Source organism: Felis catus, chromosome A3 (assembly GCF_018350175.1).
Source record: "Felis catus isolate Fca126 chromosome A3, F.catus_Fca126_mat1.0, whole genome shotgun sequence".
NCBI classification, from domain to species: domain Eukaryota; kingdom Metazoa; phylum Chordata; class Mammalia; order Carnivora; family Felidae; genus Felis; species Felis catus.
In genome coordinates, this window is record NC_058370.1 from 57,478,903 (window position 1) to 57,623,081 (window position 144,179).

The 144,179-nt window shown below is 41.8% G+C and overlaps 1 protein-coding gene and 1 non-coding gene across 2 annotated transcripts; one reads left to right on the forward strand and one right to left on the reverse strand.

Moving 5' to 3' along the window:
* Nucleotides 1–601: 601 nt before the first annotated feature.
* Nucleotides 602–101,243, reverse strand: SLC9A2 (solute carrier family 9 member A2). The gene is made up of 12 exons (XM_011281070.4): nt 100,738–101,243; nt 60,739–61,202; nt 53,245–53,495; nt 33,396–33,613; nt 32,794–32,996; nt 22,239–22,328; nt 21,605–21,675; nt 14,974–15,135; nt 7,366–7,462; nt 5,144–5,275; nt 3,529–3,619; nt 602–2,206 (listed from the first exon to the last, which is right to left on the reverse strand). Exons 1-12 carry the CDS (start codon nt 101,033–101,035, stop codon nt 1,836–1,838), a joined length of 2,448 nt encoding a protein of 815 aa, XP_011279372.3. The 5' UTR covers nt 101,036–101,243; the 3' UTR covers nt 602–1,835.
* A 22,196-nt stretch (nt 101,244–123,439) lies between these two features.
* On the forward strand, nt 123,440–123,545 carry LOC111559935. Its single transcript, XR_002741401.2, has one exon. It is a non-coding gene; the product is annotated as a U6 spliceosomal RNA (small nuclear RNA).
* Nucleotides 123,546–144,179: the final 20,634 nt, after the last annotated feature.

Here is a 144,179-nt window from a genome sequence, read left to right on the forward strand (position 1 = left end):
TCCTATAGTAAAATTCTAAAAGTCAGTTTTAATTTCTTTTCTGCAGATGAAATATATGTATTTTTATATAAATATTTTTGCTTAAAATTAAGATATTTGGCACAGAGTCCTCAGCCTACAGTTTCCAAATTGTGGCTGTGCCACTTTCCACTGGCCAACGTGGAAGAGGTTGGGAAGGAAATGGTGCTCTTGATGAACTTGTACCTCGTGTCCTTATCTCTCCCTCCGCCTCACGCCCAGCAATCTAGCAGTATTCCAAGACTGTAGAACACTCGAGAAAGGGTGGAAGATTCATTTCTCCATGTCGATGGGGAGGAAGGAAGGGGGTAGGAGAAGTGTTGTTGAGGATTTCTGAGTACTGAGTCTTCGTTTAATTTATTCATGTTTTTCCACCAACAATACCGTGGTCCCTTGTGTCCTCTGCTGCATTTCCAATGTGCACCCAGGGGACAAAATGTGTGGCCGGGTTTGTATCTAAACCCAGACATTTAGAGTCTTGTTCTAGTCAAGTTTTAAAAAGGAGTTTTTCAGGAAAGAAAAAAAAACAAAAAAACCAAAAAAACCAAGACGGCAATAAAATCTACAGTTTAAGAGACAGAAATTCAAATATTAATCTTTAATGATTATATTCCACTTCTTGTCTTTCTGCTGTACTTTTAAAAAGTACTCAGATGAGGAGAATCCATTTTTATACGAAGAATTTGAGTCACTACTTTATTGAGGGGCCAGAGGTAACAGATTACACACTAGTGCAAAAAAAAACCAAAAAAACAAAAAAACAAAAAAAAAAACTACATTCTCCAAAGTGCTTCCCGAATAAATTTCAAGACCTGAATTCTCACCAATTTGCTAAATATTGGAATACTGTTTGAATAAACTGCTTGGAGGCTCAAAGTTCTAGAACATTCTACAGAAAATTCTGAAGCAGGTAGTCCTAGAGGGGCATGAAAGGGAATCTCCTGTATCCTCTTCCCAGTATTGCACAATATAAAACCTGCCCACAAGGTGTAAGCAGGTGCTGCTTTATCTCCCCCACATTCAACATGAGGCCTGCACGCTGGAACTTCATCAAAAGCTGCCACCAAGTCTGTCAGACGTCACGTCACCCACACAGCCTGTCTGCGCCAAACACAAATGAGAGATGGAACCTATGTCACCCCCAAACATACAGAATGAGGAACACAGTAAGTCCTGCTGACTCATTGTTTCACGGGAATCCGCGCTCTGGGAGCCAGGCCACCTCATCTGCCTAGATGTTCTGGTTGTCTCCCTGGTCTGAGTTCATGGAGCATGGTCTGCTCCATGCTGTGCTCTTCCTGTACCAACTGGTCATCAGCTCAGGATGGCAAAACACCTTGACTCTGAACAAATTGCCCACCATCCTCCGGGCGCCGCCTTTTACAACCCAGGAAGATGTTGAGTATGTTTAGCGCCCTTCATTTAAAAACTGATTACAGATATACATATGTTTTCATAAATAAAACTTGAGGCATACATATATATATTAAAATTTTCACCAACAAGGGTGTGTTAAAAATTTCAAGTTCTGTCATTCAAGTTCAATAAAGGCACACTTTTTTTTTTCCTTTAGGCTTGCAAGGAATACAACTGCTAGCAAGAAGTCATAAAAGGCATTTTATGGGACTTTCTTCTTTGATTTTCCTCTTCTTGGGATGAGCGTTCATCCTGTAAGTCAATGGCATGACTCTGCTACCCAAAGAAGTATTGAGATGCATAGAGGGCATTAAATGGATTCCACTTCTGTGTCATGTTTCAGAGTGACAACCCCCCGCTGTGCTGGGCCAGTCACTCCAGGTCTGCTTTGGCCATTTCCATCAAGGCTTCTCACTTCCAAATCGGGCTTTCCGGCTGCCGGGTTCCGATGCCCTCCGGACCAGCCTGGGTGGTGGCTTGGGGCAGACGCCTCCGGTCACACTGTCTTCCCGCACTGAGCCAAACTGGCCTTTGGAGAGAAGGGGCTGCCGTAGCATGCCTGGGGTCTGGGTGCCCCCCTCTTTGCTGGGGGGTGCTGGGGGGTTACAAGGCTGGCCCTGTCCGGAATCGACGTCTACCTCGTTCTTCCATTCCATTTTATAGGGCTGTGGGGCTTTCTTTGAGAACTGTTCTGGCAAGAAGCCCCTTGCTCGGGGCTGCAAATTGAGGACGGTAGTCCCAACATCTGTGTCCGAGTCACTGCTATTGCCACCTACCACAGAGCAAAAGAAGGACAACATGGGCAAGCATTTCAGAGGGAAGGAATTTTAAGTGACTCAGCAATGCAACAGTGGGTCCAGCATTTGCGGTGCCCTCAGGCACCTCAGGCACGGTTTGGGCAGGGGAGGTCCGAGGGCTCGCTACCTCTAGCCCACAGACCTGGGCATGATACATAACCTCTGTGGGCGTTAACGTTGACTGTCCACACTAACGCCGAAGAGCTTACTGTGCGCCAGGCAACTGTCCTAAGCACTTGGAAATGCATTAACCCATTTAATCCTCACAAGCGCCCATTCGGCAGGTGAAGTAACCGAGCTTCAAGAGATATTATTAATCAGTGCATGTGGGTGTCACAGTGCGACTATCTGGCAACAGCAGCTGTGTTCCCACCTGCCCCATCAGAACGATCCCAGAAAGGCTCAGCTATGTGTCTGGCACACAGAAAGCAGATTGGCAATTGGCTGCTATTAGGAAAATTCTTGTCTTGATCTGGAATCTCAGAGACAGCCTTCTTTATCTCCTGTGCAGTTTCATAAAAGGGCCGAAACACCCATGTGCCGTTTACAAACAGTGGGAAGACACATGATCAGAATGAGCTGGTGTCAAAATTCAGGTCCTAGAGAACTGTGGGTAGAAGAGCTGACGGGGAGCTCGCCCAGGAGCTGAGATTCTTGGGGCCCTAAGACCCGGTCTTAGTGGACGTGGCCCACTGCTCTACATATTCAGTGCTGCCTGGCCTCCCTTCTCAGGTCTCATCTCACTGATCATCACCACCAGCCAGCATTAGAATTTCCTCTTCTTGGTTAATTAAGTAAATAAGCAAAAATAAAGGGCGTGGTAGGGTTATATCCCACATTCTAATAACATGGTATCTTAACATATTTCTTCTGGGGTTCACAGAAAATGGCTGGGAGTCCACCCAAAGATTATCATTAAATAAAGAGATATTAGACTCGTGATTACAGGCAGAAGTAAAATTTATGGTTGACCTTATGAAAATATATGCAGGTTGTAAAAATTTAAACACTCCTTCGCACATTCACAACTCTCTATTTACCTGTTCACTACCACAGGTGGCAATAGTGGCTCGTGCTGTATCAAATGGAATCATTATGGAAAATCATTGGCTAAATTATTTATAACGTACACAGAACTCCATCCAAAAAGCTTACAATGCTAATAATAAGTCACCATATTATTATTTGAGGTTTGCAAACCATTAAACAGATTGTCCTTAATGAAGAAGAAGAATGGGAAATTTTCTCTATTTTGCGAACATTAGTAACATGACTCTGCTCCAACTGAGTTCATTACCTGTGTTAGAAATATTCTTTTTCTTTTGTAGCTTTTCTGGAAGCTTTGTATTTTTTGGTAAGGATAAATATCGAGAGGCTGAAGTGGACGCCTGTGAGAAACACAGAAAATGTTTAGATTACGCAGATGTCATTTATTGTATATTAGAAGTTTAAATTCTTAGGGCAAACCCTGGTGTTAAAAATTAAAATTGTACTTTTCTACTCCAAAATTACTTGTGAGGGGCTGGGGGCATAGGGAAGAAAGCTCCCAGCAATAATTATTTTACTTAAAATAACCAAATCTCTTCTAAAATGTAATAGAAATCAGTATTAAGGAAAATGAAAATAAAACAGGACCATTAACAATAAGATGTGCAAACTACTGAGTCTTTTTAAAGAAAAGCTAAGGAAACACCTATGTATAAGAATATACAAAAGATATGTAGAAACAAGGCACCTGGGTGGCCCAGTCAGTTAAGTGTCTGACTCCTGATTTCAGCTCAGGTCATGATCCCAGGGTTGTGGGACCCAGCCCTGTGTCAGGCTCCACGCTGGGAGCCTGCTTGGGATTCTCTCATTCATATTCATTCTCTCTCTCTCTCTCTCTCTCTCTCTCTCTCTCTCTCTCTCTCACCCCCCTTCCCCGCTTGCACTTTCTCACTCTCAAATAAATAAACTTTAAAAATATGTAGAACCTATATGTATGGGAAGAAAATATATGAAAAATGTAGCTTACTTGAGTTTTAATTACTTTAGTAAGTCTTGAAAATGATAGAACAAAAAGTTATTAGTATAGCTAATTTGCTGACAATTCAAATGCCACAATCCTACTTTCCTTAACTTTTCATCGATGCTGCCACATTTTACACATTAAAAAAAGATAATTATCTTGTTCACACATTACCATTTTGGTCTCTGATGACCCAATACAGAATATTATTAAAAAATGAAATGCAATCCTAAAATTAATGCAACCTTGTGAGTCAGAGTGATAAGATACAACGTCTGCTACGTTAAATCAATCAATCATAATGTCATTTAAAAATGGCTTTCCTTATCTATTGACAATGCCCTCCACCAAGGGCAAAGGTGAACACTCACGTCCCCCCAGCGGCTGTGACCTTGCAGTTCCAGCACGTGCCACTTGCCCATCTTTGGGCTGCAACCTCTCCCTGGAGATATCAGGACTTTCCAAACGAAGCTTGGTCCAGCCATGCTGTTTAAATCTGCAACTTAACTGACCCTTTCTGTGCTCCCAATCTCCTTCCTCAGCATTGTTTTTTTGTTTTTTGTTTTTTTGTTTTTTTCCCCATAGCACTCACTGCCCTCTAACATAACAGATAATTTATTCCATTGCTGGCTGCCTTCTCCTCACTAGAATAGGAATTCTACAAGCGAAGGTATCTTGCTTGGTCAGTTTCGTTCACCAACATATTCCAAGTGCCTAGAACAGTGACTGGAACATAATAGGTGTTCCAGAAATATCTAGAAAGACTTTACCATCAACTCCATCTCAGAATTCCTATGACTCAACCCTCAGCAGCCATTCTGTCAGTAGACCCTCCAGACTGGCGGCTGGCTCTGCTCTCGGAAGCTTCCCTCCTCCCAGACAAATGGTAAAAAACGCCAGTTACCCTGTGCTCCTGGTTCAAGCTGCTGTCTTTCCGGATGCTTTCTCGCAAACTATGCCTTCGTCGGATCAGAATTTCCTTGGCTTGTCGCTCACTTGTGTCAGCCGTCAGATTGTGTCTGTTGTAGGACAAAGTCTGAAATGAAAAAAGAGACATTTTACAAACAACAAACAAACAAAGCCTGATTGCTGCCCCAGAAATTCCAAAACTTTGCTGTGTTTCTTTGGCTTTGCACCTCAGCGAGGCACTTAACTAATGTGCAGAGCAGAAAAATAGATGAATAAAAAGCATAAAAGTTGTTAACACTCATAAAAAAGTTAACATTCGTTCAAATTTTGAAAGCACTTGTTTTCTAATAAAAGTGTGTGAATAAAATATCTTTCATTCAAAAGCGTGATCTTCATAAATCAGAAAAATGATGGAACTCATCAAATGCCTCTGTCTACCTTGAAGTGCTTTATATGTTTTTAGCCCTCATTAGTAGCTGGGGAAAATGATACAATTCATCTTAATAAATTCTCTATTGAACAGGAATTACTGGTATGAAAACAAACCACTTTGAGCCACTTGGTGGTGCCGTGTCCTTGTGATTAAACTTAAGAACACTTTTACAACTGGGTGGTCAAACTGAAAAGGCTGGGGGCTATCACCGGCAATTACCATGTGCCAGTATTTGAAGCAGTAAAATTTCTAAACCAGGGCTGGACATGGCACACATTGTTAGTTTTCTAAGTTTCCTAAAATAAACTGTAATTAGCGAGGGAGTTCATTTTCTGGCGTCTTAATATATTCTTCTTGGGAATATCCCTGTGTCCCGAACTATTAAATATTAAATCTTGAAGAAATATGCAAAACTGATAGAGAACAAGGCTCAAGTCCTGCCTTCAGAAAATTACTGGCTGGCTGGACATCAAAGGCTAACAAAGTAATACAAAATTGTGAAATTAAGTGCTAAAACTATGTGGTACGTTATCAGCTCCTAGTGCTACCCCACTTGAAGACAGGGCTGGGAATAATACGGAGGCTGTTGAGGAATCCTTAAACATCGGAGGATGTGGATCTGCTGGCAGGAACCAGTGGGACGTTCCAAGTGGAGACAGAGAAGAGAGGAACAGAGTCCAAGGAAGGAAGACAGAACCTGGGGGCTTGGGGAGGGCAAGGAGGTGTAAGGTCAGACACTGTAGAACCTGGAATTAGAGATCCCAAATTCTGAGAGAATAGTTTAGCCTGTAAGCCACAGCTGTGGTTTTGTTTCAATTCTAACAGGAGAACGCTGCTTAAAAGGTGCTTTAGGGGAAAAGGAGGAGCCATAGTAATGCAGGATGGAATGGGGACTGCTTTGGGGAAGACCAGCTGAAAAAGTGCAGAAATGACCCCAACATGGGTGAGGAAGGCTCCTGACAAGCGATGTGATCTGTGTGCCACCTCGCCTCACTGTACCTTAATTTATTCATCTACAGAATGGAAACAACAGTCACCCCACTTGGAGAAATGAGTTAATATCTGCCGAAATGGGGCACGGCAAATTGTATGCACTCTCGAAATGTTAGCTATATTATTAGCCAACTGTTAGAATGAGGTGTTAACAATGGGACAGCTGTGAAAGAAGTGACTCGGGAGATACATTAAAGGAAGAAACTATAGCACTTTATGAATAACAAGGAAGATTAAACGAATTTGGATAAGTTTTCTTAAAGCTGTAAGTTTTCTACAAGCTATAAAGCTATTTCACCAAAAAAATTAATGCCTGGGTGGCCCAGTCGGTTAAGCGTCTGACTCTTGATTTGGGTTCAAGTCATGATCTCATGGTTGTGAGATCAAGCCCTGTGTCAAGTTCCGTGCTGAGTGTGGAGCCTGCTTAAGATTCTCTCTTCTTCTCCCTCTGCCCCTTCCCCACATGCGCTGTCAATCTCTCTCTTAAAAAAAAAAAAATCAGAAGAGAGCCATCAATTTCTTTTTTTCACAATTAGTTAAAACATATTCTTTTATCTCCAAGTCCAGAGTAACAGAACTCCCAGGGGACTCCAAGATTTTTCCACTGGTGTCTGGGAAGGAATGGCACCCTAACAAGATAGGACCCAGAGAAGAGAAGTTGTCTGGTGTGGGACTCGCAAAAGACTGGCATAATCGTAGGGCAATATCCGCTACAACTGGGTAGCGTGAAATCAGAAGGCATATTCTCAGCCAAAGGCAAGGAAATGCTTGGCTAAATAAATTATTCTCACTCGCTGTCGGATTTGATAGAGATTTCTGGATAATATTTCTCGGATTTCATCCATTTCACCAGGTGTGAGCTTCCTTATTTTCTCTTCACGACAATCACTGTGAAAGTTTAGAAGAAGAATATATTTTACTATTGGACAAATGTTGGAATCATCAATTTTTTTTGAGATAGAATATCATCTAAGTAGAATCTTAGCTTAAAGAATAACGCTTAGGGATTATTCAGTATTTTAAGATAACTCAAAATTCTAAAACTGTTCAGCATCAAAATTATTCAAAACAAGTTGAATCATGCACAAGTTTTCACAGTCTGTTCATGCAATTATTTTTTTCCATACAATTATTATTTTAAGGAAGAAAAACTATAGTAGCTTATAATGGTCTCACTTTAGTATTTCTAATACTCCATAAATAAGGTAATACATGATTGAGTTTTTTCCAACAGAAACTTAATTAGCTACATTTTACTATTAAGGCTTAGTCCTTTAAACACATCATAATAAATATTTGCAAAGACGCCACTTATAATATGGATGCATATACAGTCAGTCATAATTATTCAAGGATTTCATATTTGTAAAGTAACCTACTTGCTAAAATTTACTTGTAAACACAGTATCAGTACTCCTGGCACTTTTTCACAGACATGTGCAAAGTGGGGGGAAAATATGAGTGCCCCAACACACAGGTTCCTGGATAAGGCTGAACATGGCAACACTGTGCCTTCTTGATTCAGGTCTTGTACTGTAAACAAATGTCCTTTTTGTGGTCTATTTAATGACACATTTTTCACATTTTTGTGCTTTCTTTTGGTGACTTCACTGTTTAAAATGGCCCCCAAGCATGGATCTGAAGTGCTGTCCAATTTTCCTAAACAAAAGAAAGCTGTGATGTGCCTTCTAGAGAAAAGTCATATTCGGTAAGCTTTGTTCAGGCATGAGTACAATGCTGCTGGCCGTGAGAGGAATGTTAATGAAATAGTAATATATATGAAATAAGGCGTCTTTAAATAGAAACGTACATAAAACGAGGTTATATATCATCAGTTGATGAAAATGTTATGACCAGAAGCTCACCAGAACCTAAGCCCGTATTTCCCCTAGGAGCAACTGTTCAGTATGGGCAAATCAGCGCTTAGGGCAATTTTACAAGACATGACTACTGCCAACAATGAGAACCAACTGTATTTACACAGTTTTATTCTACTGCCTTCAAAAAGACTTTGAGAGGGTCTACAAAAATATACAGTAAAATAAAATACATAGCTAAGAAGATAAATTAAGAGAATAAAGCTGAGAAAGTTAATATACATAAATCCAGGTCTTATAGAAGATGGGCTAAGGACACACCAATTGAAGGCATAGTTCCTTTATTTTTTTTTTTTTAATGCAAACTTGCTGTTACTGAAAATCAGCCATAATATTAATTACCTATGCCCATTGGTACTGGAGAAAAGCAAAGGAACAGATACAGAGATTTAAGGCTTCAGCAGGACAGACTTCTCTAGATATAAATGATTCAATTTTGCCTCAACTTCAATTGTTCTTGAGTTTTTAAGAAGCATCTTCTTAGACTAAAGCATTGTTGTTTAGACAGCTGTCCAGGTATCTAATCAGGAGTTTGATCAGCAAAGTTAATTCACAGGACTTGAGAAGGACAAATATAGTCAAGAGGTAACAATCTTTTGGGTGTCTGATTTTCTTGTACAATGTTCCCACCAAGTTTTATCCAACATATGTTTGTATAACTCTAGTGGTAAGTGCCCAACTACCTCCCTTGTTTATACCCAAAGTGTATCTACTGGAATGTAATATGAAAACAAAAAGTACAGGAATCTTACATGCACAGCTCAATGAACTACCATAAAGCAAGTGTACTTGCACAACTGCTACTCAAGTCAAAAAACAGAACGTGACCTAGAACCCCAGAAACCACTTCATATTACATGCCCCCAACAATCACTACTTCCTTCCCTCTTTGACAAAAACAACCACAATCCTAACTTTGGAATTCACAGAATACTTTTGCCTGAATTTGAACTCTATATAAATGGAGTCTTTTAAATACAATAGGTAGTTTTTTATTTTTATTTTTTTATTTTATTTATTTTTTATAATAGGTAGTCTTTTAAATTTAGCCTCTTTTGCTTAGCGTTATGTGTTGGAGATTCAACTGTGTTATTGCATGTAGCTATTGTTGGTTCATTTTATTCATTGTGCAATATCCCATTACATGAACATATCACAATCTACCCATTTTACTATTGATGGGTATTTGGCTTATTTCCAACTTTTGGATATGACAAACAATGCTTCTATGAAAATGGGTCTATTCCAAACTCTTACTTTGTTCCGCTGGTCTGTTTGTTCTTTTATCCTTACCCAGGAATCACATTGTCTCAATCATAGGAGTTTTACAGTTTTGCTACCTGATAGTATAAATCCTCCAAATTTGTTCTTTCATGTTAAAGACAATTTTGTCTTGGTTAATTTGGGCCCTTTATGTTTCCACAGAAATGTTAGGACCAGACTGTCTAATTACACACTGGAATTTTGAATGAAATTGCTTTGAGTCCACAGATCAATTTGAGAAGAGCTGATAGTCTTATAATATTGAGTCTTTCTTTTTACTAATATAGTCTTTATCTGGTTTGGACTTTCTGCAGAGAGGTCTCACACATATTCTCTAAATTTCATTTTGATGTTTGACATTGACGTATATGAATGTTTCATGATACCATTCTAAATTAAGCCTTTTTTAAAGTGTCATCTTCTATTTGTTGATACTTATAAAGCCACCACTGATTTTTTTTTTTTACCATGTATTAAGAAACCTAGATAAATTACCTTATTATGTCTAATTACTTTTCTGTAGGTTCTTTTGGATTTCCTCTGAAAACAATCCAGCTGTTTGGGAATAGTAACAGTTGTATTTCTTTTCCTATCCTTAACTTTTAAATTTTTTCTTACCTACCATTGGTACAATATTCATAGAAATAGTAATAATAGGCATCCTTGTTCTTGATCTCAGGATAAATCTTTCAACATTTCAACATTAAAAATCGTATTTGCCATAGATTTTTCATGAACAAACTTTATCAGCTTGAGAAAGGATTTCTTCTATTGTTAGTCTACTTAGATATTTAAAAAAAATAAAGGATATTGAATTTCATCATATAATTTCTGGGCCTCTATTACAGATAGATAATAACCCTTGATTTTTCTCCTTTATTCAGTAAAAGTGGTAAATAATGGATTGATTTTGACTCTTAAATCATACTTACATTCCTAGAATAAACCAAAATTATTGTGATGTGTATCTTTTTTATAGATCTCTGGATTTGGTTTGCCAATATTATGTTTAGAATTTTTACAGGTTTATTATAATTTTCCTTTCTGATAAGTGTCTTTGTCAGGTTTAGTATCAAAATTATGCTAGTCCCATATGGCAATTTGGGAAGCTTTCCATTTTTCCTTACTTACTGAAGAAGTCTGTGGAAGATTGGTTTTATTTTCTCCTTAAATATTTTGTAGAATTACAAATAAAGCCAAATGGTCTTGGGGTTTACTTTGTAGAAACAATTTCAAGTACAGATTTATTTCCTTAGTATCTATGGTACTATTCAAATTCTCTGTTCTTTTATGGGTTTAATTTGTCATTCCTTTTTTCTAATTTCCTAGTATGATTTATTGATTTTCAGCCTAACTTTGTTGTGTTTTTTTTTTTTTTTGCCTATTAACTGTATTTCTAACATTTTCATTAAAGGTTAAAAAATTTTTCCTCTAAAAATGCTTTATACAAGTTTTCATACATCCTGTTTTTCAAAGTATTTTCTGATTTATAGCATAATTTCTTACTAGATCCAATTTTTATTTAACTTCTAACTACAGGGATATTCTACTTTTTATGCTGTTTTATATTTTATTTTGGTTCTGATTCCGCCTGATAAGGGAACATACCCTATATGAAACTTTTTAAGACTTGATTATTTATTATGTTATTGAAATCTTCTATATCCCTGTTGAAAGTCTGTCTGCTTATTCTATCATTTCCTAGAAGAGCAATACAGTTATCCACTATGATTATGAATTTGTGTATTTCTACTTGTGGTTCTGTTATGCAGAATGTAATGTTTACATTTTATGGTAATAATATAATTATACAAACTTTCTTTTGTTTAGGTGCTTTAACAAGATACCTTTTTATCAACCTTTCACTTGCAATCGGTCTGTACTTTTAGCTAGAAGTGCTATCTCTTATAAGCAACACTTAGTGAGTTGTATATTTTTATCCATTTTGATCATCCATCCTTTCAAATGGAATGTTTGTATTTAATGTAATTACCTTTGGGTTCAAGACTATCATCTTAGTATTCGCATTCTATTTGTTCTACCTCGTCTATAGTTGTTTTTTCTACTTTGCTGCCTTTTTAAATTTTATTTTATTTTGCTCTTTTCTGTAGTTAGGTTGGCTTTTATGTTCTTTTACTGGTTTTTTTTTTTTTTTTTTTTTTTTTAGTGGTCACCTGGGATTACAACATTAATCACTGGCTTATTAAAATCCAAAATAATTTTTACTATTTTCTGGACAACACAAGGTTATCAAAACACAACACCATTTACCTCCCTCCCAATTTATAAACTGTATTTGTTGTTCATTTTAATTCTGCTTACATTCAAAACCACACAGACATTATTACTTTATGCAACTGATATTCATTTAGCTATTACAAGTACTCATTTCCATTGTTTTAATTCCTTCCTTAATCTCCAACCCTTCTCTCTATGGAGACTCTTACCCTTCTGTCTTACCCTTCTGAATTTTTTTTTCTTCTGCCTGAAATTTTTTATCATTCAATTTAGTATGATGATTTTTAATTGTCTGAAAATGTTTTCATTCTCCTTTTTGTGAAGAATATTTTAGCAGGATATGGAACTCTATAGATTATCAGTTGCTTGCTTTCAGAATTTTGTTGAAAAATCAGTTGTCAGCATTTCTTTTTTACTTGAAGAAAACAGGTCTCTTTTTCCCGCTGATCATATTTAAAATTCTCTCTGTGTCTTTCACTTTTAGCAGTTTTGTTAGCATGTACCTGCATTTGGTATTTTTCTTATCTAATCTGCTTGGGGTTTGTCTTTTATCTCTCTGGGAAATGCTCAGTAATTAACTGTTAAAATACTATTCCTACTAATTTCTCTCTCATTTTCTCCTGGAACTTTCACATAATCCCATATATTTCTTACTTTATTTTCAACATTTCCCATGCTCCCCTCCCACCCCCGCCCCACCGCACCAGCTCTCTGCTTCATTCTGGTTATTCCTTCTGTCTTACCTTATAATCAGTCGATTCTCTCGATAGCTGTATCTAATCTGCCTTTACACTATCAAATGAGGTCCTAAATTTAGTTATTTTAGTTTTAGCTCAAATATTCCACTTAGATCTTTTCTATTTATATCATCCCCCACAACAATGTCAAAAGCATCAATGCCATTTTCTTTCCTTACACATACTGTTATTTTTATTTTAAAGTCCCTGCCTGATAACTTAATTATGTGAATCCCCTTTATGTCTGTTACTACTCCCTGTTTTTGTTTTATCTTTTTCTCAGTGTTTTCAGTATCTCACTTCCTTGTCTACTCTTATGCTTTGGATTGGTTGATAGACACGATATAGGAAAAATCATGGAAGCAGTTTAAGACTCTTTATAATCTTATTTTCCTCTGGAGAAGATTTAAGTTTATTTCTCTCAAGCAGCTGGGACTAGGCTAGACTTCTTTCCCTTGAGGGTTAAAGGGTAGAATTTGGAAGTAATAGCCTATAAGCTGGGTACAAGAACCCCTCCTTCTTAGTAGGTACTGAATTCCAATTGTATTCTGTTTTAGCCTTTTAGACTCTCAGATAACTTCTCTGTGATCCAGGGGGAAAAATGGCACCAAATGCCCATTCCATCTTCTTGGACTTTCCTTTTCTGTTGACTCTTGGCCAAGAAATTCTTCTTTGCACTGGTGCTTTCCAGCTTTTCAGCAGGTTTTAAAAATACATTTTGTGCTTTTTTTTTTTTCTAGTTGTTTGCATAGGATGGTTTGGACTACAACACTGAGTCCATGACTGTCAGAAATACAGTTCCTTATTACCTCCCTTTCTGCTTTTCATTTTCTCTAAAGAAAATGTTTCAGGAGCTGTGCAATGGTCAATATGCTACTCATTTACACAGCCATGCAGCTGACCACTAATTCTGTTACCTACTTCCATAACCTTAAGCCTTTGCCTTTCTTCTGCTTACTACCAGCTTCCAAATGAACTCTACACAGAGAGGAAAACTAAGATTTCTTCGTGATCGCAAAGATAATGGCTCTCCTTTGTGAAGCTGAATAATTGAATTATCCTTTGCCACAACTGTGAAAGGAATGGTGAGTAAGAAAGATCATTGATTTGTAAAGCTAGAGGGAAACAAAGATCAAGTGTAGCCCCATTTTCTACTTGAAGAAACTCAATCTCAAGGAAATAGATGGACCAGCTTAAGGTCACATAGCGAGTTACTGCAGCGGAGGACTATAAATCAGTCACTGCGCTCAGTCAACTACTGTTCCTAGCGCAATATAATGCCTTTACCTCCAAGCCATTCTTGATCACTATTTCTTTTTATTTTGGATTGGGTAAACTCCCATAATTTTAATAGGGGATGTACAGTCTTAGTAAAAACCCTAGTTAATATGGTTGGGTGTAATTTGGAGTTTCCTTGTCTTATTTCAACTCTCCCATTGATAGCATTCTAATCACGTGACATGTTCTTTAAACGCACTTCAAGCTCATCGGTGAAAGAAGAAATCAGCAGAACCTGTAATTTCTGTTATTTTTGTGGCAGGGAAGGACTGATGTTTACACGATAAAATGACCTCATTTGTTAACTGAGCAGTAATTTACTGCTCTGCTATGGACTTGCTATAAAAATTTTGGGTAAGTCACTTTACCATTCTGAGTCTTCATTTCCTCATTTTTAAAATTAGGGAGATAGACTAGGTCAGTGGCTCTCCATTCTGGCTGCATATTGGAAACATCCGAAGAACTTATAAATATACCTATACCTGGGCCTTAACACCACAGATCCTGGTTTTATTGGTGTGCGTGAGGCCCAGACATTTGTATCATTTAAATGCTCCTCAGATATTTTTAATACGCAGCCTAGGTTGAGAACCATCATACCGTATGATCACTAATGTTCCTTGCAAGCCTTAAGCTACGATGCATGAATAATCTATGAGGAAATAGCTATATCCACATGCGCATTTATAATAGCACACCTTAAGATATTCCATTTCAAAATGCTCGCTAAAGAGGCACCTTTAAAAAGCACTGAATTACATTAAGAAGATAGAATAAAGGCATACCCATCCTAAACATGACAAAGTATTTGCTGACCAGTCAATTCTAAAATTAACGTGACATGATGTGACATACGGCACACATTTCTAGGCTGCACATTTTAACCAGGATCTCACTCTTCTGTGAGGTGTCCAGGAAGAGGTCAAATTTGTTATTATTACCGGTTTCCAAAAACTATAAAGACATACACAGGAATACTAACTTTTATTTGCAAAACAGCACTTACTTCAGAGATGCAAAAGAAGGAACAGTACTTATCATCCCCGTCTCTGCCATCTCAATGGCATGTTTTATTTCAAGCTTCTTATATAAAGACACAATGCTTGACTTGGGTTGGTTTTCCCGAATCAACAGCTTCCGCAGGTATTTGTCATCGAACTTCTTAAACCTGGAAATAAAGGAAATCAGAGCTTCAAGTAATTAATACTAAACTGACAAACAACAACAACAACAACAAAACAACAAACCTGCTTTTACCAATAAAATCATTTCTACTATACTTGGGGGAAAAACTCAGTAGCAATGTTTAGCTCATCTGATCATTATATATATATATATATATATATATATATATATATATATATATTTTATGCGTAGACCTCAATGTATGTGCATATATATGTATACATAAATGACACTGCTGTATCCAGCCATGATATACATGTATCTAATATTTACTAATAACAGAGTAAACTACGTATTTTTTTTTAACAATTGCTATTTCACTGCTTCTGCTTTCAACAATATTACTCAAAAGTGTTTTTAATGCTTTCTATCTCCAATTCCTCTCCACGGATTTTCTCTTGCACATTCACAAATTACGCTTTTGTCCCCAGCACTCCATTGAAGCTACTTGTACTGAGGTCATCGGTGACCCTACAATATAAATCCAATGGCCAATTATTAGCACTCACCTTTCCTGACCTGTCCTGCTTAATAGGTCATTTTCCGGAACGTCACATTCCCCTGGGCTCCCTCCTACCTCTTTCCCAGTCTCTTTTGTTGGGTATTTTTCTTCTTTCTGGCCTCTTGATGTAGGAGTGCTCAGGGTTCCATCTTGGTCCTCTCTACCTCCACTTGCTCTCTAGCCATCTTGCCCAGAGTCGCTGTGCCAGCGACTCCCATGTTTGTGTCCTGCTGTAGCCTCACCCCCAAATCCCAGAAATGAATATTCAGCTGCCTATTCAACATCTGCACTTGGATATCTAGTTCTCCAACTTGACTTTCCCAGACCGAATGCATCTTCTCCTATAGTTCTCGCCATTTCAGCTAATGACCACTCCACCCAGTCAATTTTGATTCTTCTCCTTCTCTGACATTCCACGTTATGGACTGAATTGTGGGCCCCTGAAAGTTCACAGGTGGAAGTCCTCACCCCCGGTACCTCAGAATGTGACTGTCTTTGGAGATAGGGTCTTTACAGTGGTGATTAAGTTAAAATGAGGTCATTAGGTCAGGTCTCAATCCAATATGACTGGTGTTTCTATAGTAAGAGGAAATTTGGACACAGACACACACACAGAGGGAAGACCATGTAGAGAGGCAGAAGGCGGCCATCTACAAGCCGAAGAGAGGGGCTTGTAACAGATGCTTTACTTATAGCCCTCAGAAAGAACAAATGTACTGATAACTTTGATCTTGCACTTCTAGCCACCAGAACTGTGAGAAATTAAATTTCTACTGTTTAAACCACCCAATGTGTGGTACTCTAACAACTCTAGAAAACTAATACTCCATGTCCACTCTACCAGAAATTTCTGTTAGTGCCACCATCAGAACACACACACAATCCCACCATGCCTCGGCACTTCTATCCTCCTATCTCTTGGATCCACCCTGATGCAAGACATCATCACCTCTCAGTGGATTCTTTTTTTTTTTTTAATTTTTTTTTTTAGCATTTATTTATTTTTGAGACAGAGAGAGACAAAGCATGAACGGGGGAGGGTCAGAGAGAGGGAGACACAGAATCTGAAACAGGCTCCAGGCTCTGAGCTGTCAGCACAGAGCCCGACGCGGGGCTCAAACTCACAGACCACGAGATCATGACCTGGGCCGAAGTCGGCCGCTTAACGACTGAGCCACCCAGGCGCGCCTCTTAGTGGATTCTTGACACAGGCACCCAGTTGGGCTCCCTGCTTCCACCACCGCATTCCTCCAGACTACCCTCAACACAGAAGCCAGAGAGAACCCGGTAAAACGGTAAGTCAAACCATACAACAACGCTGCATCTCTCTTGAGTAAACGTACAGCGACCTGGGGGCCCTACACAGTTTGGAGCTGTACCTCTTAGCACTGTGCTTCTCACATCCAGCCTCACTGGTGTCCTTCCTGCCCTGGAAACTGGCAGTTCTACTGCCACCTGTGGGGCTTGGTAGCCACTATTCCTTCTACCAGGAGCACCCCTGCCCCACAGTTGCAGACCCCCCTTTAAGTCTTTCCTTAAGAGCCATTTTTCCAAAAGGCTTTCCCATCCATCCCATTAGAAAGGCATGCTGTCTCCCTCCCACCCTCCTAACTTCCCATTCTACCTCCCAGATAGATTTCTCTCCATACCATTTAATCATTTTCTAACATGCTATATAATTTATTTATCTTGCTTTCTGTCCCCTAGCACTAGAATGGTATATATGGGCAGAGACTTTTTGTTTTTGTTTTTGGTTTTTTTCCACTTTTTCCTGTATCACCAGTGCCTAGGACAGTGCCTGGTACACTATAAGCATGGATGGTAGAAGAGATCTTTTGCCTCGATTCCTCCCTGTACCTACACCCTCTGCCATATTACTTGGCAATGTCCTTCCGCCACGGCCTAGGTGACCTGTGCTGTCCTGTTTCCTGCCACTGGCCCCAATAACGTTACTTGCTCTGGTCAGTGGGCTTTAATTATTTAATTAATTAAATAATTAATTAATTGATGATTGGGGCAGAGGCTTAAAACAGACTTGTTGGCTTGCGCTTGCGTATTGAAGCTTATCTCTTTTGTTTTCACAATTACCATGAGAAGGACATGCATGGAGTGACTCATGAGTCCCAGGACAAAGGTGAATGCCACAGGAAGCAGAGCTCTGTTACTCCAGTCACATACAAGAAGGCCAGCCAGGATGAGCTGACAACTAGCCAACCCCCTGAAGCATTAGCAAGACCTGTCCGCATCAGCCCGGCGCAGCCCCAGATCCTGGACTCTCAGACGCGTGACTCATATGCTTTCATAATGTGACTGTTGTTTGGACAGCTGTATATCAGGGCAGTTTATTATGTAACATTATTATGCCAACAGGTAAGCAAAACAGCATGCAATAAATATTTGTTGAGAAAGAAAGAAATGCATTACAGTGATCACCATAAGCCCAAAGAGGTTTATAGGTACACCTGTGCTATGAAAGGAAACAATGTGAACCCACATTCTTGGTACTAGTCCTTTGTTCTATACTGGAGGGCTATGAATAATTAAAGAGAGCCATCCTTTCCACTGGGGCCACAACACTAAACACACAGCTAACTTTTTTCTCCGTTTATTCTCAACTTCATGTTAGGCCCATTAGGCCAGGACTCCTGGCATCAGCAGCACATCTTTTCACTGTATTTTTTTTTAACGTTTATTTATTTATTTTGAGAGAGAGAGAAAGAGAGAGAGAGCAAGTAGGGGAAGAGAGAGAGACAGAGACAGAGACAGAGAAATCCTAAACAGGCTCTGTGTCGTTAGCGCAGAGCCCAGTGCAGGGCTCGATCTCACAAACTGTGAGACGAGGACCAAAGCCAAAATCAAGAGTCGGACTCTTAACCAACTGAGCCACCCAGGTGCCCCACAGCGACCCCTCTTTTTAAACTTCTGTTATTTTTATTATTGCTTTAGCTTTTCAGTAGAGAAGAATTCTTCAACAGAAGAATTAACATCAAGGGCAATGACATCTGATCTATTTAGCATAGGAAATATGTACTTTCTTTTCTTTATTTCCACACCTTTCATTTCTCTGCCAAGCCACGCCTAGGTGCTTTCTTCCTTTCGCCATCATTAGGCAACTTTTACCAAGTCTGAGAAACTTCCCTACTCGAAGGATTGCGCCTTACCCTTCCTCAAAGCATCAAATGCCTCAAGAATTCTCTGGCAAGACCACTAGAAATTTACAGCATAAGGATTCCAGACGAAATGGAAAGATACCCAACATACCTGAAACAATCCACTTCTTTATATGTGATCTTTAACATCAACAATCATGTACATACCAGAGATAGGATCTGCGGAAAGCTAATTTTAAAAATGGCCTGCGTCAGCACCAAATTCCTCCACACCCACACCCACTTCCCTGCTCTACCTGCGACATACAATGTATTTGACAGTCCAGAGAAGTATTTGAAATCTACCTGGAGAATATGAGGCATGGAAATATACAGGACTGAAATGAAGTATGCACACTGCAGAGAAAAACGTGAGACACAACGCAATACCACCTTTCGGACAGGAAATCAGAGTTGGCTCTGCCCTCTTTAGTATTTATGGTCCAGTTACCCTGGCAGCATGTAGAAATCAGCCTGGAGCAGACTCCCGTACCCCAGAGACAGAGTATCTCTGCCTGCAAGACAGGATGTAGCCAGACTTTTCTCTGCTGTTCCAGATCAAACCCACAGAATCACAGGGTCCACCAATCCCTCCTACCACTGTCCCAGTGGCTGCGGACCTGATGCCTACATCTATCTACTCATGTCTATTTCCCCCTGTTTGGGAGGCAGAGGAGTGGTATAAATCTTTAATTTCATCGCCCCTTTGGAAAGGAGCCAACCGTTGTGGGCTACTACACTCTCCTGTCCCTCCAGGGAAGGAAGGGGTGCCTAGAGAAGGGAGAAAAGCGGTCGGGTGGAAAGGGAGGATACAGGTGGAAAATGGGCCGGGCTGAGAAAACAAGAGAGAGAGAAAGGCAGAAAAGTCTCTACTGCTGGCTTGGCGAAGACAAGGATCCATCTTTGTTAGGAAGGTTCCAGCGATGTAAAGCAGGGTAGCGTAGAAAGTCACAACAGAGATGGGTAGCTTCTCTCGTCTACCTCCTGCCTGCAAAAAATGTAAAATCCTGCCCAAGATAAATGGCCATTTTTCTCCATATTTTTACGATGGAGATTTCAGTTTGCTTTATTACTCTGTGCTCCCATGTGGCTAACTGGGCACTCTCTCCAGACAAATAAAATATTTTTTCTTTACTTAATAAAGTAACACTAAAGGTTGCTAAAAGGTCCACCAAGGTCCACTAAAAGGTCCAAGGAACTTTTCTACATTAATAGAAAGGTGTAGCCAGGTTTGTAAAGGTTGCTCTCGAACTTAGAGTCTCTGTAACTCATTTGATCACCTAATGATATCACACACACACATACATACGTACACACACACCGGTTTGCTGTGTGTCTGTGTTGTTACCTCTATTTTACTGCAGAATTTTAAAGTCCTGAGTTCATGGTTTAGATTTCTCGTGTAATCCAATACCATGTCGGAACATGTAGACAAACAGTAAGTACGCAAAAACTCCCTTATGTGAAACTACATAAATTGGTATGTTGGTCAACTTCATGTAAGTTAGCAGGGAGAGCGAGGGGCTCTAGCAAGTCAGGCAAGCAAAGGCAAGCAGCAGAGGAATCTACCAAAATATAGTTTAAATCTGTCTGTCTGTCTGTCTGTCTGTCTCTTTCAAAAGGCTCTCCTCAACAGTGATGGGCTGATAAGTGTTAACAAATTGTTTTATGACAAACCAGAAAAAGGCTCTGGTTCAGAGCATTTGTTAGCTCCATGGCAAATTCCTGCCATGGCTGACTCAACCTACCCGTGTGGATGGCAGTGAAGGCGCACGATCAGCTCCTGGTGGTCGGGTGGGCTGGCTCCTCCACTCTGTGGTCCCCAGCCCTGCTGTCACACTAATCCTTACTTCTTGATCCCATAAGTCCGTTTTTCAGTTAATATGAAAGCATGTACCTAATTCTGTACCTAATTCTGCCTGGCTAGTGTACCTTGTCCATTTCAACTCTAAGGTCCTTGAGGAGAAGCACTGAATCTTCTTTATCCACCGCAGAGACTTTAAAGGTTAAAACAAAACAAAACAAGGACAAAGAAACAAACAAAAACGGACAGAGACAGACACATTTATATAAGCACACACAATATTTCGTGTAAGTGTAGACTGAAAAGCCTTTGTTATTTGTATTTTAAATCTATTTGTAAAACGCGTGTTATTCTATTTATATCCTCAGGTGCTCTGAAGCTCTGTACTGGACAAGGCCCCTCAACAAGCGTGGGAGAACAGACAGTAACAGAACCCTCAGTTTTTAACCAAATGGACTGCATTCCTCAGCCTCCTGTGTAGTGAGAACTGCCCACGTGATGGAGCCCTGTTCCTATAGGGCCAGGCCATGTGTGTTAACTGGATGAATTCTGTGAAAGCTTCGGACAGCTCCATTTCAGAGGAAGCTGGTACATATTCCTTGTCTCTTCATTATCTTTCTTCCTACGTGCAGCCTGGAATGTGTGCATGATGACTAATGCTGCAGCAGCCACTCTGGTCTAAGAGGCAACCTTGGAAACGGAAGTTGTTGGTGGATTCACCTAGACAGAAGGGTCCCAAGAACCACAAGCGGTCCGTGGAGTGGAGCTCACCTATTAATGCCTACGTGGTCTACAGAGCTCTGGCTTTTTACAGAAGAGAAAAGTAAGCTTCTATCTTGTTCTAGGTGTCTGTGGTTGTTGAACTTTATCTTAAAGGACAGAGGCTGGCACAGCGCAGGAAAGGTGTGCAACTCAGAAAAGTAACACAGCTCAGTAAGCTCTGCTTCCAGAGTGAGCCAGAGCCACTTCAGAATATAATGGCGCAAGACCTTCTTACTTGTCTCTCCAAAAGTTGTGACCCCAATGTCCACAAACATCTTCAATCCCAGTCTTCACATGGTCAAAAAACTAAAACGGAAAAAGCAGGCTCTTGATTAATTGTTACCTGAAATCACTAATTTCCACTCTACTGCCACCACTTCTAAACTCTGAAGATGCGGATCATTTTTTGTTTTGTTTGCTGTTGTTGTTGGGTTGTTTGCTCATTTTGTTTTGTTTTTACTGCAAGCCACAAAACAATAATGCACCTCCAAACAAATTGATGTGTATTATATCAATATTAGGCAATTCTCAGGTTAGTTTTCTCATCGTAACACTTTGCTCATAATTTTGGAAAATAATGACATACAGTGATAGTTTTCCAGCAGAAACATTTTCAGGTTGAATGAAGTAACAAGAGGGATTTCTTGGGCCCCTATTCCCAAGAGGTCTAGCAGGTCAATTTGGAGAAGCCACTCTGGGGTTGTGCTCGTTCTGTTCCCCCTACTCATGCCTTCCTTGGCCCCCCTTCCCTTTTATCCTTTGCCATTTCCCTCTCCTTCAGGAAATGAACACCTTAATATCAAGTGGTCGACCGAATCCAACAATTTTTTCTCTTATCATTTCAACCATTACATTACATTAACACTTACCCGGCAATGGATTTCTTCACTGACCGCTTGCTGTTTCTTATTGGACTTCTTCACATCTAGAAATTCCACCAGCGGTCGGATAGTAATTCCCTACGTAGGAAAAAAAAAAGTGTATCTTCTTATAAAGTTAAGTTAAAAATTCAAGAATAACTTTTATTCTTCTAAGCTTTGATAACTAACAAAAGATACCCTCCTCTACTAGAAACACAACAATGGACAAAGTACAAGACGTTGCAAACAGACTCTAAGTAAGTTATTCTAAGAAACAGAGAAAGAAAGAAATTCTAAGAAATAGTAAAGTATTACCCAAGTCAGAGGAATCACCTACTTGCAGTACCCATAGAAAACTTTTCAGTAATTCTTATATTCATTACTTTATTAAAACCACTTTATTGAACTTCTGCACAAATGTTAGGGTCTTGGGCATTTGGGACACAGTTAAGGCACTCAGCTCGAGGACTTTGTAATTTTACAGAGAGAAGGATACACCAAAAACAGTTATAAAGTAGGCAAAAGGAAGAATGAGAGATAACCAGGAAGCCCATCCAGAAAGGCTTCCTGGAAAGGGAATACTGGATAACAGTCTTAAAAGACATTGGAAGCGTACCGTAGCAGGACCAAACACGAGCAAAGAATCAGCAGTGAGAAAGGGTACAGAGGGGTTTGGGCATGTTTGCGAACTTGAAAAATGGACAGAACCATAAGGTATTTAGTAATCTAAGAAAAGAAAAAAATATCCTTAATACAAAAAAAAAAAAAAAAAAACATCTGCCAGAAATCTGTAGTGAACATCTGACTTAATCATTAAACATTAAAAGCCTTTCCATTAGAACTAGAAATAACACAAGGATACTCCTTATCTGCTATTTGACACAGTTCTGCATGTCCCAGCCAATTTAATAAGAGACAAACAGGTAGAAGTAGAGATAATAAAAATGAAATAACAAGATTTTTGTTGCTCGTGAGCGATCTAGTTTTTGTCCTAAAATATCGAAGACGATCTTTTTTCATTAAAAAATACCAAGAAAGTTTAATAAAGTCACTAGACACAAAATCAACATACACAAATCTATCCCATATCCTTATTTAAAAAAAGAAACAGAACACTTACATGAAAGAACACATATATATAATACTAGTGTGTGCCAGTATATAATAACATATAAAATATATGCTAGTATACTATATAGATACTAAATATATATTATATACTCCACATATGCATATTATGAAATATATGCTCCCATCATGAAATGCACAAAACCTTTATAAAAATAACCATAAAAATTAATAAAGGATATTTAAAAGATTTGAGTTTTAAAAAGACACAGTTCCTAGATGGGATTACATTACAGTATGATCCTGACAATTTTATCTCAGTACATGCAATAAAATTCCGGTAACATACTCCAAAGTATTTTTACTAACAGAACTTAAGAGGCTGGCTCTAAATTAGTCTGGAAGAGTACAGATAGCCAGGAAAACTTAGAAAAAGAAGAGTGAGGAGGAAGTTACAGATATCAAAACAATCAGTTAATAGACTTAAAATTATGAGATAATAACACTAAAACAGGCCAGGTAAGGAGGTGGTGAAAATGTGGGGTCAAGGAAGATCCCCAAGTCTGCTGCATGGTAGGCAGATGGGTGGCCCTTCTTGGTATGGGGAACACATGAATGGGGGGGGGTGGTAACTGGGTTTTTTTGGGGGGTGGATACACATATTGAGATATGTTCCCTGCCATGTATTTGATTTTGTCTTGCCTTTCCACATGTCTTTGAGAATGTTTTTGATAATATAAACTGTGACATACACACACACACACACACTTTTTAAACTTTTTTTAAATGTTTATTTATTTTTGAGAGAGAGACACAGAGCATGAGCAGGGGAGGGTCAGAGAGAGAGGGAAACACAGAATCCGAAGCAGACTCCAGGCTCTAAGCTGTCAGCACAGAGCTTGACATGGGGCTTGAACCCATGAACCGTGAGATCATGACCTGAGCCGAAGTCAGCCCCTTAACCGACTGAGCCACCCAGGTGCTCCCCACCTTTTTAAAAAAATTTTTTAACGTTTATTTTTGCGAGAGAGAGAGATACACAGAGTGTGAGTGGGGGAGGGTCAGAGAGAGAGGGAGAAACACACACACTTTTTAAAGGAGGTTATTATCCACTGTGTTCTATCAATCCAGCTTCAGGTATTTTCAAGTTCAACTTTCTGGAGTGTGAACTCATTTTGACCAAATTTGGTATATAAGACACACATTATGTTCTATTTGCATTTCAGTCTGTCACTCTGAAATAATATAAGAGGTGATACACAGTTTTCCAATCAACAAGTATTCTGTAATTTTTAACTTCTATAAATGAAAATAGGTGTAAACACGTGGTTTACAGAGATGGGTGATTCCATTGAATTTGAGATTCCATGAAAACACTGATTTAATAATCACTCCAGGAAAAAAAAAAATCAACAAAATCAGTGTCATGTAGAAACTATCTAATGTGTTCTAAGGACACTCGCGGTTGTTTTGCATGCTTTTTTTTCTATCAGTATCCATTTAGTAAAAAAATAAACAAGGGCCCAGGCATTGTAATATAGGGGACATAAAAATAAAGACAGGACACGGGCCCTGATCCACATGTGGACTCCTTCCACCGGACATATAATCTAGAGGTTAATGTACTGCTACAAATAAAAGAAAACTGATCAACTACAGGAAGCAAGTGCGGTCTGGTGCTTAGGGCAAATCCAGTTTCCAAAAACACCACCTATTTTATAGTTTATAATTAATAAAATCTATCGGTTATATGCAATGGATCACTGGTACAATATTTTGACAACCTGTTCTTTAACAGCTCCTTTAAGAGTCTCCTATTTGCTCTTTGAAGTATTTGCAGTTGTCATGTCATGTCAACAGGAATTATTTGATAGGTTCCTCTCCTTCCCTTCTTCCTTCCTTCCTCAGTCCATCTATTTTGGAGGCAGAGTGTGTGGCATCTGCATATGTCATATTAAGTTCCCCAAGCTGGATGCTCTCTTCTAGGAGCCCTGGGTCTTGGGTTGGGAGAAACAAAGGGGGAAAACAACAACAACAACAACAACTAACCCTTGAGAAGTCACCTCATTTTACCACACTGGAAAATTTCTAATTTAGGTCACTTGGGAAGCAACCTGATCAGCTTGTTACCATCCGTGTGGGTTAAAAACAAAATAAAGAAACCCCTTGGTTCTCCATCAAACCACTGAAAAGCGCATCTGCAAAGTACGAGTAAAATGTTCACCCATTCATCCGGCTTTGGCACAACGAACATAACACCGCAGGGCCAGACCCCATGGAAGGGAATATTTAATAGCAGGTGCAAACAGAAGGACAGCGAGGTGAGCCTTGTTTTCTACCTGGTGCCACTCTGTTTCCACCCACCTCGCCTGCTTCTGTTCCCAGTAACAAGTCACGAAAAAGAACTGCTGTCTGATTAAGTAATGAGCATTCTTTTGGTTTAAGCTTTTGGAAGAAAATGAGTTGGTTGGTTGGTTTTAATTAAATTTTACCAAAAAAAAAAAAAAAAAAGGAGGTGGGGGGGGGGACTACCTTCTATTTCTTTGCTGATTTAGCAGACAATTTCCAGAACAACTTGAGGAAACTCTCTTACTAAAAAATGGCGCTATCATTGCTATGCGTAGCCCATATCCTATGTAAGGCCGTGCTCACATTACAAACTTGATCACAGAGATTGTAAACCCAGTTGCACACACAGTATTTATTTTTGAATGGGATAAGTGGGCAAGAACCATAAAAGTGCTCACACGGCGCTCACGCTCTTCACCCCCCAGTCTCCCGGCTTCTGTTTACATTCCTTTCTGAGCTTAACCACATTGCCCAGTATCTGACCATCATCTGTCTGTCTCTTCCCCCAAACCAAGTCTTTCCCTTTACTGTGCCATCAATGTTTCTCTCTACTGTACCAGCATTCAGGCATGCTACTATAGCTCCTACTTTGAAAAACATACAAAAGCCCACACAGTCCCTTCTAGCTACTACCCCTTTCCTCTCCCAGATCTCAACAGACTTGCCTTATGTCTCCTGTCTTCGATGTCTCTTTATCCTTCTCCCTGGAATCCAATCGACTGGTGTCTCCTCACCATCGAACCCCAGCACTCTTGTGAAGATGTCCACTCATCACAGACTTGCTGCATCCAACAGTCCACTCTCTGCTCCCATCTCACCTGACCATGCACCCCCTTTATCACAGTTACCAGAACCCTCTCCTTCCTGAACACTTTCTTCACTTGACTTCTGGATGAGCCCCTCTTGATCTTTCCCCCACTTTACTATTCACCTTTCTCATTCTCCTAGGCTGGTTCCTAGACATTTTCTTGACTTCTCAGTGTGGATAGGCCTCCTCTTCTGTATTCCTCCTATGCTTGCTCCTGAATAGTTTCTTCCAGACTCATGCTTTATTTTATTTTATTTTTTAAATTTTTTTTAACGTTTTATTTATTTTTGAGACAGAGAGAGACACAGCATGAATGGGGGAGGGGCAGAGAGAGAAGGAGGCACAGAATCGGAAGCAGGCTCCAGGCTCTGAGCCATCAGCCCAGAGCCCGACGCGGGGCTCGAACTCGCGGACCGTGAGATCGTGACCTGGCTGAAGTCGGACGCTCAACCGACTGCGCCACCCAGGCGCCCAAGACTCATGCTTTAAAAACCATGTATATACCAGAGTCTCAAATTTCTATCTCCCAGTGAGGAGACAGCTTCTCTCATAAATTCTAGACCCATATATATAATTGCCTAGTCAATATTTCCATTTAGATGTCTAATAGGCAAATATTCATATCCAAAATGTACATGTCCAAAACTGAACACCTGGTTCCCGACCCTTCAAACCCAATACCCACCCCCAGTATTAATTTAAACATTGCCTTCTCTCACCTGGTTGCTCAGTCACAAACCCTTGGAACTATCTTTGTGCTTTCTCCCACATCCTAAATTATTCACCTACTTTTTTTTTTTATCTTATCTTAAAAATTCCTGATCATCTTGTCATTTTACTGTAGGACCAGAATGAATTTCTGTTAATTTCATAGCCCCCTCCCCACTCACTTAGTAATGATGTATGTTAATTAAATATGGAAGGTGTCACTGTTACACTACATACATATCTTAAATATGACCATTCATTTAACAAATCAAAGCACACTTGAAGGTCCTTGCAATATCTATAAAATAGTTGGCATCATTGGCCCAGTTTGAGAGGCTAAGTTAGCAGAGATACTTGTTGTTGAAAAAGGCCAGCCCACCTCGGAGCCTGAGTGTCCCACCCATTCTTGCAGGGGGTACCAATAATGCGGGGCCTCAACCACTTTTACCCAGGCCATTTTTCAGGGTTGCATTTGCAACAAGCAACATTGAGGGATGAGGTAATATCCCCCTCAAGACAAAGAGAGATAGAGCCTCAAGCTCAGTGCCTGTGTCCCGTCTCCTGCCACGCACCACACGTGCAGACCTCCATTGTGAGTCCTCTGTGGGGAAACCCCGGGGGATGGAACACTGACACAAACCGACACGAAGCTCCGGCTACTCCTTCGGCCATGTGCGAGAAAGTCCCTCGTCTCTGAGTCACGAGTCAGAATCTTCTCTGACTTCTCTGATTCATGGAGTCGTCTGCAAGTATCCGTGGAAATTTGACAAGCAGGTTAAACTTGTTAACTTGCAAACAGGGTAAAATCTCAGATGCTTTACAGTTCTGAACAATGACTTACAACAACACTTATCTGCAGTGGAGACTGAAAGAGACTGGCCAGGACAGCCTGACCCCAATGTCTGTGCTTTCTACTACTGGACTCTACCTTATCCCCAATCTTGAATATAATTTTAAAACAGGAGAGACAGCTTATATTTTATGTATCATTACCTATTTTATCTAAAAGAAAATGAATTCACATGCTCAAGGGATCAGATTGTTTACTCATTCAATATTCCACAAGCAAGACTGTACTCTGGTAACATGTTAATGTGTTTCATAAAGAGGCAACCTTCTCTAATTATCACCATGACTCAAGGAACGCTAAAATTCCCCTTATAAATCTTGGTGTCACACAATAAACCATGTCACGTGGAATTCTACTTTAGAATATAGTGCTGATAACTCAACAGTATTAGAACAGAGGCGCTCATCATATAAGAAATAGTGAAATAAGGGGGGAAGGCATTTTGAAGTTTCATGATAGATCCATCAACATAAAAGTTGTCATTTGAGAAAGAATGCATAGCCCTTAATCAGAAGGCACAATTTTATGCATATATTATAATTATTTCTGGTATGTTTATAATCCATTTAAGTATTTTCTCCCAGGTTTCTTTCCCCGAGTCCCTTAATTATGGATGTATTCTGGAAAAAATATCCTCTCTTAAGGAAGTGTGTGTGTATTTGTGTGTGTGTGCATGTGTGTGTTCATAACCCAGAGGCTCTTAAGAACTAGATTCAGGGGAGCCTAGGTGGCTCAGTTGGTTAAGCGTCCAACTTTGGCTCAGGTCATGATCTCATGGTTTGTGGGTTCAAGCCCCGCATCTGGCTCTGTGCTGACAGCTCAGAGCCTGGAGCCTGCTTTAGTTTCTGTGTCTGCCTCTCTCTCTCTGCCCTCCCACTCTGTCAGAAATGAATAAACATTAAAAAAATTAAAAAATAAAAATAAAAAGAGCCAGATACATTAGTCTCCAATCTGTGCACACAAAAGGGTGGGCAAACAACAGTGACAGGAAGATTATGGGAAGTATGGAACTATAGAAATTCCTCTCCTTCAGGGGCATCAGAGAGAGCTTTGCCAGGTTATCCTTAAGCCAAATCAGAGGAGAAGACTATCCATGGTGTATGCTTACAGACTCCCAAATGTTGACCCCCAAATATCTCCATCGCTGAAGGGTTAATTTGATATACCTACTATACCAAATATAGCACATACATCTAAACTATTCTGTTTGTGGCCGGTGTTTTTTCATTTGTCGCATCAAAAACTCTGTTAATCGCAGTTAAGTCTGGATATACATGCTGTTCATTCAAACTGGGTGGGTAGGCTTTAAATATGGGTATGTCAAGTTCACCTGTATCTTTTGGTTGATTTACAGTTCCAAAAAGCCAAGATACTATAAGCATAATAATGGCACTCTATTAATCACCTATATACACACATTCATTGAATAACTGGACACTTTTCTGTAATACTTTCCTTTTCCCTATGTTTGTTCTGATTGTAGAAATGCAATCTTGCCTGTTCACTCTAATACTAAAACATCTGAGGTTGTATGCTGTATGTCCTCTCCTGAATTACATCTTCCTATTTAGTCATTTTTTTTTAATGTTTATTCATTTTAGAGAGGGAGTAGTGTGAGCAGGGGAGGGGCAGAGAGTGAGCAAGGCAGAGGATCTAAGGCGGGCATTGTGCTGACAGGCATTGAGCCCCACTCTCAAACTGTGAGATCATGACCTGAGCTGAAGTTGGACACTCAACTGACTGAGCCACCTTAGTCAGGCGCCCCTTAGTCCTTTTCATTATATTTTACAAAAGCATGTGCCCCTGATGTCGGGGGAGGGGGCTGGTTCTGCACTATAGGTATTTGAGAAGCACTTGTGTAGGTAATTAATAGCAGCTGATATATTCATCTCCAAACGACCTAGTTCCTAGTTACCCCAGGCTGACTTGGTTCTATTTTTGTATTCGACACCTTAAGTTCTGAGGGCACGGAGGAGCCCAGAGCACTGACTAAGCCTTGGCAGGGCTCGCTAGGAGTGCTAAGGACAGGGCAGCTGGCCTAGGAGAGGCAGTAGTTCACTCACTCTCGCCTGACTTTTCCCCTCGAGCCGGATGGCCCAGGATGGATGCTCCGGAGAGATTAAAACGCTCAAGGCAAAATGGATTCAACGCACAATTTTGCCTCAGGTAACGTGTGGGGGTAGCAAATTGGATGACTTTTTACAAGAATCCTGTAAACACCACAGTAAAGAGATAAAGACAAGGTCAGTTTGCTTCTCCTGTACACCCCCAGGTGACTCACTGAGCATAAGAAGGGGACTCAAGCCAACATGGGATATTTGAACCACAACTAGTATGTGTGACTATAACCAGCACTGTTATGAATCATAATCTGATAGGTAATGTCTTCTCTGAGTGAAGTCAATGGAATTCAGTCATTCTGAGCTCGTCTGTGGGGTCAGAGTCCTAGGCTTAACCTCAGCTTCTGTCATTCGCCTATGTGTGTCCTTGAGTCAGTCTCCTTTCTCTCTTTCAGCCCCATGGGGCTCATGCTCAAAGGTTTGCAGAGGAGATAATGCACAGAGGAAAGTCCTTGTCTGAGTACCTGGCACAGGATCCCTGATGGGTACCAGCAGTCTGAAGGTGCTGAGGACAAAGACAGTAACAAAAAGTGGCTACTTCTTGACTTAGGAAAGGGTCGCCCAAGGCATTCTTCTCCAGGATTCCTCAGACAGGACAACCCACTGTGCCCAGGACTGGGAGGTATGAACGGATGAAGGATGAACTGCTTTTTGGGGAACTGATCAGCGGTCCCCAGCACTGGGAGGTACAAACGGATGAAGGATGAACTGCTTTTTGGGGAACTGATCAGCGGGAGGAAAAGGAGCACAGTGAGTCACAATACTGAATGCTTATTATGTACTTTATTCAGAGTCAAGACCAAATTGGTCTCTGCACCACCTTTTACTATGCGTGTAAATTTAGGAAAGCGACTTAAGCATAGGCTCAGTGTCTCGGTTTCCCCCTTTGTAATATGGGGTTAGTAACAGTGAGTCCTAGAGTTTTGTGCCATAGAATTGTTATGAGGATCGAATGAGATACTATAAGAAGAGCTTAGACCTGAGTGAGGTAGCTAGGAAGCATTCTGTGATGAACTGTTGAACAAAGTTTTTTTTTTTTTTTTTTTAAAGTACCTCCTGGGTTTCCCCCTTTGTCATTATCACTTGCTCTCAGTGTCCTTGGCTACCTCCTTCTTCTCCCCAGTGTCTTAGAGTTGGGCTGCCCCAGAGACCAGTTGCTGGTCCCGTATATTGGCTTCCTTGATATATATGTTCACTCCCTTGGCAACAGGTCCGGTTTCACGGCTTCCAATACCAGCTCTCTGCAGATGACCAAGCTATCTCCTGAATCCCAGGCTCAGGACCCTGCCTGCTCATCCCTCTGCTTGTAGGTTTACGCAGCACCCCTAACCTGGCGTTGCATGTAATCGAGTCCAATACCTTCCACCCACACCCTTCCCTCCTCACTTAAGAGCAAATCGCTCCTCCTAGCTGTTCAGACCCAAAGACCTTGCGTCCTCTGTGTTCATCCCCGATCCCTCCAGCCACACTGGCCAGGAACACATTGCCTGCAGACCTATGGTCCTACCTACCCAGAATGTTCTTCAGCTCAGCTAATTCCTTCACCCCCTACCAGCCTTTGATCCAGTGTCATTTGATCCAGTGTCGCCTTCCATGACGACTCTATTTAGAACTGCAACTCCCCTGGGGCGTCTGGGTGGCTCAGTACGTGAAGCGTCCAATTCTTGATCTTGGTTCAGGTCACGAGGCTCATGGTTTGGTGAATTTGAGCCCCACATCAGGCTCTGTGCTGAGAGTGTGGACCTTGCCTGGGATTCTCTCTTTCCTCTTTCTCTGACCCTGCCACACTTGCGCACACGCTCTCTCTCTCTCTTTCAAAATAAACATTAAAAATAATTTTAAAAAGAACCACAACTCCCTGTCATTTACCACTCCACCCTCGCCTGAGCCCTTACGTCTCCTTATATAGCACCTTTTACCTTCTTACATACTCTATAATTTACTCACTCGCCATGTCTGGGGTCTAGTTTCTGCCATCCCCTCTGGGATGCTAAGTTCACAAGGACAGAGATATTTCTGTGTTTTGTTCAGTCACGGATCCTAAGCCCCCAGAGCACTGTCTGGCATATCGTAGGAGTCCCAATACATATTTACTAAGTGAGTATCTGCGAAATATAATCTCCTAAGGGCTGGCTCATTAACTTAAAGAGACTGGTTGGCGAAGTCAGGATCCTGACACGGGCCCGTGTTCTTCCTACCACACTTTCTGCCTCCTGATACTAAACATGTATTCACACCGCCCATCATTTGCAGGGACACACTGCTATGCAGTCAACTAATGTCAAATTGCTGTGGGAAGGTCATCACACAAGTAGCATTTAACGAGCACATTTACTAGGTCAGAGAGTAAGACAAATGACAAGGGTTAGCAAGCTCAGTTCATAAGTTTCCAGTAGTAAGCTTAGATCACTTAGCTGAGTTTCCTTAAATAAGAATTCCTGTTGGGGGGGGGGGGCAAGCGAACAAACTGGATTCTCCCAGGGTCCTGTACCATCAGGTGACATGAGAAGATAGCACTTTCCCTAACGTCACGACTGGCAAAGTTCCAACCCACCTTTGCCACTTTGTATCCTGCAAAAGGAGTACATTATGATAGCCCGCAAGATCTGGTCTCCTCTTGGTAACCAGACAGACTCTGCCGGAACAAAGAAACTTACTCACCAGGATGAAGACAGTAAAGAATATGACAACGATCGCAGCTGTAATGAACAGCTTTTTCCGAGGAAACACAGCAGCAGGTAGGAGGAACACAAGCGCAAAGCAGATGGCACCTCGGAGCCCTCCATAGGCAATGATGAACTGATCCTTAAAGGTCAGGGGAATCGTCCGGAACCAGTTAATGACCTGAGTCAGGACAAAGACACCTGAGAACAAAAAGCAAAACCAAAGAGAGCAGACTGTGTGAGGCCGGGACGTGAAACTAGGAAGACTCATTTTCTGCGCTTCTGTGGCACACGGGCAGGGTATCTAATCTAAGTCCCATGATCTTCCCCCGCACCTCCGCTCTCAGGCGCGCGTCCTCGTTGTTCCAGGATAACGGGAGAAAACGTGGACTCAGAGAGGCCCAGAGAGGTTAGTCTGACTTACAGCATAGTCACGAAGGTACTTGGGGACGGAAAGCATCTATCAGGAATGGGGAAGAGGGGGAGGAGAGGGCGAGGGAGAAGACAAGGAAGAAGACGAAGGAGCAGCAGCCAAAGGGAGGACAAGAAGAAGCGAGCCCCATTCGTCTGAGTGTTCATTTGCGAAACAAGCACCATTACCCAGCGCTCGCCAGATGAGACAGAAGGCAAGAGTGAAGCACACGAAGGCCCAGTTCCACTCGTGGTTCTTTCCAACGGTGGACACGCCCATGAAGATGAAGATCAGGGTCTCGCTGACGCTGCTCAGCATCTTCATGAAATACTTGATGGTCGTGTAGGACTTTTGAGATACGTTTTCTTCAACATACTTATTCATAGTCATTGCACAGGCGGTGATTCTGCAAGAAAAGATGCAGCTCCTATTGAAACATGACATGGATCCTAATCAGAATATGAGTGTCAGCACTTAAGGGCTCAATGGCGGCTCTACCCTTCTGCCAGTCACTATAGTGTTATTGATTGATCGGTGTAAGTGAACGTGACGTGTGTCATCGGACCCCACTGTCCCTGAAGGTCTTCATCAGTACCTATGGCTTGAACGTCTCAGCTCTGCCCAGCTTTGTAGTCTATGGGCACGGGCACCTGCCAGCATCACAAAAACAAGTCCACGATAAATTCAAAACCTGTCGTCTTCCCACAAAACTGGCTTCATCATCTCTATGCCTCCAGTGCCTAAAATGCTAAGGTATTGCCTCAAACCCTGAACTTGAAACTGCAGTGGCATTGGCCTTCTCTCCCCTGCCACACCTCCTCGGTGCCCTCTACCCCACCACCTAATTGGTCACCAATTGTTTTCTACCCCTCATCCTGAATATTTCCCAGACCCACTTACTCTTTTTTATCCCAAAGCCTTAGTTTCGGGGCTTGTTTCTACCTATCTACTGTATGCGCTTCTAGAAAATTCCCAACGTATTTATAGGCTCAGAGAAACTCCAAGAGGAAAGAAGCCCTTTTTCTTGTTTCCTCCAACATTTCCAAAACTCTGGGACTACAGAGCCCTTATTTCCCCTCGGAATATATCTGTTTTAATAGAGCACCTGTGCACACTCTGGTGAGGGAAGGGCTTTAGGGTCAAGTTCATGCTCCTAAGTTGGACGTCCAAAGCTCTTCACACTCTTTCCTCAGTGGACAATTCCAGTTTCATCTCCCACACAGCGTCTCCACCCAGCATACACCATATGGCTCAACTGTAATTTCCCCACCACACCCTGTTCTTTATTGTCTTTTTGCCTCACCATGTGCATAAGCTCATCTCTCTGTCTGGAATGCTACCCCTGACCACTCAGATGGCAACCACAGAGGAAAATTCAGTATGAGCCCAATGACAGCTCATCCCAGGTTCCATCTAAAGAGACACAGATACTAGACATCGGCTGTAGCAACATTTTTTCTAGATATGTCTCCTGAGGCAAGGGAAATAAAAGCAAAAATAAACTACTGGGACTTCATCAAAATACAAAGTTTCTGCACAGCAAAGGAAACAACCAACAAAACTAAATGGCAACCTACTGAATGGGATAAGATTTGCAAATTATATATCTGACAAAGGGTTTGTATTCAAAATATATTAAGAACTTCTACAACTCAACACCCCAAAAAACCAATCTATTAAAAAAAAAATGGGCAGAAGACGCCTAGGCGGCTCAGTCAGTTGAGCGCGACTTCAGCTCAGGTCATGATCTCATGGTCCGTGAATCCGAGCCCCGTGTCAGGCTCTGTGCTGACAGCTCAGAGCCTGGAGCATACTTTGGATCCTATGTCTCCCTCTCTCTCTGCCCCTCCCCCGCTCATGCTCAGTCTCTCTCTCCCTCTCTCTCAAAAATAAGTATAAAAAAAATTTTTAATGGGCCAAAGACATGAACAGACATTTCTCCAAAGAAGGCACTCAGTTGGCCAACAGACACATGAAAAGATGCTCTACGTCATTCATCATCAGGGAAATGCAAATCAAAACTACAATGAGGTATCACCTCACACCTGTCAGAAATTGCTAAAATCAAAAACATAAGAAACAACATGTGTTGGCAAAGATGTGGAGAAAGGGAACCCTTGTGCCCTACTGGTGGGAATGCACACTAGTACAGCCACCGTGGAAGACTATATGGAGGTTCCTCAAAAATTGAAAATAGAACTACCCTATGATCCAGCAATCGCACTACTTGGTATTTACCCAAAAGATACAAAAACACTAATTCAGGAGTGCCTGGGTGGCTCAGTCAGTTAAGCGTCTGACTTAGGCTCAGGTCACGATCTCACAGTTTGTGAGTTCGAGCCCCACATCGGGCTCTGTGCTGACAGCTCAGAGCCTGGAGCCTGCTTCAGATTCTGTGTCTCCCTCTCTCTCTCTGCCCTTCTCCCACTCATGCTCTGTCTCTCAAAAATGAATAAACGTTAAAAAAAACACTAATTCAAAGGGATACATGCACCCCTATGTTTATTTCAGAGTTATTTACAATAGCCAAACTAGTGTGTGTGTGTGTGTGTGTGTGTGTGTGTGTGTGTGTGTGTGTATATATATATATATATATATATATATATATATATATATCCAACAGAATATTATTTGACCATAAAAAAGAATGAAATCTTGCCATTTGCAACAACATGGATAGAGCTACAAGAGTATAATGCTAAGCAGAATTAAGTCAGTCAGAGAAAGGCAAATACCCTGTGATTTCACTCATATGTGAAATTTAAGAAACAAAACACACGAGCAAAGGAAAAAAGGGGAGAGAAAGAGGCAAACCAAGGACAGACTCTTTAGAGAACTGATGGTTACCAGAGAGGAGGTGTGGGGGGGGGGCGGGTAGAGTAATAGGGGATGAGCATTAAAGAGTACACTTATCATGATGTAAATTAAGTGATAAAAAAATATACAGAGACATGGGGACTAGAAAGTACCAAATGACTTCATTATGAGAGACGGTGTTCCAGAATGAAGGAAGACAGAATTTGAGTGAGCTGTCCGCCTTCCACCATGCCATAAACCAATTGCTGGCCATGATCTGTGAAGTTTTCCACATTCTAACTTCAAAGCTACAAGGACCCTGAGTGCACCCTGCTCCCAACCACCGCGTGTAGTCCTCCTTGAGAAGATGGCTGGTATTTTAGGAAAATCCTCCTACTGTGAGCACAAGGATAGGTAAAGAACACAAACCTAAGGGCTCTCTGAATCAAGACCTAAACGAGTAATCATGAACATATTTCACTGCAAGAAAAAGACCTGTTTTTTAAACACAAAAAATGTACATTTATTTTTGTGCCCCTATTAAAAGAAAACAAAGACCCCATCAGGTCAAGAACCATGCATTTAGCTACAATGTCACTGTCCCCAGAACGAGTGGGTACTTCTTTTAGATTTATATGTGGGAGGAATGCATAATTCACGTGGTTCCCGAAAGAAAGAGTGCCTTATTAAATAACCTAGTAAAATTCAGCAACCACAAACACACAGCAAAGCCTTTGACATAGCCGAGGGCTTGTATAATAACAAGCAACCTTTATAGCACCCCTGCTGTGCCAGGTGCTATGCAAGCTCCCTGTGTGGATTATGTCAGTTAGCCTCATTACAAGCCTCTCAAGCAAGTTCTGTTATCATTCCCATTTTACAGATGAGAAAACAAAGGCAGACAGAGGCCCTCTTATTCAAGATGACACTGCTAATAAATGGTGGTGCCAGGATTTTTACTCAGGCAGTCTGACTCAAAGCCAGCACTGTTGAGGATGTAACCCTTGCTCTCTGTGAGCCCGGTTACCTCCGATGGGGAAGAGGTCTTAGTCCTCTGCCAAGCCCTTGCTCATCCTGTCTCAAGTACAGCCCCTCTGTATGAGCTTCGTATGGCTGCTGTAAGAAATTAGCCAGAACTTAGCAACAACAACACAGACTCATCATCTTATGCTTCTGGAGGTCAGCAGTCTAAAACCACTTTCACTGGGCTGAAATCAAGGTACTGACTGATAGGGTTGTATTCCTTCTGGAGGCTCTTTAGAGAGACTGCTCTCACTTTTTCTAGTTTCTGGAGGCCGCTCACAGGTCTGGACTCACGAGCCGGTCATGCCAACTTCCTTGGCCATCTCCTTCCGACTCTGACCCTCCTCCTACGATCCTCTCCTCAGGTTCTATGTGATCAGATCTGACCACCCAGACCATCTAGTGTTAGCTCCCCATCTCAAGGCTCTAACTTAATCATGCCTGCAAAGTCCCTTCTGCCATGGAAGGTACCATATTCTCAAGGAGAGTCTGGGGATGAGACTCTTCAGGGGGCCGTCACTGAGCAGATGTGTGGTGGCCACAGTCAAGTGTGTGTTTCTGGATGAGCGTGACCGGAGTTGCTCAAGTGTGCTTGGTGACAGAGGCAAACACAAGCTCTGCCACGCTAACTTGAATCAAAGGCTGGAATGTCCACTAGCAGGCGAGAGAGCCTGAGGAGAACAGAATGGCAAGGAGCATCTCTCTGAGCAAGTCTACAGGGCATCTCACCAGCGCCCCCCCCGAATAGAAGCCACTTGTTAACTACACTCCCGAACATCTTCGGCTTCCATATTTTAGATTTTCTTTAACCCGACTTAAAAAAGTAAGATTTACCCAATAGAAAGTAATGAAGGCAAAAGCCGGATTAAGCTGATTAAAAATCTAAAGCATATGTTTTATACAAAAAAGACATACACACAGCAATACACACTAGTGAGCGTTTCTTCGTTGTTGTCAAGTTGAAAATTTGTAACAAAAATAAATTTTATAATGGTCCCATTACTTCCTGAAATTGTCTAATGCTACGCAAAGGGTGCTTCACAATGATTTTATTATAAAGCATTTAAGCTTAGATATGAATATACAGAATAAACACCAAAGTACTTAATACCCAGCTCTTTCTAATCACTTTTTTTTAAAAATTTTTTTTTAACGTTTATTTATTTTTGAGACAGAGAGAGGCAGAGCATGAACGGGGGAGGGTCAGAGAGAGAGGGAGACACAGAATCCGAAACAGGCTCCAGGCTCTGAGCTGTCCGCACAGAGCCCCACGCGGGGCTCAAACTCACGGACCACGAGATCATGACCTGAGCCGAAGTCGGACGCCCAACCGACTGAGCCACCCAGGCGCCCCTCGCTTTATTTTTTTTAAATAGAACATCAGCTACAGAGTTGAAATCCCTACACTTTTCTTACTACCCCTATTTCCCTCTCTCCCTCCTGGCATTGGATTTTAATCATTCCAAAAGTGATTTTTAAAAGGCTGGAGAATATTGTTTTTGTGAATATGATAAACATTTCCCTCTAAGATCACGTTCCCATCAGTCACTGGGCAAAATGTAAACCGTATATAGGCAAAGAATAAGCTCCAGTTCATTATGGGAGGAATTGAATAAAAATTCTATTCAGAAATTATTGAAAGAGATAGAGCTTTGGTGTAAGAATAAAAGACATGAATGAATTTTACATGAATGTCCATGGTATCAACTTCCATGGCTTTGTGTCCTTAACACGACACCACAGTGATGCTCATGTCTGCCAGACACGTCACTGTAACTTAATGCCACTTCCTACCTGCACAGTGAGACACTGGAGGGAGAAGAACGGCCCTGGCAGGTACCAGAGGCCTCGGCATCCGGTAGTTCCCTGTTCAGGAAGTGTGGGCACGTCTAGGACATTGATGCGCTCTACAGGCTGGGGACAAAAGTTCCAAGTGTCCCTGTTCTGGCGTGTCATGGACAGCTTAATAATGCACGTGGCCTCTCAAGCAAAGGCCTAGTGGTGTTTTCATCGCAAAGGGGTTTTTTGTTGCGCTACGCTCTGACCTGAAGTCAAACCACCTCACTGCAATCATCTCGTAAGTACCCAAAACGACCCATTAGGGAGGCAAACACAATACAGTCTCCCAGCGGCTGAGAAGAATAGAAACCTTCTCTCCTCGCTGCAAAGACCATCATCTGCAGCTGACAGTCTTGGCACCATAAATTTGCATCTTCTTCATTTTTCTAAAAGCAGGCACAAGAAACTTACGAGGTGGTAATGGTCCAGGCTGGTGTCTGTCTTCAGCCTCACTGGCTCTGAAGTGTGTGGCCAGGAGTGTCCTTGGGCACAGGGTCAGGTCAAAGCATGTCACTGTAGCAATGTCCTTACAGAGAACTAAGATTTTCTTCCTCCATCAGCATGGGATCACATGACGATTTCATGCCTGAAATCCATGCCTTCTCATCCTCATTCTGAGCATCAGTGTGACAGATAATATCCGCACCAAAATAATAACCTAAACAGAGGCGCCTGGGTAGCTCAGTCGGTTGAGCGTCCGACTTCGGCTCAGGTCATGAGCTTGTAGCTCGTGAGTTCAAGCCCTGCGTCAGGCCCTGTGCTGACAGCTCAGAGCCTGGAGCCTGCTTCGGATTCTGTGTCTCCCTCTCTCTCTCTCTTCCCCTTCCCTACTCACTGTCTCTCTGTCTCTCTCTCTCCAAGATAAACATTAAACTTTTTTTTTTAATTCAAAATAATAACCCAGACAGGCTCATTTTAGAAAATTCTAGTTGAATCTCTTAACTCTAAAGCTCCATCAAATATAAAACCATTGGCCTTTAGAATTTGCAATAGAGCCTTACTTTTATAAGCCTATGCCACTGAGTCATCCCCCCCCCCTTCCCATGCACACTTCTCTTTCCTAGTCTCCAGAGCTAGCTAATATGATTATGAAGAACAATTTAAGATCAACCAACATTTTCTTAGCATTTACTCTGGGTCAAGTTCTGTGCTGGGGTCTAGGAAGATAAAAAGCAAGTAAGACACAGCTTCTATTTTCAAAGGTTCACAGTCTCAGAGGAGAAAGGGTCACACAAAGATAGCATCGTGACACAACAGTGCAAGTGCCAGATATGGGGATTGGAAATGAGGCTTTGGGAGTGCAGGGAAGGAAATCACTCTACCTGTCACAAAGGAGGAGTCATTTGAGCAATATCTCTATGGCTAAGGGAAGAGCTCACCAAGCAGGAAGAAGTAAGCCGAGCAAAAGCAGTGGCCATGTACGAAGGCATGAAAAAGAAAAAAAAAAAGTTGGCATATTCAGGGAACAAGGAATGATTTGTTAGCCAGAGATGACAATGTCAAAAGCAAGGAGTTAGGGGCCAGATAATGATAAATGACACGGTTATATGTTATGCTCAGGAGTTTCAACTTCATTCCAAAGGTTGGAGGGGAAAAAATGAGAGATTCTACCTTTGATCTTATACTTAATGCCTATTTCCCCAACCCAACTGTTAGTTTCATGATGAAAAAAATAAATAAATAAAAAGTGTCATCAATGTTTAGCAGTGTCCAGCAGGTCATTAATGTGTTTCAAATCAATGACTACTTTGGATCCAGGGATGAATTGTTCACAGAGATGTTGGTGTGGTGTGCACAGATCTTGTGTTTTATCAAGAGAACTCTGAAGGAAATGCGGAGACCAGATTTGGAGGGACAGGAACCTAGAGGCTGGAGTCAACTCATTTCCTACAATGGTTGGTCATTTTGTTTGTAAAATCCATTGTGGCACCTACCTGGCCCATACGATATCCCAAAATGTGTCCGTGTTTTGACAGGTGTCAGCCTCCATTCTGCGGGGCCACATGGAGGTAAGGTATGTATAGAATTCACTGGTGTTTTCTGCTTTGTTATTACCTTACCTCACGTTACATTTTAACATAAATGTATGGTGATTATCACCAATTTAGAGGCGGAGAAGCTAAAGCACTACAATTAGTGGTTTTTACCTTCACCAGCAATTGAGGTTTTCTTCATCACTACGTCATGCTAAATACAGCATACACAAAATTCAGACCAGCTAATACTATCTCAACAGAGTCTTTGGGGGGAGAAACAAACTTTGTATTTAGAGGACCTGTCATTTGACTATTTCTGAATAGAAAATTCCAACAAATCCTTTTCTCTGTACTGCAAGACTCCATCCCAGCAGTCCATGAAGCCAGTCTTCCATGGACGTTCATTTCCTTCTACCAGAATGTAGATTTTGAGAGAGCAGGACTAGCATTCAACCACGCTTATTACCATGGTTCACTTCATGTTATGGTACTGAGTTGCATGTTCAAATAATCCTGGCTGAGCTTAGTTTAATGAAGGTCCAGAACCCTTCATTTAGATGGCTGTGATGTGTAGGACGAAAGGGACCAGCATCAATACGGAATGCATAACCTGTCTGTGTTTATGTACATATGGTGATGCCATGCCTCAGTGACTTCAGTTTGTAAATACAAGTGCTTTTACTTTTTTTTTTAAGGTTCATTTATTGAAAGAGAGTGAGAAAGAAAACAAGTGCAGGAGCACAAGTGGAAGAAGGGCAGAGAGAGAGGAGGAGAGAGAATCCCAGGCTCCGTGCTATCAGGGCAGAGCCAGACGTGGGGCTCGATCTCGCAAACTGTGAGATCATGACCTGAGCTGAGATCAAGAGCCGGATGCTTAACCAACTGAGCCACCCAGGTACCCCACTTGTATGTTTCTGAAGAGTGGTCAATTCTCTAATTTCCATTCCCAGATTAGGAGACTTCTTCTGTAATCTGAACTGCTTATTGGAGTTAAACGGATAAAAAGAATGTTGCAAAGTTCTTGGCTCCTGTTCTATCTCCACATGTGAACTTAAAAAGTACGGATTCAGTTGCAGAAAAATACGGTCCAAATTATAACTGCATATTCTCAATAAAGACTTTGCCAGATAGGAAAGCATACTCCACTAATCAGTGTCAAGCATTAGCAGTGACAAAGGACAATTAAAAAGCTTTCTCTGTATTGATTAAAGCCAGGTCTCGTGGTGACTCAGGGTACACTGCATGTTCTCAGAATAAAGTACTCACTCATGTGAGGTAAATTAATTATTCCAGGGCATGAATTACTATATAATGGATTGCCTCTTCTACAAAACCTGACAACCGAGAGAGAGAGAGAGAGAGAGAGAGAGAGAGTTTGACATATGAGAAAATGCAAGCAAAATTTGTTTTTAAAGAAGGATCCGAGTCTAAGAACGGAGCAATCTTTCTTAAAATACCAAAGAAAAGTAAACTTAAACTATCGTAAATGCCTGGTTATTCGTGTAGTCTTGCCCATTTCGTGTGTTTTCCACGTCTTTTGTTTCTTCTCCTTTATAGACTTTCAACTCAGGTCAACTAACATTTACAGGTCACTCACTGAGTGAGGGTTGATTTTGTGGAGAGAACACATAAAGAATCACAGTTCATTATCAATAGTATAGTGACACACAAGGCATCAAGGGACCCACGGAGTCCACTGACTCTAGCTGGGGAGTGTTGGCAAAGGCCTTGCGTTTCTTTCATAAAAATATAGCTTCTCTGTAATGACTAGAAGGCCTGGGACAAACATAAATGCCTGGGCCCCATCCCAGACCTGTACAGACTCAGAATCTCTAGCTGGGGCCTGGGATTCTGTATACACGTAAGACAACTTTCCAGGTGATTCCTAAATACATCAAAGTTTGAGGAAAGCAGGAGGGGTTACAGGCAGAGGGTTCAGTGGAGCAAGAATGAACGAGAAAAAGCGTTGCAACTTGAATCATTTCATTTACAATGTTATTGGAGAGTGAAAATAAGGGCCAACATGAGATGTAAGGACTGAATTAAACCTCACCACCTATTCTCTCCTTCCTTTCTCCCAATTTCCATTACTCGGTTCTGGGTGTAGGTTCTATCTTCTCTTGCCTGGACGGCACACATTCTTGTCCTGGCAAGCCTCCACCGAGGCGCCTTCACTCTGCTGCCAGAAGCTGTTCCCTCTCCTCCCACCCAGAAGGCGAATCCTCTGCCCCGGGGCGGGGGGCATCCAGTGAGCCTGAGGCCATGACTGCCTGCCAGCTTTCACCCCAGAGTGCTAGGAAAATACTACTAGTTTGATGCGTGATGGCCTAAGAAAGCTTTGGAGGCACTCCAGTCTTCACTATGAAACAGAAACACAATTGCGTCACCTCTCTGCTCAAAGCTTCCAAAGGTTCCCAACTGCCTACAGCACAAAGCAGGGCGAGACCAAGCACCTACCGCCTTTCTCATCACCCCGGGGTTCCATTCCCTGGAGGTAGCAAAGCTTTTCGCCTTGGAGCTCTCTGCTGTGCATCACCCTTGGCACATAACGCCCTTCTCTTCATCACTGAGGCCTCAACTCAATACGTCACCAGTCCAACCCTCACTATACTACAAAGGACTGAGCTTTCCTGGATAACTTGTGGTCAACACAGACCGAGAGGCAGGTCACACTCGAATTAAGTTTAACTTCACGACACCTTCTTCCGGTACTTCTCCCACCACAGGGCTGGTCATGTGACACAGTCTGATCCAATCATGGTCCTTGCTTTGAAATGTCTTCTAACAGGAGCTGGCAGAGTAGAACTCCCTGAACGCTTTAGTGACAAGAGTCGCAGAGCAATAAAGCCCGATCTGTCCATAACCCCTGCTTGATGCTTTAGAGATGGCTAGCCTATCAGAAGGAAGCCATCACACAGAGTAAGATGAAAAAGAGAGAGAGGGGGTTCTGGCCACGGGTCCCATCAACCCAAAGCCAAATCTACACCTGCCCTCATCAAGAAGTGATTTACAAGAAACTCTATTCAAATAAATCTGGTTTGATTTTGGGTTTCACTGGGTGACCAATAATCTGGTTTGATCTGGGTTTCCCTTGCTCACACAGAGCCTCCCTCTACTGTCTGAGCTGGGCTCCTGCTTACAAGGACCCCAGGTGACTCTATTTACCTTAAATAGCCGGGGATTAACTGCGAGGGTGCATGTGGGAAAAAGATTCTTGGCCACTTTTCCAGATCCCCTGGAATCAAACGCCCTCATGTCTGACTGGCATAAAGGAAGTGGCAACAGAGGGACAGGGCACACTGACAGAAAATACTAGAGCATCAAGAGGAGCTACTCACAGCTGCCCCATGCCAAGGGCACCAAGAGAGGAAGTCTCTGGGTTCATTTCAGGCTAGCTTCCTCCCCCACACAGACAACTGCTAAGTAGTACACTAAGGTTTGGGGCGCCTGGGTGGCTTGGTCGGTTAAGCGTCCCGACTTCGGCTCAGGTCATGATCTCGCGGTCTGTGAGTTCGAGCCCCGCGTCGGGCTCTGTGCTGACAGCTCAGAGCCTGGAGCCTGTTTCAGATTCTGTCTCTCCCTCTCTCTCTGCCTCTCCCCCGTTCATGCTCTGTCTCTCTCTGTCTCAAAAATAAATAAACGTTAAAAAAAAAAAAAAGTTAAAAAAAAAAAAAGAAGTACACTAAGGTTTGTTAAAGCAAGGTGAAAGAGAAACAGGTTTCCCTTAGGGCACCTGTCCTGTTCTTGAAAGAGCCAATGTTGACCCCCATTGCTGAATTCCCTCATGAAGGGAACGGGACATTGATTCGAGCCATGTGGCCAAAGGCTGGTGTCCTACTCAGAAGTACTAGCTGGGAAGTAACTGCATGCTTTCCTTCAGCATCAGTTGGCTGCGACATTTTCATTTTTCATTAAAACAGAGAAGGCAACTGCTTCTCAGCAATTATACAACATTTACGTTTCTGATTTATAATCTTGCATTTACATTTTGGCCTACATATTACTAGAAAACAATTTTAGGGGCGCCTGGGTGGCTCAGTCGGTTAAGCGTCTGACTTCGGCTCGGGTCATGATCTCGCGGTTGGTGAGTTCGAGCCTCGCATCAGGCTCTGTGCTCGGAGCCCGGAGCCTGCCTCGGATTCTGTGTCTCCTCCTCTCTCTGTCCCTCCCATACTCATGCTCTGTCTCTCTCTGTCTCTTAATAATATATCAACTTAAAAAAAAAAAAAAAGAAAATAATTTTAGCCTTACTATTGCAATTTGCTTATACCTGAGAATATGGAAGCGGAAAGCACCACGTGAAGTAGCGAGCTCTGGACCAAGAGTAACCCAGCGACGTGGTGCTGTGATTGTTTTGACATAAACACAAACAAGACTTAAACAGTCCAAAGAGCAAAGTGACAGTAACCCCAGTACTAACCGATCACTGGTTACTATCGAGAACCTCTATTCATCAGAGATCTCAGGGAATGGGGTTCTTAATTCAGGAGCCAACTGTTAAAGTTTCACGTAATGTAAATAAATGTAGCAGGCCAACACCAACCACGTTCCCTAAAATAAAGATGTGTGAAAACGACACGCCTAAAGGAGCCACCAAAGCCCTCCAGTGAGGAAGGCAGGCCTCAAGTTCTATCATTCTATTCAGTTGCTCTCAAAAGAGAAATCCATAAAGTGCACTTCACAAAACGAAACACACTTATGGGGACATTCACTGTGACCCCTCTTTTTAATTTTTATACTCTTTCCAGGAACTGCCACGAAATATTCCCCTGGGCCACTTGCTGCATGCTTACCCTCCCTGAACATGCCGAATGACAAACTGTGTGACCGAAATCATATAGCACTCTTGTAGTCGAGAACTCATGGCCTCTATGAATGATATTCCCCATACAGATGATTATGATAATGTTTTTAATGTTTCTACGTATAAGAAGATGAGGCGTGAAAACACATTATTCTGAACACTGAATTTTACAATTTCAGTTTGTGAAAAACATAAAGTACCCAACCCCAGGGAATCTGTTTTAATGGACTTCGCTCATTCCTATAGCGATAACAACTTTTTCTCAGGAACAGTCACTCCCCTTGGCCATGTTTTGAAGAGTTTATTCAAAGCCTCTAAATGTGGACCTTAGGGTAACAATTTTCCTTTCCTCACAGGGGCTTTAAGTTGACTTCTTAATCATCACAAGCCACCTCAGGAGAACCCTCTGCCCTCTCCTCTGTTATTCCTCTCTTGCTTTCTGACCTTCCTTACTCTCAAAGAAATCTTCTTTATAAACAGCATGATTTATAAACATCCATGAAGGGAATGCATTTCCATTCTGTTTCTTACCTCCGTCTTTTCTTGCCCTGTTTTTTTATTCTACTGTATCAGACGGAAGAAAAATATATTTCAACGTCTTCAAATATCCAAACAGCAAAAACTAATGGCAAGCACTAGAGAACACTGTTACGTAATAGAAATATAATGCGAGCTTAAATTTCCTAGTAGCCATGATTAAAAATGTAAACTGAAGGGCGCCTGGGTAGCTCTGTCGGTTGAGAGTCAGACTTCAGCTCAGGTCATGATCCCACCATTCGTGAGTTCGAGCCCCACATCAGGCTCTCTGCTGTCAGCGCAGAGCCTGCTTTGGATCCTCTGTCCCCCCTCTCTCTCTGCCCCCTCCGCCACTCGTGTGCATGCTCTCTCTCTCTCTCTCAAAAATAAATAAGTATTTTAAAAATGCAAAAAGAAATCGGTGCGATTAATTTTCATAATATATTGATTTCACTCCACAATTATTTATATTATTTATTGTTGCTTCAAGCTGAAATCAATATACAAATCATTAATGAGGGTTTCTACAATTTTTTTCCCACTAAATTTTAAAAATCTGGTGTCTAGTTTAAACTGAGAGCACATCTCAATTTAGACTAGCCACATTTTAAGTGCTCAAAAAGCCACATGTGGCTGGTGGTCACCACACTGAATAGCACTCAGGGAAAATGTGACAGCCCACTGGTTCTGCCCCTTCTTCTGAAAAACCAAGCAAACTCCGCAGTTCGTCAGTTGGACTCTGTTTCGTGAAACAGTTTAAACTACAAAAATAAATCCAAGCAATTTCATGGAGCGCTTACACTACTCTGGATAAATACTGCACGATCTCACTCAAGTGTGGAATCGAAAAAAAACCAAGGTCATAGAAACAGACAGCAGACTAGTAGTTGGCAGGAGTGACACCAGACTAGTAGTTAGCAGGAGGGGAGAGCAGAGCGGGTGGGGAGCAGGTGGAGGGAGTGAGGGAAATGGGTGTCGGTGGCCAAAGGGTACAAACTTCCCTTATAAGATGAATAAGTTATGGGATCTAGCATACAGCAGGGTGACTGCAGCCAGACCTTGCTTATTTAGAATAAGTTTTTTCTAATGTTTATTTTCGAGAGACAGAATGCAAGCAGGGGAGGGGCAGAGGGAGGAAGGGAGACACAGAATCCAAAGCAGCCTCCAGGCTCTGAGCTATCGGCACAGAGCCCGACGCGGGGCGCGAACCCACGGACCACAAGATCATGACCTGAGCCGAAGTCAGACGCTTAACCGACCGAGCCACCCAGGCACTGCAGAATGAGTCTCTGTCCGTCTCTATACTCCGAAATGTTAGAGGGATGCAAGATGGAAAGCGCTATGGAACAACACAACTTAAGGAGGAGGTAGACATGCATTGCAGTACGCACGCATGGGAGCCACAGGGCGCCGGGACCTGGGGCTGTCCTTAGAGCATCCCCTACCCATTCTTTACTTGTGATGCTTCAAGAGCTCCAGCTGGCCTGCACTGAAACCAATAACTGACTCAAAGTGCCGGCTGTAGGATGAAGTCAATTCTCAAAGGCCATTTCTTCTTTGAGTGTGCGCAGGGAAAGGTATGAGCGCTGGGGTGGGAGTGGATTTGAAGTTCAAACTAGAAATAAGCTGATGTGATCTGCTTGCTCTCTGTTTAGACAGGCTTTAAGACCAAATGGATTTGCATGGAGGCCAGGCCAGAGGTGTGTAATAACAGATTACTTGGGGGCACTATTTATCCTGGTTGCATTATCCAGATTGATTTATTAAAGCTCCAAGTCACATTCTTACACTAAGGAAAACATTCACTAACATGAGACAAGTCTAGGAAAATTAATAAAAGGAGCTTGTCTTCCACATACATACAAATATATGTATATATGTACATACGTAAGGTTTTATGAATGTCCTGCAATGTCGAGTGTTCATTTTTGCCCCATATTTGGAGAAGAGCAGAATACGTGAATATTCTGCAAGCAGGAACATTCTGGCACACTGGCCTATGATTCCATATGACTGTCTCTTTTTTTTTTTTTTTAATTTTTTTTTCAACATTTATTTATTTTTGGGACAGAGAGAGACAGAGCGTGAACAGGGGAGGGGCAGAGAGAGAGGGAGACACAGAATCGGAAACAGGCTCCAGGCTCCGAGCCATCAGCCCAGAGCCCGACGCGGGGCTCGAACTCACGGACCGCGAGATCGTGACCTGGTTGAAGTCGGATGCTTAACCGACTGCGCCACCCAGGCGCCCCCATATGACTGTCTCTTAAAGAGACGGTCTTCTAAATGCTACCAATGGCAGGCTGATCAAGAGAAACCAGGACAGTGGCTATAAAATGGCAAACAAAGGCATGCTTTCCTATTTTTCTCAATGTTTGAAAAAAAATGACAATTACCAACTCATACACAGAGAAATGAGGAGAGAAAAGACGGCCTTCACATCTTCAGCAATGACTCCTCAGTCCAGCTAGCTTGGCCCACTCCTAGACTTCATTTCTGAGCTTATCATTCTGGAAATTCCCTGTTAAAGTTTCACTTAAAAATTGTCATACAAATGTGCAGTTTTTTTATTTTTTTTTTATTTTTATTTATTTATTATTTTTTTTTAAATTGTTTTTTCAACGTTTATTTATTTTTGGGACAGAGAGAGACAGAGCATGAACGGGGGAGGAGCAGAGAGAGAGGGAGACACAGAATCGGAAACAGGCTCCAGGCTCCGAGCCATCAGCCCAGAGCCCGACGCGGGGCTCGAACTCACGGACAGCGAGATCGTGACCTGGCTGAAGTCGGACGCTTAACCGACTGTGCCACCCAGGCGCCCCTGTGCAGTTTTTTTAAATGTATACTGGGACATATGCTGGACTGGCCTGGTAACTGGAGTCCAAGGGTCCAGGACCAGCTTACAAAGACTCACCTGCAGCCATATTTTTTCACCACCGGAGACTCAGTTTACTCATTCATAAGACAGGACTTATATTTACTATTGTCTACTGTCTTTGCACAATGCTGCTAGAATAATTGAAACAACAAATGGAAAACATTTAAAAAAAATTTTTAATGTTTATTTTTGAGAGAGAGACACACAGAGTGTGAGCAGGAGAGGGTCAGAGACAGAGGGAGACACAGAATCCGTAGCAGGCTCCAGGCTCTGAGCTGTCAGCACAGAGCCAGATGTGGGGCTTGAACTCATGAATGGTGAGATCAGACCCAAGCCGAAGTTGGACGCTTACCCGACAGAGCCACCCAGGTGCCCCCAAATGGAAAACATTTTAAGTACCCTCAAGAGAAGGAAGACTAAGGAATGATGAATCCATGAAAGAAAAAATCAACTAAGAAATACTGGGTGCTTATTCTCCTATCTGAAGGAGGATTTAGCCATTTTTTGAAATTCCTGGAGCACCTCAAAAAGAAATCAGCACTTCCCCACAGGCTGCAAGCTGCTGTGGAGACTAACATCCCCTCCTTGGTGACAGTGTGTTTTTAGCATCTCATTGACTGGAGCACGGGGGACATGGCAGGCACGAGGTGAGGACCGAAAGAGGCGCTTGATGTCCACAGGAAGAGAACAAAGTCCTACTTCAGTTCACTTCTTTGTGGATCTGATCTATGGAATCATCTTACACATCCGTTTGGGTCTTCGGATAAGAGAAGGGGACAACATGGAATTGTCACTGTCTTATCTCTGAGCATTTTTCTGAACGTAAAGCCCAAAACATGCAAACCAAGACGCGCATTTCTAAAGCCAATAGCTATTCCGCTTCCTCTATATGCCCTACCATGGTGCTGTGATTCTCAAAGGTGTCCAGTGCTCCTGAGACATGAAATTCCCAGTTCAAGGGACTACGGATACTTCCTCTTAACTTTAGCTGCAGTGCTGTGGAGCTGCCTATGAAACACACACGCACGTGCACTTTTCCTACTGCAACAATCGGTTCCGGTGTAGAAATGAACAAGAGAATATTAGGAAAGAAGGAATTTCATTTACCCTCCTAGGGGTTGCAGTGAAAACCCTCCCGAACACACAGGAAGACAGGACTATCATTAATCGCTTAACATTAAATTAGCTTCATGAAAGTATGAAGAGACCACAAAGGGGAAACCAGACCTAGGGATGCCTAGAAATCAGCTCTCCAAATAGCTTCTGTCAGACAGAGGGGGAGAAGGCAGATAGAACTCCACCTCGTGTTATTTCACGTACTTGTTGTCAGTGAAAATCAGGTATCACCACAATTCCATGACAAAATAAACAGCTGCAAGGGGAGCTTTTGGATGCCCACGGTACATCACTCCCAACATCTCTCCAAAGAAACCAAGGTGCTGAACTCCTACCCAGGGCCTTCCTACCTAAAAGACTGACTGCATTTTGAGCTCAGACCCAAGTCTTCTGTTCTGTGGAAGGATGTTTCTTTTTAATCAGAGTTTTGTGTTAACTGCCTGCTCACTGAGTGATCTCAATCTTGGACAGGCTGCTGCCTAACAGCCCACCCAAGACAAAGTGCAAGCACAGAGGGTTACAGCATCTGGAAGGCAATCAGAAGGGGAAGGAAGAGAAAGGAGAGATAGATGGAAGGAAGGGAGAGAGGGAGAGAGGGAGAAAGGGAGGAAACCAGGGGAAACTCAAGCAGGACAGATGCACTTTGCTACACTGTTTTACAGATTCTGAGAGGGGCTTTAACCTTCCTCTCTGCTCCCCAGCTGCCTAACCTCAGTGCCTATTTTCCTCTCTACGTGGCTGCGCACTTCTCTCAAGAAAACAGGGGAAATCACTGAGCATGCTCAGCATGTCACGTGCCTTCACTCCCATTAACCTTAAAATTTGTTTTTAAATGGCAGAAGAGTGCAATTAGCATGAAGTATGATGGGAATTCTTAAACTCCGTGCAATTTAAATGCAGAAAAAAATCCCTAGTTCTATAAAAGCAGCACACATGGATATGCAATTTTAACTGCATCATTAGAGTGGATCCCCTGGACCGACGTCCAAGGTAAGGGTAGTACTTACAATGGGGAAGAGCACACAGTGCACTTTTCAAAGGGGCGACACGCACACCTTGGATGCACACCATACAGAAGAATCACGCATGGGCGAGTCCCGAATAGCATACTAATTAATACCCCACATTAGAAAACAGGGTGGTCCTTCTGAGAACAAACGCACTCCAATATCAATCTGTCCCTTCACTGGCTATCATAGGGTAACGGGTGTGCAAGGTAATTCCAGATCTGAAAATGTTTAAATATCCTGCCATGTCTTATTTAACAGTTAACTTATTATGTTAGCGCACTACACGCAATGACAAAATTTGTTTAAATGTAATAAAGGACCTTTCTGTACAGTAAGCTGAATGTTCACACTGAAGCTGGAAACAGAGGTGATGTTTTTCTTCCACCAACAAACCATGCAGAGGATTCCCTGTGCTATCTCCCAGGGATATGTGGCCCTATTTGTCCCTGATTTCCTAATTCCCAGAGCAAGTAAACCCCTAATCTCATCTTCGCAGGAGGTCGGGGCCTTGGTGGAGAACCAACCAACCACCGTGGACCCTGGGCCTCACGGACATTTCTAGGCAAGATGCACCAGGACCCCAACCCCTTGCAACACGTCAACTATCCCCCCAGCACCCTAGATCTTCCCATCTCAGTCCCTGCCAATGTCAAACATATTTAGATAATTGTGTGGGTGTTCTAGAACTTTCACTTGTGCACGTGGTCAAACGATATTCAAGGTTCTGACACAAACTGCTGTTAGCACACTGTTGGGATACTAGACACAGAGTTCCACCCCCATCATTCTTTAGAGACCTTGTAACTAGCTGATCACACACTTTCAATGACACTGGTCAAAGAACAGTGAGGAAACTGGAAGTCATACAAATGATATGAATAGCAACCAGGAAGATACAGAACATTTCATTACTGGGTCAAACTGGATTAATATGTTGCTTTATTTAGGCTCTCTGTGAAACAGAAAACCACACAACCTTTAACTCATGGCTTGCATTATAATGGATTCCACTCTCCTCGGGGAGAGGCACCTGACTTCTTCCACCACAAACCTAGCCTGCTTCCAATATAGCAGCGGTGATAGGAGGTGAAAAACAAACAGTCCTTAATCAAAGCAACATCTAAATCCGGCTGCAAGACGAAACTTCAAGAACCAGGCTCGTGTCTACAAAACTCAATACATAGCAGGGCCAAGCATAGAGCCCAGCACATGTCTAGCTATAAATAAGTATTTATCAAAATGAAACCATATAGAGCCATTCCATTACTAAGCATTTCTCACCAACCCTATACAGGGTGTGACCATAGTAGGCTTGTTTTTGGAAATTACAAAAATATCCACACTCAACAAGGAGCCTCCTTCAAAGTGACCCTGTGAAGGCTAGAAACTGATCCAAACACCACCCTTGTCTAGCCCGCATGCAAGGCTTCTTGAGAAAAGTCCTTCAGAATTTGTCGGTGAATGATACACCAACTGTATCTTTAATAAAGAACTTCTTGCTTTATACATTTCTTGCCTTATAGACATACCTCTTTTTTAAAAAGCTAAGCTAAAATGACATGATTACATGCTTTCCACATTGAATTTTGCTTTGAATGACTTAAACCTATTACTTCAAATCGAATGGAGCACGCAAAGTGAAAGTTCCCTCCTGCCAATATCATTCGTATGAATATACATACGCAATTCCAGAACTCCAGATGCAGTTTGGGCAATCTGACCTTGCTGGAGTAAGTTTAGAGCCTCCCACGTGGACAACCTCTGAGTGAGCATCAAACTGGGAAAATTCTTGGTGCTTGACAATCAACCCCAACAGTTTATTGTCATGTTTCATATGAGACCCAAAAGAGAATTCTTTAGTCGTTTTCCATTCTAGCACCAGATCGCTTTAGTATCAAATTGGCTGAATTTCTTCATTTCTTTGAAACTAAGAGTAAGGAGACTCTATTTTTAATCTTTCTGGAAAGAATTTAAGGAACCCTGTTTTATAAAATGGATTCAACCTTAGCCTCTTGGCTTAGAATACATAAATTTAATGAAACTTCATCATTAAGTGCTTTTAACAAAGAGTTAAATACTTACGCCATGATACCTGAGAGGTGAAACATTTCGGCTGTTATATAGGACAAATAACTGTACAGGAAGACAAAGAGTGGTTCAATCACCCGGATGTTATGCGTGAACCGAGTAGTAAATGCCGCTATAAATCCCAGGAAGATGCCAATCAACACCCCACCAATTCCCACAACAAAGAAGTTTGCAATTCCAGCAAACACGTCAATGGTCTCAATGGTTTTCATCTGGCAAAAAGACTTGAACAAGTTGTACAGGACCTGTGGGAGAAAGAGAGCGCATGGTCAAGACCCTTCCAACTTCCCCGTTTAACTGCAGCCACAGAAAAATCCACCTGGCCTTGCAACAAGGACATTCCTTCTATGTACCAAAGTTGATGACCAGTGGCAATAACTATATTTCTCTATCACATGTTTTAATATTGTGTTGAATAGCTTTGAACAGAAAGCCATGCAAAAGTGTATTGTCAGGAAAGAGATTTCTAAAAGTGAGGGAGAGGAGACTTCACAATTATGATGTGACTTGCTCCTAAAATGTTCTTTTTTAAGATACCATCTAAAAGATAATTTTATGAGATGTGGTTGCCATCCAAGAGGCTCTGCTTGTATTACCGATGCTGGACAAGTAGTACGTCACAGAGAAAGCTTGTCCGTGTTGCTGTGAGTTTAGTTACTTTGTGAGGCTCTCTGGTGAGGCCCTGCCCTGGAAGGGGCCCCACCCAGCAGTCCAGATACCCCATCTAAAGGTATCTTCCTCCCAGGGCACTGAAGTCCTCCCTTCTCACCCCTCCTCCTCACCCCGCCCACACATGCACATCAGCTAGAACAGGAGACCCAAAGGAACCTTCTTGAAGTCAAGAGGCACCTGTGTCGTGTGTGTGTGTGTGTGTGTGTGTGTGTGCGTGCGTACGCACTGTAATTTCATATATATTTTATCCCTTTTCTAAAGTGATGAGCTTACCCAGTTCCTTGGCTTCTGAAAAATCCACAGTCTTTACATAGTCTCAGTTTAATTAAGCTTCAAAAATGCCAGGCACTTCATGTCTGCTAGGGAATATGCTTGCAAACATGTTTCTAAGGGTCACTGGGCCAAATGAAACAGGAAGTGATGGCTTACGCCCTGCCACACTTTTTACAAAGCCAGCAAGTAAAATACTCCAGCAGGTGCCCTGCTTCTTTTCATTGCGTTATTTACAGCCAGAATCTCCAGGGAAGCTGGCTGTCAGGACATTGGGATGAAGGCCTTTTACAGTACAGGCCGTGCTACCCCCTTATTTGGTTTCTGAGAAGCTAAAATTGAACCCATTTGTCCATGGTCACACAAAATGTCACAGGCAATATGAGAATCCAGGTCTTCTGACCTTCCTGGTAAGTTTTTCAAGCTTCAACCATGGGAGAGTGAGTCAAGTTCTGACCCAGCGAACCAGAGTGTGATCTGGAAAAAAGTCTACTCCACTCTTCACCTCACTTAAGGTCCTTTTTTAGTCTACCGTGTTACAGGTTTTGTGTAATGTTTCCCTCTTTTCCGCTGGATCATACACTCCTTGTGGTCAGGGTTCATTCCTTATTATAATTTGCTTCTTTCATGCTGCCTGGAGGGGGACAATAAATGTCTGCTGGTTTTGAAGAAAGCAGATTACTAAGAAATTAGGAGCTTTGCTCATTCACAGGTATGACACTCAAGAGCATTTGGTCTTGGACCACCAAGAAATGACTTGAGTAAGAAGAAAAAAAAAAAAGCAACTCATGCCCCCAAAGATTTGAATATGTTGAGAGTATCATCATTTTCTGAAAAAGAAACTGACTTCAAGCAGTGGCTGCTTCCTACTTTCAACCAGAGGCTTGCTGCATACGGGATTCCATCAGCATCAACATGCCACGGTTGCTTCCTGAGGCAGGTTCAGAGATGTGCTATATATACCCCATGTCTCCAAACAGCCAAGACTGAAGGGTGACGGTCACCTGCTTCCTGAGGAGAGAGGTAGGTTTCCTGGCCAGCCATCTCTGCATAGACAAGCTCCCCAGGCCACTTGGTCACTGTACTTCTATCCCCAGGCTCCATGACTTCTGCTCTCCTTGTCTCCCACCTACACCAGCAAATCTTAGCTCTCCCTTGCTCAAATGCCCCATACAGCCAACACAAGACTCACTTCCTTTATTTTTTAAAAAATTTGTTTAACGTTATTTAGTTTTGAGAGAGAGAGAGAGAGAGAGAGAGAGAGAGAGAGAGAGAGAGACAGAGTGCGAGTGGAAGAGGGTCAGAGAGAAAGGGAGACACAGAATCCAGGGCAGGCTCCAGGCTCCGAGCTGTCAGTACAGAGCCCGATGTGGGGCTTGAACTCAAGAAACATGGGATTGTGACCTGAGCCAAAGTCAGATGCTTAACCTACTGAGCCACCCAGGGGCCCTAAGACTCCCTTCCTTTTAATATTGTTATTCTATTTGTCACTCTCAAGTTTAAAATCCTTGACTTCCTGGGGTGCCTGGGTGGCTCAGTTGGTTAAGAGTCCAATTTCAGCTCGGGTCATGATGTCGCAATTTGTGACCTCGAGCCCCACGTCGGGCTCTGTGCTGACAGCTTGAGGCCCGGAGCTTGCTTCGAATTCTGTGTCTCCCTCTCTCTGCCTGTCCCCCACTCACAATCTGTCTCTCTCTCAAAAAAAAAAAAAAAAGAAAAATTAAAAAAAAAGTAGTAATAATCAAATCGAATCAAATCCTTGACTTCCTGACTTTGGGGAAGGCTCAATACACCTGACAACAATTTTTTTCTTTTTTTTTTTTTTTACCACTTTCCAACACCCTTCAGTCTGGAAGGGGGTCTCATCACAGCTCCACAAAACATACCATATTTATCCATTACTGCCCCTGGTTTCCTTCTTGTGGTTTCTCTTGGCAGAAACCTACCAAGTAAACCCAGGGCAATCTTTATCTATCTTCCATGGCCCAGCTGAAGCTGCTACTCCTCTCCAGAGCCTTCCTGTACGTCTACAGCCCCTGCAAATCACCTTATCCTCTGCCCTCCTACAATTGAGATGAGCTCCAAACCAGTTGGGCTTTGGTGATGCACCATTTGCATTGTAGTTGTTGCCTCTTGGTGCCTACCTCATTTCCCCAGCAAAAGCAGAGAGCCCTTGCACACAGAACCCAAATCTCCTTCTCCTCCTCTCTCACATCTCCCCTCCCCACCCCATCGAGCACATTTATGAGGCCTCCAAAGGAGGTGCAGGCCCATGACTAGCATATAGTCACAGTTTTTCCAGAGGCATTTTCCTCCATTTCAATCCATCAAATCCATCCAAGGGACATTCTGGTTTCAATAGCTTTTTAGGTTTTGCAGAGAACAAAGCTGAGTCACAGGCACTGTACATTCTGCACCCGGGCAGAAGCTCCAGTTGGATCAATCTACTGCCTCAGATACCAGGGCAATGTTACAGGGAAATGTCTTAGGTAGAGACGTTGCCTTGACAACCAGAAAGCTTTCCATAACCTCCCACCTGCTTTACACTGAACCTGATACCTAGTGATCGGCACAAGATAAAATTCTTTTAGTTACCACTGGCCATAACCCATAGTTAGTTCATTCCAGTTAAATACTTTAGTTGTATCACAGGGGAATCTATGTAGAAAAGTGCTTTTGGAGATTTTATTATATACTATATTTATATATATGTTATACGTGTATGTAAAATATATAAACATATATATAAATATGACGGCTATGATTATGTCGCTAGTTGGTCTGTGCAAAGCTGACCCCAATCTGACAACTGTACTTTTCGAAGACTGAAATACGGGTGTTGCCTGTATTTTGTAGTGGGCTAATCTGACAGCTGAGTACTTTCCAATCTTTCTACTTGATACTGGGGTTTTAAAAATTCTTACATAAGCACCCTGCTAGCTCAGCTGTTAGAGCAGGAGACTCCTAAAATACTTACATATAGAAGAATTAGAAATGATCTATTGTGACCTTTGGTTTAAAATGTGCAATAATTCGGGGTGCCTGGGTGGTGCAGTCGGTTAAGCGTCCGACTTCAGCCAGGTCACGATCTCGCGCTCCGTGAGTTCGAGCCCCGCATCAGGCTCTGGGCTGATGGCTCAGAGCCTGGAGCCTGTTTCCGATTCTGTGTCTCCCTCTCTCTCTGCCCCTCCCCCATTCATGCTCTGTCTCTCTCTGTCCCAAAAAATAAATAAACGTTGAAAAAAAATTTTAAATGTGCAATAATTCAGTGAAATCACAGAACACAAAGATGCAAATATGGATCCTTTACCAGAATAGCTCTGTTCCGGAAAAATAGTTTCCAGGTCACTTTTTTTTTTATGTGAAATACAAGAAATAATCATTTTTGCATAAGGAATTTGAAATATAGTCTGTTACTCGCAAGAGCAACAATGAGTACCGAGTGGTTGCTGTTTACCTTCTAGCTTCCTGAAGTTAAATTCCAGGGCACTGCACATAACGACTGGGCCATTAAAGCCCATCCCCAGCCTCGTTCCAAAGAACCAGCTATCCTTATCCAAGCCTTGTTATGGTTGATTAAGGAAATGCTTTAAGTGTTCTTGAAAAATGTATTAGATTATTCAATGGGTGCATTAACACGGTCTAGAGGTGATATTGGAAATTACCGTTTGAGCACAAGTCATTGGATTATGGACTATTAGGAATGGCAGGAATGATCTGGTAACTGACAACCTGAGCCATCTTTGCCTAATAAGGAAAATTTTGACAGATTTTCCTAAAATAGTTACCATGAGGGAAAGTACAAAGTTCCCAATTAAAAATCTCACCTTTGTTCCTTTGGCTGTCATTTCTCCAGCTGATTCCAACCTACTATAGCCTTAGACAGTGGCACAGTTGGACTGCAACATATGTATCATCAATTTCTCTTTGAATGGGGACATTTTTAGGGTAGGTTTTCTCCCCTCATCTCTGCCACCTCAGTAGTGAACCTACCGTGATTTGGGGAAGGAATTAATTGCACTGACCTATAATTTCATTCATCAACCAGACTACCTTTTTAGCACGAGTTCTCCCTGTTTAATCTTTACCCTTCTAGTTGCAACTCCTAGTGACTCATCATTTTCACTGTACACAGCAGGATTCATACTTTTCATGCCTTTCCCTACCCTAAGAGTCCTTAAAACACTCCTGGAGATAAGACTAAATGTCAAAGAATCTTCCATAAAACATCTCCACTTCTATACTCTGAGGGTACCTAACTGGGAGGCAAAATGATCATTTTTACAACGTTGTTCTAATCATTCCTAACACCACATCAGTGCAGTCCACTATTCAGCCAGTTCAGTGAAAATAATACCCGGTAGTTTATTCTTCGGCTTTAGGTAGGCAAAACCCTTGGGCATGCCCTGCTATCCTGTGGGTGTGGCTTTAAGGGTCCTCAGCTTGGAGCCCAGGGTATATAACCTGAGGAAGGCTCATTCATGGGAAACCATTACAGTCATCCTGACTTACAGGTGTTGGCTTTGTAACAAGGGCTTTCACAGCTAAAGGGCAGTCATGCCCTTTCTCTGTCCTTGCCCTCCTTCCTGTAGTGGAATGACGTCCTCAATTTGGCCCACTGCCCTCTCTGTCCATAAAATCACATTTGATGGCTTGGTGCCTCTTGACAGGAAGCACAGGATGTGCCTCTGGAAAGCCTGGGGCCTTTGCACACTTTGAATGGTGGTTTAGCCAGATTGTTTCCCCATATCTGATTCTCGACAAACTCAAAGAATGGACACTGAGTTGTCTGAATGACAGATTTTATGAGAAGAGAAAGCAGTGTAGTATCACTCTGAAACTGAGCTGACATTGCTATACTGCCCAAGGATGAGTACAGCAAGGTGTTATTATTTCTTTATAAAATTTTCTATATGCAAAAGAGATCCAAGAAATCCTCATTAAAATGTCCACAATCTATCTCAACAAGGGTAACGTGTACATATCAAACTAGAAATTAGAATAAATCACAAAATGTCTTCATTGCTATGGCACCTTCCCAGTTACAATTTATACTGGTAAGTTAATGACTGATCACTGTTAATGAACAATGGAATAAAGGAAGTGTATTTTGTTACTTGCGTGAGGCAACTTAGCTGCCTTAAAAATACCCATCTTAGCAGCCATTCTAAAAGATGGGATTTCCTGGGGCACCCCAGTGGCTCAGTCAGTTGAGCGTCTGACTCTTGATTTCAGCTCAGGTCATGATCTCATGTCTCGTGAGTTCAAGCCCCACATCGGGCTCTTTGCTGACAGTGCAGAGCCTGCTTGGGATTCTCTATCTCCCTCTCTCCCTGCCCCTCCCCTACTCGCTCTCTATCTCTGTCTCTAAAATAAATAAACATTTTAAAAAATGGGATTCCCTTCTCAATAAATTACCTTCTACCTAATAATGTCCACATGGAGTTAGCGGATATCCTTAAAAATGATATTTTACTCAGTTCAGGGGTCTGAATATAGGCTAATGGCGACTGATGTAGGTTTCTGTGCTGGCTTTTAAATGAATCAGGAATAATATTTTAATGAAAGGACCTAATGAAGGGGGTGATGTAAATTACACAAGTTACTTAAAAGGATTTAATCCTTCTCTGCCTCAACTTTCTTCCCTATCAAAGGTAAAGAAATAATTACTGCATAGGTTGTCATAAAGACCCAAGCACAAAGCAGACATCCACAAAAGGGTCACGGCTCCATTGACAACTGTCACCATCACCACTACAGATTGGTGGCTGACATAAAACGGCCTCACTGGTGCCCACTAACAGGTTTACCGATACAGGGACACCTGAGTGTCTTTTGCTGCCGGAGGGGCATTTTGTAGGCCTTTTGCTGGGTGGACAGAGACACTTTCCGGTCACTTCTCCGTGTTTTGCCTGAGCTCCGAAAGCAGGGCGGAGGTAAATTGTGCTATCGTTAAGATCCCAACAGCCTCAGGCTCTGGCACATGAGGGGTGCCTGGGTGGCTCAGTGAGTTGAGCGTTCGACTCTTGGTTTCGGCTCAGGTCACGATCTCACGGTTTTTAAGTTTGAGCCCCACGCTCAACTTAGTTAGCGTGGAGCCTGTTTGGGATTCTCTCTCCTCCTCTCTCTGCCCCTCCCCCACCTCCTCTCTCTCTTTGCCTCTCTCTCAAAATCAATAAACCTCAAAAAAAATTTTTTTTGAAAATGCCAAATGAGAAATCCTCAGAGATAGGAAGGTCACAATCACTCTTACGCTCCTCTGTCCCAAGCAGGGACCCGCAATACAGTTTGTACAACCCAGTGCAAAGTGAAAATGAGGGGCCCGCTGTATAAAAACAAATAAAAAAGTCATTAATCAATAAAAAATCTTTACAAGGTATTTCAAGACAGCAGTAACAGCATGAAACCAAGCGCGGGGCCTTCCTAAGCGCTGGGCCGTACAAGTGTGCAGGCAGGCTGCGCTTTCGGGGCCTCACCTCAGCTGTCACTACCAGACACAGATAGACCAGCGGTGTTGGAGCGACACAGCATGAACCTGTTACTCACCACTGTCACTGCATCATTCAGCAGGGACTCTCCAAAGACCAGGATGTAGAGCTGCTCGTTGACCTGGATGTTCTCGAAGACAGCGAGCACAGCCACGGGGTCCACCGCTGAGATTAAGCTGCCGAAGAGTAGATTCTGGAGCAGAGTGATGTCACTCAGGCCAAAGGCTTCAATTTGGCAGATACCAAACAAAGACACCCCAATGCCAATGGAATTCCAGAGGGTCCCTACCACAGCATACCAGAAAATGGTGCCAATGTTCTCAAAGAACGGGCGAGTGGGCATGAAATAGCCCGCATCAAGCACAATGGGTGGGAGAAGATACAAGAAAAACACATCAGTCTTCATGGCAGGGGGGGACTTTTCATCGACCCCAAAAATAATCCCTCCTAGCAGCAGGCCAACCATTATAAGGAGGCAGCTCTCAGGCACTATTGTGGGCAACTTGTGATACAGATGGAAGCCTGTGAAGGAAAAAATAAAGACAAGGCATTTGGGTTGTGCATGAATTAGGGAGAAGGTATACTGGTTCTCTTTGCCAGAACCAATAGGTTCTGTTTCAAAACCTCCCAGGTCAGCATAATTGGCTACAGACTGGCTTTACAGATTATGATGTACAAAGTCAGATGATCTCCTTAAAACTATTCACAAAGTACATGGAGACACAAATGCAACTTTACATTAGAAGTTGAATGAGATACATACATAATACACAGCACGGCTTTGTCTAAATTCCAATTAAGTTTTCTTAAATGAGATCACGCAATTTTACATTTGAAGCAATTTTGCGATTTCCAACACATTTTCAAATGTGACAGGTCATTTCAAAAAATCTTCAATGGGGCACCTGGGTGGCTCAGTCGGTTGAGCGTCCGACTTCAGCTCAGGTCATGATCTCTCGGTCTATGAGTTTGAGCCCTGCATTGGGCTCTGTGCTGACAGCTCAGAGCCTGGAGCCTGCTTCGGATTCTGTGTCTCCCATTCTCTCTGTCCCTCCCCCACTCATGCGCTCGCTCGCGCTCTCTCTCTCTCTCTCTCTCCCCCTCTGTCAAAAATAAGTAAAACATTAAAAAAAATTTTTTTTAATAAAAATAAAAAAATAAAACTTCAAGGAGGAGGTAGGGCAGTTATTTTCACCGTTTTAAATGTATTCATTTACGTGGAAACCGAGGCTCACAGAGATACAGGGTCTTGCCATGGTGGCCACATCACATGGCAGCTTTTCGGTTACCACTGTGCCCTCTAGTAGTGAGAAGAGCTTTAACTTACTTAATATTTTTAATGTCTGATGATCTCTTGGAACGCTAAGTATGTTTAATTTTTCAGAGGTCTGAAACAACCAAATCAACCCTCCAAAGGCACATCAGGTAGTTATGACACGAGAGGTGTAAACACACCACGATCTCCAGTCTCAGAGAGTCTCCAATTGAGGCAAAGGAAGAGATACGTTTATGACCTCCTCTGATGTAAGACACTGTGTGATAAGGCCCCAAACAGCCACTAGGGGAGCAGCAGAGAAGGACATCATGGAGGAAGCAACATCAGGCAGGGCTTCCTTAAAGGACAGACTTTAAATACACAGAGGAAGCATGAAGAGTCTCCCAGGAAGAGAAGAAATGGAGGGAAATACCCATCTCCTAATCCATGGTGGAGCCCAGTGTAGCTTTATTGCAAGGACTATGTCGGGGGGGGGGGGGGGGGCGAGGCCTGCGGCAGTAAAAGGAGAGGAATGTGAATTGTACCAGTACATGGGGTAACATGAGGAGCAAGTTCACACATGAAAGGCCAGCCCTTATTTATGAGGCAACAGCGAGCCATCCTGAAGACATCTCACACACTGTAGAATTAACGCGGCACGTGGAAGTGATCTGTTATAGGAACGCAATACGGAAATGACAGAGTGAGTCCTTAGAAGCTCTGAATCACAAAAATTTTAACAAGAAATCCCTTAGTACAAACCGTACTAAAGTCATAGCACGAAATAGCTTCTACACGACAGCAAAACACTAAACGAACAATTTGAAGAGGCGTAAAGACCTAATTTCTAAATAATGAAGTAAACATCTTTACATTGGGATTCGAATCATTCCTCCAGCATTGATCATTTTATTATTCATATTCTAGCAGGCTCCAATAATTGGTGAATAAATGTATTCAACTGGTTCAGCCACTCTTTACCCATAACCTCTATCCTGCTGACCCCTCTGCTGAACAGAGAATTTTAAGAAAGTCCCCTGAAAACCGTATCTTTGTCTTTGTTTTTTTTTTAATTAAAAAAAAATGTGTTTTAATGTTTATTTTTGAGAGAGACAGAGACGGAGCATGAGTGGGGAGGGGCAGAGAATCTGAAGCAGGCCCCAGGCTCTGAACTGTCAGCACAGAGCCCGACCGCGGGGCTTGAACCCACGAATCGTGAGACCATGACCTGAGCTGAAGTTGCACACTTAACCGACTGAACCACCCAGGCGCCCCTGAAAACCGTATCTTTGTAACCTCTCTTCACAATGACTCCTGCTTCTACATTCAACTTCCCCCTGTGTGATAAGGATGTGCCCACAATAGCCCTGCTGGCCCCCTTGATTCTAAGGGAAACCAGCTCCTTTCTGGAATGCAGGACAGGAAGATCCAACTTGAAGGCGCCGTGTGTGCTGTGAGCCTTAATGGCTGCTGTCTGACAATGGCCCGTGGCTTCACATCCAGTGCTCCCACTCTGCCTGCGGCTGTGGATAGGTCACAACCAGGCCCAGGCCTGTTTGGTTATCTGGCGACAAACGTTCCTGCCACCTTAAGGACTGGAACAATCATGAGTTGATGGCTGCATGGCAGTCACCACTGTGCCTATGATATCACACATGCCCCCCAATTTTGGCTTCCTCCCCGTCTTCTACATGAAAACACAAGAGAAAAAAGTTCTAAAGAAATGCACAGAAGGCCTAGGATCCTCTACAGACGCAAGGCCTCTTCCTGGTGGTGGCTCCCTCTTCTTCTGGCCTCTTGCTTTCCTCTTCCTGCCACTCAGTCCCAGAAAACCCAGTGTTGCCATGTGGAGTGTCGTCTCCTCTCACTGTATTGAAAGGAGGTCCTACTCCTAAGGATGGAGGGTGGGAAACAAGGCAGATGAGAGAAAGGAAGAAACAGAGGCTGCTTGTATGCATTTTGCAGGCCAACAGCTGCCATGCTCTGGCGCCATGATGGATCCTAACCAGGAACCGGGGGAGCAGAAAATGACCAAGCAGATGCCAGAGAAAGGCAGAAGAATACCATTAGATGAAAGGGCCACTGGGAGAGGGGGCTAAAAGAGATGGGGCTGGGGGATGAGGAGGGGGAAGTCTGGCAGCAGCAAACATCAGAAAAGAACAGCGAACATCAAGAACTGTTGTTTAAAAGGTCCTGCCTTTAGGGGCATCTGAGTAGCTCAGTCAGTTGAGCGTCCGACTTCAGCTCAGGTCGTGATCTCTCGGTTTGTGAGTGCCACGCATGAAGCTCATTGCTATCAGCGTGGCTCCTCCGTCCCTCTCTCTCTCTCCCCCTCCCCCTCCTGCGCTCATGCTCTCTTCCTCAAAAATAAACATTTAAAAATAAATAAATAAAAAGAAAAGAGCCTGTGTTTATATTTTTAAAACACTGTTTCCCTTTGTTTTACGAATGTTTTGGTCATTCCGAATTGGTCTGAGTGACCCTTGCTTGAAACTGGACAGTAGTCCCAAATCTGCCCAGTTGTTCCACAAGCAAGGGGGGATTAAATGAAGGGTGGTCATAAGACATCTTCGTTCTGTGCTTCTGGGTAAACACAAGCAGAGACACTGAATTTTCTAAGACACTCTCTGTGGGCACAGAAGGTTTTGGGTGTTAAGCGTCTATGGTTTATGAATGACAAGAGTCAAGACACCTATCACCAAAATAACTAATCAAAACAAAAGTCGTCTTAAATGTCACTGTTCACAGAATAAAACAAATAAATCAACACTTGCCAATGTGAATTCATTTGTGGCTCTCCCCACCCTCAATTCTTTGGAGGGTACATGAATTTGAATGGACAGAATTTGCTCTGCAGAGTCATTATCTCATCAAATGCTATGGAGAAACAGATCAGTAATCAGGGAAACAAAAAAAAAAAAGGAAAACAAATGAACTTTCTGATGATTTTCACGAGGTTGAACGTGTGCTACTCCAAGTACAATCTACTGCTCAGTCTGGGGGTCAGCTAATTTTTTTCCACAGAGGGCCAGATAGCAAATATTTTCAGCTTGCAGGCCATATTTTACTCTGCCGTTGTGGTACAAAGGAAGCCAGAGATGATACCTAAGTGCAGGAGTATGTTCTAGGGAGGCTTTCTTCGTGGACATGTCCTACTAGTTTTTATGTCACGAAATGCCATTCTTCTTTTGATTTTGTTTAAAAATACAACAGCCTTTCTTGACCCACAGGCCATACAAAACCAGGGCAGGAGCCATGCTGGGCCCCTAGGCTGTGGTTTACCTGTCTCTGTTTTACTTTGTTCTTTGTATTTCCTGCTAAATTCTACTTAGCAATGTAATGGGGCGTTGTAATTGTGTCATTCACTTTTTATCACTAGCACTTAAGAGTCTGTGAGGGTGGATGCTCTCAATTTTCAAAATTCACTTAGCAAGAAGGGGAACAGGATTAGGGTCTCATACAAAATGCGTAGTTAAGACAATCCTCTCTTGGAGTGAATCTATTTTAATTTCTCTTTGCATACAAGTGTTGAAATCAACTGAGCTTTTTTTTTTAAGAGCTTAAGATCTATGTAGAAAGAAGTACAGTGCAATTAATTCACTGTATTTTCTCATTACGCTTATAAGCTATTTGTCAAATCCTGGGAAGAGAACACAGGAAGCTTCTAGATAGCAGGATCCACAGAAGAGCAACAATGTAAAAATCTAAATCCCAGAGAACCACCACCAACAAAAAACCATACAAAATAAGTTTCAAAAATTACATACAGTTCTTTTTTTTTTTTTTATTTATTTACTTTGAGAGAAAAAGTAAATAAATGTGAGCTGGGGAGGGGCAGAAAGAGAGAGAGAGAGAGAGAGACAGAGAGAGAGACAGAGACAGAGAGAGACAGAGAGATAGAGAGAAAATCCAAAGCAGGCTTCATACTGCCAGGGCAGTGCCCGATGCAGGGCTCAAATTCACCAACTGCGAGGTCATGACTTGAGCTGAAATTCAGAGTCAACGCTTAACTGACTGAGCCACCCAGGCACCCCCAAAATTACCTACAGTTCTAATTAGCAAGTGACACGGCCAGGAGGGAAAGAGGCAACCAGCAGGCACAAAGCCTACAGGAGAGAAAGCCTACCCTCCAGGCCCAGACAAACAAAACTATCCAATTAATGTTCCATATTTTATGAGAGCTTAAAGAAAAAATAATGACATTCATTGGATCCACAAATATTTTCCAAGCTCGTGTTAAGTAGGGGACAGGTACCCTTGGAAACAAAGTCAGCATAGGCAGCCTGACTCCGAATTCGTGTCCCAGGGTCATCCTTCTTGAAGAAACTCTGGGAAACATTGGATTTAACATAAATAGTCTAAAATAAGCCATGCCTACTTGGCTGGGGGATAAATAGGTAAATATAGAGTATATTAAACTTGTTTTTAAGTATTAAGAGAAATAAGCAAGTTCATTCAAAGCTAAAAATGCTGGTTTTATGTATCCCAATTCACATAGCAAGCAAGCAAAGGCACAATTTCAAAACCAAAATGGCAGTAAGCACTAAACAATGAGAAACTGGAAATAATGCGAATCATTTTGATCTGATACAGCAACAAGCTGCCGTCACTGCCAGATTGATGCCAGTGGACAAAGACCGAGTGACAGATTTTAATTCTAAAAATAGAATTGGGGCGCCCGGGTGGCTCAGTTGCTGAAGCGTCCGACTTCGGCTCAGGTCATGATCTCGTGGTCTGTGAGTTCGAGCCCCGCATTGGGCTCTGGGCTGACCGCTCAGAGCCTGGAGCCTGCCTCAGATTCTGTGTCTCCCTCTCTCTCTGCCCCTCCCCTGCTCATGCTCTGTCTCTCTCTTTGTCAAAATTAAACAAACATTAAAAAAACTATCTTAAAAATAGAATCAAACTGCATTCGTAAAAAAAAATAAACAATTAAAGTATGGAAATAAACACATAAAATAAACAATGAATTTCAATAAATAAAACAGAATTAACTGATTTATGTCAGTAACTTATTGACACATGAATGTATACTTCCTACAACATTTAGTCAGATGCCGGGGCCAAAAGGTACATTTAATTTCTCCCCACCAAAAAATAGTGCAACTATGAATATATAGCCAACTCTTGTTGTATTGCACTTTGCTTTACTGTGCTTTGCAGACACTGCACTTCTTTTTTGTTCGTTTTGGTTTTTACAACTTGAAGTTTTGTGGCAGCTCTGTGTCCTTGAGCAAGTCGACTAGCACCATTTTTCCAAGAGCATCTGCTCACTTCACGTCACTGTATCGCATTTTGGTAATTCTCCCAACATTTCAAACTTTACATTATTATTATATTCATTATGGTGATCTGTGATCAGTGATTACAACTTGCTGAAAGCTCAGATGATGGTCAGCTTTTTGCAGCAATAAAGTATTTTTTAATTAAGGTATGTACACTTTTTTTTAGAACATTTAGTAGACTGCAGGATGGTGTAAACATAGCTTTTATATACGCTGGGAAAGCAAACAATCCATTTGACTTGCTTTATTGCAATATTTACTTTATTGCAGTGGTCAGGAGCTGAACCTGAAGTATCTCCATAGAGGTTTTAAAAATGCCCCACTTAGGAGGTCTGCAAAGGGCTTATAATAATAAAATAATTGAAAACAAATAAAATATAAATGAAACATTAAAAATTTATTGGGATTATTCCAAAGCAGAACTTAGATGGTATTTAATTTTTCCAAATGACATGACCACTTGCAAAGAAAAGAAAAGAAAAGCACAAGGAGTACAGTCAGTCCATGAAGAATTTCGAAAGGGAAGGAGGAGTTAAACCCTTAATCAGACTGTTGAGTCCCTTCCCTGCACGAGGCTGTGAGGGAACCAGTATCGTGGATCATGAATGGGCTGTACCTTCAGTGAGCTTGGATTTGGCACAGGAGATCAGACACGAACATAAGTAATTATAACACAACACAGAGAGTGATAAACGTGAAGAAAGAAGAGCTGTAGAAGTTCTAGAGACATAAGGAAGGGAAGAAAATCACAGAGGAGGAGACTCAGGAAGAAACTGGAGGAGGTGATGTTAAAGATAACTAGCTGTGGATATGTAGGTTTCAAGGGGAATAAAGCACAAAGAAGGCACGAGAAAGACTGGGTGCCATGAGGGAGGGGCAACACACCTGACCTAGATGCAAAGTGCGAACAGCAAAGAAGAGATGAGCCAAACAAGGAATGGCCACACTACAGAAGGCCTGGAGAGCCGATCTCTGAAGATCTGCCTCTGTTCTCTGGGTCAGAGGGAGCTATTGAGGGGGTCTCAGAACCATCCTTGTCTTCCACGCATGGCGTGAACAGGGATGAGCCCCTCCTAAGAGACTAGAGACTGGAATTTAAAAATGAGGGATGAGGGGCGCCTGGGTGGCGCAGTCGGTTAAGCGTCCGACTTCAGCCAGGTCACGATCTCGCGGTCTGTGAGTTCGAGCCCCGCGTCGGGCTCTGGGATGATGGCTCAGAGCCTGGAGCCTGTTTCCGATTCTGTGTCTCCCTCTCTCTCTGCCCCTCCCCTGTTCATGCTCTGTCTCTCTCTGTCCCAAAAATAAATAAACGTTGAAAAAAAAAATTAAAAACAAAAATGAGGGATGAAAGCTGCCTAGAGTTTTACACCAGATGGATGTGATTAACCATCAGTGAAAATAAAGAAGACGATGATGCAAACATGTGACTGAAAAGTTTAAGAAGAGCCCAAACTCCAAAGGGATGCATGCATAATCTTATAGAGGAAAAGTCTGAGAGGAGAGCCACTCAGCACAACCATGTAGTAATGTAAAAAGAACACATACATAACAGAACAAAACTATATTGCAACATTATATGTGCCAGGGAAAAATCAGGAGCAATAAAAATTATCAATACCATCCGATCATATTTTTCATTCAATATACGTTTACTGGGACTCTACTATGTGCCGGGTACCATATGAAGCACTCGGACTGCAGCAGTGAAAGAAAGAAAGCCCCTGTGCTGGAAGGCTGCAGTTTAATGGAGGGAAACAGGAAATGAATAAATCAGCCGGTAAATTCAGAGCAGCAAGTAGTGATGAGCGCTACAAAGAAAGCCAGAGAAAGGTGAGGCATCCAAAGTGACAGGACAAGGTGGTATCTGGCATCAGTCTGGTCAAAGAGAGCCTCTCTGATGGGTGACATCTGAACAAAACCCTGCGTGAACTGAGTATGTGAAACATGGTGGAAGAACTTTCCAGAACAGAGAAGAACAAGGGCTCTGCGTTGAGGGCACCCTGAGCAAGAAAACCACTGTGGTTGGAACAGGGGAAGTCAGGAGAACAGGGTAGGAAATGACATGGAGAGCAGCAAAATAATAGAACACTCAGAGCCTGTGGCCATGGGAAAGGCTTTGGATATTTTATTAGTGCAATGGGAGCCACTGGGAGCATCTGAGCAGAGGAATGTCATGATCAGATTCGGTTTTATAGGGTCATTATGACCGCTGTTGAAGAATGGAAGCAAGAACACCAGTCTCTCAGGAATTCAGGAAGGAGATGATGGTTTCCATTAAAGTGGTGGTGTGTATAAGAGGAGGCCAAATGCTGAACATATTTTGATAAGTGCTCCAAGAGGGCATGTTGCTGGCCTGGAGGAGGGATGTGACTGTCATATTGTGATATGAGACAAATATATATATTTGGTCTTCATCCCAAGCTCCTGGCCAGAGCTCCTAAAACCTTTGTAATTTTCCAAGTGATAATGGTGCTAGGGGCATCTTTTCTTCTAATATTTGATCTTTGACCCCACTTCTTGACACAGAGCTCTTAAATTCCTTGGAATTTCCTGGGTGATAGGAGTGTCTTTGGTTCTAATAAGGCAACTCAAGGTGGGCTCCTGGATAACTTCAAGATGAGGTCAGGTCACCAGGAAGACCAAGCCATGAGTAGAAACTTGTAACTTTCCGCTCTCCTTCCTCATCCTCTGGAGAAGGAAAATGGCTGGAGACAGAGTTAATAGTCCATCCTGCCTATGTGATAAAGGCTCCATAAAAACCCCTCAACTGTGGTATTCAGAGAGCTTCCAGACTGATGAACAAGTCTACCTGGCAGGAGAGTTGTACACTGCAACTCCACAGGGACAGAAGCTCCTGCACTGGGGGATCCCTCCAGATCTTGCTTTATATCACTTTATCTGGCTATTCATCTGTATCCTTTATCATATCCTTTCTTATGTAATACACCAGTAAGCATAACTGTTTCCTTGAGTTCTGTGAGCTGATCTAGCAAATGACTGAACTCACGGAGGGCATCATGAGAACCTCGATTTATAGCTGGTCAGTAAGAAGCACAGGCACTCACAACTGCCATGAACAGTCTTATGACGCTGAGCCTTTAATGAGTGGGCTCTGACACAAACTCCAGGTAGATAATGTCAGAAGTGAATTGAACTGTAGTACACCCAGTTAGTGTCCTTAGAGAATTGGAGCATTGCTTGGTGTGGAAAACCCACACATCTGGTGGCCAGAAGTATTCTGTAAGTCTAGATGTTTTTCTCTTAGTGAGACTGATGAATCAAAGATCAATCTGAGCATTTTGGAAAATTCCATATAGGTTAAATAGTTTAGCATTAGAAAAAAAGAAGAATCTATAAAACACACAATAAAATTCTATGCTGCAATTATCTCTCTTAAAAAAGCAGTGACATATTGTAATCAATGACCCCAAAGTAGAGGATATTAAGCTAGAACTTAATATCCTTTTAAATTCACCTTTTAGCTCTGTGCTGGCAGTGCAGGGCCTGCTTGGGATTCTTTCTCTCACCCTCTCTCTCTGCCCCTTCCCCACTCATGCTCAGGTGCTCTCTCTCTCTCTCTCTCTCCTTCCCTCCCTCTCTCTCTCTCTTAAAATAAATGGGTAAACTTTAAATAAATAGACAAATTCACCTTTTAAAGACTGTGAAAAAAGGAAGAAAATAAAGACTAAGGAAAAAGAACTAACTTTGGCTTCTGGAAAGATGGAGTATGAATGTTTCTCTATTCTTCCAACTAAGTAAAAAACCCTAAAATCCCTAGACATTATATACAAAACAAGCATAAGGATATTCTGAAAAGTGGACAGAAGAAGGAAAACCAGCTAGGGACCTTGAGATCTGAAGAACAACATGGCTGAGAGTTTTTTGGGTTTTCTTTTTGCCTCTCATATCCCAGACCTGAAGAAGCCACTAGCCTGGAAATGCCAACAATCATAGATGACAAAAGTCCCAGCAAAAGTCTGCCCTATCTATACTACCGACCAGGAAAGAAGCAGTATAGCAAAACAGAAAACTTTTAGATCATAGCTGCTCTACTCCTGCCAACATGTCAAAAGAAACTGTGGCCCCAGTCTCAGCAAAGTCTGAGTGGGAAGCCTAGATTATGTGCCTACTAGACTGTAAGGAAAACCCCAGCCTCCCTATTGAGATGGTGTCAGAAAAGAAAAAGGAGGGAGGTAGGACTTTCTTCATCATGGAGTGGTAACTCTCTTCCATGGTGCCATTAAAGGCTATGTGGAGAGCCTGGACCTCTGCCATCTGCAGTAATGAGGCACCCCAGATCCTCTCCACTGAGGTGGGTCAAAGAAGACCTAGTGGAGTCAAGACTAGGTCACTTCCATCCAACCGAAATGAAGCCACCACACCCCTGTGGTGTAAGTGGAGGCCACCAGAGGAACAGCAAGGAGGTACTCCTCATCCCTCCCAGCCAAGGAAGGACCAGGGGAGCACTAGTAAGGATCCGGAACCGCCAGCCCCATATAGTAATGAGAAGCATCCTCCTCAGGTAATCAAAGCAAGCAAAGCGGAGACCTGAAAGTCCATCCCCACCTGTCAGTAACAATATAGCACCTTTCTCTCCCACCACCAAACTGCTCATCATAAGAAGTCATCTGAAACGGAAAGTATAAATAAGATCCAGAGTCTCATAACTAATACGCCAAATGTTCATGTTGCAGCAGAAAGCCACTCATTATACCAGGAATCAAGAAGATGTCAAACCGAATGATAAAGAAAAAAAATTAACAGATACCACTATCCTGATGACTGAGATGTCGGATTTATTTGACAAAAATGTGAATACCGCCATGATAAACATGTTTCATAAGCAATTACAAACACACTTGAAACAAATGAAAAAAATAGGCAGTCTGAGCAAAGAAATAGAAGATACGAAGGAGAACCTTCCATAAATTTTAGAACTGAAAAACATAATAATTGAAATAAAAAAATTCAGTTGTGTAGGCTCAATAGCAGAAAGCAGTAGACAGGAAGCAATTAGTCAACTTTAAGATAGCATGACAGAAATTACTCAATCTGAGTAATTGGGGGAGGCTTACGGACCTGTGGATCTATAGCAAAAGATCTAACATTCCCGTCATCAGAGTCCCAGGAAGGGAAGAGAGAGAGAGAAGGGCTACAAAAGCATTCAAAGAAATAAGGGCTAAAACCTCCCCAAAGTTGGCAAAAGACATAAACCTACAGAATCAAGATGAGTAAGCCCCAATTGTGACCAGCCCAAAGAAGCCTACAGCATGACACCCGATAGTCAAGCTTCTGGAAAAAAATTATGATAACAGCCAAAGAGAAAGGACACCTTCTCTACAGGAGGGAAAAGAGAATGACATCAGATTTCTTGTCAGAAACCATGGAGACTCTAGGAAGTAACAAGACATCATTCGTGTACAGAAAAAAAGAACTGCCAACCCAGAATTGTGTATCCAGTGAAAATATCCTTTAGGAATAAAGGGAAAATCAAGACCTTGTCAGCTGAACAAAAACTAAGTAAATTCGTTGCAAGTAGACCTGTCTTGGCTAAAGGAATTCTCAAAAAGAAAACAATGTAACCTTAGTGTGTGTGTGTGTGTGTGTGTGTGTGTGTGTGTGTGTGTGTGTTTACATACATACATACATATATTTTAATGTTTGTTTTTTAGAGAGAGAGAGAGAGACAGAGTACAAGTGAGGGAGGGGCAGAGAGTGAGGGAGACAGAAGACAGAATCTGAAGCAGGCTGCAGGCTCTGAGCTGTCAGCATGGAGCCCGACGTAGGGCTTGAATTCTTGAACTGCGAGATCATGACATAAGCCCAAGTCACATGCTTAACCAACTGAGCCACCCAGGTGCCCCAAAAATGGAATCTTAGAACATCTGAAGCATAAAAGAAAAACAGATAGAATAAAAAATATGGACAAATTCTATGCATTTGCCTTCTCCTCTTTAATTTTCTAAATTAAGTTTGACCACTGAAACCAAAATTACAACACTGTTTGATGTGGTTCTGAATGTATATAGAGGTAATGTTTAAGCCAACTATATGACAAGTTGGAGAGAGTAAAAAGATGTAACAGAAGATAAGGTTTCTACATTCATTCAGACTGGTAAATGACTACACCATTAAACTTCTATTTAGTCACATATATAACATAATACCTAGAGGAACCACTAAAGAGGCTATACAAAGAGGTAATCCCAAAAACACTATAGATAAATAAAAAATGGGGTTTTAAAAAAAATGTTCAAATAACCCACAGGAGGGCAGGAAAAGAAAACAGAGAAATGAGAAAGAGAACAAAAAATCAAAGTCACAGACTTAAACACAAACATATCAATAATCACATAAAATGTAAATGACCCAAACGCATCAATTAAAGGCAGCTGTTAATAGAATAGGTTAAAAATATGACCCAACTGTTTGCTGTCCTCAAAAAGCTCACTTCAAATACAGGGATATAGGCTGGGTTAAAAATAAAATAATAGAAAGTTATATCATTAAACATTAACCAAAAGAAAGTGGGAGCAGCTATATTAATACCCAGTAATGTAAGCTTCAGTGCAAAGAAAATTATGAGACAGGAAAGACCATTATATAATGATAAAAGGGTCAATTCACCAAGATACGGCAAGCCTAAATGCATATATGTCAAACAACAGAACTACAAAATACATGAAACAAAAAGTGATAGCATTAAAAGAAGAAACAGATAAATACACAACTATAGTTAAAGATCTTGATACCCCTCCCTCCCTCAATAATTGATAGAATAACTAGACCATCAACCAATAGGATCTAATTCTACAGTGGACTCCAGCCAATTACAACAGAATACACATTCAAGAATCCACAGAAACGCATCGAGAGACATATCCTGGGCCATGAAAACATGCCTCAATACACTTAAAAGAATGGAAATCATACAGAATACATTGTCTCATCACAAAGGAGTCACACTAGAAATCAGTAACATAGGGGCGCCTGGGTGGCGCAGTCGGTTAAGCGTCCGACTTCAGCCAGGTCACGATCTCGCGGTCTGTGAGTTCGAGCCCCGCGTCAGGCTCTGGGCTGATGGCTCAAAGCCTGGAGCCTGCTTCCGATTCTGTGTCTCCCTCTCTCTCTGCCCCTCCCCCATTCATGCTCTGTCTCTCTCTGTCCCAAAAATAAATAAAAGTTGAAAAAAAAATTAAAAAAAAAAAAGAAATCAGTAACATATAAAAAAACAGGAAAATCTCAATTTGGAAGTTCAATATTCTTCTAAATAATCTGTGGGTCTTCACAGACACCAGGGTGGCTATCCTCAAAAAGACAGGTAATCACAAATGTTCATGAGCATATGGAAAAATAGAAGCCCTCATACACTGCTGCCAGGAATGTAAATCATACAGCCACACCAGAAAACAGCCTGGCAGTGCCTCGAAACGTTAAACACAGACGTCCTGGGCCTAGAAACTTCATTCTCAGGTATATACCCTAAAGAAATGAAAACCTGTCCACATAAAAACTTATACAGGAATGTTCACAGCAGCGTTATTCATAATAGCCAAAAGGTGAAAACAACCCAAATGTCCATCAACTGATGCCTGTGATAAACAAAATGTGGCAAAAAAGGGAGGGGGAGGGTATTACTTGGCCATAAAATAGTACATGCTACAACATAGATAAACCTTGAAAACATGCGCCAATTGAAAGAAACTCGTCACAAAACCACATATGGTATGACTCCAGTTATATCATACATCCAGAAGAGGCAAATCTACAAAGACAGAACATAGATTCAGGATTTCCTTACGGTGGGGCAGGATGGGGAAATCACACAGACATAGCTAAAGCATATGGGATTTCTTTTAGAGATAATGAAAATATTCTAAATTTGACTAGAGTGATGGTTGCACAACTGTGAATATACTGAAGGCCATCAAGTTGTATACTCCAGATGGATGCAATACATACTATATAAATTATACCTCAATAACACTATTACAAAAAAAAATCTATGGGTCAAAAAGGAAGTCTCAAGGGAAATCAAAAAGTGCTCTGAACTGAAAGGAAATGAAAATACAAAATATCAAAAGCTAAAGTTTTGCTGAGGGAAAATTTATACCACCAAATGCATTCATTAGAAAGTAAGAAAAATCTCAAATTAATAATCTAACCTTTTACTTTACTATTTGCAGGTGACATACTACTATATATGGAAAACCCTAAAGATTCCACCAAAAAAAAAAAAAAAAAACTACTAGAACTGATAAATGAATGCAGTCACAGGATACAAAATTAACATAGAGAAATTGGTTTCATTTCTATACAGTAAAAATGAGGTAGCAGAAAGAGAAATTAAGAAAAACAATCCCATTTACAAATGCATCAAAAAGAAGAAAATATCTAGGAATAAACTTAACCAAAGCAGTGAAAGATCGGTACAAAAACCATAAAGCACGGATGAAAGAAACTGAAGATGACACAAATAAATGGAGAAACATTCCATGTTCATGGTTTGGAAGAACGAATATTGTTAAAATGTCCGTAGTACCTAAAGCAATCTACAGATTGAATGGGATTCCTACCAAAATGCTAACAACATGTTTCACAGAACTAAAACAAATAATCCAAAAATTTGAACGGAACCACAAAAAACTCCTCAGAGCCAAAGCAATCTTGAAAAAGAACAACGAAGCTGAAAGTATCACAACCCCAGAATTCAAGACACGCTACAAAACTGTAGTCATCAAAACAGTACAGAACCGGAACAAAAGTAAACACACAGATCAGTGGAACAGAATAGGCAGCCCAGAAATAAACCCAGGCTTTTACAGTCAATTGATCTATGACAAAGGAGACAAGACTATGCAACGGGAAGAAGACAGTCTCTTCAACAAATGGTATTGAGAAAACTGAACAGCTACATGCAGAAGAATGAAATTGGATTGCTTTCTTACACCATGCACAAAAATAAACGCAGAATGAATTAAAGACCTAAATGTGAGACCCAAAGCCATAAAATTCCCGGGAGAGAACATAGGCAGTAATTTCTCTGACATCAGCCATAGAAACACTTTTCTATATATGTATCCTCTGACAAGGGAAATACAAAAGTAAAATTAAACTATTAGGACTACACTAAAATAAAAAGCTTTCACAGTGAAGGAAACCATCAACAAAACTAAAAGGCAACCTACTGAATGGGATAAGATATTAGCTAATGATGTATCTGATAAGGGGTTGATATCCAAAATATACAAGGAACCCATACAACTCAATAACCAAAAAACAAATAATACAATTTAAAAATGGGCAGAGAACGTGAGTAGTCATGAATCCAAAAAAGACACACAGATGGCCGACAGACACATGGAAAGATGTTCAACATCACTAATTATCGGGAAAATGCACATTACAACCAGAAGGAGATATCACTTTACACCTGTCAGAATGGCAAAAATAAAAAAACACAATAAATAACAAGTGTTGACGAGGATGTGGAGAAAAAGGAGCACTCATGCACTGTTGGTGGGAATGCAAACTTGTGCAGCCACTCTCAAAAACAGTATGGAAGTTCCTCAAAAAATTAAAAATAGATTTACCATACGATCCAGTAATTCCACTGCTGGATATTTATCTAAAGAAAAAGAAAACACCAACTCAAAAAGATAGATGTACCCTACGTTTATTGTACCATTATTTATAATAGCCAAGATATGGAAGCACATGCACACGTGCACACACTGGAATATTACTCAGCCATAAAAAAGAATGAACTGTTGTCATTTGCAGCAACATGGATGGATCTAGAGGGTATAATGTTAAGTGAAATAAACCAGACAGAGAAAGACAAATACCATATGATTTTGCTCCTGGGTGGAATTTAAGAAACAAAAGAAATGAGCAAAGAAAAAAGAGACAAACAAACAAACAAACAAAGACTCTTAAATATAGAGAACAAACTGGTGGTTACCAGAAGGGAAGTGGCAGGGGGGAGGGGGGGGTGGTGAAAGAGGTAAAGGGGATTAAGCGTACACTCATCATCAGATACCTGGGTGGCTCCATCATTAAGCATCTGACTTCAGCTCAAGTCATAGTCTCACAGTTGTTGAGTTCGAGTCCCACATTGGGTGAGCTTGTGCCCCACTTCGGGTAAGCTCCAGCCCCACTTCAGGTGAGCATGAGCCCACTTTGGATAAAAAAAACACGAGCCCCGGGTGAGCCCCACTTCTCTCTCTCTCTCTCTGCCCCTCGCTCACTTGACCCCTCTCTTAAAAAAAAAAAAAAAAGGTGTATACTCATCATGATAAGCACTGAGTCACTGAGTCATGTACAGAATTGTTGAATCATTACATTGCACACCCAAAACTAATATAACACTGTGTTAATTATACTTGAGTAAAAAGGAAATTTTAAAAATCAAAACAACTAAACACAGCCAACAAGTCTCTCCCAAATAGAGGCAATTGTTTAAAATAGAGCCAATCAAGTAATTTTCTTCCTTTACTTCTAGTTCTTCTCTATGAAAGTCTTGCCCCTGGTTCCTGCCAGTTGAGTACTCCTAATGACTTCTGGTTTGTCACCACCCAATTTGAATAGATTTTTTTCTCAAATAAACCCTTAAAATTAAAAATAACAATAATAATAAAAGCAAAATAAACCCAAAATAAACAGAAGGAAGGAAATTATAAAGACCAGAAGAAGTCCGTGAAATCAAACACAGAAAAATAGGGGAAAAAATAGTGAAATAAAAAGCTGAATCTTGGGTCACCTGGGTGGCTCAGTCAGTTAAGCATCTGACTCTTGATTTTGGCTCAGGTCATGATCCCACAGTTTGGGAGACTGAGCCCCGCATCGGACTCTGCGCTGACAGCACGGATCCTGCTTGGGATTGTCTCTCTCCTCTCTCTCTGTCCCTCTCCTCACTTGCACACGCTCTCTCTCTCTCAAAATAAACAAATAAACATTTAAATGCTTGTTTAAAAAAAAAGGGTGAATCTTCAAAAAGGTCAATAAAATTGGCAAATCTTTAGCAAGACTGGTATTAGTGTTTACCAATAATTTGGGAATAAAAAAAGGGTATCCACTACAGACGCTGCCATCATAAAAAGGATGATGTGGGAATACTATGAACAGATTTACATACACATTTCACATCCTGGATGAAATAGGCTGATGCCTCAAAACACACAAACAACCATAATTTACCTCACATGGAGATAATTTATATAGCCCTACAACTAGCAAAAAATAAAAACAAAAACAAAACTGAACTTATGATTTAAAACTCTTAAAAAAATAGACTCTTTAGCCCAGATGGTCGTATTAGTGAATTCTACAAAATAATACCAATTCTACATAATTGCTTCCAAAAACTGGAAGAAGAGGGAACATTTCAGTTGACTTCTGAAACTACTAGACCCTAGTATCAAAATCAAACAAAGAGTACAAAAACTAAAGCAACAGGTCAATATCCTTTATGAGCATTGTGATATTTTAATTTATAATAATAAATACATATTTGTTCTTCAACCCTTTTTCTGGTTTACAGAGCCCCTAAAACCTTTGTTTGATAAGAGGGCAGTCTTGTGGGACTGAGCCCTTAACCTGATGTTGCTTCCCAGTAGATAGTGTCAGAATTGAGTTGTAGGATACCTAGCTGGTATCCAAGAATTGCTTGGTGATGCTGAAATTGAATGCGGGATTATGGTATAAATGCAAAAATCCTTATCAAAATATTATCAAAGAATTCAGCAATATATACAAAGACTCATATGTTGTCTTTTGACCAAAGGAGGCTTACTTATTTCAGGGAGGCAAATGTGCCTTAATATTCAAAATCCAATCAGTGTAACACATCATATCAAGAGACTAAAGAAGAAAAATTACATGATTATACCAACTGATGCAGAAAAAGTGTTTAGCAAAAATTCAACATCTGCTTATGATAAAGACCCTCTGCAAACTACTAATAGAAGGAACTTTCTGAACTTGATAAAGATCATCTGATTCCAAATGCCAAGTTTTAATTACCCTGCAAAAAAAGTGCCTAGTTGGCAGAAAGGTTGGCCTGTTCACTTAAAAAACCCCAAAGTTGGTGCTCAAGACACATACGTTTGGGAAATGACTGAATAGACTATAAATCATTAGGTGGAAACCATGTATGCTATGGGAAAATCATTGCAAAGAAAATATTCTTCCTTCCTAAAAACTGATAAATAACTCCCATGATTACTTATTCTTTCATTTATTGACCCACAAGCATTTCCAAGCACTCACCATCATGAAGCGTGCATAGCACTAGAGACATCGCAATAACCAAGATGGAGATGTCTTTGTCTCCATGAAGTTTACCATCTACAGGGACAAAGGACGCCAAAGAAGTGGTTACAAATGCCATGCTTGTTACGGAAAGGGAAATGTAAGTCACACTGGAACCACTGCAGGGTCTTTAATCTTGTCTGCCCCATTGGAGAAGGGCTCATTAAGGAAACAGTGATAGGAATTGTCAAAGCCAAGAGGCATGGGAGGGGCTTCTGAGCAGAGGGAATGGTATGTGCAAAACTCAATAGTGTGGGCACCAAGTGTGGCCCATAGGAGGCGCTGCAAGAAAACCAAGAGAGGGTGACAGTAATGTGTCCTAGGGCTTGTCATCCGCAGTTTGGATTCACCTCAAGGTAGTGGCAAGCAGTAACACCCAACACAGGCAACGATATGAAGAAAAAGGCATGCTCTTCATTGGAAGACATTTACAAAATGTTTCAGAGGGCAGTGAGTACCCACATGGCTCTCTGTCCACAGTCACACTGTGCAGATGTTGTTAACAGACTACTTACTGCACTACAGTTCACAGACCCACCTGAGGGTCTGTTTCACCCACTAGAGCAGGTTCCCAGGGTGGTAGCGAGTTTTACTCAATTTTGCCCTCCCATTATCTCATAGGTTGTAGCAGGTGGACCAAAATGGCAGTAAAGAGGGGCATCTGGATGGCTTAGTCCATTGAGCATCCGTCAGCCGGCACAGAGCCCGCTTCAGATCCTCTGTCCCCCTCTCTCTGCCCCTCCCCAACTTGCTCTCTCTCTCTCTGAAATAAATAAACATTTGAAAAAAATGACAATAAAGAGAAAAGCGCTTCACCTTCCCTTTGATCTGGATGTGCTCCTTTAGGGGTTTTACTCCATGCCTCTGGACAAGCATGCAGTGACAACCAGATAAGCATGCTGTCGCTGGGGGTCAAGCACTTGAAAACAAAGATCAGATCATGGGCTTCGCCTTTTATCACAGTCCTCACCCACATTCTTAGTTCCAGCTTTTCTATCATTTTCTTTAATCTTTAGTTTTGTTATTTTATTTACCAGTGGAACACCTAGCCAACTGGTTTATATCTGATTACCCTAAAGGTTTACGCTTTCATCACCGATGGTGAGTTCTACCTTCAACTCAATTTCCTTAAGGTTGTAAGAGTTATGCTGTTCCTCCTTAAAATCTTCACTTCCACCAGACACAAAAGAACACACACTGTATGATTCCCCTTACATGAAGTCCCTACAGTAGTCAAATTCGCTGAGACAGAAAGTAGAATAAAGGTTCCCAGGATCTAGGAGGACAGAGGATATAGGACAGGGAGTTAGTGTTTAATGGGCAGAGTTTCTGCTTGGGAAGACGGGAAAGTTCTGGAGATGGCCAGTGGTGATGGTTGCACAACATGGTGACTTGACCTAATGTCACCGAATTGCACTTGAAAGGGTTAACATAGTAAATTTTATGTGGCATCCATTTTACCACAATAGAAAATACATCTTCATTTTCATTTTTCACTTTCCTACTCATTCTTATGAAGTAATTACGGCACAGAAAAATGAAATATTGATAATAGCTACATAAACCCTGCTCAGCAAACAAGTGTGAAAAGATGTAGCTGAAACTGGTCTCTGCTGATAGGCACTGGCACCATGCACATAACCCAAAACAACTACCATCAGCTGAAGGCAACTCTCAGCGTGGTGAAATAAAGCGTGTCTGGGCATTTTCACTGTGTACGTCTCTGCCACAGCATTTCCACTCGCAAACATTTTCACCGCACAACTAATCGACCAAAAGGACTTCTGCTCTAAAAGACAGAAGGACTGATTGACAGTTTGGTTTCATTTCTCCATTGACAAAGTTCCCATTGTTACATTATATAACTATTGGCTAGACCTCATAACGTTCTATCCGGTGATGAGCAGGCAGGGTAGTATTAAAATAGCAGGTGATAACTTCTAAATCGACTTGATAGAAGAGATGGTAACCAAACTTACTGGAAGTGTGAAATAAGACAGTCCAAAGCTGTATTGCATACTATACTCTACTAGAAAATATCAGTTACAATGATAACAAAGCTCAGTTACAAATGCATTACAGCATCACTATGTCTTGTACATTTCCCATAGAACTCCAGAACGTCTATGAGCAGACATGTGACAACATGTCAAGGATGAACAGCAGTATAGAAGCCTTTCAGAGTGCAGTACAAAGCTCCGTTACAAATGTGTAGCCTAGTCTTTGGAAAACTGACACTTCTCTAAATGAAGGAAGACATTAACAACGAATTTTATTGTATTTTTCATGTTTATTTATGTCCTCTTACATGTCCCTGTTTTACTTTCCATGGCTTGATCTTTTATGACAAATATCCTAATGGCACTTTCATTAACTTTTTCATGTTTTGTTATGTCCGTTAAACATGAACGTCCCTGTTATCTTCTGTGATTTTCTCTTTTGCAGCAAAATTGCCTTACACCCAACTAGATATACAGCAAAACGTTTGTGGCAATATGTTTGTGGTGAAATGACCAAGAACCATAAAATGTGCAAAGCACGGGCTGTCCAAAAATAGCAAGCAAAAAATCAGGATTTTCTGCGATGCAGAGGGGAAAATAACTAATTTTTACAAAAACGCTCATAGCAAAATATCAAAAGGAGATGGCTGACCAAAGTATAACACGCTAACATGCTATCCCAATCTACCATAGCACATGCGTCAATTACAGCAATACTCCTATGGGTTTATTGTAAATGATGCTCAGTGAACAAGAGCACAAGAATGGTTGTCTTTACTATCGTTAAAACTGTTAAATTCACCGATCTTGTTCACAGACATATTTTTAAAGGAAAGTGCCTCTTATATGGGACCTCATCATCCACTGAGACCCTAAGACCAGATAGCCTTATTTAAATTGGCAAAACAGAGACATTTGGGGGAAGGTAAGTAACACGTTCATTGTTTTAACAATGGTCGGGATGACATTTGATGTATCCATAGAGTTTACCTTTCACAGATAATGAGGTTGCTGTGTGACATAACTAAATGTCAGAGGCAGGGTGAGAGGGACGTGCCGGCAGCCTGGCATCCCTCCCAACACTGCTTCCCACGCCTGCGCTCCTTACTCAAGGTGTAAAACGAGAATGCCTTTTACTTAGGGATTCCATGACAGCCTCCCCATTTTATCAATGGTAAGGGGATGTCACCATTTTTACTTATTTCTCTTTTGGTAACACAACCATTCTGAGGACGGTATTCATTTTGACTATTATTAACTTGACAAATTCCAACGGATCCTGAGTGCATAAGAATCCCAATCAATAGACTCACCTCCCTTAAATATAAGCAGGTACAAATACTGGAAGCAAAATTTCATGCAACGTGAAAAAGGCTGGGCCAGAGGTTACAAACTGGCAGCTCATGGGCCATCGTGGCCTATAGACCGATTTGGTTTTGCTCGTTGTATTTCTGAATATCGAGCTAATCTCTCGTAAATGAGAGTTTCCACATACAAATTCCTCTGTTTAGTTTACCTTGAAATTTCAGCAGACTGGGCCCTCTGTCCCCCAGGCTGTGCAAGGTGGCAATCAGCTGGAACTGGGCAGGGGCTTCCTCTAGTCAGAGCGAGTGCGGGCTCTCCAGCTTGCCTGCCAGCCTCCCCCACGCTGGGCATCCCCACCCATCCAGCCCACACAGCATGCATATGCACTGCTAGGCCACACTGTGTGCTGTCTGTCTAGACGGCAGGTCCAAAAGCCTATCTTCAGAGGCTACTCAGACTGCAATGGAGGGGCACCTGGATGGTTCAGTCGGTTGAGTGTCCAACTCTTGATTTCATTCAGCTCAGGTCATGATCCCAGGGGTCCCACATGCATGATCCCTGCGCGCATGCGGCCTGCTTAAGATTCTCTCTCTCCCTCTGCCCCTCTTCCCCACTTGTGCTCTAATTAAAAAAAAAAAAAAAAAAAAAGACTGCAATGGAGACTGGGGCGAGAAACCTTACATTGTCTTTCTCTTCAGTCTTCTTTTTAGATTCCTGACTTCAGACCGGAACTGCAGCAATGAGAACACAACTCAGCACTCAGATTCCATGGCTTATGGGACTGGCTTCCCATCTCTTAAGCAAGTGACCAGTGCTCAGCAACTCGGGGGGGGGGGGGATTCCTCCCTCTTCTCACCGGGCCCCATGGCTGGTTTCCGTCAATGGGGCGAGCTCCCTGAAAGGTCCTATGTGCCACACTTGGAGTTGGTGACTTCTGCAGGCTGAGAGAACTTCCCTCAGTGTATGCTGAGGCATACATTGCAGGCTGGGACTTTCTCCTCCACTGAATCCTAATCTGACCCCTGAGCCAGGGCTGAGCACAAGAAGTGACTTGTGCCCTTGCCTCATTATCACCTGAATTAAGGCCTTTTCTTCAGTCTCAGACCCATTATTTGCATTCCGGGGCCATCAGCAAGATAAGATCAATTCTCAGTGTTAGTTAGATTTTTCTTTCTACAAGAAGTTGGGCCCAGAGAGTTAGCCTATAACCAGTGGGTCAGAAAAGTATTTTTGCTGTGTCGAGTATGCAAATATTCATGAGCAGAAATCTCATATTTAGTTTTTACCTGGCTACCTGTGATTGCTCATGACAGACTTAAAAGTTGTGTTTGTGTGTGGTGTGTGTAACACATGGAGATACATGTGTGAAGTCATCCCTAAGCCCTGTGGTTTGCCTTGCTTCACGAAAGACACTGCATCCGATGCTGAGAGTTTTATGTCACACAGAAGACACATTTACTGGGGCCGAAGGCAGATGCGGCTGGAGGTGCTGCTCTCGGAAATCCGACGTGGAAAAAATAAAAGACTATATAGGTCTCTGAATTTCAAGGAAAGTCACAAATTGAAACAACAGCAAGCTATCCCTTCAAATGATAGAGAATTTTTTGGTTCCACACATGAAGGTGTCTGGGAGGAAATATGTGCTGGGCTGAGCGGGAACCAGGTTGGCCTGGGAAGATGTTCCTGGCACTGAATCCCTTGGCTCTCAGGGGCCCGGAGGCCAAGCAAAAAGGGCCAGAGTCTCTCCAGGCTTGGCAGCCCAAATCAATTTTGGGCAGGCCGATCACAAAGAAAGTTCTCCTGGCTGTAAAAGAGGCTGGGCCACAGTGGCGAGCACACGAAGCACTGTGCAAAGTTAATGACTCTGTTGATACGGCTCCTCAGCTTGTGCGTTACAGCGTATCTCCAGTCTTCCAATACCTCTATAAAATCTATTCTAATGAAGTGACAATCGCGTGCCCTGGCTGCTCGAAGGCGGCTTCTGTGACAGAAAAGCTCACTATTTTTCTAGGAATTCTGAAGGAGACGATCATGCAAGAGACTAGCTTATTAGCATCTATGTAAAGTACATACATCATAATAATTATTATTATTTTTTAAAGGATTTTAACGTTTATTTATTTTTGGGACAGAGAGAGACAGAGCATGAACGGGGGAGGGGCAGAGAGAGGGGGAGACACAGAATCGGAAACAGGCTCCAGGCTCCGAGCCATCAGCCCAGAGCCCGACGCGGGGCTCGAACTCACGGACCGCGAGATCGTGACCTGGCTGAAGTCGGACGCTCAACTGACTGCGCCACCCAGGCGCCCCATACATCATAATTATTTTGCATAGTTATCTTGTCAAAAGCAAATCAATTTCTTCCTTTCCAAGATAAGAAAGAAACTATGCTCGGAGAGTGAGGAAAGCCAGTGAAGAAAGGAGAAATAAAATGAACACTGTGCTTTTCTGTAAATAATACTTCTTGCTTTTTATTTGAGTTATTTGCGGTTTTCAATTTTATGTTAGGCTGCTTACCACTCAATGGCTTTCAGAGGATCAAACCAATTACATAGTTTACCATCTTGGTTACTTCCTACTGATGAGGCCAATATTAGATTACTCTGTTAACGGGCCACACTCTCCTTTTTTTTTTCTTTCATATTTATTTTGAGAGAGAGAATGCACAAGCAGGGGAGGGGCAAAGAGATAGAGAGAATCCCAAGCTGACAGCATGGAGCCCAACACAGGGCTTGATCCCATGAACCCTGAAATTGTGACATAAGCTGAAATCAAGAGCCGGAAGCTTAACCAACCAGGTGCCCCCACAGTCTCCTTTTTGAAGCTACAGGTAGGCTAGGCCAGGGAAATGAATTCCGAAGATGTTCAGTTCTTGCTATCAGCACGCTCAGATTGGGTCCTACGAATTTTGCAAAATGTTCCATGAGCGCAGTGCAACCAAGATGGAGTAGCCATACCACACCATCCACATGGCCCAGAAATTATAACTGATTTGGGTGCGTCCTTACCGCCCACCAAGGCAGCAACTCTGCACCAGGAAATAACAATGACACTGGCCAGTGTCCCAAGAATTTTCACATATTTTACATCTGGGTGTGAAATATGTGCCTCCCTATGCCAAGTAAAGTAATCCACAGATGCCAGGGGAATTTCTAATATCGCCAGGTGGGAAACAAGATCCACGCTGTTAAAATGCTCAGAGCAGCCCTCGGACGCGCCAAGAATTCTTATTTAGCAGAGTCCTCGACTCATGTTTCTCATGAAGTACACATAAAGTCATCACAGAACTTGTCCTGCATCTGTCAGGACTGCAGGTTCAGATTTTACATCTCTGAAGCGGATTCGACAGCCCCATATTCTAAATATCTTTAACGTCACCAAGTTCTACCCCCTTGTGGCTCTTGGCCCACCCCTTTTCCTTCTTCTTCTTTCTCCACTGCAGTAACACCCTTCGATGAAGGGGTTCGGCCAAGGAAGGGGTAGACTGAAAGAGATCTTTCTGAGGGGAAAAAACTCTCCCGGGTATAGGCATTATGTAGGGGGAATGACAGCATCCAGGGAGTAGTTAGGTTTGCCAACTGTATCTGAATAGACTTTCTGAAGATCTGGCTGGGAGGGAGAGGGACAGGGAGGGGGCACCGGGATCCAAGACCCAGGAGTGGTGACAGGGACCCTGGGGTACTCTAACCTAGAGAGAGGCAAGACTTGCCATGCAGGCCAATGGCTGAAAGCAATTTTCTTCCTACTGCCCCAGCTAGATGTTAAAGCCCAAGATTTGTCATTCTTTCAACCCGTGTGTTAGTAAATGATTTATGCCAATTTTTGGTTGTGTTGTTTGCCCACCCATCATTAAGTTATGCACGGTTATCCAGGGAGCCTACCGCACCCACCCAACCACCTTGTGTTGGGAGTTTTATGTTCCGTTTGGCTTTTATTCCTCTGAGAGCCTGCCTTCTAAACAAACGTACCACTTGCTTAAAATAAATAGATCAAAGTATAGTAGAGGAACCCACAATTGCCAGTAATTGCTGCCTAATTGCATTTTTCAATTAAGTGGTCGCTAACACTTAACTCCAGCCACTGGTTATATACACGGAGGGGATCTGCGTGCACACCGGTGGCCAAAGCTAAATTAAGAAACTACCCTATTTGGCAAAAGGATGCTATTTTCTCAACTTACCAGAATCAGCATATTTTTGCTCATTTTGCCTCCTCTCCAGCTTCTGATTACCAACTCGGTGATCTCTGCACATCCATGTGTCTTTCGATTTGCTTATCATTGCAAAGGCCAAAGGGATTTCAATTCTTAAGAATTCTATGGTCCAAGCATCATCATAATTATTACACTTTAGGAAAATAATAACCAGTACTACTACTAATATATTTAGTGGAAAAATAGAAGACCGGAGTCCTGCCAGTTATACACACTTGTTCACAGATTCAGAGACAGCAATAAACTCCCTTGGTTTCAGTGGCCTCAAAACACAAAATTGAGACATCAAGACCAAACGGGAAGAAAAAGAAGAAAAGAAAAAAAAAATCACTGCAGAGAGAGTAAAGTCAGTACATATATAAATCGGCTATCTTATCAACCAAATCCCTTTAGCAAAGCCATTAGCACTCACGAACCACGCTTCGAATGAAAGCACGTGAATACATGTCAGCAGTAAAACGAAGCCAAGTGAAGACTCTTGTGAGAATCAAAATAGGCTTATACATGTGAAGCAGCTGAAAACAGAAAACAGTACTGAGGATGTAGACATCATGAGTTTCGACTGTGAATCGCCTAAGCCCTGCAGAGGTAGACAAAAAAAAAAAGACACAGGCCCCCGTCCCTGGAGCCTGTACTTGAGGAGGGAGGGACTGTGAGCACACACAGGCAACTAATAAATACATAAACATATGTCAGATAGTGACAAAAGTGCTAAAGGAAGGAAGCCGCGCACAACGGGACCCAGAGAGACCGGGGTGGGAGCTGTTTCACGCAGGCACACACACATATTTTCTAGTTCTCTTAAAGACATCAGCTCCTTGAGCCCACGGCAGCATCTTTGTATCCTTCCGGACAGGTCACGGAGGATGCACAAAGAATGATGCCATTTTCCTAAGAAGACAGGTAGACATGAATGGTGTATTCATGATTACTTTGGGCAGGACTTTGTTTTACAACTCCTTCCCGCCTCGATTCCTAAAGGAACACAGTTTAAAAAAAAAAGAAAGAAAAAAGTACAAAGGGACTTGGGAATGACCTGCTGAAAAACATGTTTGCCCTGCTTGTGTGTGAATGGACATTGCTGGGGACCCTGAGGACACGGAGTAGACCCAGCAGCTCAGAGGGTATCAGGAGGAAGGCCTAGGGGAGAGCCAGCTCCTACAGAGAACGTCTCACCGGACCACAAGCCTTGTGTGCAAGGCCCTCTCTGCTGCCTCCCACCTACTATGCCCCTTACCTACTACACCTGGCTGTTCACCCTTCAGTCTTTGACAGAGGAACCTGCCACCAAACAAAGGGGGGTGCGTGGCCTTTCTTTTCTATTGCAAATTAACTTACAAAAGCAGACAGATGATTTTTTTTTTTTACATTTATGCAAAACTGAAAACTGCAAGGTTATGATTTAGAGAGAAGCCCGTGCATAACACCAACAGCAGGAGACAGGGCCATCCAGACAATCTAACAACTTGCTACAGAATAACTGGACGAAACAGACTTTGGTGGCGCGATACCGTTACGCTTTGGAGGAGGAAGCAAGACATCGGTTCTTATCTGAGGGCTAACCACATTTCCAAGGTCTGAAGGTGGCAAGTTTTCTACGTGCACTAACTCTACCCTCACATCAACCTCACAAGGAAGCTACTCTCATTCTCCTATTTTATGGATGAAATAACTGAGGTTATAGAGGATTATTAACTCACCCAAACTCCACAGCTAGTAAGTGGCAGAGGTCAGATTTTGGACAACAGGGCAGAAGTTACCACTCAAAGTATGTGCAATTACAGTGTATGCATTGTACGTAGAGTGACTAAATAAATGACCACGTGAACTAGCATATTTGAGAGTGAGGGGCAGACTATATTAATAGATGTTCTCGGATAATGGACGCAAATCATGGATATCATGGACAAACCAGGAGGCACAGTTACCTTAATTACCACATGATTAAGCTGAGGTGAAACAAAAAGTGTCTCTAACTACTATTTACTTATTAATTTTCTCAGTGCTTATTTATTGAGTACCTGCTCTGTGCCAAGCACTGTTCTAGTCAGCACGTCAAAGAGACAAAATCCCTTCCTGCACAGAGCTTCCATCCTAATGAATGTCGTTCACGTGTGCAAATGTGTCTGCATGTGCATGCATGTGCATGCAGTTCAACACATGTGCATGCACGTGCAACCACGAAACACATTTAACACCCTGTCTCCTGTAAACCTGTTGAAGCTGAACTTTGGCCTATTAAAATGTATATGGTAGCCCAAGTTATGGGTTGAACCTTTAACCTATGAATCTTAACATGTTAAATATATATATCAAAAGCATTGGAATTCTATATTCTCTAAGTTATGCATGGGAGAAAAAGCTAGACCAAACTTCAGAAATTCCAGACTCAAGTTCTAGCTCTGACACCACTTATGAGTTATGCCACCTTGTCTTCTGGAGCTCCTTATGTCCTGCCAGTTTACAGAGTTGCGGTGAGGTCCGACCAACGTCAGCTGTAGAGTCAAATGTGCTTTCAGTTGGTCCACACAAAGATCCTGTGAAGTAGGCAGGATGTAATCATCGTGGTCCGATTTTACGGTGAAAATCTGAGACCATCAAGATTAAGGTTAAGAGTGTATGAGATAAGGCACAACTAGGTGCTCTGGAGACTACAGACAGATGCCTAGAACTTAATACTCTTCTCCGGGACAAAACACAGTAGAGCAATGACGTACGCTGACCATGGATCCCACCTCTACCACTTAAGAGTTGTGATACCCTGGACAGGTTACCTCAGCTCTCTAAACCTGTTTCCTCAACTATTTTTTAAAACTGGGGATAATAATGATGGCTTACCAACCAGAGTTGTTGTGATGATTAAATGAGACAATGGGTATAAAACACTTGGCCCAAATACCGGGCATGGAATAATGCTTCATCCTGGTTGGCTATTATTGTTTTATTAAAGAAACCTGTGATAGAGGGATTATGTAGGCCCACCCATCCCCACCCTCCAATGCCACAATAAAAGACTCTGCTCGGCTGCATTACATTGATCAGGTTTCCCAGCCCATGGATCCCTAGGAAAGAAGCTTAGTAATAGGGAGTAGCAGAATTGCCTGTGGCAGAGTCACAGGAACACGGCAAAAGAATCGTCCCATGGCCTTGTGACTCCACGAGAAACTGTCCATGGATAACAAAATTTTTAAACTGCTTTAGAGCACTTTCACAGGCAGGCTGGGCATGTGTAATCTGTTCCATCTGCCGCTGAAATTTCTAAAGACAGTTGTGAATTTGACTTTTCTGTTTTTCACATGTGGGCCTTTGTATGCCAACACCAAGTATTAACATGAAACTCACCTTTAAAAATATGGTTATGTCACAACCACCCAGAGAGCTTTCAAAGGAATTCCCATACCTCCCCTGGAGTTATTGAAGAGGGAAAGGAATGCATACATCTTCAAACAAGGGATGAATTTTACAAATCAAGATTAGAAAGCCCTGGAACAGTGATGAACAATGTGTAGGATTGTTGCAGGAAGTACATCAATTATGATTCATCACATTTAAAAGATGTAATTGCAAGAGAGTAACCTCTAATTGTGCACGCCTCATTTAGAATGACAATACGCCCATGTCTGCACGTCCCTTTAATATAATAAACACATGCTTCTCTTGGCTTAAGTTTCTTTTGCTATAAAAGTAAAATCTTTGTTATAAATTACTTCCTCCCCTACAGAGTATCTCTTATTATCCCTTGGAAATGTTAAACAGGTGGGGCAGATACATATCCCTACTTCTACTAATTAAATGTGAGAACCAAGTCTTGGGAGGATCATACAACAAAGTTAATGGCAAAACTCAAAGTGCCACAGGGTCTTCCTGCTTCTAATCTGGGGACATATTTTCCAAACCTCAAGTCCAACACTTTTTCAATTGCTGAACTATTTCTCTTCTACCCAACTATGAAAATATAGAAAAGGAGAATAGTTACATCTTCCCATCCTGCAGATAGAAAAACTAGGAAAAGAACATATTATATTCACCTTACATTGAAGAGAGTCCATTATGATATCCTATGGGCAGAACATATCCATGGGCTTTTAACACTACATGGCAAGCATTTCTTTTAAAAGTGCCATATAAAATGTCACTGAGCCATCCAACAATGTGAACACAGATAAAACCATCTCGTACTTCAAACACAGAAGATTAATATCTAGCCACATCCGAAATAAAGGAAAATGTCTCCGAGGCCAGAAACAAGAGAAGTCCAAGCAAGAGACATCAGTAGGATTTCAAGCCACAGTGAACCTGGGGGATTGGATTCCACACAAGTTACCTGCACTACGTGCTGGGACCTAGCATTTGAACACCTATATGAAGCCAAGAAATCCGAAGTCAGACCAGTCAGGGAAGGATTCATGCATAAATTCCCGAGTCTCAGAGAGCTACTTTGTGCCAAATAAACACGTACTAAAAGATGTCTATAGCCAAGGAAAAATTGAAGGAAATACATCAACTCTTTATAGCCTTGGGCAGAGGGAAAATTCACCTGTGAGGTATAAAATTCCAGATTGACCCCACACACAGGTTTAAAGTCCACTTGAATAATATAGGAAAACCAAGCTAGCACTAAAAACCAATCACTGAAATTCTGGGTCCCAGCATGAAAACTCAAAACCATTTTTGTTAGAACCATTCATAACTTAAGGGAAACAAACCACTTCCAAGTAAACATCCCCTGCTGAAGCTAAGCTCACAATAAAAAATATAATCTATATGAGGAAATAAATATCCAAAAGGGAAAATCGGTAAATGTGATAAACATAATTAACAACTAAAAATAACAGAAAAATCTACCTTTTTAAGTTTTTTTAATGTTTATTTTATTTTTGAGAGAGAGAGAGACAGAGACAGAGCATGATCAGGAGAGGGGCAGAGAAAGAGAGAGAGACACAGAATCCAAAGCAAGCTCTAGGCTCTGAGCTGTCAGCACAGAGCCTGACACAGGGCTCGAACCCACAAACCGTGAGATCACGACCAAAGTTGAAGTTGGACGCTTAACCAACTGAGCCACCCAAGTGCCCTAACAGGAAAATCTAAAAAAAAAAAAAAAAAGGAAAAACAAAAACCACAACAACAACTATAAAATGAATACAGTTTAAATAAAATACTCCAAAGGAGGAGTATAAGTTAACTAAATAGTAGAATAGTATGAACAAAATGCAGGTAGACTGGAAAAAGAACCAAAGCAGCATAAATGAAAATATAATTAAAATGAAAAATCCAAAGAGTAAGTTAGGCACAGATTAATCTGTGAAAGTATAATGTGGTACTGGAAAAAAAGATCTGATAAAATCACCAAGAAATAGAAAAGAGATGAAAAACATCAAACGGCATTAAGAAACATGGAAGCACAAGTCCAAGCAACAAAAATAAAATAAGTCAATACCTAGACGTACTGAAGAAGCAGCAGAATATCAGAAATAACCAAATGAAAAATCTTAAATACACACAGACAGCAAAGTCTGATTAATCCAAAGGGCAATGAGAGTAATAACATAAATCTCCTTAGCAACAAAACCAGACAGAAAGTAATGAAACAATATTTTCCAACTGATAAGTGATAATAATTCCAACTCCTATGTTGTTATATAATCATTCAAGAGAATAATCAAGATAAAGACATTGTTAAAGATCAAGAGAATTTATCATTCACAGGTCCTCCCTGAATGAAGTATGTATCAAAGAAAACACTTCAGTAAAAAGAAAACAATGTGGAAGGGAGAGAGAAGAAGTAACAATAAAAAAATTGGCAAGCATGTTTGCAAATCTATGTAAACACTGCTTATAAAAATTAAAAACGAATTTGGAAGAAATTAAATACAAACCAGGTCTAAAAATTAAAGTCTAATTTGGAAGAAGTTAAATATAAACCAGGTCTGATTCTAAACCAAAAATTACAATTCTGAAACAGGCAAATAGCAGTTAAAAATTTTAAAGTTTTAATATTATTAAGGAGGGGCGCCTGGGTGGCGCAGTCGGTTAAGCGTCCGACTTCAGCCAGGTCACGATCTCGCGGTCCGTGAGTTCAAGCCCCGCGTCAGGCTCAGGGCTGATGGCTCAGAGCCTGAAGCCTGTTTCGGATTCTGTGTCTCCCTCTCTCTCTGCCCCTCTCCCGTTCATGCTCTGTCTCTCTCTGTCCCAAAAATAAATAAACGTTGAAAAAAAAATTTTTTTAAATAAATAAATAAATAAATAAATATTATTAAGGAACAGTATAAAACAATAACATAATAGTAAATACTGTGTTTGCCATATTCCAAAAATTGTTTAAATATTTTACATATATTAACTAATTTATTTTTTATAGCAGCTTATGACATTGGTACTTTCATTATACCCATTTAACCAATAAGGCAACTGACCCCAGAGAGTTTTAAGTTATGTACCCAATATCTCACAACCACAAAATATGTAGGAAAATGTAACTGGGATGTGAGCCAAAGCAGTCTGCCCTGGCTCCTGTTAAATCAGGTAATCAAATTAAAATTAAAAAGTAAGCACAAAAGGAATAGAAACAGAATATATAATAATATGTTAAAAATAAATGAAAAAAATTGACTAGGCCAAAATATGACACTAAAATTAAATATACCAAATAAAAGCACAATAAACAAAGAACAAAATAAGCTCACATATATCTTAACTTACAATAAATGTAACTGCATTTTTTTAAATTACAAATATTTTTAAAATTTAAATTAAGTATAAAAAATCCAGTTATATGTAGGGGTTTTTTTTGAGCTTTAAGTACGGACTTTATTTAAAAAAAATTTTTTTAACGTAATTTATTGTCAAGTTGGCTAATATATAATGTACACACTCTTGTACTGTTGGTGGTAATGCAAACTGGTGCAGTCACTCTGGAAAACAGTGTGGAGGGTCCTCAAAAAATTAAAAATAGAACCACCCTATGACCCAGCAATAGGACTACTAAGAATTTATCCAAAGAATACGGGAGTGCTGATTCATAGGGGCACATGTACCCCAATGTGCATGTAGTTTAACAAAATATATCTGAAGAACAATTATCTAGTTGATTTGATTGAAATGTTAAGGGAAAAGATATGTCTGGAAAATGTAGATGTGAAAACAGATACAGAAAAAATACATGTGCAAAATCTAGTTTTAGTTTGAATAGCAATAGTAATAAGAGAAAAAAACAGATTATGAGCCACAAGAATATTATTGAAAATAAAGAAGCTCATAATTTAATCATTAAAGAATTCACTCAGAAGATATAATATTAAACTTGTATGAACCTAATAACTTGGCATCAAAATATATAAAGCAAAAACTGACAAAATTACAAATAGTAATTGGCATCACAATCTTAGAGACTGATTTTAATGTACCCCATAACCTAATAGATAAAATAACCAAAACTCAGCAATTCTATTAAATATCTGAACACCATAATTAAAATGTAATCTAATCCTCTGTGTGGAGGCATGTTATCTTCATATGTGCACATGTGCCTGTGTAGAATCCTACATCCAATAAATAGAGAATATATAATCTTTTTTTCTTTCTTTTTTATATTAGAGAGACAGAGAGAGTGGAGGAATGGGGGGGGGGAGAGAGAGAGAGAGAGAGAGAGAGAGGGCACAAATTTTAAGCAGGCTCCACGCTTAGCATGGAGGCCAACACAGGTCTCAATCTATGAACCTGGGATCATCACCTGAGCTGAAATCAAGAGTCGGACACTCAACTGACTCAGCCACTTAGACACCCCTATAATCTTTTTCAAGCAAGCATGGAAAATGCAGTTTAAAAAGGACCAGATATTAAACCACAGAGGATATCTCAATCAATATCAAAAATCAATTATCAGGCATATCTAACCAAAATTAAATAAAATATGAATAAATAAAAAACAACCACATATCTCAATATGCTTGCTGACTAAAAACTATAATTCTAAATAATTATTGGGCTAGAATAAAAAAGTCATAAGGGAATTTAAAAATACTGAAAACTAAACAACAGTGAAAACTCTACATATCAAAACTATACAATGCAACTAAAGTAGGACAGAACAATATACTTTTAGCCTTAAATACATATATTGCTGGGGTACCTGCTGGCTCAGTCGGTTAAGTGTCAGACTTCAGCTCAGATCATGATCTCGCGGTTTGTGAATTCAAGCCCCATGTCAGGCTCTGGACTGAGGGCTCAGAGCCTAGAGCCTGCTTCACATTCTGTATCTTCCTCTCTCTCTGCCTTTCTCCTGCTCATGCTCTCTCAAAAATAAATAAACGTTAAAAAAAATACATACATTGCCATTCCTCTAAGATATACCCATTTGGATCATGAGAAACCATCTTTAAGAAGAGTTTCTTTTACTATTCCTATTTCAGCACATGAGGCATTTCTTTGACTTCATAAAGACTGTATTGGATTTTACAGATTTTAAATCGGTGGCTGGGTGCCCTTGATGAGATACTTCAGTCATCTTTCCAGCTTTATCACTGATATGTTAAGTTCTCATTTCAGAATACAGGTGGTTTGTCAATTAATAGCAGTAATGATTTCATGCAATTGCTTAGGAGAGTGCAATTTCATTTGCATCACCTCCCTGAATTCTTTAGTCTTTGCCATGCTCTTTATTGTTATTATAATTTGCAATACAGATAAATTTACATAAACATAGTTATCATGACTATGCTTTGTAACACAGTCTTGAGTGTTAGTTTATCACAGCTTTGAATTTAATGAAAACAAGTAAATAGCCACATTTTGGAGGAAGTGATGAAGAGAAATGGCTTCTTAGGAGTTGTAATAACTAAAATAAACTACTGAAATAGTTTTGTGCATTTTACTAAGACTGATGTCATTTTAGCATAAGGGCAATGCTTATTTTAGAACATAGGAGCTCATAAAAACATTTGTCATTAAAATTTTTGAAAGTAATATTATGTTTTCAACTATAATTGTTTTTTTCAGGGATTAATTATCATTGTTAGGTGGGAATACACATATTAGAAAACAAGTAAATTCAATAATTAATGAGCTAAACTTTCAATTCAGGAATGAAAAAAAATATATATATGCCAATAAAGTAGGAGTAACTAAGTAATACAGAGAAGAAATTGATAAACTAGAAACCAAACAAAATCTAATTCTTTGAAAAAGTATAAAATAGATAAACCTCGGAGACTGTTGATCGAGGTAAAGAAAGAAAAATTACCTGTTATTCTTTTAAAAGACATGAAAATATTTCTGCGTTACAGTGCAGTGATAAGATTCCAGGTGGCACCTGAATGATCCTTAGAAACAATACAAGCTGCTGCAGTCATCCTTCACACGAAACACAGGAAATGTATGGTTAACCCAAAGTGGAGAGAGATGGAAGCTTTCAGACAAAAAGAAATCAAAATTCTTCTTTTAGCTTTATTAGGAACAAGCGCACACCATCAGGAAGACTGAGCTCCACAAGTGTGTTCAAAGTAAGATGTGGTTCAGAAACAAGGAAAGATCATGAGCTTCATCCACTGACCAACCAGCTGGTGTATACACTTCAGGAAAAACAAATCCAACAAAGAGAAACAGATCAAGGGCAACGATAGGTTTTTCTAAGAGATCAAGATCTCAGGTAATACAGACAGATAACAACTGCAGAAACTATCTGGTTTCATATTTCAAATCAGGACAGACTTGATCCCAGCGGAGAAACCTTCAGGGACCAAACTGCTTTGACTTTTCCTTAAAATAATACTACAAGTTATTTAATGTCAAGACAACGGGGTGGAGGGAAGGGGAAAATTCTGCATCCTAACCCCAAGTTTAAGGGCAAAGGAGATGAAAAGGGCAGGATTCAGGCTGACACCTGGAAGAGGCAAACAGGCCAGCTCAACAAGACTACTAGGTAGGTGAGGGGACAAGAGAACGGAGTTGTGTTGCTTTAAACAGCAGGGACCCAGTACTCTGTCCCTGAACTCCGAAGAATGGTAGAACACATGCCCAAGTTCACCTGGTTTAGGACAAATCCACTGATCCACTTCATGGGCAAGGAAATCAGAGGAGACAATCTTAGAACACTCCTGGAAGTTCTTCCTCTTCTTAATTCTTTGGCTACCTATTACTCTAAGCGGTAGAACTCCATTGCTGTGTATAGGATTACCAAGCAAGGTGTGCATTTTATAACTGTTAAAAAAATCAACAATCATTCAAAACATAGATCTTAAAAATTAAAGAATAATACAAGTTCACATGTGCTAACTTGGATCTAAGTGAAAAACAAATTCTAAAACTGCAAAATTTAACACCTGTTCAAAAGTATAATAAGTTTCCTACATTCTTTGATTTATTTAACCTACTTTACATACACATTCACATCATCATCATGATGAGAGGATTTTGTTTTTAACCAAATAATTCAGAAATTGAGTTTCCCTAATAATCAGGTAAAACAGTGAAAAGTTGAATCATTCAACACTCTCCCGCAAATGCACCTGCTCACTTCTGACTGCAATATTTCTAAGGTTATATTGTACTGCAATGTAGCAAACAATTCTGAATTCACCATCAGGCATGATTTAAACCTCCTACAAATGTTATTAGGAGCCTCCATTTGGGGCAACCTGTTACCTTTGTTTAGATTAATCACTAGCAATGTTTCTCCATGTTCTCTGGGTAGGTAAGTTCAGGTACACGAGGTACATGGCATAAAAGTGCTCCAAATAGAAACCATGGCATTTTGCATGAGTTAACACATCTGTAATCTCTCAAGTCTCCCTGCACAGCTCAATTCATCATCGTGCCCAAAATATGAGCAAATTAAGTCATATAAGTCTCCCCAAATAATAGTTTTTCCAGGGCAAAAGTTAAGATAGAATTTGAATGACTAGATACTGTTTAATGGGCTGTAAAGGCATCCCCCAATACAAGGACAGTCTTCCTAAAATCCAACAAAAAGTGCAGGGCCGGTGGGGGAGGGGTGTGGGGGTGGATATCTGGGCATTTCCAGGCTTCTCTAAGGGCAGAGTTGCAATAGGAAGGCAGGGCTGGACTATATATACACAAAGAACCTAGGAAAGACCCCCAAGAACTGGCTTTGGGAGACTCAAACTATACTCTCTCTTCTGGGAACTATATATACCCTTTACCGCCCCCCCCCCCCCATGGCAGTCTCCACTGAGGTCTCTCTCTGGTCAGACCCTTCTGGTTGGGAGACATGAACATCTGTCTGTGTTCCCATTTCTGTGCCACCCCAGATGCAGGGAAGAAAGGGGACTTAGTAGCCAGTAAAGATGACAATTGGGGGAGGGGCAGAAAGGTCAGAACAACAAGTGCCAGGGAATATAAATACATCTGGGTATAAAACAAAAATACTGCCAATGGGCAGATGAAGACACCTATGAACTCATAGAAGCATTTTAATAAAATACCACACAATTAATGGGATAAAGTCAAACGAGATGAATAGATGATGACAGAAAACAACAAGTATGAAAGAGCAACCCACACACGAATAGGAACACTTGGGAAAGGCTGAGCCTAAAGGAGTAGAGAAAGGCAGGAGGTTACCCAGCGCAGTGGAAAAGGAAACACAGTGCCAGAGCACTACCCAAGGCTTCAGTTCACTCCTCTTCCACGCCTACTAGTGACAATATTCAGCGCTTACCACACGTCCAGCATTTTCTAAGAATGTTATACATAGGTAGTGTCATTTAATCCCCATAACAAAACAAGCCTCCAGGATAGACACAAAGATGAGACATCAGACAGACCTGGATGGAATTCTGGCTCCCCACCCACCAGCAAGGTAACCTCCCCACTGCTGTTTCTTCGTATAGGAAATGGGGTAATCAAACCTACCCACGATGGTTGTGAAAATTAGAGGTAATGAACTTAAGTGCCTACCAGCAGCTGTTATTAGTGTAATTAATCAGATTAAAATAATCAGGAGTGAAGAACAAAACAAAGACTTGTAATTGAATAGAAATAGCAACCGAGCAGCAGTAATGGAAACAGGGCACAAAAGCACCTCTCCAGCGATGGACGCTGGGACAGAGTGAACAGAGCCTGCATTTGGCTCCCCACTTTGTACATCTGTGGGCAACTCCTGTAAACTCTCCAGAGTTTCAGTTTCCACCTCTATCAAGGGCGGGGGAGGGTATTAATATCTGCCCTTCCTGCGTGGCAGGGTTGTTGTAAGGACCATGTGAGGAGACAGCACCTGAGTTTATTGTTACAGACAAGGAGTTTACGTAAATGTGTATACCCTACCTGATAGATGGGGAAATCCACTTCCCCTGCTTCTACTTCTCAGGTGGAATTAAAACACTGAACTAGTACAACAATGTCAAAGCCAGGCAACTGCAGCCTGAAAAGTCACTAAACAGCATGTGCTCCTTTGGCCACCATTAATAGAATCTAATTAATTTTATCTGATATCAGGCTTACCTCCCACAACTTCCACCCTCCTGCAAACCATCTCTTCTTACCTGCTTTGTGCTTTCCTCCCAATTTGTGCCATTGTTCATTCCTCTCTGGAATGTTGTTCCCTTTCATCTCCGACTGACCCTAGCCTGGTCATCCTTGAAAGCCCAATTTAAATGCTCCCTTCGCATCGTGAAGTGACTTCTGCCTCCCGACACTGCCATATTATCTTTTCTGAATTTGTCACACGACTTAGCACTTTCTTGTATTAGGGTCACTGGTGTGTATGGCATCTCTCCCACCAATCAAGAAGCCCAAGGCCGACAGGCAAGGCGTCTTCTCATCCTTTAGGGCGACCTGCCTCACGGTGCAGCACAGGATCTTTCCGAGGACAAATGCAGAAGACGTATGCAATAATGCATACGTGTCTTTCGACCTAATAACTTTTTGAATCATGACGACAGTAGTTGACATATTTTAAAATAAAAAAAAGTATTTAAAATATAAAGCAAAAATAGCATAAAGCACCATGAGCACAACAAAAGTTTACGTGTTGGGGGCGTGGGGAATGCAGATGAGAAAAGACATTCTGCGCTTCTGCTTTCCAAATGAGAGTTAAGGAGACAGTTTAAAAAGTGGGTTAATTATTTTTAAATATGCATCTTGCTTCACTGGCCTCAGTCACCTAAGAAAACGCTTCCTGGATAGTGACAGCCTCAGCCCAAAGGAGGGGAGGAGACAGGGTGTTCCTGTCGCAGCTGCAGGCACTCAGTCGTCCCCGGTCCTCTTCCATGCACCTCATTAGTCAGGTGCATGGCAGGGTCTGGGTCACTGCCAAGGCGCCTCTCTCTCAGAGCATCCAGGGCTTTAACCGTTTTAGTCTCTGTGCTAGCCCGCGCCTCTCTCCCAGTGGGGGAGACCAATAAACCTCAGCTAACTCGCCTCCTCCCTCAGTAAACAGGTCTCTACTTTGGCAGGAGGCTGTACCACTTGGTGTCCGAGGCAAAAGCAAGCAGCAAATCGCTGAGTTTGTATGGACTAATAGTTTCGGGCTATTTCAAGGCCAATGTCCACTTAAGAACCAAAGCATGAAAGTGTTCCTCCCGGGGTCCCTGTGGAACAGAAGCTGCTTTGTCGCCCCTGCCCTGATCCGCAGGGAGGTGGCCACCACCCAGAGGCCAACTCGCCTACTCGGACGCCCACCTGGGCGTCCCCTTCCGATCGCCTCCACCCCAGCTCGCGGGTCCAGCTCGCTCACCTATCTTGGCCAGGGAGGCCAGCAGGATCCACAGGGTGATCTCGAAGGGGATCTGCACGTGGGGGTAATCCAGGGTGAACACTGGCAAACGACTCTCCTCGAACGGCGTCGTTCCGGGAGCCACCACGCTCGCGGGGCTCGGCGGGCTGGAGCTGGAGCCCATAGCCCTGGACGCGTCCAGCAGGGTCTCAGCCACGGTGCCCGCCGGCCCCGCCACCTGCAGGAGCAGCAGCAGCAGCAGCAGCGGCGGCGGCGGTGGCGGCGCCCGCAGGCTCCTCCCGGCGCCCGCGGGCTCCATGGGGTCGGCTCCCCGAGCTGCCGGCGAGCCCCGCGCTCGGCCCTCCGCGAGCTCAGCGCATCGCTCCGAGGCAGCGCCGCGCGCTCGGCCGCGCACAGTGCGGATCCGTGAGCCGCCGCCCGCCGCGGGGCCGGGGTCTCTGCAGCCGCCGGTTCGGTCCCCGCTGCGAGCGGGCACACCGCCTGGCCGAGCGCGCACCCTCAGCCGCCCTCCGCCGCCGGCCGCCGGCCCATGCCCGGTGCGCCGCTGGCCGGCCGCAGCTGCAGGCCCTGCCCCGGGCGGCCCGCGGGCGGGGGCGGGGGCAGGGGCGGGGCGGGCACGGCGCCCGGGCCGCGGGGCGGGAGGACGCGAGCACCGGGCCGACGCGCCGCGCACCTGCCCCAGCCCGCGGGCGACGCGGGGCCGCGCTCCTCTCTAGCCCGCACCGCGCGCCCGGACCCCCCACCCCCGGAACCAGCCGGCTCCGGGCGGAATCGCGCAAGGTGGCCGGAGCTGTCCCCGCCCCGGAGGCAGCGTCGGGCGTCCCTCCAGCGAAGGGGCCGGCGCGACCCACGCGTCGCGCCCTTTCCCCCGCAGGCTCCTACGAGGGGACGCCGGGTGTGCCGGGCTCGCGCCCAGGCGCCGCAGGCTCGGGGTCCGGCGGGGAGGCCGGCCCCGCGGGGTGGGGGCGCTCCCGGCCCGGCCCCGGAGCTGCGGAGGCCGGGACACACTGGGGAGCTCTGTGGCTGTTTCAGAAAGTTGAGAAAAGCCTCATTTTGTTCCCCTTCCGAGGGTTATCACATCGCGTACTGTACAGGGCATTCTGCGCGCTGAAACTGTCCGTGCCAGACTCTCTTCCCACGCTCCCACTTTTCTCGTCCACCCCGTACTGGTTTCGCTCCCTCCACCACTGTCGCTTCCCCTGTTTTCTCCCTGCCCCCGGTCACGAAAAAGAAAAACAGCTGTCTCTGTTTTCAGGCTTAGAGGTGCACATGTCCGAGAGCAACACAAATATAATTATTTCGTGAAAAGCCAGTGATTTGCCTAGCTCAGATTGACTCGCTCCGCTAATTACAGGACGGGTTGCGGTTAGGAGAGGGGAGGAAAAGGGAGCGCGATTCTCCTTGGATCTCCAGGAGCTTCCAGCGCCGACCGCCCCCTGCCTTCGGAGCGCAGCCTGCTCACGGGGCAGTTTTCCGCTTCCCTGGGTGAAGTCTTACTGCCCCAGTATCTTCATCACCAGAAACTGAAAGGATCCATCGTCGAAAGCGGACCGGTCGTCATTCAAATAATTGAAACCGTTTTCCCTTCGATATTTAGGAAATAAAACCCTTCTCTTTTTTCAAATGTTTTCAATGTCAAAATATGATTGCTGCTACTAAGCACTCGGCATTTCAGAGTTTAAAGCAGACCCCCCCCCCCCAGTTCTAACATAGGGAATCTATGAGAGGTCAACAGAGGATACACGGGAGAAAGAAAGAAAAAAAAAAAAAGGTCTCCACCTGAATAGAGCATGTAAGTCATCTTCAGACTTTGAAAGTTATGCAGGACAAGTCCAGAATAAGAGAAGGATTCTAGGAGTACTTCAGTTAATATAAAGCATTAGTGTTTCAAAAGTGTAACAAGAATTGAATGTAGGGATGTCCTAGCTTCTTAAAGAGAATCAACGAGCCATTCAAAAATCTGCCTGCCTTCTAAATTTTCATTAAAAAGTATGTGCTTCATATGCCTGGGAAGAAAGGAGCTGCAAACAATACGTTTGTAAAACTGTGTAGCTCTATGTGGGGAGCTGCATGCAAAGCACTTTACCTGTATTTTTTGTCAATTATCACAAAACCTCAAAGAGGTAGACATTCTTCTATCCATTTTACATTCTTGTACCCCTTTTGCAAGCGAAGAATTGTCGATGAAGAAACACTTAAAAGCAAACAAGCAAGCAAGCTGATGTACCCAAGTTTACCAATCAAATAATGGTCTAGGAGGAATTTAAGTCAGCCTGTCCGTGCCAGCACTCCCTCCACCTGAGGACTAGTTGGCCATGAATGGCAGATTATTTTCTCCAGTGGTTTTACATAGAACAGTGGAGGCTAATTTAAAGATTGTCCAAAAAAGCCACAGCAGAATAAAGTTTTCTTTGCAGTAAGCAAATCGGGCCAGTTCTACGAGTTTAGTGAAATAACAGCAGGGCAAGGGCACATTCAGACAATAATTTCTAGAAGTTTGAGTCACAGAATGCTTTGAAGAATGATTGTGCATCATAAACAAGAAAACGAATGACAAATCTATGTTTCTGGGATCTGACTGCCCATAGCAACTGTAGAAATTACAGACTCTAGTATCACTTGTATAAATCTGTGTTATTGTAGTTAAAGATTATCAGCTTTTTCTTACATTTAGAAAAGTACTCTTTTCTATAAATGGAAGATGAAGGACTTAGTTTTATAAACAATCTTTTCATCCTTCCCCTAAAGCAAATAACAAAGTATCAAACTATACTCCCATGCTGAGGAGGGCCTGGCTGAGCCATTTTTCAAAGGGGCCTATGAGTCAGAACTCAACCCCTGGAAGTGGTAACACCACCTATTACTGTACACATGAAATGACTGAAGGTAAGATCATATCTCTATCAAATTAAAATCCTTCAGTGGCTTTTCAGTGCCATTTGGAAAGATTAACATCCTACAGTGGCTTACCTGATTTGACCTCTGCCTTTACTACTACTTTATCCCATCACCACCAATGCACTGTGAACTCTGACCAAAGTTCCAGGCTCCCTCTCACCTCAGGACCTTTGCACATTCTGTTCTTCCTCTTTTCTGCCCTTCACATTGTTAATTCTTCCTAGGGTCTCTGCTTGAAGGTAGCTGGTTCAAGGATGTCTTACCTGACACCTACCTTTCTGGACTAATTAGAATCCCATTTTATGCCTTTGATGTCTTTCTATAGCTTTCTGTCTTAGCACTTAATCATTTTACTTTTCTCACACTAGACCAAAAGCTCTGTGAAGGTAAGGGGGATCGCTTTGATTAACTTGCTTATCCTTAGCTCCTAGCACACTGCCTAGAATAAATACCACTTAGTATGTATCCAATGAAGGCCAGCTCTCCTGCCTTAGGGGTATAGGCTGCAGTCCTTTCCCTGACTGTATCAGTCACAGGAAGGATATGAAGGGTTCCACATGAAATGTTTCCCTTCAATGATCCCTGGTTCATATTTTGGGATCTCACATCTCCTTTTTTTCTTTCTACCCAAATGATGTGAAAATCTGATCACACGGCAGGATATGTAAATATTTTCATACTTTGGGGTGCCTGGGTGGCTCAGTGGGTTAAATGTCTGACTATTGATTTCAGCTCAGGTAGGTCATGACCTCACGGTTTGCGAGTTCGAGCGCCAAATGGAGCTCTGCACTGAGAGTGCAGAGCCTGTTTGGGATTCTCTCTCTGCCCCTCCCCTGCTCGCTCGCTCGCTCTCTCTCTCAAAATAAATAAATAAACATTTAAACAATATTTTCATGCAGGGTAACTACCTGATTTGAGACTGACCTTCACATAGGAGCATATGAATCCTCCCCGAGAAACCGGTGAGGCTTTTTCTCTGCCCTTTGATCCGACGCGGTCGATTGGAATATTATAATCCTGTAACAGAAATAACTCCTGAACCATCCAGTCATCAAACTTGACAGTACCTCTGGCATCACTAACACTCACAAAGGACTTTGGAATTTAGCTCAAGAGAAAGTGCACCTTAAAAAATAGAAATATGAGTCCTGCAGGGAAGATGAGGATCATCCTAGTGCAAGGCTGCTCTTAAATCCCCGCCTCGCCCTGGAAAGCTCCGGAGGATCTGGGATTTAACTGGCTGCCTTGCTACCCAGAGTTTGGAGCTCGGTGAAGTCGGTAAGAGTTGAACCCCAGGAACTTCTGTGTGAAGGAGAAGGCGGGGATCTCTATAGCCTAGCAGACAACTCCAGAAAGCCTGTGTGTCACCCCGATTTTTCAGAGGTAGCGTGGAGGCTGACCAGAGGAAGGGATCCGTCTGCAGGTGGCAGTGGCTCCCCTGCACCACAGCGTGGCGCCCGTCCTCTCCCCACTGGCAAACTGGCGACAGCAACGTGGGCTGCGGTGGGCTGCGCATGCGTGCTCCGTGCTCCGGAGACAGGGGGCGGCGAAGGGCTCCGCTGTAGGGTGCCGCAGAGTCCCTAGTAAGAGAAAAGAGTTAGAACTGACATTTCACACTATTTATTTTTTTTACACATTTTTATAATATTCGTATTTTAACTTCTTCTTTGAAATCTGCATTGTACAACTACAAACCCTTAATGTTGTAATGATATTTCAGTTCCAAATCTTTGCTTATAAAGTCAGCCCTCATACGAGTGTTGACTTGATAATTTTATTATTATATTTGCAAGTCTTGAAGCCTGCACTAGCTTTGTTTGTTTGTTTAAAGACAGTTCTCAGCAAAAACCTAAAGCCCATTTCTTAAAGAGCCGCCCTAGCAAGGATCATGCAGTAGTGTGAATGTTTTATTATGTGCACAGAATTAAATGCTTCTCCCCCTCTCTTTTTAGCCAGAGATACTTGTTTCATTTCAGCAGAGAAATGTTTTGGTGTCTGAAAAGCTGCAAATTGAAGGTAAATAAACAAGCGTGGTACTTTTCATATTGAAATCTCCTAGTATATTTAAAAAGAAGATTCTGTCATCAGATATTCAACCACTAAGCTTTGCAGAGTCTTGTTTTTCTTTTGTAAAAAAAAAAGACTTGTAATAATAAACTTTACGTTTCTTTCTAGAAGGCTTAAATAAAATCTAGGGTTTGAATCCAACACATTTGTGTAAAAGAGATACACACCTACATCCTATGTCACCCTCCTCGGCCCTGTGATGTCAGGTGTGGGGGGAGAGCCTCCCTCTCCTTTATCTTGTTATATCTTGATTCTGAGGTGCAGAGCAATCAAAAAACCAAAGACAACCCACAGAAACCTCTCAGTAGTATCCCATTATTACATATAAGGCACACCCATTCACCAATTCAACAAATATTTATAAAGTAAACCTCTGAAGTTGCTAGGCACCTGCTACTAAAAGTCGTTTTGTACCTTTTTTTTTTGTACCCTTCTGAGTTTTCAGCTGAGATTAACGAGAGAAAAACAGAAGCTTATTAACATGTGTGCCTGTTATGTGCATACATGAGAGCTCTCCAGGGAAAAATGAGTATCTCTCCAGGGTGGCTTAGAATCCAGGATGAAATGCCATCTTTGTAGGGAAAGTAGAAGGAAGATGTAACCTTTTAGGGGAGGGTAAGGGAATAGATAAGAGATGCACAAAGTACAAGCTGGCACGGTCCCCTCCCCAGGTGGGATATGTATGATATTCCTCAGGCACTCCTGGCTGCCCAAGAACAAAGGAAAGGAAAGAAAACAAATGGTGGTTAACTGATAGAGATCACAGTCATGCAGAACACGGGTCTCCATCAGTTACAAATGTCTTAGTAAATGACAAGAAAAAGGCAATCTTATCAATAACCTAATCTCCAGAAACCTATAGGCTCACTTTTCTGGAGCCCCTAATATCCACCCTCCCCTCCGCAGTGATGTGGGGAACAAAGGCAAGAGGAAATAGCAGGTGAAATTAAATTTCTTTATAACCTGCAGCCCATTGACAAATACTTGAGGCATATAGGGAGTATAACCTTAGTCCAGGAACCCCCAACTGTCTTCATGTTAATGCCTTCCTGGAGGGAAAACTACCTTAGCGTGACTAATAGCAAGGCCTCAGTTATTTTAGGAGTCCTCTTTAGCATATCAAAGTCCTTCTGGAAACCTGCATTTGCCTTTACCTCCCCAACTCCATAACATATAACCAGCCACTCTTACTAACCCCAGGGCAGCCTTTCTGGGCGTGTCCTGTCCCTGTGCTCCAAAAAAATGACCTTTTTTGCACCAAAAACATCTTCAATAATTCCTTCTTGGCTGTCAGCTTCGAGCCCCCACCATTCCAAAACACCACCAATAGTTCATGACACAGTGTGTCCCCTGTCAATTTCCTGTGACCAGTCCATCTTTCCTGGTTGCTGAAACTCCTAGGAAGATGTATAGCAGCCAACTTCCTTCTGGAGAATCTGTCTTTAGGCAGATAAAGGGAGTTCGGAGAAAGCCTCCCTCTGCGTCTGCTGTTTTTCAAATGTCCACGGCTCAAAATAATCAACATACCAAAGTGGCATGTTTTGGGGTAGTGTATACCACTACTCTTCAGGATCATGGCGAAAATACTTGCAGAAGCAGCTGGGAATGAGGAATCCCCTTGCAAATGTATATTTCGTTTAGCATTCTGGAAGTGAATCAACTGCTACCATACTGCAGATGGAAATCTGCCCAAACCCTAACCTGGAAATAGAGGAAGCCGACTTTAAAACACCCATCTTCATCCCAGCGTCTTCAGTCACTTCCTCTTGCTCTTTGATCTGAAATAAGTCCTTAAAGCTTTTTGAGTTTTAATTTATCTCTCCAAAGGTCACTGTAAAGGCATGCTTGTGCAGATCTCATTTAATGAGAGTTCACTCTGAGAAAATCTCATCAGCTGCAACCAATGTGAACTCTGGCCCAGTCAGTTCACCGAGGACTGTTTCTCTGGATTCTCGGTGCTTCTCCAAGGCGAAATCCAGTGTGTGTACCTCTGAATCTCCCTTCTCCCAACAGTCCCTGGCTTCTATAATTCTCTTTATCAGCCTTAAAACCTGAAAACATCTTGGGGTGCCTTGGTGGCTCAGTTGGTTGAGCGTCTGACTCCGGCTCAAGTCATGATCCCACAGCTTGTGGGGTTGAGCCCCGCGTCAGGCTCTGTGCTGACCGCTTGGAGCCTGGAGTCTGCTTCAGTTCTGTGCCTCCCCCTCTCTCTGTCCCTACCCTGCTTGTGCATTCTGTCTCTCATAAGTGAATAAATGTTGAAAAAAAAATTAAAAAAAAAAACCTGAAAACATCTCAAAGAGATAACATTAGTTTAAAATTTAATGTGTGCTACATTATGCCCTGCCTATCTTTGACTTCTGTTTTTATTCATCCATCCATCCATTTATTTATTTATTTATACAACCAAACCTCTAGTATTTATTTAACTTTTTGCGACTCTACTGTGTGCTAAGTGTTCCTTCCTACAGGAAATACAGAGATAGACCATATGAATCTTTCCCTTGATAATTATATACCCATGACAGAATAGATAGAATACCAATAGCTAACATTTACTGATCACATGAAGTGAGACAGACTCTTTTTCAAAGACTGCATCTATCATCTCATGGGTAAGATGAGAAGGAAGACAGGGCTTTTGGTTTAGAAACGTAGAGGTTTGGGGACCTGGAGAAGAACAATTTTTGTACAGCAGTACCTGTGAAATTCTGACAGGTTGAAGAAGCAGGAGTTGGAGACAGTGAGTAGAAACATCGATTTCAAGGATCTTACTGTATGGGGAAGAAAATAAATGGGACAATAGCTAGACAGAAACAGGTTCAAAGAAAGAAACATTTGTAAAGCCTGGAGAACCAACAGCATGTTTTCCTAGTAATGAACATGATCCCATGAGATGGGGGAAAGAAGAGAAACAGAAAAATCGCTGATGCACTATCCTGGTTAGATGTGAGGGATGGTATCCAGTGTGCAGATGGAAAGATCCGGTGTGGCTAGGAGCAAGGACAGTCTATCCGCGGCAACAGGAAAGAGGGCACAGACAGGTCGGTGAGCAGTTGTGATGACAGCACAAATTAACACGTTCTGGTCTCACTGCTTCAATTCTTCAGTGAGAATGAGGTTAGGGAGTGAAGCATTGAAGATTTAAGGAGAAAAGTGAAAATATAAAATATTGGTTCAAGGACATTGGAAGAGTGAATGGCATGTAGGCATATAAATTATGAGTTACAAGCAGAATTAGAGCTCCTTTGAAGCTTATAACCAGGCATATAAAAAGGGACCAGTCAGATAAATTGTGTGTTTTCTGTACGTACATTGTCTTGTATAGCATGTAGTGGGCAGAGATCGGATTCACCTACGTTGTGGTTTCACCAGGCGTGTAGGACAGAGGGAGGTGATTGAGTGCATTCGCAAGGGAGTGGTACAATGGTCTAACGGCATTTAAGTCAGGTAGGACTGAGGGACTACAGGTGCCAGTGAAGGCAAGGATTGATACCATTGGAGGTATTTGAAAGAGTGAACCAGAAAGATGTGGAGGGCACCAAAGTGTGGAGTATTTAATATTTGAATTTATTAATGAATTTGTTTATTTTCGTGTATACTTTGATTTATGAAAAAGGGCTGCAAAAGGTGAATGTAATTTGTGAAATGTGTTCAGATATTGATTTATTCATTCAACAAATGATTATTCAACTGAATTATTTTAGACTCCGTAACAGACTTTCATCATTGTACAATAGGAGGTATTTGAACTAACGAAGCTCATTTTCTCGTGGATTGGCACAAATCTTAAATGGTAATTCAAGTTTAAAGACAGTCCTGCCTCGGGGCGCCTGGGTGGCTCAGTGGGTTAAGCATCCACTCTTGATCTCAGCTCAGGTCATGATCTCACAGTTCATGAGTTCGAGCTCCACATGGGGCTTGGCACTGATGGTGTGGGGCTTGTTTGGGATTCTCTCTCTCCCTCTGTCTCTGAACCTCCCCAGCTTGTGCTCTCTCTCTCTCTCTCTCTCTCTCTCTCTCTCTCTCTCAAAATAAATAAATAAACTTAAAAAAAAAAAAAGGCAGTCCCTCCTCTAGAAGCAAATGAATAGCCCATGAGATACTGTTCTTATAGATTCAAGTTTACAAACCAATATAGATCACAATTGATTTTTGCACAGGGACATGGCCTGGAATTTCTTCAGAATTCTGTATTTGACTAAAATGGGCTATTTTGTATTAAATAACAACTTATCCCTAATATGAGCATATAGATGCATGGTAAGAACTGTACAAATTTAGAGCAAGATTTAAATACTATAAAGTATTTCCAAATAATTTCCAATGCTTAATCTGAGCTAGAATTTACCGAGGCTGTTAAAAAAATCAAAAGCCCTGATTTGTTCTGGGAGCCTACTTCCTTCTTGGTCAGAGAAATTACTTAGAGGTAGTTTTGTCAATTCTGGAATTCTGAGAATATTATACAGAGAAAAATCCTTACAGAAGACTTTATATGCCCCTTAATTAGTTGCTTATGTGATTATCTATGGTTCTCTTCCCTGTATTCATTTATTCCTGTCCCATTCTCACCCTCTAGGAATGTGAGTTTCTAGTGAGCAGACACCATGTAGATGTTCAGCCAGTGGTTGAATGAGTGGAAAAAAATCAGCAAATGGCCTTGATTTGCTGCCTGGTCCTGTCCTACTTAATTCTTACTGAATTCTTTTTCATTCTGTCTGTCATTCTGTCAACTGTGTGCTCCTTGCGATTTCATCTGAACTCTCCCTCGGTCTTTCTTACATGCTTTTCTCATCCTTGTAAAGAGAAGGACATTGAGCCCCAAGATATGCAAGTCCTCGCTTGCAACTGGCTTTTTCTACTCAGGAGTCTGGGTAGCATCCTCCCAGATTGTAACATTCACTCATGGCTTCCTCCTGAGGTGAAAATGACTGTGTGGAATGCCAAGGACAGCTCACCCTGGTAGTTGACTTCTGGAGTTGTGGAACCAGTCTGCTTCGGAGCAATTGATGAATTTTCCACAGTATCCTTTTTTTTTTTTCTTTTTCATATGGTTAGCAAATAATGGAAGTTTACAACATCTCATAGAATATGTTCCTCAAAGCAACACTGCTTGGTATGCCAGACTTGTCTGCAGTCGAAATCTATTGTTGGACAAATGAACAGAATCATCTTGAGTAAAGGCTGAAGGCAAGCATACATTCAAGTCGAGTCCCCGCAGTCCTGATTCTCTGAATATGCTCTTCTGATCCCAAAATCAGTGCCTCAGCAGAGGACTGCTCTACTTAACCTCCTGAGGGAAACTTACCCTCAGCTCACCCCAGGAGGGACAATGCTAAGGCATTGGTTTGAGATACCAATTAACAGGGCGCCTAGGAGGCTCAGTTGGTTGGGTATCTGGCTTTGGCTCAGGTCATGATCTCCTGGTTCATGGGTTCCAGCCCCAGGTTGGGATCTGTCCTGACAGCTCAGAGCCTGGAGCCTGCTTTGGATTCTGTGTCTCCCTCTCTCTGCCCCTCCCCACCTCCTCAAAAATGAAGATTTTTTTTAAAATAAAAAAAAGAAAAGATATCAGTTGACTAACTTGAAAGGAAATTAAAGAATCCATTTATGTGAAAACCTCAATGAAAAGTATAAAAGTAATTAGGTACAACAGATCAGGTGGATAGCAATGTGTTTGCTTCTCTGTATAGGTCACTCTTTCCAAAGGAGTTCTTGCAAATCCTCCTTCAACAAATGAAACATTTTCAATTCAAAATGTAGCCTTTCCTCTCCTTCTAAAATGAAACTGATAGCACAATCATCTCAACCCTACCCGAGTTCCAGAACTGAGCACTGCTGATCTCTGAGGCTAGGACATGGGAAGTCCTCTTAAACGTTTCCAAATGAGTCAAAGCCTTGTATTTTATTTTATTTATTTTATTTATTTTTTTAAATAGAGATTAACACATCTCTTTCTTTTTTTAATTTTTTTTTTTAACATTTATTTATTTTTGGGACACAGAGAGACAGAGCATGGACGGGGGAGGGGCAGAGAGAGAGGGAGACACAGAATCGGAAGCAGGCTCCAGGCTCTGAGCCATCAGCCCAGAGCCCGACGCGGGGCTTGAACTCCCAGACCGCGAGATCGTTACCTGAGCTGAAGTCGGACCCTTAACCGACTGAACCACCCAGGCGCCCCAAAGCCTTGTATTTTAAACCTTAAATATACAACAACTCGATATCAAATTTGTTGTGACAGTGGGAGGTACAAAATGGATGAACGTGGTAAATAAGAATGATAAGAAACCAGGACAAAGACATTTCCTACCATCTCATTTAAGGGGGTTCCTTGTATCCCTTCTTGGAAAGAAAACTGGAAATTCATGCAGAACCAGACAGCGCTTCACTTCTAAGTTGACTAATACACTATTTGCCTTTCAAGTTTTACAATTTTAGAAAACAGTGTATGTTTCCTGTTTATGCCACAATGTCAGAGAGAGAACATTTTCCTCCTTCTGGGTTTAGAGCATTGAGATTATCCAGATACACTGTTTGCAAAGATACTTGAATGGCTTCCACAGAAATCAAGTTTCCAATATCAAGAAAGTTTTACTCCCTGACACTAATTTTAAATGCATATTTTATGATATGCATCTAGTATACTGAATGCTCTTCTAGGTTAGAATAATTTTATGAAAAATAATGTAATAGCTTTAAAGAGATAAGTATAACTTAGGCCAACTAACAGGTATATATAACAACATATACACTAAGTAGTTTCCTATATTAAAATAATGATGATAGTGGTAACAATAGAACTCTCTTATGTATTGTAACAGTGTGTGACCGATAAAATAGACAGACTAAAAACATGCAAAGACAGATTCACTGATGAAGGGCAGTATGACTTCATCAATATGACTCACATGTGCATAATCACTATGCAAATTCCTAAAAATGGAATGCCATGTTGCATTGAGATTTCCTAAGAACTCTTTTTTTTATTATTTATTTTTATATATTTATTATTTATTTAGAGAGCAGGGGGAGGGGGGCAGAGGGAGAGAAGGAGATAATTTCAAGAATCTCTGTGCTGAGCACAGAGCCTGATGAGGGGCTCAATCCCAGGACCCTGGGATCATGACCTGAGCCAAAATCAAGAGTTGGACACTCATCCAAATGAGCCAACCAGGTGCCCCTCCTAAGAATTCTATTGAGGAAGTAAAATTACCCTTCTATAAATATTCCCTTCTCTAGAGTAGTTGACCAAATATTAGATTTAATTGTTTTTCAGTGTTTATTACTGTTAACATTCCTGTGATGGTTTCACATAAATTTTATACCCTTACTGATCATATGTCTATCTTGAATTGTTCTTTCATTTTATAAGTGTGAATACCTTTTCTATCCCAGAGTTAGTTGAAAAAAAGTGATATACACATGCAAATGTGTGAGTGGCAAAAAAAAAAAAAACCCACACTAATCATGAATGTGTTTGATACTTATGACAGGCCCTATGTAGGTACATTTTTACAACTTCACAGACCTCCATTCCTTTATTTCTTCATATATGAAATTAGAGTAATGGTGTCTACTTTGGAGAGCTGCTGTCAGGATTGATTGCAAAAATGTATGGTTAAGTACCCAGTGCAGTCTGAATAGAGCACACTCTAAATAAATATCAACTCTCTTCCCTACATAGTCCCTGGAGGGCCCTGGAAGCTCCAGTATCACATGGCATAGTGCCTGATGACCATTGATACTGCTCAATAACACTTGGGTCCTATCTGAATTCCAATGAATCCTAAGAATATACATATATATATACACACACAGATATGTATATATTTACATATATATACATATATGTACATATATATGTACGTATATATGAATATACGAATACATATACATATATATGTACGTATATATGAATATATATGTACATATATATGTATGTGTATATGTGTGTATATATACGCACATATATATAGGTACATATATATGTATATATATACACATATATATACATACACATATATATGTACATATATGTATATATACACATATATACATATATATATTCTTAGTATTCATTGGAACCCATATATATATATATATATATATATATATATATATATATATATAATTTTTAAATGTTTTATTTTGAGAGAGAAAGTATGCAAGTGGAGAAAAGGGCAGAGAGAGAGGAGAGACAGAATCTCAAGCAGTCTCTACGCTGTCACAGGGGAACCTGATGCTGGGTTCAGTCCCACAAACTGTACCTGAGCTAAAATCAAGAGCCAGATAGTCAACCAACTGAGCCAACCAGGCACTACAAGAATATATATTTAGACTTGGTATCATTTCACGTACATAAATTATGCTGGTCCTAAATGGTGAAAATATAACCTCTTCACGGATGTGGTGAGGAAATGAAATTCTTTGCCTTTATAGATTTAAGGGACTTAAATTTTCAATGATTCAAAATCAGCTTGTGCTCTTACTTCCATTTTTCTAATTACTTAGGCACTTATGGAAATAACCAGAAGGAAATAAAAATAATGGGGGTGAAGGGTGATTGGCCAAAGCACCAGTTTATATTGTGTTCTGAACCTACCATTTTCCTTTGAATGTACAGATACATTGGACATCGGGGTGCCTGGGTGGCTCAGTCAGTTAAGCATCTGACTTTCACCCAGGTCATGATCTCGCAGTTCATGGGTTCAAGCCCCACATGGGGCTCTGTGCTGACACCTTGGAGCCTGGAGCCTGCTTTGAGTTGATTCTGTGTCTCCCTTTCTCTCTGCCCCTCCCCTGCTCATACTTTCTCTCTCTCTGTCTCTCTGTCTCTCTGTCTCTCTCTCTCTCTCTCTCTCTCTCTCACACACACACACACACACACACACAAATAAATAAACATTAAAAAAAAAGATACATTGGACATCAAGAGTCACAAACTTGAGGGGCACCTGGGTGGCTCAGGCAGTTAAGCCTCTGACTCTTGGTTTCAGCACAGGTCATGATCTCAAGGTTGGTAAGATCAAGCCTCTTGTGGGGCTGTGCACTGACAGAGCAGAACCTGCTTGAGACTTTCTCTCTCCCCTCTCTGTTCCTTCCCTGCTCTCTCTCTCTCAAAATAAATAAGTAAACATTAAAAAAAAAAAAAAAGAATCGCTAACTCCAATTAGATCTGCAAATAAAATAGTTTAAGTTTTACTAAACTAAATTTTAGGCCTATTTAGATTTAAATTCAGGCCTATGCAGGTTTGAGTTTTAGATTAAATTCGTGCCTAATCAGATTCATTTCCAACTACTCAAAAACATGGACGCAGTTACCACGCTAAGGAGTTAACGGTTCAATTATCCAGGAACCCTGTGTAGTCCTTGAAACCAAACATTAGCAGAAAGGACTTCCAACAAACATTTAATAGGAAAACATACATATGGCCACCAAAGCAGCTGCCTGTGCAAAGTTACACTGGCCTGGACCCTGTTTTCCCAGATGTTTGTGTTTAGTTGTTACATCACAGGTATGAGCCAGATGAATAAACTGAAGCCAGTCGAATCACTGAAATGGAAGGGGTCAGGTGCCTTTTCAGTAATGCTTGCAATGGGGGGGGTGACAGTCCCCACAATGCTAAATAGTAGAAGGAGACACATAAGTGAAATGTCCATATGTCCATTCTTTTTTTTTTAATTTTTCTTTCTTTTTCAACATTTATTTATTTTTGGGACAGAGAGAGACAGAGCATGAACGGGGGAGGGGCAGAGAGAGAGGGAGACACAGAATCGGAAACAGGCTCCAGGCTCTGAGCCATCAGCCCAGAGCCTGACGCGGGGCTCGAACTCTCGGACCGCGAGATCGTGACCTGGCTGAAGTCGGACGCTTAACCGACTGCGCCACCCAGCCGCCCCCATTCTTTTTTTTTTTTTTTTAAATTTAAGTTTATTTATTTTTGAGAGAGTCAGAGAGAGCAAGCGGGACAGGGGTAAACAGAGAGGGAGAAAGAGAATCCCAAGCAGGCTTTGCGCTGTGAGCGCAAAGCCTGACCTATGGCTCGAACTCACAAATCATGAGATCATGACCTGAGCCAAAACTAAGAGTCAGACGCTTACCCAACTGAGCCACCCGGGTTCCCCAATATGTCAGTTCTAAGGAATAGCATCTCCAATTTCCCTTCTTTCAGTAACAAGTCTCTGGGTATCTGACCAGAAAAGGAAGGGTATGAAAAAGAAAGAGCTGGGTCTTCCTCTTATGGGAAAAAAACTACACACAAACATAAACACACACACACACACACACACACACACACACACACACACAGAGTCCAACGCCTGCATTTACAGAAGAGAATGAGTTCTTAAAAAAATGCACTGAATTAATAAAAAAAAAAAAAATCAGTGCCATATCCAAAAAAAGAATTCTGACCTTCTGACTTGTAGCTTGATCACTTCCTATTCAGCTTAATAATCCTGGGGGGCGCCTGGGTGGCGCAGTCGGTTAAGGGTCCGACTTCAGCCAGGTCACGATCTCGCGGTCCATGAGTTCGAGCCCCGCGTCAAGCTCTGGGCTGATGGCTCGGAGCCTGGAGCCTGTTTCCGATTCTGTGTCTCCCTCTCTCTCTGCCCCTCCCCCATTCATGCTCTGTCTCTCTCTGTCCCAAAAATAAATAAACGTTGAAAAAAAAATTAAAAAAAAAATTCTGGTAGCATGATGGTCCAACCAGTTTAACATACCTTGAACATTTCTGGGTATCTATCTGGGATTAACTAGAAATTTTCCTTATGAATGTGTCATCTAAATAAAGATATTACATGAATAAAACATAATCACAGATGTTGTTGAGACATAATGAGATTCCATACTACTGGACTGTCATTATGAAATATTATGTTTTTATCAAAGAGGGTGAGATTTCAGAGGACAGAATTAGCTAAGGACAGAGGAGAAGGTAAAATGAATTTTCTGATCCCAAAGAATACAGAACAGCCTGGTCTACCCTTCTACCTGCAGAGAAAGAATTGTGAAGTTATTGCTGATCTGCCATGAAAATACAGGCTCACTCAGAAGTTGAAATCAAATCTGGCTAAATCCAAGAATTTGATTTCGTGACACATACACACACCCCTACATCAGCCATGGCCTGGATTCTCAGCAGGGAAAGCCAATAAGGGCCTGTATGGACCGCAGCACCTGCTGCCTTCTGTGCCCTATTTTCAAGACCCATAACCTTGCCTGCACCTCTTAGGGAAAACAGCTGTAGAATGGAGGCTTCAGTGCCCAAGGACGAGTGTTCCCACTTGGTAAAGCATAGGAACAAAGGTCAGCTGGGATAAGAATCTCCATAGTTGTTGATAGGGAGGAAATAAAGTCAGAAAAGAAATCTCAACCCAGTTTTTCCCCCCATTTTGTATTTACTCACTTAATGATGTCCTTACTCTTTCTCAAACTTCAGGTAGCTGTCTATTGACAAGTGGAAAATTTTGTAGTCATCTGGATGAATGAAGTAGGGCAGTCATGCTCCCATTTTTGTACGACTCTCTACTTGTATGTAAAGTCCATATTATGAATTGTATTTCCGTGTGTAATACACATGCTTAAATACAAGTCTATATGTTTATGTGTTTTGTCCTCCTCTTTATATCTCTGCAAAAGAGAGTGAGGAAACCGAAATCATGCCTTAGGACTGGCAGGGACTCTGCCATGTGCTTTTCATAGATTTTTCTCCTGATATATCTCTATTTTCCTTCTCTTTTCTCCTTCTTCTGTTTTTCCTTCTTTTCCTTTCCTTCTCCTCTTCCTTCTTCATCATCCTTCTGCCTCTTCCCCTTCCCTCTTTCTAATCTGTCTTTCCTCTCAGATACACAGGTACACACATGCACACATATGTGAAGCCATGTGTAAGAATTAAATGGCAATCCAGGGGTGCCTGGGTGGTTCAGTCGGTTAAGCATCCAACTTCCACTCGGGTCATGATCTCACGGTTCGTGAGTTCGAGCCCCGCATGGGGTCTGCACTGAGGAGGAGCCTGCTTAGGATTCTCTCTTCCTCTCTTTCTTTCTGCCCCTCCCTGGCTCATGCTTTCTCTCTCTCTCAAAATAAATAAACAAACTTAAAACATTTCAATGACAATCTGATGACAACAAAACTTATCTAACTTCTCTCTCTCTCTCTCTCTCTCTCTCTCTCTCTCTCTCCAGCCGCGTAACTTTTCTGCATCTAAACAAAGGAGGCGTTGCTTTCCTTTATAATTTTCTTTATAATCCACTCCACGTCCCCTGGCTCCAAGCTTTTATTGTATTTCATCTGGTCAGGAAGTGTCCTTGGATTCTTCTCAGCTTCTTCCTATCATAAGGCTCCCTTGCCACAGTCCTAGAGAGGTGATATTATAGGATCCACGCTTGTAAAAATGACAAGGAAAACCTGGAAATTAGCCATCAAAGGGGAAAAAAGGACATGTCCATTTACCTGAAACGAGTGGTCAAGCTGCGTTCACAAGAACACACTTTTTGGTTTATATCTAAATCATCCTTAACAATTGCCATGACTCACTGCCTGAGTCATAGATATGTTGTGAAGCCAACCAAAATATATGAAATGGTCTGGCTCATTCCCCTTGTGTATATTCAACTCAAGGTGAGAGGTAGGTTACTCTTCAAGAATGCCTACGGTGCAATCCGGCTTTCACTGTTTAAGAACCAGTTTTTATAAACCTGTTTTTAAGACCTGTTGTTTAATTCATAGATGTCAAACAAAGCTGTAAAACCTGTTCCTCTATTCAGGCTGTACCAAGAGGAGCCTTCTGGTATACATCTTTTCATCAGATGATGTAGTTTCTCTGTAAGTAGACCTACATTCCTCTAGTGGTACTTGGGTTATACCTTTTATACTTAAATTGCTGCCTGTGTAAATAACTCATGACTGTGGTTAATAAAGATGCTTTATCATAACTTATTTATTTATTTTTTAATTTTTTTTTCAACGTTTATTTATTTTTGGGACAGAGAGAGACAGAGCATGAACGGGGGAGGGGCAGAGAGAGAGGGAGACACAGAATCGGAAACAGGCTCCAGGCTCTGAGCCATCAGCCCAGAGCCTGATGCGGGGCTCGAACTCACGGACCGCGAGATCGTGACCTGGCTGAAGTCGGACGCTTAACCGACTGCGCCACCCAGGCGCCCCTATCATAACTTATTAATTTAAAGGAACGCTCCTGTTTTCCACCAACATCTATCTCAGTGTGTTTCTGGCCTGAGATGTATTACACTCTACAAAGTGGGAATATCGGCTTGATCATCAGGCATGGTTGTGCCTTGATCCAAAAGGCTGTGGTTGAAAGGACACCATTTAAAGGTGTATCTCTTAATTAGATGACTTAACATAGTAAACATTGATCCATATGATTTTTTTTCAAAAATTTTTGCAGTATCACGGTAAATTAGCATACATACAGGATATGTCCCTAGGTATCAGACATGGAGAATAAGATCAGCAAATAAATTCACCATGGCCATTGAAGTCACCTGGAAACAAACATAAGAATATCAACAAGAGACAGCAACTGAACATGCATTGTTATGGGAAACCCATTTTTTCTTTCTTTACTATTGACCAAAGAGTTGATTATTTGGGGGAAGCTGATCAAAAATAACTAGAATTCTGGGGGTTCCTGAGTGGCTCAGTCAGTTAAGCATCTGACTTCAGCTCAGGTCATGGTCTCACGGTTCGCAGGTTCGAGCCCCCCATCGGGCTCTGTGCTGACAGCTCAGAGCCTGGAGCCTGCTTTGGATTCTGTGTCTCCCTCTCTGTCTCTGCTCCTTCCCTTGCTCATGCTTTCTCTTTCTCTCTCTCAAAAATAAATAAAACATTTAAAAAAGTAACTAAGGGGCGCCTGGGTGGCTCAGTCGGTTAAGCATCCAACTTCGGCTCAGGTCATGATCTCGCGGTCCGTGAGTTCAAGCCCCGCGTCGGGCTCTGGGCTGACAGCTCAGAGCCTGGAGCCTGTTTCAGCTTCTGTGTCTCCCTCTCTCTGACCCTCCCCCGTTCATGCTCTGTCTCTCTCTGTCTCAAAAAATAAATAAATGTTAAAAAAAAATTTTTTAAATAAAAAAGTAACTAAAATTCTGATTTTTTTCAACCAATTCCAAGAAAAATTTCAAAAATACAAAATAAGGAGTTGGTTTTGAGCAAAAGAAATCCAATAACCTCAAATCTCTTGTTCCGCTGTCCTGGCAGGCACTGCACTTCACAGAGGGAGGCAAGGTAAGTACATTTTTTGTTCTGCGTGCTTAATGTATAAAGTATCTCCACTTCCCTCAAGGAACAGTATCATATCTAAAACACTTTGATGAACACTGAATATTAAAACATTATATGACACTACAGAAATCGAAAGAAGCAGACACAAATGCATGCTCTTCAATTTCTCAATATGTTCAGAATATTCCACAGCATTGATAATACGAAGACAAATGTTTGGATTTATTTTTAAATTGAAAATTCTTGGGGCGCCTGGGTGGCGCAGTCGGTTAAGCGTCCGACTCTGGGTTTCGGATCAGGTCTTGATCTCATGGTTCATGAGTTCGAGCCCCTCATCAGGCTCTGTGCTGACACTGTGGAGCCTGCTTGGGATTTTTCTCTACCTCTCTCTCTGTCTCTCCTTGGCTTGCCTGCCTCTCTCTCTCTCTCACTGTCTCTCAAAAAATAAACATTAAAAATAAAACTTTTTTGGGGCGCCTGGGTGGTGCAGTCGGTTAAGCGTCCGACTTCAGCCAGGTCACGATCTCGCGGTCCATGAGTTCGAGCCCCGCGTCAGGCTCTGGGCTGATGGCTCAGAGCCTGGAGCCTGTTTCCGATTCTGTGTCTCCCTCTCTCTCTGCCCCTCCCCCGTTCACGCTCTGTCTGTCTCTGTCCTAGAAATAAATAAAAACGCTGAAAAAAAATTAAAAAAAAAAAAGAAAATTCTTCCGGTTGTTCTTCACTGAGGGGCGTTCGCGGTGAAGAGGTGATCAGCTTGCCGCTGAACGAAATGTGTCTGGCACGTTCTTGGCGTCTCCCCTCCACCTGAGTAAATCAAGCCGAATGTCTGCTTTGTCTTTGTGTGTTCCCAAGTCTGGTGGAAAACGGCAAAGTCATTAAGATGTGAGACATGACAAATTCACAGTCCCCCACCACTCCTGGGACCTTAACGCTGCCGGGAGAACAATGAGGTTTTCTTCATTTTCTCTCCCAATTTTTGTTGTTGTTTTTGTTTTTGTTTTCAAACCTTTACTTTCCTAAAGAATAATGCTTCACCTCCTTCCCATACCACTCTATCCTCCTTAAAGAGAGAGAGAGAGAGAGAGAGAGAGAGAGAGAGAGAGAGAGAGAGGGAAACCATCAAGAACCCTCTCACCCACACCGTATCAATCATTCATTTGTTTCCATACTGTCTCTTTATCTTGTCCTACTGGGGGGTGGGGGTGGGGGGCAGTTCCTACCCAAATTTTATTCCTGTATCTGAGCTTCAAATTTCCTTCCCTTGGGTCTTATCAGGACCATCACCATATTGATTTTTCTCTTATTCTTTGCCATTTAGTCTCTCCCTCCCTGAAAGCAGGCATACACTCTTCCTCCATGATCTTCCTTCCTATGGCTTTGGCTGCACATTCTTAGCTTCCCTGGCAAGATCCCTTCGCCTGCCCGCCCTTTCCTTGTTGAGCTGTTGGCTGATATCCCTCCTCATTCTGCCCTCTTCGTGTAGTCTCCATGAGCATTTTCACCTTCTCTGCTGGTGTCCAAGTCCGATATACCCATGACACATAAATCTACCACCAGCCCTAAATTCTCTACTAAACTTCAGGCTCATGTTTACCTCTAACTGCAAGACAGTGCCTCCTGGATATCTCACAAGTGTGAAAAATAAGACAATAGGCCCCAAACAGAGGCACTTCTGCTAAATCCCATGTCACGGAAGCAAGACTTAATTTAATTACAGTCTCAGCTCTCCCAGAAATGGAATCTTAAACCAGTCCATCAGGAATCACCTAACCGGCACTAATTAGGTAATCTGCCAGAGAAAGCCCTGTCATCCCCCAAAGGAAAGTAACCCTGCCATAACTTTGCACACGCTAATGTGCCTCTTTCCCACCTTCCTTGTTCCAACTCCTTTCTGCCCATGTAAGTCTTCCATTTTGTAAGGTTCCTCAGAGCTTCTCTCTGTCTTTTAGATTGGATGCCACATGACTTGAATTGACTTTTGCTTAAATAAGCTCCGAAAATATTTAACATACCTCAGCTTATCTTTTAACATAGGTAACTCAATATTTTAGAATAAAATTTGTTATCTATTCCCCCTATCAATCCAACATGACCCTTTCCTCTAATTCTGATTTCATTAAGTGTAAAACCATCTGTTGGATTAGTCATGAAACTTGGGCACTATTCTTGATTTCTCACTCTCCCTCATCCTAGACAGAGTAAAACTCCAAGCCCTTCCCCCGGGGCTCCAAAATGTCACTGGAATCTATCCACATATCTCCACCTCTGCTGTGTCTACGCTGGTTGATGCCCTGCTTCCTCCAGCTTAGACATTGCAGTAGCCTCCCTGCCTCCTGTTTCCCTACATCTTCCATCCACTCTTCATTCTGGGCCATGGTCACCTCTCCACTGAAACTCCACTCAAACTGCATCTACCTACTGTCAGTTCTAAGTCAGCTTGCCCTCCATTTGTTGGTTAGGCTTTAGCTTAGATCTCAATTTCTTTGTAAAACCTTCACACCATGACTCTGGGTAAGGCTGTCCTTCCGATGGCCCCCTAAAGCATCCTATTGAACTGAAATTTCCTACTCAGTTGTCTGTATCCAATGCTGAATTTCATAAGTTCTGCCTGTCTTGATCACTCTTGTGGTTCTAGAACCTGGCACCCAGTACCTGGCATAGAGGAAATATTCTAAATAATTATTGAATAAATTCCTGAATTCATAAATAAACGGTTTTAGGACTAGTTGAATACTAAATGGAATAAGTTGGGCTGAGGGAGGGAAATCAAACACTCAGCAAGGCAGTTATGAGGGCAAAATGGTCAATGGATTATTCCTAATGTCTCTTTTCCATCATAAATTCTTTAAAAATGTGTTTACACACTTATGACTTTCACATGTTTGCAACAGATTTCACTGAGTCTTATTCTTCTCTTTTCCCTGTATCTGTGCCACTTGTCAAGTAATTTTGCAAAGCTTACTAACCATGGGCAGGGCACGTTTCCCACCTCAGCTCTGATTTCAACCATGACAGATGCTTTGGTCCACAGGTAGATGTGAAAGTAACACAGTGTTGGTCTGAGTCTAAGACCCAAGAGGTCTTGCATGTTTCTGCTGGTCTCTTTGTGCCTCAGCCACCGCCATGAAAAGAATATGGCTGTGCCAATGCACTGGTTCCAGGAGGAGAGTATGAGACCCAGGGAGCAAAATGATGCGGCCAAGGTGCTTCAGCTGACCCCAGCCTAGGTCAGCTGACCCCAACTGACTTGTAGCCTTGGTTTCTATATAAATGCTTATTGTTTGAAGTCACTATGTTTTAGAATAGTTTTTTATACCAAACTTTTGTGGTGGCAGTAACTGCCTGGTCTATCTGCTACTTGAATGTTTGGGTATTCCAGAGATGGTTATGAAACGTACTTGCCATTGTCCATTAAAAAATAATCATTTTGGAAAAAATATTTATGGTACATACATCTAACGAAAGAGTTGAATCCAAAATACATAAAGAACTGTGCTCACTTTGGCAGCACATCTACTAAATTGGAATGACGCAGAGTAGATTAGCATGACCCCTGTACACGGATGACATGCAAATTTGCAAAACACATAAAAAAAACCCCTCATAATAAAAAGTACAAACAACCCAATTTAAAATGACACCCCCTCACACTTGAACAAATATTTCACAAAACACGGTATGCAAATAGCCAGTAAGCAAATGAAAACGTGCTCTACGTCATTAACCATAAGAGGATGCAAATTAAAACCATGGTGAGATACCTTTCACAGGTGCTAGTGGGCTATTCTCAAAACACCTAACAAAACAGACATTTGTGAGTATCTGAAGTGACTAGAAGTCTCATCTATTGTGGGTAGATGTCGAGGAATGTCCAACCACACGGAAGAACTCCTTTGCAATTTCTCGTAAAGTTAAACAGTTACTTTACATAAAGTAAACAGTAAAGAAGTAAGGACGATGTGTACACAAAAAGACGTAGAGAAGAATGCTCATAGTAGCCTGACTCATAATTGCCTCAAACTCGAAATGGCCCAAATAACCATCAACAGGTGAATGGACAAACACATTGTGGTAAACTCATAGAGTAGAATGCTTCTTAGTAAAAAGAAATGAACTATTGACACACACAACAATTTGGATCAACTTCAGAAACATTATATCAAGCCCCCTCCACCAAAAAAGCACAAATTGTGTGATTCAATTCATATGACTTTCAGTATAAGCAAAACAAATCCATGTGCTAGAAACTAGAGTTGTTATTGTTATTGTTGTTGTTGTTGTTGTTTTCCCTGACAGGAAATAGTGCAGAACTGACCAGAAAGAAGTGTGAGAGGATTTTCTGGGGTTTTGGAAATGTTTTCTATTTCCATAGGTTGTGGTTAAATGGGTGTATGCCATCGACAAAACTCTTCAGAATGAGTCCTTAAGATCTATGTATTGTACATAAATTATACAGCTACATCCGTAAAAGATTGTTCTGGCCAAAGGGGATGGCGAAAATATATACATAGATGAGAAAGAAAGAGACACACATACAGAGAAAGAAAGAGAAATAATCAAAACTCAAACTACACTTCAAGAGGGCAGTTGCAGTGTTTTGTAACCATTTGATAAGGGAAGGTGCTCTCCATACACACCATTTAATAACAAAAGGAAACAGTGCTTTTTATGGAGGGCACGTAGTATTTGTGAAATGAATGGCTGCTACAGATGGTCCTGAGGCAGCCACAGTGAGATCTCCTGGAGTAAGAAGAACGCTGAAGCCCACAGAGGATGCAGGAGACTACAGTTTTGGTGGCAAGACATTGCTGTACAAGCTGGCGTGCAATAGGTAGACTCTTGAGACTCACTCGATGCTTTCCTGCCCAACGGGGTACACACTTAGAACTCTCGAGACTTCAGGTTTCCTTGAATCGAATGGCTTTCACCTGGGCTCTGCACCTGGGCTCAGAACATCGGACCATGGGCAGCCGCATCTACTCACGAGGCGCAGATATTTTTGTTTGGTACTGTCTTTGGTGCTAGTGTAAGGAAGGGAAAAAAAGCCTCTTCCCCATGCCCTCCGAGGGTCTCCAGCTGGAGCCTGAAAATAGACTGACAAAGGACCGATGAACAAGAGAAGAACAGAGCTTGGTAACGTGGGCAGCATGCACGCATGTGGGGGAAACTCAGTGATGGGTAATTCAAAGAGGTGGTTTGAACTTGCACCTAAATGGCATCTTAACAAAGAAGGACAAATTTGTAGGGAAGTGACAAGACACAGGGAAAAGGTTTCTGGCTTCTAGGGACTTCCAACTGTGGGAAGGCAACGTGGGAGAAACCAGTGGAAAGGAAGGGCCACTTTAGCAAGGTTTGGTTGCACAGGTCCACTTCGGTGCTGATTTTCCTTCTTCTGCGTGACCATAGAGTTTCTCCGGGAGAGGGGATTTGGGGCAGTTTTCATTTTCAGAAGTTTCTGCTTTGAGTCAGATAAGAGAAGTTCTGAAAAGGCTTCTTTCTGCATCTCTTGATTCTCCGTCGTACCAAAGCTGCACATTTGGGGATGGCACGTTCTGATCCTCCGCACTAGCTAATCAACTGAAATGGAAAGTATTCCTATGCCACTGACCTTGGAACCCGGAGATCGACAAGCTTCAGTTCTCCTTCCTATGTTCCAGAGTGGAAAGAGGGAATCCCAAGCAGGCTCCTTGCTGTCAGCACAAAGCATGATGCAGGGCTGGACCCCACAAACCGTGAGATTATGACCTGAGCCGAAGTCAGATGCTTAACCGACAGAGCCACCCAGGAGCCCCCTTAAGGAGAGCTGATACTACTGCCTTCTAGATGGGTCCACTTTGATCATTCTCCTTTTGTAATTTAGATTGAGTACTTTGCATAATACCATAGGTGAATTCCTGAGGAAATTGTACATAAGCCATGATCAAATAATTTTCATGTACTGGAAAGACTCACTATTTAACAGATTCACTATTTAGAGGAAAATTAGATGGAACCTGTCTCTACAATTGTGCCTGCATTCCTGGTTTCAAGCAGAAGGAATACATTGATTTCCTCAAAGAGGAAATGGATGCATTGGAGAGACAGCTGGCGCTCAGAGTGGTTAACAGCTTATATTCCAAACCGGACCACGGCCACCAGGCTCTGAGGTGCTGTGTGGTAAGAACCACAGTCAGAGTCACAGCATAGGTAAGGGACACTGACACAGCAGCTGCCCCCATGATGGCTATGGCTTCAACCAGCGCTCTTGCTCGTGGGTCATTCTCCCAAGTATCAGCATCCTCCAGAGGGTCCAAATGTCCCAAGGACTGTCCCCTGCATGGGACCCCCCAGCTTTTCTGAGTGGGGAGTTGGGTGATTTGGACCCCACAGTTTCCATAGGAAGACTTACACTCTACATCCTAACCCAAAGATGCAGGGAGGTGCAGTTCTCCAAAGGGTAATCCTTGGGTGCCTGGGAAGGATGAAAAGGACTGACGGTGGGAGCTGGCAGCCCAAAATTGACAAATGTCAACCAGAACTTCATTCTTAATTGAGGAATATCAAATTGATTCGGCATGGAGATGTAGTTTCTTTTAGGTATAGGACTGGCAAAAAAAGTTACAGCATCCATAGTGAGTATTGTTACTAAGGGTGTGGAAAGCATTCTCCTATTCTGTGGGTTAGCATGTAAACTGATATAATGTATTTAGGGGACAATTTGGCAATTTCTATCAAAATTTAAAAAAATGTAATGTTTTTTATTTAGAGATAGACAGAGCACGAGCCGGGGAGGGGCAGAGAGAGAGGGAGACATAGAATCTGAAGCAGGCTCCAGGTTCTGAGCTGTCAGCATGGAGCCTAACGCAGGGCTCAAATTTGTGAACCGTGAGATCATGACCTGGGCTGAGGTTGGACACAACCAGCTGAGCCATCCAGGTGCCCCTACAATTTCCATCAAATTTAAGACTAAGTAATCTCTTTGAACCCACAATTGACCTTCCAAGACTGAAAAGCAGTCTTAATGCATACCTGCAAAAGGGATTTACGGTGTTGGCAAAGTTGTTTATAAAGAAGATAGAGAAGAAACAATTTAAATTAAGCGTTCATCAATAGAAACATTGTCAGGGAGCCTGGGTGGCTCAGTGGCTTGAGCCTCTGACTTCGGCTCAGGTCATGACCTCACGGTTCCTGGGTTCAAGCCCTGTGTGGGACACTGTGCTGACAGCTCAGAGCCTGGAGTCTGCTTCAGATGCTGTGTCTCCCTCTCTCTGTCCCTCCCCCTCTCACACTCTGTCTTTCTCTCAAAAATAAATAAACATCAAAAAAAATTATTTTTAAATAGAAACATTGTCAAATAAATTATGGTACCTCCAAACAGTTAAACAATGCATAGCTTTTAAAAACTTTGTAGATATGAAAAGATTGCATTCGTTAAAGTAAAAATGTTAAAAACAAGGGGCGCCTGGGTGGCTCAGTCGGTTAAGCGGCCGACTTCGGCTCAGGTCATGATCTCGCGGTCCGTGAGTTCGAGCCCCGTGTCGGGCTCTGTGCTGACAGCTCAGAGCCTGGAGCCTGTTTCAGATTCTGTGTCTCCCTCTCTCTCTGACCCTCCCCTGTTCATGCTCTGTCTCTCTCTATCTCAAAAATAAATAAACGTTAAAAAAAAAATTAAAAATGTTAAAAACAAAAGGTTTAATAAAAGGGAGGCATATGTAACATCTATGCTTGTATACATGAGTAGAATTTCCTTATAGGATTCACAAGAACCTGAGTTGGGTGAGTTAAATTTGAATCACAGACAAACAATGAGTAATTGTTTAGTGAGAGTATGTCTGGCTTGTTTATCTGAAATTCAAATTAAACTGGGCACCCTATCCAGAGGAGTATTTTAAGGAAAAGTCCCATGAAACTTTGTGTCAAGGTATTGCTGAGGACAGGGATGCCTGTGTGGCTCAGTCAGTTAAGCGTCTGACTCTTGGTTTCAGCTCAGGTCGCGATCTCACAGTTCTTGAGTTTGAGCCCCGCATCGGGCTCTGTGCAGTTAGCTTGGGATCTTCTCTCTCCTCTCTGCCCCTCCCCTGCCAGTGTTCTCTCTCTCTCTCTGTCTCTGTCTGTTTCTCTTTCTCTCAAAATAAATAAACTTAAAAAAAAAAAAAAAGATATTGTTGAGGACATTGTTTATTCTATCATGTAGTTTCTTTTTCAAAAAGAGACCAAACATAAGCGTTTTGGTTTTTTTGGTTGCTGTTCGGGTCTAAACGCCAGGAAGAATCTTCTGTGAAATGCGTTTATTTCTATCTTAGAGTCTGAGCGGGAGCACTTGACCAGGTTACTGTCTTCACTGTGGCTGCTGGCAGGTTCGGGCCACATTTGTCGCCCAGACACGTGGAAGAGAGCACATCAATACTTGGTTTATGCAAACGTTTAGGCTTTTTTCTGGCTTCATTTTCTGGCCCTCTCTTTAGTTTCCTTTATTCTGTTGCTTCTGCTTTATGATTGTTATCCTCTTGGGTTTTGTATCATTTTTAGCACTTTTTAAAAGTCTTGGAGACAGGGTGTGTGAAGAAAAATAAATACGCTAACCCTGAAGTCTTACAAAAATAGTTTGGTAATTTGATAGGGAATTCTTTGTGTTGGATTCCATCTACAATGGTTTTGTGGCTAAAGGTTTATTTACCATTATTAGGGGATCTACAACATAGGCCCATTTTGAAGGTGGTCCCATGGTCGAATCCCCCAGACCCTTAATGGAGTGAGAATCCAGCACGTTTTCATTCTTCATTCGGGGAAGAAAATGTTCTCTTTCTTCACCTGGCTGCTGTATACCCTTTCCTCTATTGCCACCACTAAAATTATCTTTTTGTTTAAAGAACATTTGTGCTAATATCATATTTCTATTCAAATAAACACTCTACCTCCTGTTTCTTCTTTAACCTCTAAGTTATCAGTATGCAGATAAACAATTTTATACCTTGTTGTTAGAGGGGGAAATGGGGCCACTGTCCATATGGGATGCTTGACGTGGAGCCCCATCTGAGAGCCGAGTTAATTAGGCAGAATGTTAATTGATTCGGTCGGTGCAAAGGTTGAAAGTGAACACTTAGTTTAGCGCTAGTCTCCAAGTTAACTCTTAGCCTGCTGCTCCCCGGTAGCATAAGTGTTTATGATTTGGTGACAGTAATCCCATTTGTACTTGCTTCATAGGATCAAGTTTTCTCACCTCTAATTTCTTAAGTAGTTGTCACCTTGACTGTGGCATTAAAGGCAGTGTCTTTCATTTCTTCTTCCCTCTGAGTTTACACCAAGCATGCATCAGGACATAAACAATAAGAACAAATACAAACTAAAAGTGAGAAGAGGTTTTTTTTTAAGTTTGTTTTTTTGAGAGAGAGGGGGGGGGGGGGAAGGGCAGAGAGAGAGGGAGACACAGAATCCGAAGCAGGCTCCAGGCTCTGAGCTGTCAGCACAGAGCCCGACACGGGGCTCGAACTCACGGACCCCGAGACCGCGAGATCATGACCTGAGCCGAAGTCAGCCGCTTAACCGACTGAACCACTCAAGCACCCCAAGAAGGGTTTTTAAAATCTACCCTAAAGCCCTGTGACTTTGTCTTCTAAAATGCAGTGTGGGGTTCTTTTTAATTGCCTTGATTGGAACGCCTTGGTGGCTCCTGAAAAATCAATCTGTAGCATAAAACATTGCAATCTTTGCATGTTGAAAAACTAGGAAAATCATTCAAAAGAGTGAATTTAAGCTTATGTCTCTGGTCTCTGGACACGAAGAACCAAAAGAATCAGAGGAGTTAACGAAAGTGCCGGGACAGGCTCCTCACAGAGACAGACCCATAGTGCTGTTCTGCTTCCCATTTGCCCCAAGCTCCTCCGACATTATTTCCTCCTCGGTTTCGTCCGAGACTGGGACCGGCTCACATTCCAACCCCAACGTGACTGTTGTTCCAAGAGCTCCTTCTGGAATTCCCCACTGCACTTTCTGGTTTCATCGAGAGAGGTCACTGTGGCACTGCTACTGATAGAGCAGCCTATCCAGCTGGCAGAACAAGGGGAAAATGCAGTCAGTCAACAACCACGTATTGGATGTTATCAGGCACCACTGCCAGGCGGCAGGAACGAAGAGGCGCAGAAAGGAGGCGATCCGCGTGGCCCCGGAAGGGAGGGGAGTCGGAAAAGAGGACGCGTGGAAATACGCTCCAACAACGGATATGTGCCCGGCCTCAGTGGCAAAAACATCCATGTCCTGTTTACAGTTGGTAGGTTTTGCCTTGAACTGCATTCCGGCAAAGTCTTATGCACGAAGAACTGCTTTTAAGAGGTTCGATAACTTGCGTCATGTTAATTCTGTATCGCAAAATACCTTGGAGTCGTGTCTTCAAAGAAGCAAGTCAGCCACAGCAACAAAAATCCCACAAATCTCTTTTTTTGAGAAATACACTAGGCTGGGTTAGTATTACCTTTCACCATCGGTGGTTTGTAAGCAGGTGACAGCGAAACTCTCTATCCATTGCTTTCCCCTGAGCAGTGAGGTGGAGGCTCTTTTAAAAATCCCCATCCCTAGGCTTCATCTTAGGCCAATTACATCAGAACCTTTGGCACAGGGGGCAACGCTGGGGTCTTAGAAAGCTCCAGGAGACTCCAGTGCACAGCCACGACTGAGAGCCAGGGCCCTAGGAGGTCCTCAGCTCTGGTCATCAAACTAGGTTCTTGTCCAACACTGAGGAGGAGATTTTAGAAATGATTTTTTAAAGTCTATTTCATGGAAACTGCTTGACAAATGAAGGGTCATTTGGTTCTAAAATGTTATAAAATTGCACAAACTCAAAGTGGGCTTTGGCCACAGTTAGTTTCAAGGAAACGATGGAGTCGTGAGCGGGTAACCCTTCTGAAGGTTGCCAATGATTATCTGTGGGTCATGTGAAATGAGTTTTATGTCAACACAGTAGAAGCTGTTTTGTGTGGTTAAGTACTTTTGCCTGGTTAAATAAGCAAACAAAGGTGGAATCGGGAAGGGAGCAGACTCTGATTTGCTTTGTGCTACCCAGATAAGTGGCCTCCCTTTCTCTGGGTTTGGTCTAGAATAGAAACTGTCTCTCCTGCCTCCGCCCCTGGTCTGTAATGAACAGATGCTGATTGTTAGACAGAACTTAAGATCTAGCGTATTAGTTTGTGTCACAAGTACGGGCCCATGGCTTGATTTTTATGACTTCTCTCTTGAGCAGTGTCTATCCTTCTCATTGAAGTGAGCTTTGAGCTCTGCAAACACTGCCTGATTAGAATTGGTATCATTAAAAAAGATTGTTTTAAACATTTGTTTATTGAAATCTGTAGTGATTTATTTTTTCAAATTTTTTAATGTTTATTTATTTTTGAGACAGAGAGAGACAGAGCATGAGTGGGGGAGGGGCAGAAAGAGGGGGAGACACAGAATCCGAAGCAGGCTTCAGGTTCCCAGCTGTCAGCACAGAGCCCAACACAGGTCTCAAACTCACAAGCTGTGATATCATGACCTGAGCCGAAGTCGGACGCTTAACCGACAGAGTCACCCAGACGCCCCTGTAGTGATTATTTTTAATGCATAAAAGTTGCTAAAATATTTTTCCACTACATTATGGACACAGTATGTGAAGAGTAAGAGGAAGTAAAGATGTCTGAGTAAATTGAAAATTGTTCAATTCCATTCATAGTGAAAGATCTCAAGTGAAAGCAGTAATGAAGTTCATTTCCTCTATTAAGTTGTTTTTAAAGTTACAGTATATAGTACAGGTGAAAATATAAATGGAACTGGTATATCTGTCTAATCCTGAAGACCATATAGTGTGGCAGAAAATGTTTGAAAAATAATTTGACAATACTTATAACAGCTTTAAAATAATTTGACATTACTTATAACAGCTTTAAAAATATCTATACCTAAGTAATAGGAATCAAATAATATTAATATAATATACAATTTTTTAAAAGATTACAAATTTTTTAAATTTATTTTTAGAGAGAGAGAGAAAGCGTGAGTTGGGGAGCAGCATGGAGAGGGAGAGATAGAGAGGGAGACAGAGAATCCCAAGCAGGCTCCGTGCTGTCAGTAACAGAGCCCAGCACGAGGCTCGATCTCACAAACCATGAGTATGGATACTTAACCAACTGAGCCATCCGGGTGCCCCTCCCCACACTGTTTTTAATATTGTGGTTAAATACTATGGAGGAATAGTAAATTTTATGACATACGTGATGTTCACTGACGGGAAACTCTACCTTATAAACTGGAAAACGGTAAGTTAAAAAAAAAATTAAAAAAAAAAAAGGGGGTTGCCTGGGTGGCTCAGTCAGTTGAGCGTCAGACTTCAGCTCAGGTCATGATCTCACAGTTTGTGAGTTTGAGCCCCGCCTCGGGCTCTGTGCTGACAGCTCAGAGCCTGGAGCCTGCTTCGGGTTCTGTGTCTCCCTCTCTCTCTGCCCCTCCCCGCCCTTCATGCTCTGTCTCTCTGTGTCTCAAACATAAATAAACATTAAAGAAAAAATTTTTTTTAACTGGAAAACGGAGAATAAGGGAAGTAAACTAAGTGAAACATCAGAACCAGTTCAAATTATAGAACTACTTTAAAACATAATAAATACAAAAATACATAAGGTAATATGTAATATATAAATTATAATATAAATATAAAAAAATAAAGTCATTTTAAAATTCACACAAAGTAATACCTTTTCTGGTGACTACACTCCCTGTGTGAACACTGTGTAATGTACGTAACTGTTGCATCACTGTGTTGTGAACCTAAAGGGAAAAAATTAAAATTAGGAAATAGAGAAAGGGTGTATTTTTATTTAAGTATCCACCAATGAAAACATTTGGAAAATAATTGAATCTAAATGCCTACCAGTATATTATGTAAGTCATATCTACATATAAGTCATATCTACATATTAACATCTACATCTGGATATGTAGATGTTATGTATTAACATTTACATCTACATCTAGATATGTAAGTCATATCTACATATTATTGAGATATGTTGATATGTGAAAGCCATTACTTTTATAACGTAAAAATTCTCTGTGAAGCAACAGAGCAAAAGCTCGTGCCATATGTGTGATCGAGAATGAGTTGACACAAAGCTCAAGGAACAAAAATGAGTTACTTGAGATCCGGATAAGGGTGAGAAAAAGTCAAGCAGCATGCAAGCTTTGCTATAAAAGAGGTGACAATTATTACCGGACTTGAGTTGCAGAGGCAATAATTTATATTGGGGGATCGATAAGGTTCTGGAATGAAGGAGGAAGCATCTCAAATGAATTCTGAGAGGATGCTATCAAGCAGGTGGATATTTGCATATGTAAAGTTGGTTAACAAGCTGTAGAACATAGGTCAGTCGAAGGGAGAAATATCTGTGTGCAGAAGGCACATGGGAGAAGAGTAAACTATTTTATTGAGGAAGAAAGTTCATTCCATCTTATTCATTCATTCAATCAATCTACCAATATTTATTGAGCAGTTATTTGGAAATCACACTTTCAGGTGTTCTGGTTACAATGGTGAAAGAGACACAGTCCTTGCATTTCATGGGGTTATATTCCAGAGCCTGAGACAGCAAAGAAGTGTTGGATTAAAAAAAGTGCTATGAATGTATATTGGGTACACTAATATTGGGTAACTCTGCTTCCAAACATTTATTATTACATTTAATGGCAATAATAACCTTACGAAGTGGAAATTCTATGTCCAGCTCCTTTAAATTAGCTTGATGAAGGAGTTACAATCTAGATATCAACACCCAAACTAAAACTGCATCCTGTAAGTAAATTTCCAACAGAAGAATAAGGACCCGCAGGATGAGGGAATTATAACCTTTTTGCAGATGCATATAAACAAATGGTTTTTCAGTCATGAGACTTTGGGCCCCTCCTGTGTCTGACCTTTAGGAATTTACCTGGACTTTGAGAGTTAGTATCAAGTCCTGCCTTCCCTATTTAAGAAAAACCATTTCATTTAATAAAAAACTATTTTTTGGTACCTATAATAGGTTGAGCATGTTGTTAAGCCCCAGAGACACCAGTAAAATAAATCCTGCTCTGTCTCCAAAGAGCATGGAGTCTAGTGGAGAAGACCCAAGACTGAGTGGTCAGTGCTGATAACAGTGCTCTCCAAAACCAAATCAGGGAACCAGAGCCAGCTTCCTGAGGAGGTATGATTTGAATAGGGTTTTGAGGGGTAAGAGTTAGCCAGATTAAAACAAAGTGTGGCGTGGTATAAAACATCACAGAGCCTGAAGCAGGGCTCGAACCCAGGAATGATGAGATCATGACCTTAGCTGAAATCAAGAGTCAGACCCTTAACAGAGCCACCCAGGCACACTGAGTGATTTTTTTTAAAAAAAGCAAAGTGGGGCCCCTGGGTGGCTCAGTGGGTTGAGCATCTGGCTCTTGGTTTTGGCTCAGGTCATAATGTCACAGTAAGCGGGTTCAAGTCTGGTGTCAGGCTCTGTGCTGACAGCACGGAGTCTGCTTGGGATTTTCTCTCTCTCCCTCTCTCTCTGCCCATCCCCTGCTCATGCACGAGCTCTCTCTCTCTCTCTCTGTCTCTTTCTTTCTCTGTCTCTCTCTCTCTCAAAATAAATAAATACACTTTTTAAAAAATTTAAAAATTAAAAGGAAAAGAAATGCTTTTGGATGAGATTATACTGGTCTCTTTCAAATGTTAGAGAGAGGTTAATGATGTTAGTGTCTGAACATTTAATTTTCTTTAATTATTTCTTCATATAGCCAACATGCATCAATGTCTCAAGAATGTTCTTTTGCGTGAATTACTTGCTAATAATAAATCGTCTATATTTAATCTATAACTTGTTAGGTAATATATTTACTTTACCTTGCAAAATGATCTCCTCCAAGTTATGATAGGTCTTTTTTCTTTAGGAGATAAGGCCACGTTGTTTTGCTTTTATGCACGTTTTTCAGTGACTCTGAATCGAGAAGCTAGCACTCAGTGATCCCTATGGTGCCAACTGGTTCTCAGACTATGGCCCTACTGGGGAATTTTTGACTTTCCAGATATATAGAATCTAATTATTTATTGTGCCTTCTGTGAAACCTTCTGAACTGTTTTAATCTCTGCAGTTTCTTTTCCAGATCTGCTATGTTTTCCTTAAAGTGTGGTAACCAGCTCCACATGACATACTTCTAGAGGGCCATTTCCCCAAGGGTACAAAGCCTATCTTTGAGAAACGAAGGCAGAACAAGTGAGAGTTTGTTTGCCGTGTGACCAACACTCCCCCAAAGGACCTAAGTCACCACCAGGGATTCAGTGCATGGTGCCCCAGAGCTTAGCTTTCCTCGGGAGGTGGGGGAGGAGGCAGCACAGGCAAAGGGGAGAAAGAAAGAAAGAAAAAGGGGGCTGAGCACAGGCAAGGCCAGGAAAGAGGGTGAGCATCCAAATCAGAATTAGCTATGTAGTCCTGCAGGTTACATGGAACCCTCCAGTTTACCCAAGATCAGATTTATCGTATACTTCTCAAAACGTAGATTTTTTGGGCCCCAGCACAGACCTCTTGGATCATCTGGGGAGAAGTGAGAGAGAATGTGCAGAAATCTGTGCTTTAGACAAATTCCCCAGATAATTTTCATGCACAGTCAAGACTGAGAATCATTAAGACAAAATGGTGGTACATTTTACAGGTGACCACCCTTGCTCTTAAGAAAACATTTAGAATGTGCAAATGTCCAGAAAATGACCTTTAAACTTTTCTATGTGTCCAATCGCTTCTATTTGAAAGACCTTCCTGAGAAAAAAGGCAATTTAAAATGGCATGGCCAAAACGAGATGGCACATTATCACATTCCTTTCAACTAAGCTTAAAGATACACTTGTAAGTGCTTTCTAGTTTTCATTTCAGAAGATTGCACTCAACGTGGTTGCTTCAAGTCAGTTCAAGTTCAGCTAACGCACCAGTGCAGACCAATCTTTTTTTTTTTTTTTTTGGTCTGGAGTCCTACACAGATCTTAGCACATCACATTTCTGTTTCAGAAGTCCTCCTTTCTTATAAAGTGAGAGGGAAGTCCCCTTTTTCCCTAAAAACCCTTTGCAACCACTTTGATGCCTGAAATTCATTTTCCTTAAATGAGGCTCCAAAACTAGGTCTCTGAGAGATCTATCACACCAAAATGTAAGGTGCTTATCCTGAACTTTGCCTAAGAAGGCATTTTGATAAAGTAGGGGTTGGCGGGGCGGGGGGGAGGGGTGGTTGGTGGGCAGCATGAGGCCTGGAGGGGAGGGACGAGCACAGCAACAAGGGGCTGGATTGGAAGACCTTGACCTCATCATCACTTTCCAGGACCATCCCTGCCCTGTTACACTTATCTTCCTTAGAGTAGGGAACAGCCATTTGAAGACAATGGCTGGTGCTCCCAGAAGCATAGCTATTTGGAGCTAAAGGACCCACCAGCTCAAAATCTGGCCCCTTGTCTAAAAGGAACAGAGGAAAGATTGTTTCACTTTACCCAGATAATAGATCAAACCAGGGAAAACTGATTAGTCCATAAAAGCCTTTCAGCCAGACTATATTTGCTATACAGAAAAAAGAAAGGCGTTCTATTTTAGCTACTCTGTGCCTCCTCCCTGAGCTGCCTTAATTAAGGGTCACTCCAGGATTTTCAGAGTTTTCTTTGGTGGCTTCAGAAGAGAAAGATAGGAGGTGGCTTTGAACAAACAGGAACCTCACCCATAAAGCCAATCTCAAATTTCAACCTCAGTTCTTTTGCCAGCTAAAGCATCCACATAGAGAAGGGAGGGGGCCATTGTGCCAGGGAATTCACCCTCAGGGAAAGACAAAACCCCAACAAGCAAGGACTAACAAAAGATAATCTCAGACACAACCCTTCACCCTGGCTTTCAGAGAGAAAACACACGGTGGGTCTTAATTCCTTTATCGTTGGAGATAACAAGGCCAAACATTGGGACCTGGATCCCTATGGTGGAAGGGTACAGCACGTACTTCCGGTCTAAAACTTAGTGTTCTCCAAATTGTGGTCAGGGGTCAGCTGAAGTCTCTTGAAAACTTTCTGATGATTCCCCACATCTCCTCTGGTTCTCTTAGTTTACAGCCTGGCAATGCTTCCCCATCCGGCAACACTTCGTGATCCTGGTGGTCACCTAGTGACTCTGTCCCCAGCTCCCATGCTGCCATTCCTCAGCCTGAAGGCATTTTCCAGGAAGATTTGAAGAAGAGCCAAATGGAAAGTCAAACAGGCAGAAACCTTACCGAGAGATTAACTCACAATAGGTATGTGTGTTTTGGTGCCCTGTAGGGCAGTGTTGTGCATGGAAAAGCTATTCAGAGGTTTACTTTGGTTTTAAAAAAAGTTAATACAGGTATCCCCTGATTTTCAAAAGGTGCCATTGCATCACTTTGCCATGACAAAAAGACCTTCACTAGTACCTGCTACCGCTAACCAAAAGAAACCCAAAAAGGATTTTCACTTTTATGAAAAAAGTTGAGAAGCAAAAATGGCATTCATTGTTGGTTTTGCAGTGAGCCACTGGAGAGGTTGGGGTGCCCGTGAGTCCCTTCCCCGGAGCCACACTCCTGCCGGAGCTCTGACCTGTGTCTGTGACCTGGGCTTCATCTTGATTTGTTCTGTGCATCTGTTGGCAAGATGTGTCCTCATGTATCAGAAAAAGTATAAGAGAGGTTATTTTGGGGGTCTACGAAAGCTCAAAACTTTTTCCATGTAAATGAATAGTAATTGCTCTTTATGCCACTTTATGCCGGCTCAGGAAAGATTTCACGGGAACACTCTTGGGTGGCAGAAGAAACCTATAATAAATTTACTGAAGTTATAAATTTAAAATTCAAACCCTCAGCTGTTTCTCTAACCTTTTAAAGTCAGTTCACATTTGATGAATCAGACTTATAATTCCATTGCTATTTGTAATCTTACTAAGATGGCTAGTTAAAAATCATGGGACTATTTCAAATGCTTAAATATTCATCTTATACTGCATTTGTAAGGCTAATCTTGTCTCTATCAGTTGAAAGTCTGGAACAATACAAATACATAAAGTATCAATCATATACAGATTTCTTAACTCAAAGACATCAATACCAACGATTAGATCTCACCAAATATTTCCTACATTAAGTTTTAAGTCTTCTCATCATTGAAAGACAGGTATCCATTAAGGAAAGAATTATGGTAGCAGCGCTTGGGTGGCTCTGTCGGTTAAGCGTCTGACTTTGGATCAGGTCATGATCTTGAGGTTCGTGAGTTTGAGCCCCATGTCGGGCCTGGAGCCTGCTTTGGATTCTGTGTCTCCCTCTGTCTCTGTTCCTCCCCTGCTTGCACTCTGTCTCTCTTTCTCTCAAAAATAGATAAAGATTAAAAAAAATTATTTTTAAAGAGAGGAATTATGGCATTTCACACAATTGGGAATTATTTTCCTATACAATTTTAAGGAGTGTCTTCTCAACCTGGTAAGCTTCTTAAGGTCCAGAGATTTCAAGCAGGACATGACTGATCCTTGTCTCTGACCCTGAGGGTTATTATACCTGACTGTATTTGTGGTGGCTGGTTGGATGACTCCATTACTCAGAAAGAAGCAGTCAGGTAGTCCCAGAGATAGAATTAGTTACACAGGGACTAATTATTTGGGAACGACCACCCCCCCCCCCCCCCGCCCCGGGAAATTGCAACACAATGCAGAGGGCTCATTAGTGTGCTTCTTTAGGTCTTAATATATATAATATCTTTCCATTTTACTCTGAAGATCTATGGACCTGATGAAATCTTCTATTCTTTTTTCAAATACTTCTCTCTTACTGATATTAAATGATACCTGCTTGAATAGTGACTCTCCTTTGGCGATTTTGAGTACCTGATCACAATTTTCAGTCATTCTGTTAACTGAGATCAGCTTCAGAATGGTATTGAGAGGCTGTCTGGAGGGCTATTTGAGTCTGATTCTTGGGAACATATGTGGACCATAAACTAGGCAGTTCCTTTGCTATGAACTGAACAAGTTTTCCATGTACCTTAACTGGGGATTTCCACCCTCATTCTTCCTCCCTACAATCCTTGCTATTGCCAGAAATAACCATAATAAGGCCAGTGATAATGCAGACCGTATAATAATGAAGCTCAAAACAGAAGAGTCCATTGTTTGGTTTCATGGGGAGGATTTGCGATATATTGAAAAGCCAGGTAGGTAATGGGATGTGTCCATTGGGAGCCAAAATGTACTGCTCATATAATCAGAGAAGAGTTTGGGAGATGTCCAAAGATGGGGTAGAACTCAATGGTAGGATGTACTTGCCATATAAAATGGAAGGAAACAACACTAAGCAAGCAACCAACCAACCAGCCAAAATTCTAGCACAAAATGAAAAATAAAGTAAAACACTAATGAGCTTCGTCTCAAATGACTGAATTACCTGGGCTCCAGTTCTTACTCTGCCACTTACCAACTGTGTGATGTTAGACAGGTGGTAACTGCTCTGATCCTTAGTTAATTTATTTGTTAAATGGAAACAAAACCTACCTCCCAGACAGAGATGTGTATTCCAATAGGAAGACTTGTTCCATGCTTAGAGCACCGGTATTTAAAAAAAAAAAAAAAATGCTTCATTAATGTGACAGTTGCTACTTCAGAAGAAAAATGATCAGTATTTTATTCAGAAATCATAATTCTGCTGCATTTCCTTACATATATTTTGCAATGAGTATTATTTTAATTTTCGTCTTGTGTTCACCAGAATTTTTTTTAGCCCATAAGGCCATTAAACGCCATTACCTGGCTGAGTTTCCAGAGTTATTATGAGAATTACATATATGTGAAAACGAAAAGTTTGGTAAATATAACAGGTGGCTGATGATTTTTAGTGTGAGAGGGACAAAAATTTAAAATAAAACAAGTTTCAGAGGCAGTCCCTACCTGCTATGGAAAATTTTCTTTGGCTAGTGGCATTCAAGCCTCCCTCAGCTATACCAGCCTTATCCAATTGATTGCTGGGAAGAAAACCTTAAAAAGGGAAACAGATCCCTTCTTGCAGAGAAAGAAGATTGCATGTGAAAAGAAAGAGAGAAAGCGTGAAAAAAGAATCTAGACCTTGCATGGTGACTGGTTTTGAAACCTTCCGGGAGCCTTGAATAAAAAGATGACTTCAGACACCAGCACACTGTGGTGGGCCCTCGGAGCAAGAGAGATGTGAAATTTATTTTTAAGGAGTTTAGGACATTTGTCTCTGAATATTCTTCATATCTGGCCTTTTCACAAGAGAAAAGTAAAGAACTAATTTTTTTTCTTTTTTTTTTTTAGTTCTTTGTTTTACCGATGGTCTTTCACTCCATGTCTGTGAAGTGTTGAGTTTTGAGGTCAGAAGAAGTCATTTTGCTTTTGTGCCGATTATATTATTGTCATCATCATCACCATCGTTACTCTCATTATTGAATTCCAGCTACACAGAGAAAAGCAAGAGGGTATCAAGGAGTCCATCCGGCAAAGAAAGTGAGTTCAGCCAGTGAAGAACAGAGCATCTGAATGAAAAGCACGCAAAACAAGGCACAAACCAGTTCATCACACATGTATTGAGCGCCTGCTTTATTCCAGGCATGGTGATAGAGCTTGCCAAGTTTATGAACAAAGGTTGCTCCTTTAAGAGGATCACAGTCTTGTGGACGAAATATTTAAACATCCTGGGCATGCTAGAAGTGCCACAACACAGAAAAAGCATAACAAAGTTAAACTATCATAGAAAGGATGGAATGATTCATTGTGGATAGAAGAATTGAGATCAAATTCATGAAAGAGATAGAACAGCTAGACTGAACCTTGAGGTAGACATTGGATTTAGGCTGGTGTTGCTGGAGAGAAGGGGAAAGGACACAACTTCATTTTGAAGCATAATATACTTGTGATAATGTTCTGCTACATATGAGTGAGTTATATTTATATATATCATATATCATACGTCTGTGGTGAACACAGATGTAAAATTTCTACGTACGTAGAATTTCTGTCATACATCTGTGGTGAACACAGACGTGTTCATACTTGTGATAATATACTTGTGATATAATATACTTGTGATATAATATACTATAATATACTTGTGATATATACACAAATATACTTGTGATATAATATACTTGTGATAATGTTCTGCTACATATGAGTGAGTTATAATTATATGTATCATATATCATACGTCTGTGGTGAACACGGATGTAAAATTTCTACGTACGTAGAATTTCTATCATACATCTGTGGTGAACACAGACATGTTCATACTTGTGATAATATACTTGTGATATAATATACTATAATATACTTGTGATATATACACAAATATACTTGTGATATAATAATATACTTGTGATAATGTTCTGCTACATATGAGTGAGTTATATTTATATGTATCATATATCATACGTCTGTGGTGAACACAGATGTAAAATTTCTACGTATGTAAAATTTCTATCATACGTCTGTGGTGAACACAGATGTAAAAATTCTAACAAAACAAACAAAAATAAAAATTCATCAACAATTAAAAGATAATATGTAACAAGTTTGGTTTATGAGCAACATGCAAGGTTGGTTTAATATTAGGAAATCAATCAATATAATTGATCAGTATATACAATTCAATATAATTCATCACATCTCTCCTTCAAAGATAAATAAATATTAAAATTTTTTTATAAAAAAAGAAGTGGAAATTATAGAAGTGAAAAATACATTCACAGGGAAAAAAATTATAAAATTGACTGAAGGGGAGATAGGACACTGTATAAGAAAGGATCACTAAGCTCTAAAACAAGTCAACAATCATCCAAACTGAACTTCAAGAGAAAAAAGAATGACACACACACACACACACACACACACACACACACACACACAAACAGACCCTGGGTGGTCAATGGGAAAATATGAGGCAGTCTAATATTTGTGTAATTGAAGACTCTGAAGAAGAAGGGGGTGGGGGAAGTGCAGAGAAAATATCTGAATAAATATGGCTAGAAGTTTCTTCAACGTTTATTTATTTTTGGGACAGAGAGAGACAGAGCATGAACGGGGGAGGGGCAGAGAGAGAGGGAGACACAGAATCGGAAACAGGCTCCAGGCTCTGAGCCATCAGCCCAGAGCCCGACGCGGGGCTCGAACTCACGGACCGCGAGATCGTGACCTGGCTGAAGTCGGACGCTTAACCGACTGCGCCACCCAGGCGCCCCAAGAAGTTTCTTGAATTTGGGTAAAAAATGAATATACAGGTCCAAAAATCTCAGTGAAACTAAGCAGCATAAAAATAAAGAGAAACATACATAGTGGATAAACCATAGTAAAATTGCTGCAAATCAGTAGTAAAGGGAAATTCTTAAAAGAGAATATAGGGGCGCCTGGGTGGCTCAGTCGGTTAAGCGTCCGACTTCAGCTCAGGTCACGATCTCACATACCGTGAGTTCGAGCCCCGCGTCGGGCTCTGGGCTGATGGCCCGGAGCCTGGAGCCTGCTTCCGATTCTGTGTCTCCCTCTCTCTCTGCCCCTCCCCCATTCATGCTCTGTCTCTCTCTGTCCCCAAAATAAATAAACGTTAAAAAAATTAAAAAAAAAAAAAAGAGAATATAGAAAAAAAGACATATTAAATACAAAGATACAACAATAAAAGTATGGCTGACTTTTTATTAGAAACCTCCAGAAAACAATTGAATTGTGTCTTTAAAGTGCTGAAAAGAAAAAAAAAAATGTCAACCTAGAATTCTTTGTTCAATGAAAATGTCCTTACACAATGGAGGCAAATGATGACTTTTTTTTTTTCCAGTTAAACTAAAATTAGAGAATTTGACTTCAGAGACCCTGAGTATATTGAAAAATATTAAAAGTTCTTTAAGTTGAGAGGAACTGATGTCAGATGGAATCTTGGGTCCTTATAAAGGAATCAAGAGGACAGGAAATTAAGACAGTGATATTGGCCATAGGGTAGATAATAATTCAGTGCAGCAGAAGGGAAGTTCCAGGGATAGACTCACATATCTAGTCAGTGATTTGTGATTTCCCTATTCAAGATCAAGTAGGTCAAAGTGGAATCTGAAAGTCCGAACTTACAAATCCAAAGTTACAGAGTTATGGAAGCCCCACCCAAACCGTGAGCGCTTGACGTTTGGAAGTGTGAAAATATGTTTAAGTGATAGGCAACAATGTCATTACATGGGATGGGTAGAAGGTAAGGAGCCAAGAAAAGTCTGGGTTTTTAGAGTTTGCCCAACAGAAAACTACTTTCTGACCGAACTGTACTGCATCTTTTACTGAAAGTGGTTCTATCATTCTCTAGGACAAAAGGAGTCCATTGCATTTCACTTTAGATTGCAGAATACTTTTTAAAATGACAGTGTACTAGTTATCAGTATTATTGAAAGGCCAAAGGATGTTTGAATGAGGTTCACATTTTGCTTGGAAATAAACATAGCAATTAACATGTGCTGAGCTGCCACCATTGATAAGCAGTATTTTATTTTATTTTATTTTTTTTAACGTTTATTTATTTTTGGGACAGAGAGAGACAGAGCATGAACGGGGGAGGGGCAGAGAGAGAGGAAGACACAGAATCGGAAGCAGGCTCCAGGCTCTGAGCCATCAGCCCAGAGCCTGACGCGGGGCTCGAACTCACAGACCGCGAGATCGTGACCTGGGCCGAAGTCAGACGCTTAACCGACTGAGCCACCCAGGCGCCCCGACAAGCAGTATTTTAAATACTTTCCAAGAATTCTGTTTCCATGTCCTAATAGCTCACATGACCATTATCATCGTATCTGAGATGAGAAAATGAAGATCACTTGCCCAGCATCATAAATCTAATCAATGTAAAAGCTGATATAAAAACCCAGGTAGTTGGGCTCCAAAGCCCACACTCTTAACCACTAGTCTGTATCTGCCTCCCCGCCAAACACACACTTTGGCACCTTCTTTTCTTGGGACCTATTTACCTACATCTGGTCATTACAATTCCTGTTACATTTCCTACCTGGCATACCACTTTCAGATAAGCCCCAGCAGCCATAATGTTTATGTGTTTATGTATCTGAGGCAGCTTTCATCAGATTCTGTCCAAATGTATTCTGCATTCATACTCTACAAAGGGTGTGTGTAACTGGACTATTTGCGAAATACTGAGGCACAAGTTCTCTTGACATCACACTAATATTAGAAACAGCGTTCTCATTTTTTCCAATCTCCTTTAACAAACA

What these genes read in the sequence shown, in the direction of transcription:
- SLC9A2 (XM_011281070.4), bottom strand. Translation starts at nt 101,035, where the DNA reads ATGGAGCCCGCGGGCGCCGGGAGGAGCCTGCGGGCGCCGCCACCGCCG. An exon ending in TGAATGATGCAGTGACAGTG is followed by an intron (nt 53,496 to 60,738) that starts GTGAGTAACAGG and finishes TTTCTCCCACAG; the next exon opens with GTCCTGTACAACTTGTTCAA. An exon ending in CACAACTTTTGGAGAGACAA is followed by an intron (nt 15,136 to 21,604) that starts GTAAGAAGGTCT and finishes CTTTATTTCCAG; the next exon opens with GTTTAAGAAGTTCGATGACA.